The following is a 144,179-nucleotide window of genomic DNA, read 5'->3' as shown; positions in this document are numbered from 1 at the left end:
CAATGGTGTCTGACAGGGTGGAATTCTGTCTCCTTTTCTTTTCAATATGCATATGAATGACCTGTCTTTGATTTTAAATGCATGTGGTACAGGCTGCAGGGTTGGTGACTCACTAATTAACCACCTTATATACGCAGATGATTTGGTCATCGTTAGCCCATGTAGTGCTGGTCTCCAGCAGCTTCTGAGAATATGCACACAGTATGGTGCTGATTTTGGTATAAAATACAATGCCAAAAAGAGTAAGATTATGATTGTCAGAAGTAGAGAAGACAGACGGTCAATCTTTCCTGACTTCCACCTGTCTGGCACTGCACTCAGTGTGTGCAATGAGACTACATATTTGGGCCATATTATTGCAAATGACCTGTCTGATGACATGGACATCTAAAGGCAGCGTCGGAAACTGTATGCTCAAGCGAATATGCTGTGTCGTAAGTTTAGAATGTGCTCAGCATCTGTGAAGATCTCACTCTTTAGAGCGTACTGTACACCTTTGTATACTGCCTATCTGTGGTGCCGGAATAAACAAGGAAGCATTAAAAAACTCACAGTGGCTTATAATGACTGCATGAGGCTGCTGCTGAGAGCCTCAAGAAGCTCCAGTGAAAGCCAGATGTTCGTTAGTGTTGGGGTACCTACCTGCTCTGCTGTTTTACATAACCTGATATTTAGATTTATGTGTAGGGCATCTGGGTCAGAAAATGACTTAATCAATGTCTTGGTTAACCCTGTACACAGTTCTGTCAGATTTTTTCCGGACAGTGGAACCATTGGCGAACATGTCTGTATGTTAGACATTGAACATGTGGAAGGCTTTGTACTATTCCTTTGTGTTATTTTTTTCTTTCTTCTTCTTATATTTTTTTCTACCTTGAACTATGGATCCCCCTGGGTCTGAAATAAAGAAATTTGATTTGATAGGAAAATCCTGGAAGGACAATCTTATTCAGTCTTAAGAGAACTGTAGCCTGGAAAAACATTTATTTTCAAGCAAGACAATGAGCCAAAGCATACAGAGAATCTACACAGAAATGGTTTAAAGACAACAAGGGGAATGTTCGGGAGTGGCTGATTAAAAGCCCAGACCTTAGTCCAATTAGAGGGTTGACTTGAAAAGGGCTGTTCACGCCTGATCCCTGATCAACCTGGCAGAGCTTTAGCAGTTTAGCAAAGAAGAATGGAGTAAAATTCCAGAGTCCAGATGTTTGAGCCTGACTGAGACCTATCCACAGACTCAAAGCTGTGACTGCAGCCATACGTGACTCTACTAAATACTGACTAGAAGGATGTGAGTGTTCACGTACCTTTTTTACATTATATAATTTTAATTGACATTTATTTGTAGAAATCAGTTCACTTTGACCTTAAACAACTTTTTAATAGGCACTGAATGAGGGTAACTTAAAGATACTTAGATAAAGTTGTTTTGTCTGTGAGTAAAATGAAAGAGCACCTGATCCAGCTGTATAAAACAGCCCATTAACCCATCATAACAAAGTCAGCAGCTCTGAAGGGTTCTTTCTGAAGGAAAGGTCTGTCTCTGTAGGAAGATAAATTTACACCTAATACACCACCTTTAACAGCCAAAACAGTCTACAACAGAAATTCCCAAACTCTGAACCTGTTGTTGTGGTTTGGGTGCAAAAATATGTCAGAAATAATCCTGGGTCAAATAGAGAATCCCCCTTTAAACTAAACGGTTTTACTTCAATTTACATCATTTTTCCCCGTGGATTGTGTGATCTTGCCTAATGAAAACCTTCAGACACCCTGTCATGGATCAGAAACTGACCCGTCTGTGTGAGCGAGCGGCTCTGAGCTCAGGGCGAGGACAGGATGGAAATCCCAGCTGGGAGCGCTCAGGCAGCACAGGCCGGATTATAACTCTGAACATCAAATTGTCTTATGTAACACAATGTAGTGCAGAGCGCAGCTACCAGCAGCTGTTACGCAATCTGCTGTGACCTGGCAAAGTAAAGACAGGCATGCACATGTACATAGAGAGGAGAGAGAGAGAGAGAGAGAGAGAAAGAGAGAGAGAGAGAGAGAGAGAGAGAGAGAGAGAGAGAGAGAGAGACCAAAAATACAGGCCATAATATTTAAACACAAACACGGGAGCAACTGCCAAAAACAGATCCTTTAATTACCAAGCCTCCCTCTTTATCATCTTATTTCCATTTCTTGTGTTATATAAAGTTTAAAATAATTAAAAATCTCACTTGTGTAAGGTAGGATTTATTTTTAATCAGATTTCATTTTTCCTTTATTCTCTGCTATATCATCATTTTCTTTTGGTGTTTTTTTACATCCTGTAGTATTTTTATATCAGGGCTCCTCACTGATTTTATGCCCAGTTTCATTTTTAAAGCTTTCTTCTTAAACGATTTCTTAACTTCATAACTCAGAACCAGTGTCAATTTTGACGGCTAATTTAAATTTAGTCTCAGTCTTTAAATTAAAATACCTTTTAGTTTTAGTCACATTTAAGTCATTTCTACCCTTTATAGTTATAATAATAATAAAATAATTGAAAAATAATAATAATAATAATAAAAATAATAATAGATTTTATTTAAAAGGTGCTTTTCAGAGTAACTCAAAGACTGTACAATACTTTAAAAAGTACAATAGTTCAAAGACATTTTATTCCAGTTTTATACAATATAAAGTTATTACATTCTAGTCTTTCTCTTATTCTTTTTCTTAGTGCTTATTCTATTTGCCTGAATCTGGCACCAAATCCTCCATGTGAGTTCTATGCACCCTACAGATATGCTGTGTTTTGACAGATTTACCCACAGTGGAAGAATACCATGGGTTATGAATGTCTGCTGAAAAGTAGGGGAGAATGGGGTTGGTTGTCACACGTGGGAATTGCTCGTCATCAATATATCTTTCAATAGTCATTCCTACATTAAACTGAAGCTTAAGTTGTTTGCTTGAAACATGTTTTACATTTTCCAACTTATGGTAACAAAGAGGGAATTTACCATCAAAGACACTCTGACACACTGTGACACCCAACCCTATTACAGGGATGGTTGTCACACTATGGGGTTGGTTGTCACAATGTTATTTTAATGGAAAAAACCTTAACAAGAAGGCAGAACTAAATTTGAAACTTCAACTGCATTGACAAGTGGAAAACTAACAGAACTCGACCCAACTTAAAGTGTAAGTGAATCCCCGGCTCAGAGCTAACTCCTACCGATGGTAGGATACATAAGCCTCACATAAGCCCCACCTTTTCAGAAAAGATTTTTTAAGGCAGATGTCCGTTTGAGCTAATTAAAAGACATAAAATCCAGATTTTTATCAGTTTGGTGCAAATTTCAGCTATAACACCAACACTGATGTGTTTTATCATAGTTCAGTCAGATACCTCAGTGTACAGATGAAAAAAAAAATGTTAAACTGTTCACTACCTCTTTAATACAAAATGAGCAAGAAGCATCTTTAGGCAAGCCTAGAGGCCTAAACAGCATAAAAACAAAGCAAATAGGCCTATAAATAAGAGCATACCAAACTAGGCTACACACATTAGCTTTCTGACTTACACTGATGGAAAATGTAGGGTATCTGACTCCAACTACAACAGAGCTTGTGAGCCCACTGGTTGCACATCCAACACTTCTCCCAGACCTCCCCTGAACGGCTGTGAACTGAGCTGTAGTTATGTACATGTTCACATCTCGTCACATGTGATGACCAAACCCAAGTGGAATTTCTTGCTAGCATCAAGGCTAACAACCATCTAATAACAAGTGAGTAAGCTAACAACAATCTAAACTACAGCTTTCCTTTGAGGCTGACAATTGTTTTGGTGTAAACCCACCTGTGTAAAAGTCTGGAAGAAAACAGAGGAGCGTAATATTTTCAATTTGACATGAAAATCACAAAAAATCCTCTCACCTCAAATTAAGCTGTCCTACTCCAGAGAAGGCTATGTGGGTGAGCTTTGGTCCCAATTCTGGAAATTTCCATGCCAAACTTTGGGAAACAGCCCCCTCTGGTTGTGAGATATAATGATGAATGTGACAACCAACCCTAAATTTAATTACATTTTAGGGTGTTTTAACCTGAAAGTCTGGAGGAAGGTTGGTGTTTTTGTTACACTGTATGTGTTTGGATTGGTTTGTTTTGGTTTCACACTGTGATTACTGCTGACAGACTTTGCATGACAAACCTAGGTGATATCGTCATCAACTACATGGTTGTGTCTATGGTTTCCATTGGTTGGTTAGTCGGCCAGAGGATGTCTGACATCAGCACACTGAATAGTGCTAGCTCTGTAAGTAGAAAACAATGAATGTAATAGTCATTTCCACCATCACATTATTGTTGATTTACTACTACCAACAGAAGAGCAGCACATAAGACTAAGCCAAGTTCACCTTATGAGCTTCCTCATAAGGGTCCCATTGAGGACCAAGGGCATTTGTTCCGTGTGAATAATCCACACAAATCGTTTATATTCAAGTATATGCCAAGGCATTATAAGCTTTCACACCAGCAATGTAATTTAGCCAAGTAAATTGCAGCAGATATTTTTTTCTCCAGCACATGTCTGCCATATAAAAAAAAAAAAAAATTTGTTGTTAAGTTTTGAGGCATACAGGGAGGCAGAAATGTCCTCCTCTCCATCATCACATGATGTCCGTCCTGTTTTCATATAAATAGTAGCCTGTAGCCAGTGCTAAGTTGTTTTTGCCTTTAATCTGAAATACAGCCCAGTAAGAGAGGGAGCCATGCAGCAGTCCAACATGTCCATGTGAAAATGCTAGATGCACAGCTGAAGCTGTTTCCAAAGAAACAGGACTTGAGTCCAATGAAACATTAACAACGCAGTCTCCTCTGACCTCAGACATATGGCTTATCACTGCTCTGGGTCAATCACTTCACTGACATTACTCCTCACAAACAAGTGAACCAGTCACTGTGAGGGAGGCCAATCTCAAGTTTGCCCTTAATATTATTTTTAATACTATTTAACACACAGAGTGAATGAAGTCGGTCCTGCCTCACAGCCAAATGGTAGAAAAAGAGGGGAGTGGATGAAACAAAACAGCACTGACCTCCTGGCTGTGTGTAAAGTTGCCATTATGCTAGTGATGGGAGTATCGATACTTAAGTATTGATATATCGATACTTACAAAGTAATCTTTAGGTATCAATTACTCTAACAAAGTATAGATACTAAATGAGTACCGCTTCTTCTGAGTGCTTTCCCATCTCTCTCCTCCAGACTGTGTTGCCTGCACTGCTTGTCTGGGTTCCTTTGGGGACCAATCAGACATGTCTACCCTATTGCACCATGTGACTTTGGGGACCAATCAGACACGTCTACCCTATTGTACCATGTGACTTTGGGGACCAATCATACACAAGAAACAAATCTCAGCAGCTCCAGTCGCACGTATACGAACTTGGCCATCCCTCTCACTCAGTGTGGCTTCCAAGTCAGTTTCAAAATTGTAAGAAAATATGACAAAAAGTACTTTGAGCCACATGTTATTACATTATTAAGCTAAATTTAATGGAAGTTAATACAGTTCTAAATGACATGGATGCATAATTGTATTTGCATGAAATGTGTACCTTTTAAAAGATTGATATTCCAATATTTTATTCTCTAAAAGTATTGGTATCTGTAAAATTACATCAAAAAGTATTGTATTGAACTTTTAAAATAAGTATCACCCATCTCTATGTTATGTACGGACCAGAGGAGAGAGAGGCAGAAACTTTATCTTCTGCTGCACTGCATCTCTGTTTATCAGAGGACAGAAAGCATACCCCAGAGACCTTTACAGCGTGACTGATTGTTAGAATCTGCATAATTTATCTGGAGAATTATGCCACTCTTGACAAGCATCGAAAGGCACGCCAAAATTTGCCTCAAAATTTATCCTATTTTGAGTACTTTTGTTAATTCTTAATATGCAAAGGCCTTTAGATGACAACTTTATCATCCTACACAGAAAAAGAAGGAGATATGGAATCCTGCAAGCCATGGTAATGCTGACTTTGGAGAGAAGGTGAATGGTGTGATTGGTGGAAGCACCACTTTTTCATGCATCTGCATTTTCTGCTGCTGCTCTTTCTTTTTCTTCAAGTGGCGCTGTTCTCCCATTCTCTCCTACCTTCTCTCTTTTAGCCTCTCAGAAAACAGTCAGAAAGTGTCCGTATTTTTTTTTTTTCCCAGTTAGACTCTAATAACATCATCTCCTCTGGTTCTCATGCTGTCATTTCCTGTCAGTGATACAGAGGTTAGAACCTTTTAAAATAATGCTTTCACACTGAACCGGACTGTGGTGGATCTGGCTATTTGGTCTGGGTCATGGTCCAGCTGTTTGGTCTGGACCATGGTCCCCGGGAGGTTTCACACCTACCATTTTGGTTTGGACCAAACTGAAAAATCTAAAAGTCTTGACCAAACAACACTGGTGTTAAAGCCCTCTTAGTCTCCTTGAAGATAACTAAACTTAGTTTTCATTAGGGCTGTAACAGTACGGAAAAATTTCGGTTTGGTACGTACCTCGGTTTTGAATTCACTGTTCGGTATGATTTAGGTATGGTAATTAAAGCAATAAATAACAGATTTATTATTATTATATATTATATTATATATTATTATTAATAATGCAGTAACCTCCTTCGAAAGGGTCTTCAATTTTTAAAAAATAAATAACTACATTTTTGAAATACTGGGTTATTTCAATTGATATATAGGCATAGTTATACCCATTCTTTAAACACTAAAATTTCCCAGCCGACATGAACGCATCATCATACAACCATAAGTTAGCTTAAGTATGCTAATTAGCGTCTATCCTGCTGATTTCAACACTGACTTCAGCAGTGGATTATTTTTGAACCAATGGGACCTACTACAAAGTTTGGGAGATCTTTTCACAGCCCATCTCGGTGGATAAAGAGGTTAGAGCCGTGCGAAATCTGAGGATAACTTTACCTATGATGCAGCTGCAGACATGATAGAGTCCCCTCTCCCCCTCCTCTGAGGCTCACAGTTAAAGGTACACATTAAGAATTAGTTTGTATTCACAAAACTAGTGCCATTGTCATAATAAAAAGATCTTAAATAATAGGAACTTCATAACCGGCTGGTGAGACTTTTTGTTGTTCCTCCTCGTTACAGTGACGTTCTTGTTTAAGTAGTGCTTTTTCAAATGCTATGATTGGTCCGCTGGATGATGTGCTGTCAGCGACACAGCTGCTGAATAACGTCAGCGCTACTGTTGTTGTCTTTGTCCACTGTTTTATTTTACTGGGAAACAAAGAGTTCCTAAACAGGACACTTTTATCTGGGAATATTCAGGCTGTTGCTGTCGTTTGCTGTGGTTGTGTGGTTGCCAGGACAGTGTGACAGTGAGTTGCTCTCCGGTTTTCTTTCTGTGTATGAGCTTCGTTCAACATGTATACGTTCGGTACACATCTGTACCGAGATGCCCGTACCAAACAATTACGGTAGAATACACGTACCTTTACACCCTTAGTTTTCATCAGTTTTTGTCATCAAATATTTATTTTTAGGTCGTCTAAAACAGACTTTTTTCAGCTCATGAAAAAAGGCAGTTAACAAATATTTTAGTCATCGTAGTTGATAAAATAAACACTGCTCAGCGCAACATTATGTTGTGTAAAATCTACTATTCATAGAAAGTTTACAGTTTAAAATTGTAATTTTTTTTTCTTAGATTTCTTTTTGGGTACATCCTTGACCATCTATCATAATGATATTTGTAGGTAAGGAAGTAAAAGTCTCACATTTATTTTTATAGCACTTTTTAGCCAGCAGTCACAAAGAGCTTCACACAGACATATACAGAGGATAGTAAGTGATGATGATGATATTATCACATGACCACAAATTCATAACAGTACCATTAGAAACACATTTCACACTATTTAGATCATAGTACATGCAGAGAACGATCATGAACCAAAAGCCTGTCTACACAGCTGAGTATTTAACTGACTTTAGAATCATTCACTGATTCTGCAATGGCTTGGATTGTTGTTCAATGGCTTGGAAAGCTCTATCAGCCCCAGTCTTTAGGCAAGTGCGTGGGATGGAGAGATAGCGTGTTTGGTCTGAGGGGGCGGGATGTCTGGTAGGGGTAGATGACATCTGACAAATAATCTGTATCTGAATGTAACAGGGGGCCAGTGAAGGGATATGAGTACAGCAGTGATGTGGGAGTGTTTGTTTGACCTTGTTGTTCCTTTGGCTGCAGTGTTGTGTTCTGATTGGAGGCGATTTAGCGCAGACGTGTAGATGGAGGTGAATAAGTGTGAGAAACAATAATCAATACATGATGAGATGAAGGCCAGTGTGAGCATTTCAAGTTCAGTGTTGGAAATGACCAAGGCCAGCTCTAGACCCCAGTTCAGTAAATTTAATGGAATAATGTAGATAAATATCAAACAACAAATTTGAAGCTGCTATTCTAAACTTAACACACAACATTAAGGAAATCCAAAATTTAATTATGCTGAATAAGATATTACGTGATAAGAAAAACTTTTTTACTGATCCCCCATCAGGGTAATCACACTAACGCTTCTGTAATATCAGTATAATAGTAAACTGCTCATAGGTAACATTTAACTCTACTATTAATTATCAGCAGGTCTAATCTGTTTATCATCATCCAAGATATTTCTTTTTACATTCATCAGTCATAACACTCAGCAATAACATACTTTTGCCAAATTTAGAGATTCAGGGCTTATGAGAAAACATTATGGGCATAGGCCCTTGCATGCTACCCCATGGCTCCACCTCTGACTGATAAACTTATCCACCACACAGGATTTACATATCATAATGCCAAAACAGTGTCAGAAACATAGGGTTATTTACAAGTTGTGAAATAATTAATTACAGACATTTCAAGAGCACCTGCAGCAGCTTTTTTTTTTTTTTTTTTTTTTTAAGATTTATTTTTGGGCATTTTTGTGCCTTTATCAGATAGGGCAGGACAGTGGATAGAGTCAGAAACAGGGTCAAGAGTGGGGGAGAGACATGCGGTAAAGGGCCTCAGGCCGGCTTTGAGCCCGGGCCGCCCACGTACACAGGGAGCGCCTTTAACCACTAGGCCACCTGCTCCCCTGCAGCAGTTTTTTAAACCAGAATTATCCTGTTAGCTCCACTAACAGAATCAAGTTAGAGGGCTGTGTTGGGATCAGGTCTGAACGTAATTTTTGCTGGCATTAAAACTGTTAAAGTTAGTAAACAAGGAACAGTCTAATTCCTTAAATGGGCAGAGAAGCTTTTAATGGACCTCAGTGCTGCAGACATACAGTATGAGCATCTCCACGGATGCACATCATGATGCACAGAGATACTGGGCCATCACACTGTTATTGGAGGGGAAATTCCTTCTTCCTCTAAAAGTTTGCCTCTTTTCATAAAGCATTTAATTTACCCTCATTTTTCAAGACCTGTGCTTTAGGAGGAACTGGACGCACACGGTGCAGGTACAGCTAGGGGGAGGGGTGACACACACTGTACATGCAGGTGTTTATGGTAAGGAATTTAAGAGCAATGGGCTGGTAGGGTGTTAGCAGACCCACGCAGACCTCTATGTCAATGTCCTGTCCATTCAACGCTGTGTGAACAAGGGAAAAGAAAGCATTTTTTTAATGTCAACATCTTGCTGGGCTCCCAGTGTGCTTGGGCTGGGGGCGCGTGTGGAGTGAGAGACAGAAAGCAGTGAGGTGAGGCTGGACTGTTTCACGAACAAGGGGTGAAGAGGTAACAGCGGTGCAGGAGTTGATGGTCTGTTACATTGATGGACCTATTCAAAATGGTCAGGATTCATGACGGTGCCCCCCCGTCTTAGTGGCGCACTAGGAGAATGTCTATATTTCCCATGCCCAGAACCAGCCCTGGAAATGAGTGATCTAAGTTTGTGAATATTTCAAAGATGGAAAAAACTGTTTTGTTTGCTGTTTGATACGATTATCAAAAATAACACCTCGGTTACGTTGACTTGGGCGAGCACCATTTGAGAGCCATCCCAATTTCTGCAAGGTTAATAGGACAAACTTATCCTGAGCAACAACTAAAACCTCTGTTGCTGGGCTGTAAATATTGTCAGTATACTACTAAATGTGATGGCACTTTAAGTAAGTAGTATGATCTGATTTTTTTTCCTCTTTTCATTTAATGAATTTGCTAATTTGGGACTGTAGTAGCTCCCTGACCTCTGGATGACCTGCAGCTTGTGCCACAGGATGAGACGTGCTGTTGATATAGTGATGATTTAGTCTGTGCGCTGTGTTGTATTTAGAGGCTGACTGGATGCTTTGCATGTTTGGATCGATCCAAAGTGGACTGACGTTTTTAAATATGTTATTTAAATTGGTAAGAAATGAGTTGGCCCTAATATTGACCCTTGTGGGACACCATTTGAAACATTTAAAAACTAGGCAGCGGGCCATCAGCTTCAACACATTCTTAACATCATAAAGAAACTCAGTTTGGTGCATTATCTTCTCATGAAACTCTCTTTTTCCTCTCCCTAGCTTCACCTGTCAGCGTCCTCTTCTGTCCTTCTGCCTCTTAGTTGTACTGAACCGTTCATATCCACCTCCATGGTAGTTGATTTTTCTACCTGGAGCTTTGTGAGACCCCTCTCCCTCAGAAAGAGCCTGGCTATGTCAAACTTGCTTTGTGATACACTACTCGTCTGTCAAAGTTAAGAAGACATTTTCTAATCCTGCTGACAGAATAATAAATTGAACTTTATGTAAGTGAGTCAGATGAAGTTTTATTCATGTCCTGGAGTGATGCTTTCTAAACAAAACACTCTTGTGGTGGTGTAACCATCAAACGTAGAGATTTTCTGCAGATATGCAGCCTAATCTCTCTCTGTCTGTTAGATTTATAGTGATGAAATGTTTGCTGCAGTGATTATTCATAAATACTTTATCTGATGAGAACTTTAATATAAAACTCCCTGAAGTATAACAAAGGAATAGTTTATCTAACACCGCAGGTTTTATGACAGCACAAATATCACAGACAGCGTGTGACATTAAAGCTTGTTTTCCCTACCTGTTAGGCTATGAAAGATCATCATTTTCTCTTCCTGTTGGCCGCCACATGCGTGATTGTTAGGCTCAAAAACATATTCATTTTAATAGGCTGGCTCAATGAAAGGAGGTATAAAAACATCCTGTTTTAATACAGTGTGTGGGCTATTTTCCACAGCAGGCAAACCTTATAGGTCAGCACAGTGTGCTTTACATTTGATCAATCTTTGTTTAAAATCGATTCATAATACATGTTATCTAAAAACACTTCAGGCTGATTACTCTTGATATGAATGTAAGCTTGATCGTAGGCTAAATTTCTCTCTCCTCCAAAAACCAGGGAAACATGACCTTATTACCCATCGGCCAATCGGCAGGGGGTTATGTAAAGGGTTCCGTATCTTTGTTTGTTTCTTTGTTTGTATGTGTACAAGATAACTCAAGAACGGAAAGTCGGATCTTCACCAAACTTTCAGAGAATATGGGGATAGTGACAGGGAAGAATCTAATAGATTTTGGTGATGATCCGCGCACCTGTTCGTTTTTTCTCGGACTTTGAAATTTTGAACACCATAGTAAACAATGGGAGCTTGAGTTCCTCGGTGGCGCTGCTTTAGCGTGGGTCTGCCGCCTCAGACGGCCATTGTATACAGCAGAGGTGCACACAAGTCATTTTTTGCAAGTCCAAGTCAAGCCTCAAGCCTCTGGTCACGAGTCCAAGTCAAGCCTCAAGTCTCTGGTCACGAGTCTAAGTCAAGTCTCAAGTCTTTGGCCACGAGTCCAAGTCAAGTCTCAAGTGTCCGATGGTTGTAATGAGCGTTCTATCATATGCCTCTGATGCCCAGTCTGCTTAGACCACTGCATTTCTCTATCTGAGGAATTTAAATCCTTTACTGTGTTATCACCATCAGTAGGGTGGGGTATTGTCTGTGGCCGGCTCACTGTGGTGTGCACATGTGTACACTTATACATGAACAGGGCTTGACATGAACTTTTTTTCACACCAGCCAATGTGATTATTAGTTAATAGCCGCTCAGTGTTTCACTAGCCACAGCTCTGTTGTTGGGAATGTATGTGCTATATATCATATGTACCTCTGCTATAAGATCCCTCATCAACATGATCATATATCAGCTGTCCTCTTAATAAAGCTCCTCTCTGTGTACATGAGAAACACTACAGACACGAGTCAGACTTCACTGATAGAGACAGACACTGAGACACTGGAGATTAAATGTTCTTGTTATTCTTCAGATATATTTCTTTAATGGTAGTAATTTTATACTAACACAAAAACACTAACTGTTAATAAGTGTTTAATCTGAAATAAAATAAAAACTCAATGAGCATTTCTAATTCTCACTCAGACAGATCTTCATCAGAGTATGCTGAGTATTTCTCCCTCCATTGTCCTTAAGAAACTTCTTTCATCATTTATGGTGTAAATTTCATTATATGGGTAAAATCAAGCTAAATTTTTTTCTTTATTCAGCTAAAATCTCCTTAACTCCTTAGTTACTAATTTATCTGTTACAGCCTCTTATCCATCTGTCTCTGTTTCTCGCTGCCTCCATGAACCGTATTTAAAGTTTTAATGTTCCTGTCATCTTTTATGTCGGTTCATTATCAATAAGCAGCAAAGCAGAGATTCCAACATTAATTTGTTCCCCATAATCATATGATATAAAGGGAATATTAACCAAATCATATTTTAACATTGAGCATACCCATGGCTAACGCGGGTGACACAGAGACACACACAGCTGGAGCGCACACACACACAAACAGCGCAGATGCTGATCCTCTGGGGTCAGAGGGGAGCTTTAATGCAGGAAAAAAGAATTTAGGTATTCTAAAACTTTTGCCCTCAACAGAATGAAGCCTGAAGTCTGCAGTCTGCACGACCATTGTTTTAGCGTGCGTTTCAGAGTAGGTGTGTGCGTGAGCATTGTGGTTGTGTGATATGCAGCATGAACAAAGATGAGGAAGAGAGGAGAGCAGCTGTTGCTGCTGCATAAAAGGTGCACGAACCGTCAAACATAAGGGGAGGAAAGGGGCAAAAAATTACAGGGGGACAAGAGATCATGATGGAAAAACTAAGAACCAAAGATTGTGCACAAGTCCCAAATCATGAGCCTGAGTCGAGTCTCGAGTCTTTTGCGCAGGAGTCCAAGTCAAGTCTCAAGTCACTGACTTGAGACTTAAGTGCAACTCAAGCCCACGTCACGGACTGGAGTGCCCATCTCTGGTACATTGTGGATGATGTGTATTACCACTCACAAATGTTTTTTTGTTTTTTTTACCGCAAAACGGAACAAACGCAAGGCCAGCCAGCTGATGACCCTGGCACTTAAGTTGATGTGGAGACGCCAAGTTTTATTTTTATGCTGATCTCACTGTTAATACTTTGAAAGAAAATACAAATTTTAATTAGACCAAAATATATTTAGGCAACCTGACATGCCAGCTGGATGTGTTTCCCACATCCATCTGGTAAACCTCTCATAGACAGCATTTGGGAAACGGCAGAGCCTTTGATAAAAAAAAAAAAAAACTCAGAGGGTGATTGGATGAACATTCTGTCTGTCACATCTTTACGGGCCAATCAGAGCAACAAAACACCTGACGTAGCTGCTACCAAGGAGTAAACTCCATTTAGAACTACATAACATGAACCATGGTGACTGTAGACATGTCAGGACACGACTGTTGTCGTTTTTGAAGAAAAAAACAACTCACTGCTGTTCTTTGTTTTTCTTTTAATTTAGAAATGTCCTCAAGTTCTGATAAAACTGGCGCTTTAGCAGCTGCCACGCTTATCTCTTCCACCATAATTGCACCGGCCTCTTGTTGCTGCTTGCTTACGTCACGACTCCGCCACGCCCGAAAGTACTGCCCCTCAATGCTGATTGGTCCTGTCACTTTCTAACTGGGCTCAAACTGTTTAGACGGGAGTTTGCAAGATGGATTCGTCAGCAGTGGTGGACAGTAATGGAGTACATTTACTTGAGTACTGTACTTAAGTACATTTTTTCAGTGTTTGTACTTTACTTGAGTATTTGTTTTTTTGGAAACTTATGACTTTCACTCTACTACATTTCGAAGACAAATACTGAACTTTTGACTCCACTACATTTCTAGGATGCTTGTCGTTACTCGTTCCTTTTAGGTTCAGCATAGCTTTGTAGTCAGATGTTAGTGTTTTTCTTTTCTAAAGTACAGTTGGCCATGCTTCTCACAGAAGGGAACCAATCACAGTCACCGCTCACACCTGGGATGGATTTGGAAATGTGCTACGTCATCCTTAGTGCACTAAGCTTGGTGACGAGTGAGAGGAAAACAGCCTGCAGGAGTCAGACCCTTTACACGTGGTGAATTAAGCATTTGTTTTTGACAAAAGCAGAGGTGATGGTTGTTTGAAGAGGGGACAGACTAACAAATATGGTTTGGATGAGTTTTTACGTGTCTTTGTGTTGAGTTGTCCTTACTGTTTTTTGATTGTATTTTTATGATGAAGTTTTTACAAGTTTTTTTATAGACTTTTTGTAGCAGAGTGGTTCTACATTTAAGTCAGTACATCATTAGGTGGTTTCAATGAGTTACAAGGTTCTGTAAAAGCACTGGGAAAGCAACAGCAATGTACTGATATTAGAAAATGTACTTGGTCCTTGCGAGTACTCAAGTATTTTTAAAAGTATTTTAGTACTTTAACTTGTGTATAATTTCACAGAGAAACTTTTACTTTTACTTGAGTAAGATTTGACCACGAGTATCATACTTCGACTGAAGTATTGGAGTTAAATACTTTGTCCACCACTGTTCATCAGTAAGAAACATGGAAATGGGCATATTCATCTGCTTTGCAAGGTTAATATTTATGCTGAACAAATTGTTTGCCGAGGCAAAATCTTGCCTTGTGAGGCTTGCCCACAGAACTGAGTGAAAAAACCCAAAAATGGTCCCTCCAAAGCTGTGATTTACTGAAGATACCACTGCATGTGTGTTGGACCATCAGAATTAGTGCTAGCATCCTGTTATTGGGTTCTGATGGTCAAATTCTGTATTCATGCCACTTTTAGACCCCTTTTCATCATTGTTTCTGCCTATTATTACAACTTTTTTTATTTTAACCTATTTTAGCCACTTTTGACCTAATTTTGCTACTTGACTCCTTTTCATTACTTCAGACAGCCATTTTTGCTACTTTTTTGCCACTTTTACCGACTTTTGTATATTTATGCCTCTATAACCTATTGTTGCCACTTTTTAGAGGCTTTTCAGCATTTTTTTCCTCCCTGTTTGCCACTTTTGCCATTCTTGTTCCCTTTTTGCTTCTGGTCTCCTGTTTTTGCACATTTTTGTGCTTTTTGCCTCTTTGAATTTCACTGATTGAGTTTCCCTTTCAAATATTTCCGTTCCTTCTTTATTTTCTGGCATCCTGACATTTGTGCTCATCAGTTTAGCTATGAAGTCTGGCATTACTTTACTAACAGTTTATATACGTGTGCCCATCCACATGGTTGGATTACCATTACCAAAAAAGGCGATTTTGAAAAGGGGTTTTACACTTTTTTTTTTTTAAGTTAATGCTGTACTACAGCATAAATACATAGATGATTAAAATTCAGGGGTTTTCTTTTGCTTTGACAAGACTGGTTATTTTTCAGAAAAATCAAATATGGTTTTCACTAGGGCTGCACAATATTATCGGCAGTATATCGGTATTGGCTGATAAAAATTACACTGATCTGTACAAGCTGACAATGTGACGTCATAATTAAGAAGTAATTAAGTAAGTTGTTTTGCATCTAAAAAAACCATCACCCTGATGACTGCAAGGATTTTCTTAAGAAAAAGAATGATAAAACTTCATGCCAGGGAAGACTTGTCAGCAGCCTCTACTTAAGCTAAAAAAATACAGCAGCAACCACCCAAAGGTAAGGAGCTGAACAGGAAAATCATTGAATATATAGCTTTTGATAATCAGTCTTTCAGCGTGGTGGGATATACGGGCTTCTGCAGGTTAATGATGCATAGCAGGCGCTTATAGCCTTACCTGAACTGCCAAACTTCATTTCCAGTTACGTAGAGAAGCTCCTCATTAAAACTAAACGTATTAGCTTCACCATAGATATATGGACATCAAGTGTTTGTCCTGTTAGCATGTTGAGTCTCACTGCCTCAGTGGATAGATGAGGATTTTACTCTTAAAAAGCCTGTCCTCCACTCACAGGAGTGCTTCGGTTCTCACTTTTGATAAAATGTTTAGGACATGGAAAATAGAGAAAAAGAACGTGCATGTCGTGCAATATGACAGCGCGTGAAACATGGCAAAAAGAATGACGGACTTATCTGGGCTAAGTCTCCCGTGCATGGAACACACTGTGCAGGTGTCCTGTCTCCAGTATTGGAGATGTGGGTGTCACTGTGTTGTTACAAAGCTGTTTACAGTGAAATGCCATTAAACTTGGTTGCTTAGTTAGTTTGTGCTGTTCAAAGCAGAATCAGGAGAACTACTTCAGCTGAAGCTTTATTTCTTTTGTTCATCTTGAGTCTCAAAAATTTAAAATCATGTTTAAGCTCTGAACTATAGCTAGATTTTTTGCATTTAAGAATTTGTCTTTTTGTTGTTGTTGTTGTTATTCAAGGCACTTTGTCAGGAGTATCTCAGGGAGCCATCCTGCAAACTAGCTAAGTAATAAGGAGAATCAATCTGAATCTATAAGCTGGCGTCCTGAAAACCCTTATTTTAACCTCTGTCTGAAATGCTTTGTTTTCGCTGCTGTCTCTTTAACACCCCCCACTCCATGGACCTGCTTCCTTCAACTGGTCGATTTTCCGGAGGCTGGCCAGCGGTAGGACTCTATGTTTTGTGCCCGCCCCCTCTAATGTGGCTAATGTTGTTATGCTAGTAGTTGAAACCTTTGAATGAACCGGTCCGACTGAATAAAATGTGGCGAATTTTGATATACGTCTGTACGTGTTAGACCTGGAGTCTGATCCTGAGTAAGTGTTTAATTACTGTGTTTCAATGGCTAAATAGCTGAGAGGCCTTGTGGGGGTGGTCAGTTCCGCTTTGCCGGCAGCATGGATGAACCACGAACCAGTCAGGAGATAATATTGCGATGACCTCATCAGTTTGCTTCTCGTTAGCTCCATCGAAATCTCGTCTCGGGAGAATCTCTGAGAGATTTTTAACAAACTGTTTTCATTAGTTTACACTCTAATTCCAAGATTACTGCTGCATATGTTTATCTTGCGGTTTGAAAACTATCATAAGTGGAGTATGGACACCCAACGTTGTGACCTTATATTTATGTTTTAAAAATCGGAAAAGCATAATTCCCCTCTTTAAAAATTCAGGGCTTTTAAATAAACATTAGAGGCATAGATGCGATGATCTGAGGATCGTGATTTTAATGTTGGACCCAATATGCAGGACTGGACACACAGAAGCAGTTAAATGGATTTATTTGAAGGGAAACAGGCAGTGAAGGGAGGGGGGAATCCAAGGGCATGAGGGCTCCAGACGTGAGGCGAAGAGGGGAGAGGCTGGTGAGTGAATCTGGAGAGGGAGTGAGGCAGCGTGGCAGAGATTGGGGTAGCACTGACGGCTCGTGGAGGCACTGGAAAAAAACGAAGGAGAAGGCAGGGTTAGTCTCAGGGTAACACACGAAGTAGCAAATGCTAGAGAATTACTCAGAGTAACACTTGAAACACTAGGAGTTGGCCGATACCACTGTAGAAGCAGGAATCATCTGGCGCTGGGGAAGGCGCAGAGCTTAAGAGCCGGTGATGATTGCAGTGATGAGTAACAGGTGTGCAGGAGTTGGCAGAGTCAGTGCAGGTGAGGACGCCCAATCTCTGTAAAGAGAGAACAAAAGACTCCACACAAGAAGTGGTCACACAGGAAGTTAACAAAATAAAACCAAGACTGCACCACAATAGGCCCTGCAAGCCACCCCATGGCTCCACCTCTGACTGATAAACTTATCCACCACACAGGATTTACACATCATATCAGCACAGTGTCAGAAATGTAAATTTGACCCTGACACTACTCTTATTAATATAACCAGGGCTAAATTAGTCCAGGCTGCCAGCTGTAATAGTCGATGTTTCTGGAGCGTTATGGCTGACGAGGATGTGAGTGTTTTCTTTCATGCTCCATTCAGTGAGAAAACTTTGATTGGAACAGTAAAAAACCTTATTTTTCAAGGGCAGTGCTTAAGTGAATGCAAATTATAATTTCTTAAACTGAATGTAGTGTCTGTCATTCTATGCATTACGTGGATGTCAGACTTTAGGAGGAATTGGACATGCATTATGCAGGTACAGGTGGGAGACACCTGGGACAGGGATGACACACTGCACAAGCAGGTGGTAATGGTCAGGAAATCAGGGTGAATGGGCAGGTAGGGTGTTAGCTTTCCGACACAGGACTCTATCTCTACATCTTGCCTGTTAAGCGCTGTGTGAATGAGGAAAAAGAAAACTTTTTTTCTCTAAAGGTATTGCAGGGCTCCCAGTGTGTGTGGGCTGGGGGTGCACATGGAGAGAGAGCCAGAGAGTGGCAAGATGAGGTTAGACTGTTTCACGAATGAGGGGCGCAGAGGTTAGAGGAGTGCAGGAGTTGATGATCTGTTACATTGGTGGACCTATTCAAAATGGTCAGGGATCATGAAGGTGCCCCCCTCACCGTGGTGCCCTAGGCAACCACCTGTATCGCCTATGCCCAGAACCGGCCCTGCTCCCGATGGCCAGTCTGCCACTGATACTGGGGCACAGCTTATTTATACTTGGGCTCGTGCCCTAGAAAAGGGGGTCTGGCGACACCCCTGGTGACCATTCCCTGCTGACATGGTCATGTACAGTAAATGTAGCCTGAGTCAGGATCAGGTTGATTTCTGATATCAGGAACCCTCCCAGGACTTCTCTCCTGTCCTCCTGACAGACAGGACGTATACTTAATTCTTTCACTTCTTCACTGTGCCTGTAGAAACAACTGATTCTGTGGTGTGTCCTGGGAGGAAGCTCATAACTGACTGCTGGCTCACCAGACTGATGCAATGCCGACGTGCCAGCAGCCACCGCTTATCTTCCTATAACACCAGATAAACTAGGATGCAGAAGATTACCTCAGTATGAGACAAGAAGAGAGTCATTTTCTCCATAATTTCCTTTGGAAAATACACAAACCCAAATCTGACAAGTGCTCATAACTTTGTGAGCAAAGCACAAACCTAAGAGCGGATAGTCTGCTGAACTCTGCATCACCTCCAAGTTTGCTTACAGCGTCTCTGAGAATCCCTCGTGTGCAGGAGTCAGATGCTCCCAGTCACAGCTGAAGCTACCATACAGCTGCATGTCATTTCAAATGTCCCAAAATGGAAATAAATAGAATCAAAAATATCAAAATCATAAAGATTAGAATAAAGCTGAGAGCTCAGGAGTATTAAGGAGATATCCCAGGTTTAATCTTACCATAGTGCGTCTGTTTTTAACACGTGATCAGGGTCAGACAGACACAAAACCAAACACTTGGACATTTAAAATGGGTTTTAAATAAAGTGAATGAACAGCATTTGAATCTGAATGTGAAGTTTCCTTTTTTAATGCAGGTCATGGCAGGGCTACACAGTCTTACACAAAAACTTAAAAGGGCTCCCACACACTGTCTTGCTTTGGCTATTTATTGAAATACAGTGTTTCAGTCTAACTGACCTTCTGCATCTCAATAAATAAGAAAAAGGTTTCAGTAGTTTAATTAAGCAGTGAAACTCATGTTATACAGATTCATTACTCACAAAGGGAAATATTTCAAGTCTTTATTTTTTAAATGATTATGACAAAAAAATCACAAAATTCATATCTCTTAAAATAAGAATATTGTGAAAAAGTTCAATATTGTAAACTAATGATGTCACATTCTAATCAGCTGATTAACTCTGCACACCTGCAGAGATCTCCTGAGCTAAATGGTCTCTCTGGAAGTATTCACACAGGACCTCTGATCATTTTGACCCCCCACCCCCATGTCAGTGTTTGGTGCATTAGCATGGGATAAACAAAGTCTGTAATGTACTCAAATTTACTGACATTTCTGAGGGGAAACAAGGTTTCTGCATGGCTGCAGTAATAAAGATGCAGTGAGTTCTCATTTCTAAAATTTATCCAAAGGAATGCACATCGTGTTCTACAGTTGACATTTCCTGCATGTGTCCTTAATAATAATCATAATAATGCTAAACTTTATTTATATAGCACCTTTAAAAACAAGTTTCAAAAGTGCTTTGACAATAAACAAAATCACAATTACAAAGCATCAAACACAAACAGCCAAACATCAAAAGATAGACAAAACCCCAACAACAGGAGAACCCATGAAAAACTCAGCAAAGTAACTCCAACATCATAAAAAACTAGCAGAACATTCTAAACATGAAAATGATGTCAAATTAGAAGACATTATAAAACCCAGATAGTAAGATTCCATAATAAAAGTGAAGATCAAGAATAAAAATGCAGAATAACCTAGACCAATCCAGGCAACACAGGAAGCAACTACATAAAAGAGACCTAAGGACCAGAAATGTAAAAGCATTTGAAATATTAGAAGAGACAGAAAGGAATGTATATCAAAATTGTAAGAAGGAGAATAAAAACAGTTAAAATGTATAGAGATTAATAAGTCATCATATTGTCATGATCCAGGTTCTGATTTGTTATGTTTTTGAGATTCTCTAGTGTTTTCCTGTGTTTATTCTGTATAGTTCAGTTAGTGCTTTATCCCTTGTGTTTTCCTTGATTGTTCTGTGAATTCCATGTTTTATTGTATTAGGTTTTTCCCTGTGTTTTATGTTTAGTTATTCCCTGTATTTCATGTCTAGTTTTACTCCTCATGCTTCTTGTTTAGTAATCCCCTTTCATGTTTAGTTTTACTCTTCCTGTGTTTCATGTTCAGTTTTACTCTTCCTGTGTTTCATGTTTAGTTTTACTCTTCCTGTGTTTCATGTTCAGTTTTACTCTTCCTGTGTTTCATGTTTAGTTTTACTCTTCCTGTGTTTCATGTTTAGTTTTACTCTTCCTGTGTTTCATGTTCAGTTTTACTCTTCCTGTGTTTCATGTTCAGTTTTACTCTTCCTGTGTTTCATGTTCAGTTTTACTCTTCCTGTGTTTCATGTTTAGTTTTACTCTTCCTGTGTTTCATGTTCAGTTTTACTCTTCCTGTGTTTCATGTTCAGTTTTACTCTTCCTGTGTTTCATGTTTAGTTTTACTCTTCCTGTGTTTCATGTTTAGTTTTACTCTTCCTGTGTTTCATGTTCAGTTTTACTCTTCCTGTGTTTCATGTTCAGTTTTACTCTTCCTGTGTTTCATGTTTAGTTTTACTCTTCCTGTGTTTCATGTTCAGTTTTACTCTTCCTGTGTTTCATGTTTAGTTTTACTCTTCCTGTGTTTCATGTTTAGTTTTACTCTTCCTGTGTTTCATGTTCAGTTTTACTCTTCCTGTGTTTCATGTTTAGTTTTACTCTTCCTGTGTTTCATGTCTAGTTTTACTCTTCCTGTGTTTCATGTCTAGTTTTACTCTTCCTGTGTTTCATGTTCAGTTTTACTCTTCCTGTGTTTCATGTCTAGTTTTACTCTTCCTGTGTTTCATGTTTAGTTTTACTCTTCCTGTGTTTCATGTTTAGTTTTACTCTTCCTGTGTTTCATGTCTAGTTTTACTCTTCCTGTGTTTCATGTCTAGTTTGACTCTTCCTGTGTTTCATGTCTAGTTTGACTCTTCCTGTGTTTCATCTACAGTTTTACTCTTCCTGTTTTTCATTGTTAGATTTACTCTTCCTGTGTTTCATGTTTAGTTTTACTCTTCCTGTGTTTCATGTTCAGTTTTACTCTTCCTGTGTTTCATGTTAGTTTTACTCTTCCTGTGTTTCATGTTTAGTTTTACTCTTCCTGTGTTTCATGTTAGTTTTACTCTTCCTGTGTTTCATGTTTAGTTTTACTCTTCCTGTGTTTCATGTTTAGTTTTACTCTTCCTGTGTTTCATGTTTAGTTTTACTCTTCCTGTGTTTCATGTTTAGTTTTACTCTTCCTGTGTTTCATGTTCAGTTTTACTCTTCCTGTGTTTCATGTTCAGTTTTACTCTTCCTGTGTTTCATGTTCAGTTTTACTCTTCCTGTGTTTCATGTCTAGTTTTACTCTTCCTGTGTTTCATGTTCAGTTTTACTCTTCCTGTGTTTCATGTTTAGTTTTACTCTTCCTGTGTTTCATGTTCAGTTTTACTCTTCCTGTGTTTCATGTTAAGTTTTACTCTTCCTGTGTTTCATGTTTAGTTTTACTCTTCCTGTGTTTCATGTTTAGTTTTAATCTTCCTGTGTTTCATGTTTAGTTTTACTCTTCCTGTGTTTCATGTCTAGTTTTACTCTTCCTGTGTTTCATGTTCAGTTTTACTCTTCCTGTGTTTCATGTCTAGTTTTACTCTTCCTGTGTTTCATGTTCAGTTTTACTCTTCCTGTGTTTCATGTCTAGTTTTACTCTTCCTGTGTTTCATGTCTAGTTTTACTCTTCCTGTGTTTCATGTTCAGTTTTACTCTTCCTGTGTTTCATGTTCAGTTTTACTCTTCCTGTGTTTCATGTCTAGTTTTACTCTTCCTGTGTTTCATGTATAGTTTTACTCTTCCTGTGTTTCATGTCTAGTTTTACTCTTCCTGTGTTTCATGTTCAGTTTTACTCTTCCTGTGTTTCATGTCTAGTTTTACTCTTCCTGTGTTTCATGTTCAGTTTTACTCTTCCTGTGTTTCATGTTTAGTTTTACTCTTCCTGTGTTTCATGTTCAGTTTTACTCTTCCTGTGTTTCATGTTTAGTTTTACTCTTCCTGTGTTTCATGTCTAGTTTTACTCTTCCTGTGTTTCATGTCTAGTTTTACTCTTCCTGTGTTTCATGTTCAGTTTTACTCTTCCTGTGTTTCATGTTTAGTTTTACTCTTCCTGTGTTTCATGTCTAGTTTTACTCTTCCTGTGTTTCATGTTTAGTTTTACTCTTCCTGTGTTTCATGTTTAGTTTTACTCTTCCTGTGTTTCATGTTTAGTTTTACTCTTCCTGTGTTTCATGTCTAGTTTTACTCTTCCTGTGTTTCATGTATAGTTTTACTCTTCCTGTGTTTCATGTTTAGTTTTACTCTTCCTGTGTTTCATGTTTAGTTTTACTCTTCCTGTGTTTCATGTTTAGTTTTACTCTTCCTGTGTTTCATGTTCAGTTTTACTCTTCCTGTGTTTCATGTTTAGTTTTACTCTTCCTGTGTTTCATGTTTAGTTTTACTCTTCCTGTGTTTCATGTTTAGTTTTACTCTTCCTGTGTTTCATGTTTAGTTTTACTCTTCCTGTGTTTCATGTTTAGTTTTACTCTTCCTGTGTTTCATGTCTAGTTTTACTCTTCCTGTGTTTCATGTTTAGTTTTACTCTTCCTGTGTTTCATGTCTAGTTTTACTCTTCCTGTGTTTCATGTTCAGTTTTACTCTTCCTGTGTTTCATGTCTAGTTTTACTCTTCCTGTGTTTCATGTCTAGTTTTACTCTTCCTGTGTTTCATGTTCAGTTTTACTCTTCCTGTGTTTCATGTTCAGTTTTACTCTTCCTGTGTTTCATGTTTAGTTTTACTCTTCCTGTGTTTTATGTCTAGTTTTACTCTTCCTGTGTTTCATGTTTAGTTTTACTCTTCCTGTGTTTCATGTTTAGTTTTACTCTTCCTGTGTTTCATGTTTAGTTTTACTCTTCCTGTGTTTCATGTTTAGTTTTACTCTTCCTGTGTTTCATGTTTAGTTTTACTCTTCCTGTGTTTCATGTCTAGTTTTACTCTTCCTGTGTTTCATGTTCAGTTTTACTCTTCCTGTGTTTCATGTTTAGTTTTACTCTTCCTGTGTTTTATGTCTAGTTTTACTCTTCCTGTGTTTCATGTTTAGTTTTACTCTTCCTGTGTTTCATGTTTAGTTTTACTCTTCCTGTGTTTCATGTTTAGTTTTACTCTTCCTGTGTTTCATGTTTAGTTTTACTCTTCCTGTGTTTCATGTTCAGTTTTACTCTTCCTGTGTTTCATGTTTAGTTTTACTCTTCCTGTGTTTCATGTCTAGTTTTACTCTTCCTGTGTTTTATGTCTAGTTTTACTCTTCCTGTGTTTCATGTTTAGTTTTACTCTTCCTGTGTTTCATGTTCAGTTTTACTCTTCCTGTGTTTCATGTTCAGTTTTACTCTTCCTGTGTTTCATGTTTAGTTTTACTCTTCCTGTGTTTCATGTTCAGTTTTACTCTTCCTGTGTTTCATGTTCAGTTTTACTCTTCCTGTGTTTCATGTTCAGTTTTACTCTTCCTGTGTTTCATGTTTAGTTTTACTCTTCCTGTGTTTCATGTTCAGTTTTACTCTTCCTGTGTTTCATGTTTAGTTTTACTCTTCCTGTGTTTCATGTCTAGTTTTACTCTTCCTGTGTTTCATGTTCAGTTTTACTCTTCCTGTGTTTCATGTTTAGTTTTACTCTTCCTGTGTTTCATGTTTAGTTTTACTCTTCCTGTGTTTCATGTTCAGTTTTACTCTTCCTGTGTTTCATGTCTAGTTTTACTCTTCCTGTGTTTCATGTTTAGTTTTACTCTTCCTGTGTTTCATGTCTAGTTTTACTCTTCCTGTGTTTCATGTCTAGTTTTACTCTTCCTGTGTTTCATGTTTAGTTTTACTCTTCCTGTGTTTCATGTTTAGTTTTACTCTTCCTGTGTTTCATGTCTAGTTTTACTCTTCCTGTGTTTCATGTCTAGTTTTACTCTTCCTGTGTTTCATGTCTAGTTTTACTCTTCCTGTGTTTCATGTTCAGTTTTACTCTTCCTGTGTTTCATGTTTAGTTTTACTCTTCCTGTGTTTCATGTTCAGTTTTACTCTTCCTGTGTTTCATGTCTAGTTTTACTCTTCCTGTGTTTCATGTCTAGTTTTACTCTTCCTGTGTTTCATGTTTAGTTTTACTCTTCCTGTGTTTCATGTTTAGTTTTACTCTTCCTGTGTTTCATGTCTAGTTTTACTCTTCCTGTGTTTCATGTCTAGTTTTACTCTTCCTGTGTTTCATGTCTAGTTTTACTCTTCCTGTGTTTCATGTTCAGTTTTACTCTTCCTGTGTTTCATGTTTAGTTTTACTCTTCCTGTGTTTCATGTTTAGTTTTACTCTTCCTGTGTTTCATGTTTAGTTTTACTCTTCCTGTGTTTCATGTTTAGTTTTACTCTTCCTGTGTTTCATGTTCAGTTTTACTCTTCCTGTGTTTCATGTTCAGTTTTACTCTTCCTGTGTTTCATGTTCAGTTTTACTCTTCCTGTGTTTCATGTTTAGTTTTACTCTTCCTGTGTTTCATGTTTAGTTTTACTCTTCCTGTGTTTCATGTTAAGTTTTACTCTTCCTGTGTTTCATGTTTAGTTTTACTCTTCCTGTGTTTCATGTCTAGTTTTACTCTTCCTGTGTTTCATGTTTAGTTTTACTCTTCCTGTGTTTCATGTCTAGTTTTACTCTTCCTGTGTTTCATGTTTAGTTTTACTCTTCCTGTGTTTCATGTTTAGTTTTACTCTTCCTGTGTTTCATGTCTAGTTTTACTCTTCCTGTGTTTCATGTTTAGTTTTACTCTTCCTGTGTTTCATGTTTAGTTTTACTCTTCCTGTGTTTCATGTCTAGTTTGACTCTTCCTGTGTTTCATGTTTAGTTTTACTCTTCCTGTGTTTCATGTCTAGTTTTACTCTTCCTGTGTTTCATGTCTAGTTTTACTCTTCCTGTGTTTCATGTTCAGTTTTACTCTTCCTGTGTTTCATGTTTAGTTTTACTCTTCCTGTGTTTCATGTCTAGTTTTACTCTTCCTGTGTTTCATGTTCAGTTTTACTCTTCCTGTGTTTCATGTTTAGTTTTACTCTTCCTGTGTTTCATGTTTAGTTTTACTCTTCCTGTGTTTCATGTTCAGTTTTACTCTTCCTGTGTTTCATGTCTAGTTTTACTCTTCCTGTGTTTCATGTTTAGTTTTACTCTTCCTGTGTTTCATGTTTAGTTTTACTCTTCCTGTGTTTCATGTTTAGTTTTACTCTTCCTGTGTTTCATGTTCAGTTTTACTCTTCCTGTGTTTCATGTTTAGTTTTACTCTTCCTGTGTTTCATGTCTAGTTTGACTCTTCCTGTGTTTCATGTTTAGTTTTACTCTTCCTGTGTTTCATGTCTAGTTTGACTCTTCCTGTGTTTCATGTTTAGTTTTACTCTTCCTGTGTTTCATGTCTAGTTTGACTCTTCCTGTGTTTCATGTTTAGTTTTACTCTTCCTGTGTTTCATGTCTAGTTTTACTCTTCCTGTGTTTCATGTTCAGTTTTACTCTTCCTGTGTTTCATGTTTAGTTTTACTCTTCCTGTGTTTCATGTTTAGTTTTACTCTTCCTGTGTTTCATGTTCAGTTTTACTCTTCCTGTGTTTCATGTCTAGTTTTACTCTTCCTGTGTTTCATGTTTAGTTTTACTCTTCCTGTGTTTCATGTCTAGTTTTACTCTTCCTGTGTTTCATGTTTAGTTTTACTCTTCCTGTGTTTCATGTTCAGTTTTACTCTTCCTGTGTTTCATGTCTAGTTTTACTCTTCCTGTGTTTCATGTTCAGTTTTACTCTTCCTGTGTTTCATGTTCAGTTTTACTCTTCCTGTGTTTCATGTTTAGTTTTACTCTTCCTGTGTTTCATGTCTAGTTTTACTCTTCCTGTGTTTCATGTTTAGTTTTACTCTTCCTGTGTTTCATGTCTAGTTTTACTCTTCCTGTGTTTCATGTCTAGTTTTACTCTTCCTGTGTTTCATGTTTAGTTTTACTCTTCCTGTGTTTCATGTCTAGTTTTACTCTTCCTGTGTTTCATGTTTAGTTTTACTCTTCCTGTGTTTCATGTCTAGTTTTACTCTTCCTGTGTTTCATGTTCAGTTTTACTCTTCCTGTGTTTCATGTTTAGTTTTACTCTTCCTGTGTTTCATGTTTAGTTTTACTCTTCCTGTGTTTCATGTTCAGTTTTACTCTTCCTGTGTTTCATGTCTAGTTTTACTCTTCCTGTGTTTCATGTTTAGTTTTACTCTTCCTGTGTTTCATGTCTAGTTTTACTCTTCCTGTGTTTCATGTTCAGTTTTACTCTTCCTGTGTTTCATGTTTAGTTTTACTCTTCCTGTGTTTCATGTCTAGTTTGACTCTTCCAGTGTTTCATGTTTAGTTTTACTCTTCCTGTGTTTCATGTCTAGTTTGACTCTTCCTGTGTTTCATGTTTAGTTTTACTCTTCCTGTGTTTCATGTCTAGTTTTACTCTTCCTGTGTTTCATGTTCAGTTTTACTCTTCCTGTGTTTCATGTTTAGTTTTACTCTTCCTGTGTTTCATGTCTAGTTTTACTCTTCCTGTGTTTCATGTTTAGTTTTACTCTTCCTGTGTTTCATGTTTAGTTTTACTCTTCCTGTGTTTCATGTTCAGTTTTACTCTTCCTGTGTTTCATGTTTAGTTTTACTCTTCCTGTGTTTCATGTCTAGTTTTACTCTTCCTGTGTTTCATGTTTAGTTTTACTCTTCCTGTGTTTCATGTCTAGTTTTACTCTTCCTGTGTTTCATGTTTAGTTTTACTCTTCCTGTGTTTCATGTCTAGTTTGACTCTTCCTGTGTTTCATGTTTAGTTTTACTCTTCCTGTGTTTCATGTCTAGTTTGACTCTTCCTGTGTTTCATGTTTAGTTTTACTCTTCCTGTGTTTCATGTTTAGTTTTACTCTTCCTGTGTTTCATGTTTAGTTTTACTCTTCCTGTGTTTCATGTCTAGTTTGACTCTTCCTGTGTTTCATGTTTAGTTTTACTCTTCCTGTGTTTCATGTTTAGTTTTACTCTTCCTGTGTTTCATGTCTAGTTTTACTCTTCCTGTGTTTCATGTCTAGTTTTACTCTTCCTGTGTTTCATGTCTAGTTTGACTCTTCCTGTGTTTCATGTTTAGTTTTACTCTTCCTGTGTTTCATGTCTAGTTTTACTCTTCCTGTGTTTCATGTCTAGTTTGACTCTTCCTGTGTTTCATGTTTAGTTTTACTCTTCCTGTGTTTCATGTTTAGTTTTACTCTTCCTGTGTTTCATGTCTAGTTTGACTCTTCCTGTGTTTCATGTTTAGTTTTACTCTTCCTGTGTTTCATGTCTAGTTTTACTCTTCCTGTGTTTCATGTTTAGTTTTACTCTTCCTGTGTTTCATGTTTAGTTTTACTCTTCCTGTGTTTCATGTCTAGTTTTACTCTTCCTGTGTTTCATGTCTAGTTTGACTCTTCCTGTGTTTCATGTTTAGTTTTACTCTTCCTGTGTTTCATGTTTAGTTTTACTCTTCCTGTGTTTCATGTTCAGTTTTACTCTTCCTGTGTTTCATGTTTAGTTTTACTCTTCCTGTGTTTCATGTTCAGTTTTACTCTTCCTGTGTTTCATGTTTAGTTTGACTCTTCCTGTGTTTCATGTTCAGTTTTACTCTTCCTGTGTTTCATGTTTAGTTTTACTCTTCCTGTGTTTCATGTTTAGTTTTACTCTTCCTGTGTTTCATGTTCAGTTTTACTCTTCCTGTGTTTCATGTTTAGTTTTACTCTTCCTGTGTTTCATGTTCAGTTTTACTCTTCCTGTGTTTCATGTTTAGTTTGACTCTTCCTGTGTTTCATGTTCAGTTTTACTCTTCCTGTGTTTCATGTTTAGTTTTACTCTTCCTGTGTTTCATGTTCAGTTTTACTCTTCCTGTGTTTCATGTTTAGTTTTACTCTTCCTGTGTTTCATGTTCAGTTTTACTCTTCCTGTGTTTCATGTTTAGTTTTACTCTTCCTGTGTTTCATGTTCAGTTTTACTCTTCCTGTGTTTCATGTCTAGTTTGACTCTTCCTGTGTTTCATGTCTAGTTTGACTCTTCCTGTGTTTCATGTTTAGTTTTACTCTTCCTGTGTTTCATGTCTAGTTTTACTCTTCCTGTGTTTCATGTTCAGTTTTACTCTTCATGTGTTTCATGTCTAGTTTTACTCTTCCTGTGTTTCATGTCTAGTTTGTTTATTCCCTGTTTGTATTTTGCTTCCTTGCTCCCTCCTGGTGTCTCATGTTTGATTCTCCTCCTGGTCCAGTGTTATGTATTGTGACGTGCTCCGTGTTTCCTGTTTTATTCCGTAGTTCCCTTTTGTGTGATTCTAGTTTTGCTTCCTGCCTCAGTCTCCCTCCACTGTGATTACCTTCACCAGTTCCACCTGTGTCTGATTGTCCACACCTCTGTTGTTAATCACTCCCTGTGTATTTGAGCTCTCTGTCTCCCTGTGTCTGTGTCAGTTCATTTGATGTCTTCACCGCTGTTACTCCTGTTACTCCTCTTGCTTCCTCATGCTCCTGTGGATTCTGTTTTTTGGACTTTGAGTTTTGATTTGATTCCAGTGTTTTAGTTAAGTAAGTTATTTTGTTTGTTTGTTTCATTAAACCAGTCATTTATTTTATCTGCATTTTGGGTCCTCCGTTTTGAGTTTTTTTTCCCTGAATGTGACACATATGAACATTAAAATTCTGGACACTAAAAGATATTAATCATAATAATGATAATAGTCTGGTAAAACCGATATAGCTGTAAAAAGAGGGAGACGCAGTAAAAGCAGGGGGCTCTAAAAATCAAGTAAGAGAAGTGGAGATATCACATAAGAATCAATAACAATAAAATACAAAGCCGAGAGGAGCTGATATAGGTGCTTTAAGGTTAAATTTGACGGAGAAGTAGAAGAACTAAGAGAAAAAAAATATTTTTAAAAAATTTACACTGTTAGCCAGAGTTTCCACTGGACGACATGGGCTTAAGTGTTTTTTCCCTCTATATGTATGTACAGTGCTTAACAAATTTATTAGACCACCTGTCATATTTGTCTCAAAGACCATCCAGCATCATGAAGTGCTTTAATGCAGACTCTTTAAATTTGAGCCGGCTCACTGGGCTTCTCTGAGAAGTCAGAAATGAATCAAGCATAACATTCAACCACTAAAACTCATTTTTCTGTTCAGGAATGCAAGTAAATAACTATAATTTGACATATAAATCAAGAAATGTACTTGACTATTTTTTTCAGTTTTTTTGTAAATAAATAAATTTGAAAATTCATGGATAACAATAATAATTATATTTTAGCATTAAAAATATCATTTGGGTTAAAGAGCTTCTACATATTGGTGTATTAACCATTGCAGAAACATAAAAAATGATTTTGGTAATTACCAATGCTGTTAATTTAGGGCAGCTGTGGCATAAACCTTACTTTGGTTAGGGTTAGGGTGGTCTAATAAATTTGTTAAGCACTGTACATTTTTACATATTCTAGATCTGTAGCAGACAACACTGTAGTAATAATGATAGCATAAATCTTTTGTCAAGAACAAGTGTATGTCGGCCTCTTTTATTGGGATTCTGTCAGTGAATACAATTAGAACTGATGGGTTTTTTCTTTCAAGTGGGTCCTGGAGGGGCTTTGCTTTTCTTAGATCCAAGTAGGGGACCCTATGGAAAAGGTTGGGAACCGCTGCCATAGGGAATCCCTGTGGAGAAGAGGAAGATGAAAGGCACCAGAACCCAAAACAGAGACAAGCTGAAGGCTGCTATCGAAGCACAACACCTCAGCAGTGCCATGGGCTGATCGCCTCCATGTCACACTGCATTAATACAATAATCCATGCAAAACGAGCTTCAGCCAAGTATTGAGTCCATATAAATGAACATACTTTGCTGAAGGCTAACAATTCTGTATAAAAATAAGAAAAACATTAATAAACTTTATCAAGGAATACACAGAAAAGAGAAGACACATTAGGGCTATGCATTCAGAGTATTCAGACTGCCTTCACTTTTTCTCATTTTCACTCCCTGATCTGCTGAGAAGATGATCTGGGATGGAGAAGGATGTAAAAGGTGCCATATTCCCGTGTGTGTATTTCTCTAGTTGTTGATGGATAATCTGTTAGTGTGTGTTGTGCTGCAGTAGTCTTTTGTTATAAACCACAAACAGTTGACTCAGTCATTATTTGTGACCATGTGTGGGGTCTTTTCAGATTCTCTCAGTGTGTTCCAGGATCAATGTGAAAACACGTTTAAACATTAATGATGTCTAAATAAAAGGATTCTGTCTGATCTGATCTGTTTTAAATTCCTCACGGGTTTCCTCCTCTCCGTTTTGTCGGTGTTTTTCTCCATCACAGACTGTTAATGTGCTTTGGTCCCCTCCCCGCTGTGCTGTTGTGTATCTGGTGGGTGTGATTTCTGCTCAGTTTTAATTCAACATGGCATCACTACAAAACTGAACTAACAGCTTTTAGACAGTAAACATGAGTGCTGACGTCACTAATGACAAAAGCAGAATAAACACATTTAAAACAGCATGCATCAGAGTCAACATCAGCATGGCACATCAGAGCTGATCCAGAGGAAGAAGATGGAATGATTTATAAAATGTCAACATTTGATTTAAACTGACAGAAGTTAAAATGGAAAATCCAACCACCAACCCCTGAAATGGGAGGAGACCAACTGCACTGCACGCTGCACCTCAACTTCATCCCTTAACCCTATCCTTCATCCCTCTGTTCCTTCACCCTTTCCTTACTCCCTTCATCCCATAACTGTTCCCTTCACTCATTAATCCTTTCCTTTATTCCCACATCCCTTAAGCCTTTCTTTATTCCTGCACTCCTGAACCTTTTCCTTTATCCATTCATCCTTAACTCATTCCTTCATCACTTCTTCATCCCTTAACCTCTCCTTTCATGCCTTGTCCCTTAACCCTTTCCTTCTTGCTATATTCCTTTACCCTTTCCTTTATACCTTCATCCCTTAATTTTTTACTTAACCTAAGTCTTTTCCTTCATGCCTTAAACATCCCCTTCTTCCCTTCTATCTTCATCCCTTAACCCTTTTCCTCTATCCATTCATCCCTAACTACTCCATCATTTCTCCTGCATCTCTTAACCCCTTCCTTCATCCCTTTATTCCTGTTTTTTTCCTTTATCTCTTAACCTTTTCCTTCTTCCTATATTCCTTAACCATTTCCTGTTTCCTTTAACCCCTTAGTTTATCCCTTAATGCTTGCCTTCATCCCTAAAACCGTTCCAAACCCTACTTTCACCACTTTATCCCTTAATTTTTCCTTCATCCTTTAAACCGTCCCTACATCCCTACATACCTTAACCTTCTCCTTCATTGCTTACTGCTTTCCTTGTTCCTTTATCCCTTCAGCCCTTAACCACCGCTTGTATCCCTTCCTCCATTAACCCTTCCAGGAAAAAATAGGTGCAAGTACAACTATGCGAAGTTGATATTTTTCTAGAATGGTCCTGATGAGTTTTTTGATGGAATGCTAGAGGGAAAAAAAAGCATTAAGGCATTTAGCACTATAGATGCCAAGGCTACCTGTGTGAGTGCGGGGGTTTTCACATTGATGATGATGAAAGGCAAACACAAGGCTGAAGGTGGAGGATGATCTGCTTTAATTCCTTTTACAGTGCAATCCTGCTCCAACAGCACAGACCCTCATTGTTCCCTCTAAGTCAGAGGTGAGCGAAAGGTTACATCGGAAATGAATTTCCTGCCTTGAAAGAAAAAACATTTGCAGACCAAACATGTTTGGATGTAGAGTGTTTTGAATGTTTTACACTCTATTTTTAAGGGGTGTCTGTGTGGGAGCTGTGGGAGGCGTCCCCATGCTGTGAACCACTTTTCACTGCTGTGGCCTTTGTGAGTGAAATTACAGTAATCACAGACCCACACCTACCTTACATGTAGCTTCTCTGTTGTTTTGGAGCGAGGCTTTGGGACTTTTTTAGGGTTTAAAAGAAATTAATCCATCTGCCTGTGGGGATAAAAGAATAAAGTGACAGTAAATCAAAAACACACATTATCAAAGAAGAGCAGATTCTCTGTGTTTAATATTTTGGACTTAGAAATAATAACGCATGGTGGTTTAACTTCATCTTTAAAGACTAGAGGACTGAAGAACTTCTGACTATGATCAGAGAAAAAAGAAACACTATAAAGTTTACTGATGTTGTCCAATCATTTATTATTTGTCAGGCTCATTCTCCCATAGATGAGTCAATACGGGAATCTTATTTTACATTAAACATGACTTTTTTAGTTAATTAAATCAGATTTAGCCTCGCGTGATAAACACTGAAATAGAAAATATAAAACACAGTTAAGCTAAAGTTTAATTCTGTTTTTTTACATTTTTTATTCGGCCTACTTGTCAGGACATCGATGTTGTGTCAGCGTGGGTTTATTGAAGCGTTCGTCCCGGTCACTCCGTCGATGTGCAAAGAGCCTAACTATTTCAGAAGCTGCAGTGAAATCAGACATTACAGAAAGTCCTCTTAGGAGTGAACATTTATTCATTTAAATAACATGAATTTATAAAGTCAAGAAAGCGAGGAAGCATCTTGTTAAAATAGATTTATTCACAAACATTAATAAATACATAAATAAGCCCAACATAAATAAGTTATCAAACAGTGATGAACGTCTTTGATCACACAGCTCAGTGCTCAGCATCACGTCTTTTTACATTCAGTTAAATGTGTTTAGTTAAAGAGGCGTGTTTGAACCACCATTAACAGTTGGCACAGCTAAGAATAAATAATGATTACAGTGTTGTCATGATGCCAGGGTATTCTTCATTCCCTTTATAGAAAACAGGTTAATCTTTAAAAATCTACTGCCATAGAAAAGCATTTTAAAAAACAAACAAACTGAAATTTTAAACCAAAAATGGTCTGAGTGTTAAAACAGCAGCAGTTAGAGGCCTCAACATGTCACATGAACTTTAATATCTTTATAAAATTAGCACAAAAGGTAAGGAAATTGGTGTTTGGTAGATTATTTCTTTGTTGTAACAATGCTTCTTGGCAATAAATCTTATACCATTGGAAGCCTGTTTATTTCCCTTTAAATTATGCCAGATTTGTAAGGATCTTGCATTTGTGGGATGAGCAGCAGAGCTGAGTAGTTGGGTTGTGCCCACAAAAATTTGCCAAATCTTCTCTGCCAGTGCCAAACAGCTGATTTTGCTGTTGCTATTGACTCTTGTTTTGAGCTTCTGGTACCCCCCAGGTGCTGCCCATCACCTGTGAGCATGGGCCCTGCTACAGTGGTCAGTAAGTGTCTGCTCCAAGAATTAGCATGCCACATTTGACTGATCTGTTTGGAGTGAGCCCTAGTACCATCTCCAAACTGAAGACCAAGTTCCATATAATGGGCGATGTCAGAAACAGGCTGCAAAGTGGGCGTCCCAAGAAGACGACACCCCAAGAAGACCGTTTCCTCACCCTGTCAGCACTTAGGTACCGTAGGCTGTCTTCTACAGATTTGCAGTCAAGGTTTGCAGGACGATATGGCCGACGGCTCTCTGCCTAGTCAATCCGGAACAGTGTGCACAAAGCCGATCTCTGCCTTCACCGTTAGGCCCGTTTGCATTGGTGTCGGCAACACATACATTGGAACCTGAACGTGTGGAGGAACGTTATGTTCAGTGATAAGTCCAGATTCTGCCTTAGACAGTTGGATTGTCAGTTCAAAGTGTGGAGGCAGTGTGATGGTGTTTGGCGGCATCTCCCTAACTGGTAAAATGAGGCTTGTCATCATTGGAGGAAATCTGAATGCAGAGACATATCGAGATGAGATTCTGCAATCAGTGGCAATCACATATCCCCACAGTCTGGGACTAAACTCTATCCTCCAAGATGACAACGCTCACTCCCACAGAGCACAGAGACTACCTCCAGACTTTGGGAGTGGAGAGGATGGAATGGCCTGCCCGCAGTCCTGGCCTTAACTCCATTGAACTCTTGTGGGATCAGCTTGGCCGTGCTGTTCATGCCAGAGTGACCAACACAACCATGTTGGCTGAATTGGGACATATGCTGGTTGAAGAATGGGATGCCATCCCACAGCAGTGTGTGACCAGGCTGGTGACCAGCATGAGGAGGAGGAGCCAGGCTGTTGTGGCTGTGTATGGTTCTTCCACACACTACTGAGGATCCTGTTTGTAAAATGTATAAATTGTTAAATTGCCAATATGTCTTGTTTCTTCAAACTTCAATCATCCAATCCACCAAACACCAAACAAGAGTCAATGGCCAAATCAGCTGTTTGGCATTGGCAGAGAAGTTTTGGCAAATTTTCATGGGTGTAACCCACATACTGAGTTCTGCTGCTCTTCCCAGGGTTAGGGTAGGGTTAGGGTTACAAATGTATTTTCCTTACAAACGTGGCTATATTTAAAAGGGAAATAAACAGGCTTTCCAGTGATGTAAGCTTTATTGAAGCATTGTTACAACACAGAAATAATTTAACCATAAACAAATTCCCCTTACTTTTTGTGCTAAGTTAGTTTTAGGAGGGAAGGGCATATAAATGTGGAGACAGACTTTATTTATCTTTAAAAATTATTATTATATATTCTTATTAGAAGTAGTACAGAGTCATTCCCCACTTTCTCTCCCCCAGTTTTTCCACTGACCTACCACTGACCTACCACGGACCTATGACCTACCACTGACCTATGACCTACCACTGACCTACCACTGACCTATGACCTACCACTGACCTACCACTGTCCTACAACCTACCACCGAGCCCTAAACCCTTTCATTGGGAAACCTATGGTGGTGGTGGGTCAAGAAAAAGGGCTGGGTCGTTTTCTGTGATACCAATGTGAAAAGCAAGGGACGGCCATGAGAGCTGGGTTTTTTCTAATACTGGTGCTTAATCAAAACTTTTCAAACAGTTCCTGAAAAGTCCCTGAATCAATACTTCTGAGAGAAAATAAGTTATAAAAGCTGCCCGTGCATCATAAATTCAGAGAAACATCTTTGTATTAAATGTGCTATAAAAATAAAATGAATTAAGCACACAGTAGGTTCTTTATGTAAGAGGCTCAAAGAAAATGAATGTCTGTGTTGCTGCGTCAGAGACAACAATAAAGTAAAGGAGTCAGCCAGACTGCATATTGGGTAGAAAAATGCAGGCAGCGTACAGACAAATGTCCAGGAGAATGCTCTGCTGAGTGCACAGAGGTTCGTTTTTTGGTGCTGAAATGAAGCACTGAAGTCTGTGCTGTATTTGGGTCTAGCCGGTTAAACTGAGGATTCTGCTCACGGTCCTGCTCTCACTGTGGGAGTGTCTTGAATCATACGACCAAAATATCAAACATGCCAGAAATCCATCCGACCAGTCAGGAGCAGCTGGTCTGGGCATGTTCGGGTTGGGTCGGTCATGTCCCCCTATACTGAGCGCCAACCAATGCCTGATCAGACTGAAAGTCGGCGCTACCCCCTGGTGCTGGGAATGAATTTTTTTTAGGAGTGGGGTGAAAATAGATTTTTTGGTTGAGGGGCTGTGGCTCTTACTTGTGCAGGGGGGAAATCATTTTATGATTAAAATGTACTTTAAAAAATGAAACAGCAGGAAAAAATAAGTCGTGAAAAACATTAAATGAAAGTTGTAAGCCCTACTGGGATGAACACATTTATAAGTCAGGATAAAATAAGTCACAGACAATGTAAAGAGAGTCAAATTGTTAGTAGGAAATACAACTTATCAGACTTAGTAAGGCTCTTTTAATTATTTGGTTGAATCTGTTCAGTGTTTTTTTTTTTAATGTTTAGTAAGTTTAATGGTGCTAAACTTGTTGTCTAAATCTGCCTTTGAGATTATATTAAGTACATTTTAATGCTGACCATTCTCTTTTTCCCTCCTGAAAGCGTTGATTCAGGTACCGCTCTAACACTGGTACCATTTTTATATTATTATTATTTTAGCACCAATATCATAAAACACCCAAATGATAACCAACCTCAGGCTGAGAGGACATTTGCACAATATTTGAAGAAAATTCCTCCTAGCATTAGGAATGAACATATGGGCCAGTGACCTTGACTTTTGACCTCAAAAATTTAATCAGTCTCTCCTACATTTTTGATAAACTTTCTTGTAAGTTTGATAAAAATCGGTAAGCTCATTCTTGAGATATCACATAAAACATAAAAAATAGTTACACAAATTTGAATAAGGCACATGATCAGACTTGCACCTAAAGTTCTTCTACTCAAGCAGCTGATGGCGTTCATCAGGATGTAACATTATGTCCTACATAAGCCTGATTTCTACTCCTGCACTGAGTCTGCACCTTGATCACATCATGAGTGTGTCTGCTGTTTGCTTAACGCGACTTTATCCAGCTGGTTGAACCAGGGAAATCATCCTTCTCATCACTGGAACCTCCACTTTTGGCAAGCTGCTTTCTACTTTTTACATTCTGCTGTCAGAGCTACTCTGCTAACACTGCTAACACTGCTCACAGCTGTTAGGCTTTGAAGAGTCACCGTGTTATCTGGTGTCACCTGTCCGCGATGCTGTAGTTAAAACAGACACTGAAAAAGGCAAGAGTACTCATAAAAGCCTCTTTCTTCATGTTTCATTAAACTAGTTTACTGGAAACTAAAAAACAAACATTAACGAGGAACACTATTGAACACCAGTTAACATGGTCACAAACTGAACCATAACACCTGCAGCTGCATAATGTATTTGTTAGTGGTGTCAAACCTTTGATAAACATGAGACAGTCCACCATACGTGTGTGCTTTGGCTGGCTTCATTATATTTCAGTGTGAACATGAGGAAAAAGGAAAAATACAATAATGTAGTGTATCAAGCCACAGATGTAAAAACAGTCACCAGTGGAGGCTTTTTTACATGGAAGCAAAAAAAAAAAAACAAAATCATCTTAAGCCACTTATTTTGTTCAATGACATCAGGTTTCCCTTTTATGTATTTACGGGTTTATAATCGCTCCAAACACCTGGTTAAATCACAAAAACCTGCAGATTTTTATGTGTTTCTTCTTGTTAATGGAAAACTTGTCATGTTGCCTAATTAAAACCAGTGAATGAGGCCAAATTCCAAACTGGTGGGAAATAAAGTCAACCCTCTTTACTGTAAAAAGTAAGGTGGGCAGAGGGCTGAGCAAATAAAGAACAGACTTACTGATTCTCACAATGTAGAAACTCCATACATCAATCTTTTGAAAGCAGACAGAGTCTCTGGATTCGTCAGATTTGGGCTGTCTGAAGTCTGCCGTTTTCAGTGAGGGTTGTTATTCGCCACTCCGTTGGTCATAGTTAGTTTGCTCCACCTTCTTTGGCTGAGGAGTTTACGATTTTGTTGAACCTTTACCCGAACATCGAAAACCTCTTGGATGGCATTCTTGAAGCAGTGGAAGTTGTAGTCGATCAGTCCTGTGAGGGAAGAAGACAGAGAAAAATCACTGAGAGGTGACATGTTTGCACAAAAAGATCCTCTGAGAACAGAAATGTTTGACAAACGTTCAGATAACATTATTACCACATTGATCCGCTAGAAGTGCCAGGCCAGTAGGTGGCAGTGTGACTTTAGAATGAAACATGCACTGACTAAGCAGCCACCTCCCTGTTTGAAATATGAAGCCAACACTTAAGTATTAGAAGATGCAGTTCCTCTCCTGTCCACTAGAGGCTGTCTGCAGAAGTCCCATCCACCCCCATTTTCAAGTGTCCATTTTTACAGCAGAAATAAACATGCTTAGTGCCTGGTTTAAAAAAAAAAACAAACAAAACAAAACAAAAAAAAACCCCAAAACACTACATTATGGACAGAATAGTTCATATCTTTATTGACACGCACTTTATAGTCCACACGCTCATCTGCAAACAAGTTTTACATCATTAGGGGCATGGCTAATATGACTACAAGCCAGCATGTTGTAGCTGTTTGTCATGAGGTCTCAGGTGTGCCTCTTTGTTTCTAGGTTGAACTAACGTTAGTTTGAAGCAGGGTTTTCAATATGGTGGTTGGTGTTGATTGGCCACAGGAGCCCCCTTCAGTGACCAAATTACAGACGCCACTCAAGCTTCATTTAATATTTTCTACAGTCCATAGCTTTGGTTCTCAACAGGTGGGTAGGGATCCAAAAGTGGGTCACAAGCCATTTCCAGTGGGTTATGGATTGGTGCCTGGAAAAAATATGTTACAAAAGGTCTATAATATGCTTTTATTTTGGAGGGTATTTCTCCATTGTTTTGTTCTAAACTGTAAAAATGAAAATGGGAGTCTCCTTTTAAATAAGTAGATCTGGTCATTAAACTGGTTAAAAGACACATTAAAAGTTGTGTGACGGCCAAAACGGGCCAATCAAAGTGAGCAGTGCTTTATTCTGATGATGCACGTCAGATGATGACGTGCAATATGTTAATTAAAATTACGTGCTCACAGTCTTTTTTCTCTTTTGCAGGCTGCCAGAGGAGGAACCGGGTTGTGCTGTTATTGTTGTTGTTTATTGTTATTGTTTATTGATGTTTATTGTTCACTGTATTGTCTGTGCTGGAGATCTGTAAATAAAGTTTCTTAACTTGAATTCTGGCTCTTCATTACAAACACACATGAAATTGGGTGGCTATTTTTAAAAGTCAGTATTGTTTCTTATATTGGATAGTAAACTGTGTAATCTAAAAGGTCCTACCTGAATAAAAAAGGTCGCATAACTAAAGCTTTATCTGCAGAATACCCTGGCGCTACAGCTTCAATCGTTCAGACGTCATGTGGTGGTAATTTTAGATTAAATGATGACGGCGACATTTTGGCATTTCGCAAAAGCTCTCCCTGCAACGTTGGGCCAACATCGGTGCAACGTTTGTGTGCTGTCTGGGAAGTATCATGTGTTGTATCAACTAGTTCAGTTATCAAAATAGCACGTACTATTTATTTTATCACTTTTTCACCTAACATTAAAGTTGGATTTTTTTTCTATCACACACACATCTCTGGTTCTAACACATCTCTGGTTCCATCCTTTTATTCGAAACATTTGGTTATGACTGAAAAGTTTAAAAAATATGGGATCATGATTTCAAAACCAGCTGAGAACTGCTGGTCATCCACAAAGTCCCAACACAAACTACGGCCCTGCATGAATACTACTGCATTATTCATCATGTTAGCAGATCCATGTGCATGGTGCTTGTTACTAAAATGTTGCTGTCTGAACTTAAAAAAAAAACCTCTCTTCTGGGAAGAGTCTTAACTATTGAAGCTGTCATCATTTGGAACTCAAGACACCTGTGTGCCTTTTACAGCAACCAAAATGACTGTTCTTCACAAAGGCCTCTGGCCTTTATTTTTTTACCATCCCTGAAAATTGTTTTTTTGTACTCTGCTTGGATTTTGTTGTGAAACATTCTTGGGTCTTTAGAAAGGCACTTTAATTGAATCAATATCTTAGCAGTTCAAGGGTGTCTGGTTTATCATGGTCAGCTGTGCAGTTATTAAAGCTCTGACTCTGGGCAGCTTCTCAGAGTTGTGTTGCAGTTTTTGGTATGTCATGGTCTCCAATTATTCAGCACTAGACTAATCTACTGGTCCTAAAGACTGACAGGAAAATGAATAAGAGCCTTCGGTTTATATCAGCGTTTATATGCAAGATCTTCAAATTCATGAGCCAGAGCACTGCAACAGTACAGGTGAGATAGATATTATTGTCCCACACAAAAGAAATAAGCATCTACAAGCATTACACAAAAGACGCGTTTAACAGAACCTCACTGTGATGCTCTTCTTTTGAAAGGTCCATACTGACAGGACAGAATGAGAGCAAGTGAAAGACAAAATCTTAGTTTAATTTTAAACTTAAATTTCTATAAAAAGATTGCAGCAGTTTACCCTGGCAAAACCGATGTACTGTCCAGATTCCATGTCTGTCATCAGGCTGATCCAGCCTGTAAAGACTGTGCCAGGTCTGAGAACAGACTGGACCAATCAGTGTCATTTAAGGAGAACAAGGCAGTAGCTACAGAAGTGGTTTAGATGTACTGGCAGCCAAAAGCAATGGCTGCTATCACAGTAGCATGTAGCTCAGATGTAGCTATAGTATAGCAGCAGTTTTATTAGAACTGGGTGAGATTTCTTCATTAAAAAAGAGCAAAGATCTGCAGTGTTCTCCTTCTTCTCCTGACCTGCTTCAGCATGAGGTTATGAATGCTACAGGTGGACTTTAGTACATTTAAAGGGGATATATTATGCAAATACTGTTTTCACTCGATGAACACAGCATTGAAATACACAATATTGCCAAAAGTATTTGCTCATCTGCCTTGACTCACATATGAACTTAAGTGATATCCCTTTCTTAAACCATAGGGTTTAATATGATGTCAGTCCACCCTTTGCAGCTATAAAAGCTTCAACTCTTCTGGGAAGGCCTTCCAAAAGGTTTAGGAGTGTGTTTATGGGAATTTTTGACCATTCTTCCAGAAGCGCATTTGTGAGGTCACACACTGATGTTGGATGAGAAGGCCTGGCTCTCAGTCTCCACTCTAATTCATCCCAAAGGTGTTCTATTGGGTTGAGGTCAGGACTCTGTGCACGCCAGTCAAGTTCATCCACACCAAACTCTCTCATCCATGTCTTTGTGGACTTTGCTTTGTGCACTGGTGCACAGTCATGTTGGAACAGGAAGGGGACATCCCCAAACTGTTCCCACAAAGTCGGGAGCATGGAATTGTCCAAAATCTCTTGGTATGCTGAAGCATTCAGAGTTCCTTTCACTGGAACTAAGGGGCCAAGCCCAGCTCCTGAAAAACAAGCCCATATCATAATCCCCCCTCCACCAAACTTTACACCTGGCACAATGCAGTCAGACAAGTACCGTTCTCCTGGCAAATGCCAAACCCAGACCCGTCCATCAGATTGCCAGATGGAGAAGTGCAATTTGTCACTCCAGAGAATGCATCTCCACTGCTCTGGAGTCCAGTGGTGGTGTCTTTACACCACTGCATCCCACACTTTGCATTGCACTTGGTGATGTATGGCTTGGATGCAGCTGCTCGGACATGGAAACAAATTCCATGAAGCTCTCTACACACTGTTGTTGAACTAATCAGAAGGCCACATGAAGTTTGGAGGTCTGTAGCCATTGACTCTGCCGAAAGTTGGTGACCTCTGCGCACTATGACCTCAGCATCCGCTGAACCCGCTCTGTCATTTTACGTGGCCTACCACTTGGTGGCTGAGTTGCTGTCATTCCCAATCGCTTCCACTTTGTTATAATACCACTGACAGTTGACTGTGGAATATTTAGGAGCCAGGAAATTTCACCACTGGACTTGTTGCACAGGTGGCATCCTATCACAGTACCACGCTGGAATTCACTGAGCCCCTGAGAGCGAGCCAATCTTTCACAAATGTTTGTAGAAACAGTCTGCATGCCTAGGTGCATGATTTTATACACCTGTGGACATGGAAGTGATTGAACACCTGATTTCAGTTATTTGGATGGGTGAATGAATACTTTTGGCAATATAGTGTACATCTGAACCGAGTGTGGCACTTCAGAGCTTTGGCTGTGAACTCTTCCTCTGTTTTTGTCTGAATTGGTTGAACTTTTCTTTCTCCTCTTATTTGTACAACCAAGAGAAGAGAGAGTAGAGAGGAGTGCAAGAACATCCAAGAAAAGCTTTCTGTTTGATTCTTTGCTCTTCCTTTTTAGAGAAATGTCCAGTTCTGATCCAGCTGCCACTATACTTGCCCACTGGTCAAGTGTATCAGCTTAAAGTCTGACAGACTTGGAACCTGGCAGTCCATCAGTCTTTGATGGTTACGGCTAGCATCCATGATAAAAATGTCTTCACCTTTTACTGCACAGGAAGTCTGGTTTCACAACAAGTCTTCCCATTGGCAACTTTCTAACCCAAAATGTCAAAGACATGATGAATAAAAATCTGAAGCAGAGGAAGAAGACAGCTGCAGAGGATGTCAAATCAAGAAATCTGAATCTATTAGTTTGTATTCAGAATCTCTTCTGTCAAAACACAATTTGTCAAAATACAAGTGATTAAAACAGACAAACAGTGTGATACATGCTTGAAAGGATTTTAAGAGCTGAGATTGTAAACAGCATCTGCTCTGTGTTTTCCTCACTCTCCGTTGTAGACGTGTCTCAGCAGTCAAACATCTCCACGGAGACTTTTAATCTCACGGAAAGAAGCAAAACAACTCAAGTAATTGTCAGCCACTGAGTGTGACTATCCCCTGATTACCATGTAACATACGGCAGAGGACATCAGGATATAAAACCGCAGAGTAAACAGCAACCAAAATCATCAACTGCACGTGGGAGTGGAAGCTAGACACATAAACACGGAGAATGAAATCTAATAAGTCTCATGTTAATAAATGATGATGACAGGGGACACATGGAGGGCATGCACACAGTCCATTCCTCCATCAGCATTTCAGGAGATTGAATTTTATCAATGCAATCAGTCTGCGTCCCTAAACAGGCGTAACAAGTCACATTTAATTATGGAAAATGTCACTGGTCGGGTGATCAGTCTTGGGCGAATGCGGCGGAGTTCATGCATAATACACCGAGAGATTAAGAAGCTTCACATAATCCCTTTATGCATTTAGCAATGTTTAACTAATTACTAGTGAAAGCTGCAGGCACGTCCACAGAGCCTTTCAGAAAGTCACAACTGCCTTCATTTAGTACAAAGTGAACAAATATGTTCATTTCAGAGGAAGATTTGGTTCTTATGACTTCCAGAAACTTTGCTTGTGTTTAAAGGAATTTGGTTTCAAGCCTGATTTATCCTTCTGCACTGAATCTACCATACAGTTATTACTCCACCCACATGCTAGTTGGAGCTGCTAAATATCGATCATTCGTTGATTTCTGCAGAGAAGAGAAGAGAATGAAGACATCAAAGGAGATGGAAATGTACGGCTGAGGTGGATGTTTATGCAGAGAGACGTCGATGAGGAAATGCATGTTAGATGCTGACAAGTAGATTAGACCGGTGGTTCTCAACCTTTTCAGCTGGGGGCTGGGGGTTTCAGCTATGCCTCTCTGATCTTCCTTGAGACTCTGGGACCTTGATTTCCAAATGAAATGTTTCATGTAGAGAACATAAGAAAGCAAAAATGAAGTTCAGCGTTTGTTCATGCAGGACACGGTAGTCATACGCCCAGCCATGATCAGCTGACAGGAAGTTGATCCCAAGAATAGCCTCCCAGCTCCCACAGCCAATCACAGCTTCCGCTCAACACAGTGGCATATTTAAATATGATTTACCTCTCACTAATCCTTACTTGCTTTAATCCTGATGCACCAGGCTGCTGCTGCTGCTGGTAAAGCTTAACCTCCTCCACCCAGCCTCCTCCTTTATAGCATAAAGCTTGTTGCTCCCTCATATTCAGAATCCTGCTCCTATGTTTTAATTGCTTTTGAACTAATTTTATGTATTCAGTATGCACTGACATTAATGACTGACAGATCTTTTGAATGCACCTGTTTGTTTGATTTTTAGCTGAAGTCACGTTTAATCCCATGAGTTTCTGTGAGATTACGTGTCTGTGGAATCTCCACTGTGAAATTATGTGTGTGGTCTCACAGTCAGTCTAAATCATCTAGTGGTTGTGTTTGAAGGATTATAACATTAAAAAAATCAGTTAAAACTGTCCCGATGTCTGTCGTCTATGTTTTCAAGGGCTCAGACACAGATAGTGTGCAGTCAGACTAAGTGATAAAGTTAAAGGTGAAACTTATTGTCAAATCAAAACCTTTTTCTGCAGGGAAAAAAATCAGACTCTGACAGCTGGAGAAAAAAAACATTGGGCTTTAAAATGACAAAGGCACGATAAGAGTGCGCTCTGTAGATGTGACTGACAATATTCAGAGTACTGTACGTCTGCTCAGAGTCAGAGAGGAAAGCTTTGTTCCCCAGCTCCATTTTCTTCAGATCCTTCACAATCAGGCTGGGGGAACGTAGAGTTTCCAAAGCATACTCCACCTCCAAAGCTTTTCCAAGTACTTCCCTTTATGTTTTAATGCTGTAAATCTTAAAAGCTGTGGCCTTTGCATAAAACGAACAAAGAGCAATCTCTCAGCAGTTCCTAAGAGTCACTTTAAACCATGACCTGTATTCGTCAAAGCTGTGGCAAGAATCCTCAGAATTAAAGGAGTCAAAAGTTAAAGGACATTTACAGAGAGCGTGTCACATCAGACTGTGGTGCAGTGTGGGAAAAAAGACTTTAACATCATATTACAATAGGAATTCAACTTAATACAGCTGACGATGATCAAACACATTGCTACACAGGGGAAAAAGTAGGGACTCTTGTACATAATGATGGAAAGACAACGAGTACATGCTCTCCTTTGGAGAGGCCTCAGGAATTGATTCATTGATGTGTCAAACTAGTCGTTGAAATAAAAAAACGTGCTAGTCTTGTTGAATCGCTGTTATGGGGCATCTTGGACACATCGTTAGTTACATCACACTAACAGATCGTTTGTCGTTCTCATAATTGGGCCCAAGTTTTGATGATGAGCTGCGATGTTACAGTCAGGACGTAATCCAGCTGAATTCATGTAATCTGAGTCGGCCTTTAGAGAAATCCTGTCCATGGTCCAGACTCACTTTCCATATTACTGACACAGAACAGGAATAAATAAATAGAAAAAATGATTAAAAAAAAAAAATGTTGTGGTGGAGAAATAGAAATTTGCATTTACATATCATCCTGACTTCTATTTAAATTACCAGAGAAATTATTTTAAAAATGTGCTGCCAGTCTTCATACAGCTAAGGGCTGATGACATCACAAAAGAGGCTAACTGGCCCAGGCTGTACCCGCCTCTCGCCCGATGGTCATTTTGCCATTGTCATGTTGGGAGGTGAACCTTCAGCCCAGTCTGAGGTCCTGACCATTGTGGAACAGGACATCTTTGCTCCATTCAGCTTTCCCTCAACCGTGACCAGTCTCCCAGTTCCTGCTGCTGAAAAGAACCCCCACAGCATTTTGCTGCCACCACCATGCTTCACTGTTGGGGTGGTATCGGGCAGGTAATGAGAGGTGCCTGGTTTCCTCCTGACACAATGTTTAGAATTCAGACTAAACGGTTCAGCCTTGGTTTCATCAGACCAGAGAATCTTGTTTCTCACAGTCTGAGAGTCTTTCAGGTGATTGTTGCAAACTCCAAAAGGGCTTTCATGTGTTTTGCACTGAGGAGAGGCTTCTGTCTAGCCACTCTGCCATAAATCCTAGAATGGTGGTGAGACGCAATGATGGTTGTGCTTCTGGAACTTTGAACCATCTCCACACGATCCCTGGAGCTCAGTCAGAGTGGCCATCAGGTTCTTGGTCTTTTCTCTTACTAAGGCCCTTTCCCCCCAGTAACTCAGTTTGGCCAGGCAACCAGCTCTTGAAAAAGTCCTGGTTGGTCCAAACTTCTTCCATTTGAGAATTATGGAGGCTACTGTGCTCTTGGGAACATTCAGTGCAGCAGATCTTTTTTTGTATCTTTCCCCAGGTCGTTGTCTTGCAACAGTCCTGTCTCTGAGCTCTCTCAGCTCCTTTAACCTCATGGCTTGGTTTTTGCTCTGATATATATTGTCAGCTGTGAGGCCTTCTACAGAGAGGTGTGTACCTTACTAAATCATGTCCAATCAGTTTAATATAACACGGGTGGACTCCAATCAAGGTGTAGAATCATCTCAACAACGATTAAGAGAGAAATGAGAGGCATGTGAGCTAAATTAAAGTGGGTGATGCTATCATGTCAGTATTGACCAATGAAGCCATGAAGAATTAAGGTGGTGCAACAAGCTAGCAAGGTGTACCTAATAAAGAGGACAGTGAGTGTATATATACATATACATGCCACATATGCCATGTTGCTGTGAGTAGCTTGCAGTGTGAACCAGGAAAGCCACTTTTGAACAGTTTTTCTCCCTTACTGTGTGTTCATCCGTTTTGTAGATACACCTGATAGAGGAGTTCCATTGAACAGTCAGTTTTAAGGAAAAAAGTTAAATCATAGTTAGTAGAGGTGGGCAGAGCTGAGCAGAGTGTCTCAACTGATGTTCTTTTGCAACTGTTTTGATTAGAGCCCATCGCAGAAGAATCTGAGTCACACCAACTGGTAAATTGCTTTTTTCTATTTTTTTGGGGGGCATTTAGCCCTTATTAGTCAGGACAGCTAAAGAGAGAGAGGAAACATAGGCAGAGAGAGCAGGAGAAGGCATGGACCAAACAGTGGTATTCAAAACACTGAGGACTATTGCCGCTGCATGAGTGCATGCTCTACCAGCTCTGCAAAACCAGCACCCAAATCACCTTTTTCATCCTGCATATAGAAGGAAGAGGAGGGAGAACAGCAGCCGGTTTAAGCCTTGATGCATGGAAAAGTAGTTCAAACTTAAAGAAAATGAATAAATTGTAGAAGGACATTAACTATCAGACAGATTGATTTCAGCAGGCAGGTTATTCCAGACGAGGAGGCTAATAGTAGAAAAAGGCCTCTCTGCCTCGTGAGCTCTTTTAAACTGCAGAGAGAGACAGCAGCTCTGTATTCAGGGAGCATCATGCACGAGACGGGGTATGAGGATTAATGAGATCAGACAGGGATGAAGGGGCCAGAGTCATGTGAGGGACCTTGAAGTCTGATCTTAACCTCTCATGGGGCCAAAAAAGGGAAGGCAAAATTGGAGTCGTAGGGAGAATTTTTTGACTTTTAGTCAGGAGTCTGCTTCAGGTTTCTGAGCAGCTGAAAGATTTCCTTCAACAGCACACGAAAGACAAGATAATAAGGCATCATAATGACCAAGTCGCTATGAAAAAGTATGAATATTAAGATCTTACTCCAGACATGTTGGTGAAATAAGGTGTTTTTGATTACTTAAATTCTAAATTAATAGTATATGCTCTGACAACCTGATGAATGCTTTACTGCTACATAAAAAAAGATAGTCATCTGTGAAGAAAGTAAGACTAGCTCCGTTATGGTTTATAGAACGGCCTTATAGAAAGCCTGGTATTTCAATTATGACATCCAAAACTGTGAAAATTAAATATATATATATATACAGTACTGTGCAGAAGTTTTAGGCATGTAGAGCGCTAATGGTTCTTCACAGGTCCTGATGTTCCACAACCCCGGGCTGAAGAGAGTAGGGAGGCGACCAGAGTCAGTGTCGACACATTTGACATGTACGTATGTCGCACAGCAGCCAAGGTCGAGCTCAACAGCATTTCTTCTGTCAGGGCCTTTGCACCCCTGGAAATACGCCCAGCAACCACCAACAGTTTTCAGGTACTTAGAACATACACATGACATATATATATAGATAGATAGATAGATAGATAGAAATATATATGTATATATATATATATATATATATATATATATATATATACAGAGCTTAACAAATTTATTAGACCACCCTAACCCTAACCAAAGTAAGGCTTATGCCACAGCTGCCCTAAATTAACAGCATTGTTAATTACTAAGATCATTTTGTATGTTTCTGCAATGGTTAATTCATCAATATGTAGAAGCTCTTTAACCCGAATGATATTTTTACTGCTAAAATATAATTATTATTGTTATCCATGAATTTTCAAATATACTGATTTACAAAAAAACTGAAAAAAATAGTAAAGCACATTAATATTTCTTGATTAATATGTCATATTATAGTTATTTACTTGCATTCCTGAAGAGAAAGATTAGTTTTAGTGGTTGAATGTTATGCTTGATTAATTTCTGACTTCTCAGTGAAGCCCAGTGAGCCGGCTCAAATTTGGGTGAATTCAGTTTGAAATCCCTCATTCCTGTTCAAAATGGTAAAACGTGGAGAGCTGACTGAAAATGAAAGAGACCGCATTAAAGCACTTCATGATGCTGGATGGTCTTTGAGAAAATATGACAGGTGGTCTAATAAATTTGTTAAGCACTTTACATATATGCAATTATATGGCCTCTAAAGGCTGCACTTATCCCTGTTGCTTGTGCTCCTTTTCTTACCAAACTTTTCTCTTCCAGTCAACTTTCCTTGAACCTGCTTTGATGCAGCTTCTGAGAACAGCCTGCCCTTTCAGCACTGACCTTCTGTGGCTTAAGCCTGTTACATACTCCAAAAGAACAGAGACATTTTTTTTGTTTTTTTCAAGGTGACAAGAACAAGAAAAAAGTTAGTTCTAGCCAGGACATTTCATTCTTCACATGAAACTCAAGTGCAGAAGTCCTTCAGTTTTGCAAACTCCTTAGTCAGGAAAGTAACTAACAGCGGTCCTAACCGTCAGCAGAGGTCACTAAATGACGTTGTCACCTTATTTGCATAGATGACCGTGTGCATGTGATTGCAATGGATGCTGTAGGAGAGAGGGATAAACACCCTAAATTCTTTAATTCAAACCCTCCTCATTTATTCTGGCTTAGTCCCAGTAAACGTGACCCAAAAGACAAACTATGCTTTTTAAAAGAACTTTTCATATTTATTTATTATCTTATTTTTATTTATTGATTTTTCAAGTTTAGTTTCTAAGTTTGGTTTTTAACCTTATGTTCCACTTAAGAGCCTACAACAACTCACAATAAAACATTTTTAGCCATTATAAAATTCTTTGCATACAACACATTAACAATCTCCCACTGCAGCACTCGTCATGGGCACTTTTTCACTTTTACACATTAAACCAGGGGTGTCCAAACTATGGCCCGGGGGCCAAATGCAACCCGCAGTCCAATTTTAATTGTCCCACAGGAAATTCTAGAAATAAAATGAAATATGGCCCACATTTTAACATGAAGCTTGTGCTCCGCTGTGTTGAAATTCATAGGTTGCACTTCATAGATTCAGCAAAGGCGGTGCTACCATGCTAATTCTGTAAACAATATTTCAACAAGAAGAATTTGTTTATATGTTTTATGTGACCAAACTAAGACAACAAGTAAAAATATTGGCAATCAAATAGTAATATCTTGCTTCCTAACTCCCTGATACGTTTTAGCAAATAGCAGTATCAATAATATCCCAGGGCAGCTAGGACAAAACAGTGCCCCCTGAAATCTGACTAGTATCCTGAAAACCTGGAATTGATCGCCTATTTGCCTTGTTAGCTATTAAATCAAGCTTTTAGGTTTAATTCAGCCAGGCTACGGAGTCAAGCTCTGCCCCGATCAGCTGATCTAACATAAGCTCTCATCAGATTATGGCCAGCTGATTTGCCCTAAGCACTATTGGCCTCTAATGCTGCCTTATTCCATCTGCCCTAACCTGCTCAGGCTCTGCAGCTCTCTGCAACCCTCCTCCACCCCAGCTCCTCCTTTATTCTGCTCCTGTCTTAATCATTGTCATATACCTCGCCTTGTGGATATTGAAGGTATTAAATTCTGTATGTGGCCCTCAGTGGAAAAAGTTTGGACACCCCAACAGTTTTTCCTCGCAGCCCTTTGAGTTTGTAATTGGCTTTACTCTCCTTGTGAAGGGTGCCAATTGTCTTGTGGACAAAAGTCAAATCAGCAGTCTTCCCCATGACTGAAGTTGAACTGAACCAGACTGAGAGAATAAAAGCTCAGGAAACCTTTGCAAACTAGACTTTTCTACAATTATCTAAAATTTTGAGATAGTGGATTTTTGTGAGCTTTAATCATCAAGATTAAAACAAAAAAGTCCTGTAAGATGTCCCTTTGAATATGATTAATCTGGAATCTATAAAAGTCCAACTTTTTAAAATAACTGAAAAAATGAACTTTTACATGATATTGTAAATTTTTCAGATGCACCAGTAGAAAAAGACCAACATTGAACCTATCATGGTTTGTCTTGCATTAGACATGAATGATAAAGGCACTTACAGTATGTTGGTGCCTTTATCCTACAAGCTGGTCTTCTTAGAGGTTAGAGGATTTATGCATGTCTATAAAACCCTCTGATTTAGCCCTGCTCAGAACGAGCTGTTTCTGTGTCTGTGCCTTTAAATGTTAATGAGCTGTCTGACTCTGCCCCTGGCCACGCCCCTCTCAGGAAATAGATGTGGCTTAATGAATGTGGCTCTCCTGATCCTTCAGCTAGCTGAGAGGAGGATTGGGAGAGGAGGGTGGGACTTTCTTCCAAGCGGGGAGGACAAACCAAACCTGGGGGCGGGGCTAGCTCCCCACATGACATCATGAGGGGAAAATCTGAGAGCAGCTTGTTTCAGCACACATTTTCTGAAAGGTTGAGAAAGAGGGGGGGTTCTGATTCTTGGGGGGATTGTGGACAGGCCAGGGGAACATAAGTTTGCTAGAAAAGCCTGAAAAAGTGTATTTTGCGTAATATGTGACCTTTAATAAATTTTTCACAGTTGTGTTTATGTCCACTGCTATGCTTGTGAGCTGTTAAAGTATGCACCATCTAGTGAGTGCTTCTTCTCCCGTTCAAACCTTAAACATTGATATTTCCATATCAGGGGGGCAGTGAAATAATCTCACTGATACCAAAGACTTGAGAATGACTTAATTAAACCTAAATTTGGGCCACACCCCCGATAACAAGGTTAGTAGTATGGTTGAGTCGGGATACCAAGCATACCTGACCAAAAGTAGTGGAGCTAGACCCCCGAAAGATGACCTTCTCTTAGCAGACATTTGTTTACATCAGTGCAATATGTCACAACAAAGATAAACACAGTGTAGTTGTACTTCCAGTCTGTGCTTTTCAAAGTAAAAGCCCAGTTTGGCATGACAGGAAATAAGTGCTCAGCCTGAAACAGGCCTTTACCCCTGCCTACCAACTTAGAACGGGGTTGGCTGTGGAAACACGAACAAGGTCAGGGTTTACTGCTCAAAACTGCACTTAACCAAACTGGACAGCCTGGTGGAAATGCTCTCCAGTAGTGAATGACAAATTTAAGGGTCTTTGAATCCTGAATCTGACTGCATCTTGATTTCTTCATCACATTTTCACACTTTCTGTCCAAACATAAGCTGGGAATCACAAAGTATGCAACACTAATGACATTCCAGCACAGACATGGCCACAGACTCACCACTCAGTGAAGTTTGCTCCTCTTTTTATCTATATATGGGAGGATCTGATGGTAAGTCCTCTTTGCTGACAGGCCCTCCCTCACCTGCTGACACAGCTTGATCCTGAGCTCAAATGCACCATAAACATGAAGGGGAGGAGGTTACATTTGTTACAGTTCATTGTGAAGCCCAGACTGAACAGATGTGACGCCGGGTTAACCGTCTGTCACGCAGCATCTGCCCTGCAGCGAGCCAGCAAAAGCACCAAGATCACTCTCATCCCTGTTCTGCATAACAGCGTTGGACCGTCTCCAGACTTTAGACAAATGTGCCTGAATGAGCCGGGGTCAAGATACCAATAGCCCCAGGGCATTTTTAGGCCTGACTTTAACAACAACATCAGAATATCATTTACATACTTCATGTATGGACAGTTAAAAGTTAAACGCACATAAATATGCACCATACAATCAGAAATGGAGCCCAGTAAAAGCTCAAGCAGGAAAAACTGTTTCTACTCATTCATTATTCACCACTCGCTCATAAATCTTCAGGGGAGGAGGTCTTGCAATGATTTATCGTGAGATTTGGAAAGTCTCGCTGGTCCCTCTTCCAGCTCTAAACTCATTTGAATACATTGTCACACAGCTTTCTGGCCCTATTCCCACAATCATTGCCACAGTTTATCGGCCTCCTAAGCCCAACAAGGATTTTTTAACTGAATTCTCTGCATTTCTCACCCATCTTACCACACTCTCTCCAAATGAAATTCTGCTGGGAGACTTCAATATCCACATGGATACAGTAATAATCCCATTACCCGCGACTTTACATCCTGTCTGGACAGTTCTGGTTTGCACCAATACGCTACTTTCCCAACACACTCCAAAGGACATACCCTGGACTTAATATGCTGCTCCGGTCTTACTCCTGCTGATTGTAAGGCAGATGCCCTCTCCTTCTCTGATCACATGCTGCTTTCCTTCAGTGTAAGCTTCAAACTCTCCAGGACAATTCCCCCACGCACCATCTCCTCCCAGAATATTAAAAACATTTAAATTGACACTCTCACTTCTGGTATTGACTGCCTTCCCAGTGCTGATTGTTTTTCAACCCCGGACAATCTTGTCTCCAACTACAACAATAGCCTTCAAAGTCTCCTTGATAACCTGGCCCCTCTCAAAACCAGATCTGTCACCTTCACCCGCTCTTCACCATGGTTCACCCCAACTCTCCGAAAGCTTAAAGCCAAAGGCCGCCAACTAGAACATCTCTGCAGGAAAACTGGTCTATCCATTCATAAGGACATGTATATCAACCATCTCTCCCACTATAAAAACTGTATTTCCCAAGCCAAATCCACCTACTACTCCAGTCTGATCAACCGTAATGAAGGAGACTCCAAGACTTTATTCTCCTTACTCAGAAATATCTCTCAGCCCCCTGATTCTCTTCCTCAGTAATAACCTCATTTCCTTCTTTTCGGACAAAATCACTAACATCCATCAGCAACTTATTCCTACCATACCTGCTAATACACCCATCTTTCTTCCCGTTGTTCCTTCTTCTCAATCTCTCTCAGTATTCACTCTACCCGCTGTCTCTGAAATTTCTGATATTATCAAAAAATCAAAAACCTCCACCTGCCAACTGGACCCCCTTCCTACTGTCCTTGTTAAAGCTGCTGCTCCTTCTCTGGCCCCTCTCATCACACTCATAACCCACTCTTCCCTCACCACTGGAATTGTCCCCTCACCCCTTAAAACTGCTGCTTTCACTCCCACACTCAAGAAACCGGGTGCTGACCCCAACAACCTCAGTAACTTTCGTCCTATTTCCAATTTTCCATTCCTCTCCAAAATTCTTGAAAAAACTGTCGCCTCTCAACTTCATTCTCATCTGTCGCACAATACTTTGTAAGAACAATTTCAATCTGGTTTCCGTCCCCTTCATTCTACCGAAACAGCCTTACTGAAAATAACCAATGATCTCCTTTTAGCTGCTGATTCTGGTCCACTATCCATACTCATCCTGCTTGATCTGAGTGCGGCCTTTGACACCATCTCCCACACCATCCTTCTGGACAGACTTCTCACTATTGGCATCACACAGACACCCCTCACCTGGTTTAAATCCTATCTCTCTGGCCACACTCAGTTCATTCAGCTGAAATCATTCACTTCCTACCCACTCCCAGTCACCACAGGTGTGCCCCAGGGCTCAGTCCTGGGGCTCCTGCTCTTCATCATCTACATCCTCTCACCTAGCCACATCCTCTGAAAATACAACATTCAGTTCCACTGCTACGCATCCAGCTCTACATGTCCACTTAACCTGACTCCACCCTCCCACCTTCCTCCCTCACGGACTGTCTCCTTGAAATAAAGTCCTGGTTCACACTCAATTTCCTCAAATTAAACAGCGATAAAACAGAAATGTTATTAATTGGCATGAGATCCACTCTCAACAAATCTAACAGTTTCACTATTCCATTTGACCACTCCTCCATCTCCCCCTCCCTTCAGGTAAAGAGTCTGGGTGTCATCCTGGACAGTACACTCTCCTTCACATAACACATCAACAGCATAACCCGGTCAGCCTACTTTCACCTCCGAAATATCAATCGCCTCCGCCCCTCCCTCACCCCTCACACCACAGCCATTCTGGTCCATAGTTCAGTCACCTCCCGACTCGATTATTGCAACTCCCTTCTGTTTGGTCTCCCCCAGAAAATCCTCCATAAACTTCAACTGGTTCAGAACTCAGCAGCTCGTATCATTTCAAGAACATCATCCACTAATGGCATCACACCCATTCTGCAGCAGCTCCACTGGCTCCCCATCACATACCGCATTCAATACAAAATCCTGCTCCACACATACAAAGCCATCCACAACCTTGCCCCTCCATACCTCTCTGACCTCATTAACATTTCTATACCTACCCGTACCCTCCGATCCTCTTCCTCTGTCCATCGCTCTGTCCCCTCTGCTCGCCTCATCACCATGGGGGCCGAGCATTCAGCCGCTCGGCTCCCAAGTTATGGAACTCACTCCCCCCTGACCTCTGCAACACTAACTCCCTACCCCTCTTTAAAACCAGACACAAAACCCATCCGTTCAAACTCTCCTAATCCCTCGGATCTTTTGCATTGTCCATTGTATTACTGTTTGTTTTATTCCAGTTTTTATGCCTGTTTTAATGCACTTTTTCGTACTTTTTGTAAGGTGACTTTGAGTGTCATGAAAGGCACCCTTAAATAAAATGTATTATTATTATTATTATTATTATTATCTCCCTTTTCCATTCCTCTCTCTTCCCGCTCTGATTATGGGCGCTCACTCTTTTAAGTACTCAGCTAATCAGATACTGCCACAACCTTGTTTGACTAATCGCCATGCACCTGCCATATTTTAAATCTGTCACTCTCTCTTTCACAGTCAGCCTGTTGTTTCAGTGTGGACACTGCAACCCTCCTCCACCCCAGCCACCTCCATTCAGTTAATCAGCATCTAGTCCAGATCTTCACAGGTCTCCTCATCTCATTCTGCATACCTCAGTCTTCTCCTCCAAGCCACCTCATTGGTCCAGCTTATCAGAAGTCTACCCCTCATCACCACCACCTAAACTCCATACTCTTCAGTACCTGTATGATAGGCTAGATAATTGGGCAGGTTAAAGGGGCAATAAACTGTGTCATTTGGTGATCAATCTGGACTTAGCTAATGATGCTACCATTCTTGTGGAGACTGTAGATGTCCTTGAGTAAGCTCTTAACTTGCTGAGTGAGGAGACTGAAATGTTGGGACTGCATGTTCCCTTAGCCAAAACAAAGATCCAGGCATTCATGGATCCCTTGGATGCTGCCAAATTTGTGTCCATGAGAGCGTGGAAGTTGTGGAGCAGTTCACCTACCTTGGCAAAATCAACGATCTGCCTGATCCTGCTCACTGCATACTGGTACCCAGAACCCAGTGGGCTGGACCAGAAGTCAGGGGCGGCCACATGCATCATGGAGGGGAATACCTGGAGAGATGGGGCATGGGCCTGGCGCAGGCCTGGACAACCTATCAGTAGGCCAGAGTAGTACAAGACCAAGGCTGACACGATGAAATGTCGAACCGGCACATGCTCCCATACCTGATCTGGATGGTGATAAAAATGGAGGCCAATAGGCTACAAGCTAAGAGGGTAGCTGTGCCTCTTTAACAGCTTTTCCCCCTCATGTTATCATCAACGTGCTGTTAAAGGACACAGTGATTTACTTTACAACACATAAATCTTGTGGGGTAGTGGTTAATTGAAATTAATTTAAGATGACAAAGGACATGCTTTTAGTTGTCTTGCAGAATTTGATCAGCTGAATCACACACCATCAGAGCTGCAACAGCACAGTTCACACAGCTGCAACTGTCTCCTGCAATGCTTTACACCAGCGTCAAGAATCTGCCATTTAACTGGGCTTGCTGAAAAACATTTAGTATTTGACAAATGTATTATTTAAGGAAATATTTCTCTGAGAAGCAGTCCTCTTTAAAGAAATGATTAATCATATTTTCACAAGGGAGGGTACCTTTAAAGTTTCATTTTGAAGCTCAGGCCCTCTGAAGCTGCTGTTTTCATGTGAATTGGCTCTTATGTGATAACTCCATATACATCATGTGAGTGTTTGTTTCTCGCTGCCTGACAGCCAGGTGAGTCAGAGCAGCTCAGCAGGTGAGAGGCTCCAACCTTTTGATGTCCTGAATGACGAAGTCTTCTTCAACATGTTTACTCTCATTGCAGGGCTGATTATTTTTGCATGAGTACATGTTTAGTTCACAAGTCTTATTGAGGAGTTGCTTTGAAGTCCGAAACACCGTTCACCTAAAAAGGCCTCTTACAGCTCCTGTCAGGCTGTATGATTTGTTTTATTTTTAATCTGAAGCACTTCATTATGTCTAATTATGCTTTAAAAGATCTGAAACAAATAAAACAGCCTTTGAAAATTACAAATTCCACCTAAGAGTGATATGTCTCTGTATAGTTATTCCCTAATCTTGGACACTTATTTCTGGGGTAAATAAATCATTTATCAAACCAAGACAGTGGTTTTCCATTTTAGGCACCCCTAAGACCATAAACCCAAAACCCAAAACCCAAAACCATATCTATACAAAATAGATATATGTTATAGTAAATCAAGTATATAGCATCAGTTTAGCAGGCCACAGTGTCCAGTGCTGCCATATAACTGAGATCAGCTGATTTCACACAAGTCCCCATCAGCTGACAGCAAGCTCATTCATTCTAAGCACGCTATTGGAAAATTGCGCCATATTTAAACTGCTCTTGTCTGGCTACGCTTTGCTGCTCCCTCGGCAAGCCTCTTGTTACAGCCTTCCTCCACCCCAGCTCCTCCTACATTAGTGTCATAAATGCTAATAAAGAAAAAGTATTTAATACCACCACACATCATGTGTGTTTCTTGACAAAGTGGTCCTGACCAAAGTTACTGAACAGTTGCAGAAATTACTTATGGTTAGACATATTCTCACGGCACACCAGTTTGCCTTGTCATACCATTTGAGAACCACTGATCTGTACAACCCTTCAGAAAGATATGTCTGTGCCTGATTGTCCTCTGAATGTTGGCAGGTAAAAGGAAAAAAAGCCATCAGTAGTGGAGGATAAGTGCTCTTCAGCAAGGTAGTGAACCTCCGCTGCTCCCAGTCAGCTCCCAGCAGCCCACCTCTATCATCAGAAAACACTCAGAACAACAGCAACCCAAGGTAAACACAGCCATGCTCTGAATGCTGCTTCTGCCCTTTCTGAACCAAAACATCATTTGTACAGATTGTATGCAGGAGATCTGTGGAGGCGATTCAACACAGAGACATCTACCCTGCAGAGAAATGCTGAGCAGTAATATATTACCCTGGTGTATCTAAAAAAGGAGCAGTACCTCTTTAATTACCATCATCATCCACCACTTGGAAAACTTACTGAGTGAAGCTCTTTAAAAACTTTGTTTACAGCATTTATATGTAGATAGAGAAAAGCCTTGAATGAAAAGTGTGGTTTTAGTTGCTTGCAATTTTTCTCTTAGTAATTTTTAAACTTACTGAAATAAAAGTGACTAAATAAATGGGTCAACAGACTGAAATGTGTACCAAATAGAGTATAATAAAAAACTAGTTGTCATGGAGGAGATGAAAGCAGGGACAGAAAGCAAGATGAGGACGATGGAGTAGAAGAAAGCAGGGACAGAGCAAGATGTGGACCATGGAGATGACGAAAGCAGGGACAGAGCAAAATGAGGATGATGGAGGAGAAGAAAGCAGGGACAGAAAGCAAGATGAAGATAATGGAGGAGAAGAAAGCAAGGACAGAGCAAGAAGAGGACCATGGAGATGACGAAAGCAGGGACAGAGCAAAATGAGGATAATGGAGGAGAAGAAAGCAGGGACAGAGCAAAATGAGGATGATGGAGGAGAAGAAAGCAGGGACAGAGCAAAATGAGGATGATGGAGGAGAAGAAAGCAGGGACGGAGAGCAAGATGAGGACCATGGAGGAGAAGAAAGCGGGGACAGAGAGCGAGATGAGGATGATGGAGGAGAAGAAAGCAGGGTAAATAAAGGTTTACCTGAGGGTTGTGAAGAGGAGGAGAGGTCAGAAGACAGAGTTAAAGAAGTACTAACGCAGTATTGTAAGTATTTTCCTAACGTGGGGCTTAGAAAGCAAAAATGGTTTACTGTGTCATACTTTGGGAAAAGGCTTATAAAGTAACTAAAGTCAAGGAAATAATTAGGGCTTTCAATAGATTAAATTTTTTAATCGCGATTAATCTCACAAATTCCATAGTTAACTCTAGATTAATCGCAAATTAATCGCACTTTTTTTGTCTGTTCTAAATGTACCATACAGGACTATTTCTTAAGATTTAAATACCCTTATACAAGTGGACAAAAATGCTTTCTTTATGCAAATGTTTGTTCATGTTAGCAACCCAAAACAACAACAGATAAAGTCCAGAAAATTCTCTAGTCCAAGCCCAAAGATATTGAATGCTCCAAAAATCTGTTGAGAGCATAACCCGGTAAACTCAAGCCCAGCAAGGACAACAGATATAGATACTGACCTCAATGTTACGTCACTGAATAATACCACAATAGTGTCCAACTTTAGACCTCTAGAAGTTACCTCCTCTGTTCTCAGCAGCTTAACACAGAACAACAGATCTCATCATCACACATGGACATAAGGAACACGGTCAGTCAAGTTTAAATCACTTAAAGATCATTCCTGGGTCCTTCACACTAAAGCAGAGAATTTCAACCTAAAATGGGGGAAATAAAAGTTCACAGAAACATCCCTTTACACCAGGAGGACTCAAAACAGGATGATACAAAAAAGAGACTAAATGCAGTTAGAGAATTACACTACAGATCACTGGGACAAGTCAAGTCTCTGCTGAGAGCTCAGCAGTAAGGCACAGACACATCTAATCGTGTTTCACTGTTCTGATGTGAGTAAGATGGACACACCTGCCCTGCTCAAAAGAAAAAGCAAGTACTTAAAAAATGTCTGCTATTATTTATCATATTTTTACTTTCAAACTAAAAAATGCCCAAATGTAAAATAAATGCTGACAGTAAGACATTACTGTCAATAGTCCAGTAGATTTACTGGAATAATAATAAACATACATGTGAAACTGCTTTTCAAAACTCATGAACACAGAAAGTAAAAGAAGTCTCAGTTGAGAACCTTTAAGGTGTAGTGAGGGGACTTTAACATCTTTTCATTCTTCAGATCATAGAAGAGCTACAATTTTAATGTAAAAACATTTTTTCTTCCTAAATAAAGGAGACCCACAGTCTAATCATGCTTTTTAGCTTATATTATGATACTCTACAGAGCTCATTCACTGCTTCACTCTCAGGCTGACCTGTAACACCTCTGCTCCTGTTAGACACCAGCCTATGCTGCTCTGTCTCCTCCTCCTCCTCATGATAGCTGTATATTCACCACGCACCAGACGTCTCCTATAGGGACTGCAGTCTTTGACACTTTTGCAGCATCTGGATTGACTGTTTCTTTTTTATTTGGCATTTATTTACAGTTCCAGTTGATCGTTTTACTAAGTTTCATTTTTTTCTGAATACTTCACTTTCAAGCAGGAGCTGCATGGGGATGGGAGAGGGGGTAAACCTTAGTGATAGGACAGGTCAACAGTCAATATAAAGGGTCAGCGCAGCTGTAGTGCCGGTTCATAGCAGATATAAATAAATGAATAAACCATACTGGCCCAAAAGTGCGTCAGCACACCAGGAAATGCCCGGTATGCCAGGTAACAAGTCCATCCCTGCTTGCAGTGTTGTCTGAGTGTCTCCGAAGTAAACAAATCCAGCATGGAGAAGGGGGAAGCTCTGCATTAGCGGTGTGCTCAGCCAGCGAGTGGTGCGGGCTGTTCAAGACTCTACGAACTCCTGGTAACTCAGTTCACGTGGATGGTAGAAGCAAAGAACTTCAGTCTTATCTGACATTATCCAAAAGCTGAAGCTGCCATTCAAAAGTCTCTGTCCTGTATCTATTTCTGCTCGCTTGTACCATATCACGACGGCGCCACTTCCTGATCAGGCAAACTACGGGATGGGTTGAGGGTCACACAGAACGAGCATGCGTTAATCATGCAACAAAAAAACTAGCGGCATTAAAAGTAATTTGAGTTAACACGATATTAACGTGTTAACTTTGACAGCCCTAGAAATAATACAAGTAAATTTAACCATATAAAAAATATTGCTCATTAATCAAGGAAAAAAAAATTATATTTAAATGCATAGATAAATGTAAAACAATGCAACATTTTTTTCTTGGCCGGCTAAGGGGGAACCCTGTGTAATTTTCATTCTCTGGGCCCAAATTACCTAGCTACGCCCCTGTTCTCTGTTACTGAAGTTTAGCAGCGGTATTTAAAAGGTCTGCTGTAATGAGACTGACCTTTCCTCTCAAAGCTCTCCCTGCGGAGGAAGCAGACCATGGCGAGGAACTTGGTGACCTCCTTCAGGTACATGACAGTGGTGTTGTTCAGGTGGATGATGGCCATGGATTCTTTGTCGTAGGGTAAACCTGCTCCACTTTCTGTCAGACTGAGGGAGACAGAAAAAACACTGAGGTGAAAACTTTGGCCAGTCATGACCATTTCAGACACTTCAGCCATTGATTGACGTGTATCAGTAAACGCTTTGTGAGTGTGCTTTCAAAGCTTTTTGTTTCAGACAACTTTTATTGAAGCAAACAGGGGATGCTACTTGACAGGACTACTGATATGTGCTTTCATTTCTCTACAACAGCAGTGGAGAGGCGGAGAGAGGAGCAGAAGTAGTGATTGAGGCACTTTAAAGGCACCGAGGGGAGAAAAGACAAAACAAGCAGGAAAACTGGACGTGGAGCTGTGCTGTTCTTTGATTTTCTGCTTTTATAAAAGGAAAACAAAACAAAAAAGTTTTCTTCATTCAATTCAATGAATAATATTTTTGTCTTTTTGAGAGTCATTAGACGAGCCGTGTGCAGCATCAACCTTCATTACCAATGAGTTCTAAATAAATACTTTATAGGTTTAAGGTTGGACTTTAGCTCCTTCATCAAAAGGCTTCAAAACTGAGCAGATGATTGAAATAATTTGTGAAAACTTTGAGTCTGACTGACTCCAGCAGTAAATAATTAAGCACATGAACAGAACCTTAGGACCTCTTAAAATCAAACCTCCAATGAATATTAAATCCACGTTCCTTTTTAAAAGTTTGTTAAACTGTTTGACAGAAAAAGAGAGACTCTCTGTCTTTATTTTGTGTTGTGTAGAAAAGAGACTATTGGATTTAGATCTGGGCTTTGACTCGGCCACTCCAGAACATTCTCCTTGTTGTCTTTAAACCATTTCTGTGTAGCTTTCTCTGTATGCTTCGGCTCATTGTCTTACTGGAAAATAAATCTTCTCCCAAGCCGTAGTTCTCTTGCAGACTGAATAAGATTGTTCTCCAGGAATTTTCTATATTTTGCTGCATTAATTTTACCCTCTACCTTTACAAGCCTTTCAGAGCTAGCTGCTTAGAAGCATCCCCACAGCATGATGCTGGCTCCACCATGCTCCACAGTGAGGATAGTGTGTTTGTGATGATGTCAGTGTTTGGCATCTTCTCTGATGGTCAAAAAGCTCCATTTTGGTCTCATCATACCAAAGAACTTTCTTCCTCTTGACCATGGAGTCTCCCACATGCCTTTTGGTGAACTCTAGTCCAGACTGAATCTGAGATTTCTTCAACATTGTCTTTCTCTTTGCCACTCTCCCATAAAGCTCTGACTGGTGAAGAACCCGGCCAACAGTTGTTGTCTGCAGAGTCTCTCCATCTCAGCTGCTGAAGCTTAGAACTCCTTCAGAGTAGCCATAGGTGTCTTGGTGGCCTCTCTCACTAGTCTCCTTCTTGCACACTCGCTCAGTTTGGGAGGACGGTCTGATCTCGGCAGATTTACAAATGTGACATATTCCCTCATTTCTTCATGATGGATTAAACTGAACTGGAAATGTTTTTTGGCTCCACCCTCTGACTTCTACTTTTCAATAACATTTTCTCTGAGTTACTTGGAGTGTTCTTTTGTCTTCATAGTGTAATGGTAGCCAGGAATACTGATGAACCAGTGACTGGACCTTCCAGACACAGGTGTCTTTATACTACAATCACTCAGGTGATCCCAATTTCACTAACTGTGAGACTGCTGGCACCAGCCGTCTGGACCTCGGTTGAATAAGCCAGTCACTTTAACATAAATAATTTTTATTTAATTAACAGACATTACTTTGTTGGAATCTGTTTTCACTTTGACATTAAAGACTTTGTCAAAAAGCTAAATTATATTTACTGTGACTGATTTATAAAATCACAGCAGATTTAAGTGTTTTTAAATTCACACTGCTGTGGATAATACTAAGTAAACCTGCTAGATAACTCAGTGTTTGAAGCCTCTTCTAGTCCGTGATACTCTTGAATATAGACGAGCCATTCTTTAGACGTTTAGCAGTCTTTTAGCTGATGGTAGCAGATTATATTTCCTGCATTATTCCCTCTTCATATGAACAAACAGAGAGTGTGTATAAATGTTAAATCTCTCTGTTCGTATGAGAGGCATGGGCGGTAAAAAGAAAGCCATTCTACAGTATAAATAGGATAAAAACATCTCTGTGGCACAGATGCTGGATTTAACGTAATTATGAAATGCATCAAACGCTCTCATTCTTAATCTCATGTTTTCATGCCATTGGCCATGACATGATGACATATGTGAGCTAAGAATAGTCACAGTGCTCAACAGATTGAAGCATGCACCGCTAATGCCAGTTTAGTGCAATGTCAACCGTTGACGAAAAGAAACGATTGCCTTTCAGAGACAAAAGACTTGGCCCGGGTTGTTTGGAGGGAAAAAAATGTTTGTCACATTTGAGCTTTCCAAGTTTGCAGCATGCCAGTTTTCTCAGAAGAGAGGAGTTAATTAATGAAATGAGGTGAGAAAAGACTCCATTTACTAAAGCCTCTAATTGAGGATAATATCCCAGCTGTTTAGTGATGATAATGACGGCGGCCGTCTGCACAACAATCTGCTGATGTATGAGAGCACGTCCGACTGGTTCCTGCAACGCTCCAGCAGCCGTCAACAATTCAACGACATAGATGAGTGCACAGAATGTGGGGAGTTAAGCAGAGCGTCATGACAATAACATGTTTTTTTATTCATAAAGAGAAAATATTCAAACAAAAACCCAGCATCAGCCCCTCTCCTCCACCAGAATGCTAAATTAGCAGTGTCCTGTTTGAGCCCTCGGTCAGGCATTTCTCATCGCAGCTGTGACGGGTTAAATATTCCCTCGCTTCAGGCAAAACGTGGCCTAGTTCTGTTCAAACCCCCAGCTGTGATGCCTCAGGTGGATCACAAAAAAGCACGCAGCTTCATTATCTCATAAACATGAGTCAAATAAAGATCACCTGGCCCAGGGGGAAGCAAAGAGACTAAAAAGCAATTAAGAATTCAGCGCACATCATGTTGCTGCATTTCCACCTCTGTTCACAGTCAGCATTATTGTGATTTTGAACTTCTTCAAATTCAAACTTCTGTCCGCGATTCTGTGGAGACAAGTACAGGTCTGGACATTTAGGGTGCCAAAATGGCCAAGCGTTGAAAAGGAGCCGGGTAGGGGGGTTTGAAAGCTTGAGTAGTCTGCAGATGGCTGTAAAGTCTGGATGCTAGGGTGAACAGTTTGGAAAAATAATCGAATTGCTATCTTTTTCCCCAATATTGTGATTATTATTGGGTTCCTCATCTTATGTATTTTTCAACAAATTACAGCAAAAAAACATTCTATATTATAACCTTTATCCCGCCAGGACCACTCTCATTAGACATTTAACCATTTTTATGCAAAAAAAAAACTGCTATGGTTTTACTTGGCAGAGAAGGCAGCTGCTTTCACTTTCTCCGACTTTCCACGGAGCTCATATAAACCCCTGTATGTATAGATACATTTATGAGAATATATTCTGAAAAGAATGAAATTATTTCAGAAGCAATTAATCCATAGTAGAATGAATCTGAATATGAGGGTGGAGCTATATGTTATAAAGGAGGCAGCTGGGGTGGAGGAGGTAAAGCTTTGCCAGCAGCAGCATGTTGCATTAGCATTGATGCAAGCAAGGATTAATGTGCAGTTCATCATATTTGAATGGACCACTGTGTGTGTTGAGATAAAGAGCTGTCATTGGCTCCAGAAGTGATCGTGGCTGGGAGTACAACTTCATTGAACTAACGCTGAGTTTTATCAATATTAGATAGAATGAACTAGGGCAGGACAATCAGAAAATATCTAATTGTAATTATTTTTGCTCAAGAAAGTTGGATTTTGTAAACCATTCTAAAAGAAAAACACTTAAAGGTCTGCATAATGTGCATAGAATCTCTGTTGCTGCAAAACATGAATGAATTAAACTGGTATTTTAACACATTTCAAATCAAAGAAAGATTGCAACTTCTGCGATTTGTAAATTGCAACAGGTCATATTGTGATTTAATCTAATTTGCGATTATTTGCCCCGCCCTACTGGATACTCTTACTTCTTTTATGTTACTGCTCTTCTGACCAAAGCAGAATTGCAACCATGACCCATAACTCACTCTAAGCCATGGTAAAGATGTGGAGAGTTGAGGACTTGGTTTATCAATTTGTCTAAAAACTTCCACACATTCTCTGCTACTGTGCTGATTGACACAGCTCCTCCAAACCTAGGATGCATGCAGCCCACACTTCAATAAGCTGAGGAAACATGGCAGCCATGATGCGTCCACGGACAGGTGCATCTAAAAAAGATTTGAATATCATGTGGAAGATCATTTCTTCCTGTGATTTACCTTAAAAAGGTCAGCTTTTCTCATTTTAGATTAATCTCATATATGTTTTTGTTTTAGTCTCAATGATTATTGCTCCCAAAAAATCTAAAATCCTCTATCTCAAAGATTATTGTTAGAAAGTCCAATTTGTAAAGGTTTCCTGAGCCTTCATTCTCTCACTCTGGTTCAGTACACATAACTGCAATCACAGGGAAGACTGTTGACTTGACAGTTGTCCAGAGGACAATCATTAACCCCCTTCATAAGGAGGGTAAGCCACAGAAGGTCACAGCTGAAAGGTCAGGCTGTTCTCAGAGGCTGTATCAGAGCAGATTCATGGAGAGTTGACAAGAAGAAAAAAGTGTGTGGAAAGAAAAGATGCACAAGCCACAGGGATGAGCTCAGTTTCTGAGGATTGTCAAACAAAGCAGATGCAAGAACTTAGAGGAGCTTCACAAGGACTGGACTGAAGTAGATCAAGAGCCACCACACAGACGGGTCAAGGAAATGCACTACAAGTCATCATTGGTAGCAGTAGGACCAAGCTGAACGCTTGACGCCAACTGAGTACTGATTCAATAAACCATTAAAAACTGCAGAAAGTTTGACAAAAATGGCAGAATCACAGATCTGTAGATCTCTCAGTCTCCTGATCTGCTACTTCTACGTCCCTGCTGCTCTGTTTGACGTGGTTTCACTCACTAACTCACTAACATCAGTAACAGTAACAGACAACAACAGATGATTTTAGGTAACGCTGCACCTCACATCCTAACCTCCCTTTGTCAGTCCATTTGTCAGGCTTTCTTTACTTAATTTCTAATTAAGAAGCGCACTCTACTTATGAGAAAACTACATTTTTAAACAGGGAAACATGATTGGACATATGTCAGCTAAATCCTTGTTTAGTTGATTGAAATGTCAGATTTTGTCACATTTATCTGGCAAAAGTGCTAAAAAATCTCCTTAAAGCCAAAGTAGTGGGTTGTCAGTAAATGATCTACTCTAAATGAAGTGCAGAAATGTTCTATTTAAAGTAAAAAAAGATTAACAGGTGTAAAGTCAGGACAGTTTTTTGTTTTAGATGTAAACACAAGTGATATCAGTTAGTGATGGGTTATAAATATCTCTGCTTACTAAATATTAACCCCTCTTCTCCCCAGATGTGCATTAAAACATAAAATAAACTTTATTTAAAATCAACAGTTCAGAAACATTGTTTCTCATCAGTTTTGGCCATCAGGAGTAGAAATTATTGGTTCAAAACAATCCTGCATCACTCACTGATACTAATACTTGCATTTTCAGCAGTGTCATACATGTTTCTGATACTCGTCTCAGATCAGAACAATGCTAATGGTGATATCTATTTTCAGATTTTAGGTCCCAGGGAGAGTTTAATCATGTCAGCAGTGAAAAAAGTGTCAAAGTCAAACTAGTGACATCAAACAGAGGAGAAACCAAGGAAAAAAAAAAATTCTTCCTGGAAGTTTTCCAAAGGTCTGTCTTCAGTAATCTAAACTTCCGTTTGTTTGTATAAAAGGTCAAAACATACAGAAAAGCCTCCATTAAATGAAGCCTAGCGTTAGTTCATGCAGGACACGGTAGTCATACGCTGAGCTGTGATCAGCTGATGGCCAGCTGATCCCACTTATCGCCTCCCAGCTCCCTCAGCCAATCACAGCTCTTTATCTCAACACAGTGGTGTATTTAAATGATTCTCACTAATCCCTGCTTGCATGAATGCTGATGCACCACACTGCTGCTGCTGGCAAAGCACCACCTCCTCCACCCCAGCCTCCTCCTTTATAGTATAAAGCTTGTTGCACCCTCATATCCAAATTCATGCTCTTACGGATTAATTGCCACTGAACTCATTTTATTGTATTCAATGCACATTGTCATAAATGTATCTATCCATATGGGGACCAGGACTACAGAGAAACCACATCATTGCATGAAACTGCAGGAAGATTCAGGACTTTTTGTCTGCATTTATTTCTCTAAATTAAAGTCTTTGCTGTCAAAAGAATAAAAAATCAAAAAAAGTCTTAAACTGATTCTTTTTATGAGAAGTAGTGTTTCTCAGTCTAACGCGAGGAGTGTGGAAAGTGAGCCTTGTACAGCTCTTCTTTGATTTATTTGATCAAACTGGAGACAGATTCCCTTTCTGATCATGTCGGTGATGTCAGCCGAAGAGAGGAGCGTGCTCTCCTCATTGTTTACACTCTCAGCCCTCTTTGATGTCGGGAACAAGTGAAATAATGACAGGTGAGAGGGAAAGTGAATTTTCTGTGCCCTAATCAAGGCTAATCGTCAGGTTCTGCCTTCAGCTGCAGAGGGGAGGCTCGTTCAGAGAGATAACATGGCGAGCTGTCAGACGAGGCCAGCGGCTAAAGGAGGAGGAGGGGGAGACATTTTAAGAATGCCTATGATTGTCATGGCAGTGAATTATGAGTTTTTAGATAAAGTGGATGATAATGGGCTGTCAAGATACCACCAGTTTAAAACTTTGATGCAGTACTAGTCACAATTAAATTATTTCAATGGCTCCTTAACACCTGGTAACAAAAATAGAAGTCCTGGGCATCCAATATATGAAATTAGTCTCTAAACACACTAGTTATGTTGAAGTAAAGTCTCTTTAAACGTGTGAAAAGACTGATGACTAGGGCTGAAACAATTCCTCAAATTATTCGGGTGATTCAATCAGAAAAATTCCTTGAGGCTTCGCTTAAATCAGTCATGTATCCATATACGTCCATGCTGTAAGCCCTCTGCATCACGCCGTGTGTTGCATGGCATGCTGTGTTTTGCACGGATGGCTATTTGTATGGCACAATGTACTTGTTTTCGCTGTTGCTATAATGTAACATGCATGATACAAGGCGTGAAAATCATGAAGGAAGAAAAGTTGATGCAATGATGTTTTCAGGCACAAGTCCTGCATTTTTACACAGCAACTGTCTAAGGCTTCATGGCAAATGTGGCGCTAAGCCTGCACCTGTGAACCTACACAGATCTTTGAGTTTACACGCTGCCTGCATGACTCGCTGGTGTGAGACAGTGTTCAGTGTGTGTCTGCAGACTTCAGGGAAATTCATAAACTTCTCTGATTGACCCGACAGTTTCACAGAACATCAACAGGTGTCATGATTCAAGTCCTGTTTTGGTGCTTTCCCTCTCTCTTTCTCTCTCTCTCTCTCTTCCGTGTGTGCATGTTCTACATTTAATTTTAAATTATTTAAAATTCAACGCACTGAAGTCTTGATTACAGCATATTTTTTTTCAAAAAGTTGCAGCATCCCGAATAATTTGATAAGACTTAAATTGACACCAATTAAATAGAAACACGCTATTACCACAGACAATGACAGAGACTAAATAGGTTAAAGTTCATCATCAGACAGCAGCTTTATCCCTTAAAATGTCTTCTTCATGTCAGTGGATGGTCTTAAAAGGTTAGTTTTTATAGTGGATAAACTCACAAAAAAAAATTTGTGCAAAAATTAAAAGTGAACACCCTTTGAAAAATAGACCACATTCCTGAAATCTAAAGGTTCACCTTTCAGCCATCATCAGACCTCTGTGTGAATGATGGAGCTTTATTCTTACTAGAATGTGAAATATATTAATTATGCATAAAGTAGAGGATGTTTAAATGATTAAGTGTATCTTTACTTTAATGACAAACTGGAAAATATAAATCAACTACAACAGAAGAAATAAAGTGTTGGCAACACAAATGTCTTGGGAGAGGATCCCTAAACAAATATGGCATAATCTAATGTCATTATTCAATTTCCTTTCCTTGTAACTTTAAGAAATGTAAACTGTCATCAGAACTTCATTGTACTTTGTAAAATATATTTTCTTTAGAGAACCTGTTAATACCAATTTTTAATATAGAAGTAGTTTATTTAAGGGACCTAGCTTCTTTTCCTATTTCTCTAGAACTACTTCTCTTGAAGAAAGCAAAAGTGACTGATTTAAAAAATGCAATATTTCTTATTAGAGTACTTGGTTAATCACCAGAAGAATCAATAGAGTACTCGATTACAAAAAGAATAGAAAGAGCCTACTGAGGATCAGGTCGTTTTTGGGCGGGGCTAAATGGGAGCAAATGAGCCAGATAAGCTTGTTTAGCTTTGAGTTTTTGTAGTAGAATCTGAGCCAGCAGTCCAAATTAGTGGACATGATGTTAATACACTGTAAGAGAATGATAGCATCTTCTTCTTCTGTCTTGAACTGTTTTAGAAACATAAAAATCTCATGTCAGTGCATGTTCATGTGGAATCATTTAGTGTTTTGCTGACCAACAATAGTTGGCCAAATTTGATTCTGCAGGAACCTCATTGTTCCATTTTTCACAGCAGCCACTTATTTTTCAGATCCCTTTGAATGCCTTCGTACCAAGACTTTCTTGTCTTATGACAGTATTCTTTCTTCTCTGCTCCATAACACTGAACAAAGAGGAAAATATTACTGAGGCGTGAAAACACCCAGACTTCGCTGACACTCTGTCCTGGCTCCATAGAGATTTATTAATAAGACGTGTGCAGGTGAGGCTCAGCTGCAGATATCATCTCCACAGGTGAGAAACATGTGAAGGAACTCACAAAAGACTCCAGAATCCAGCATCGACCTACGACTTCACTCAGTTTGCTGCTCATTATGACTCCTTTTGTTGTGCAGATGCCTTATGATTATTGTTGTTCATACACAGATGTACTAATAACAGCAGAGCCCCGTGGCAGCCAGTGAAATGCATTCTTGATAATAACAAATCATAAAGGAACAGCAAGAGGCATGTCACACAGCTGTGTTCGGTCCTTGCTGCTAGCTCGGCTGTGCTTCAGTCCTTCATCATAACAGGTGATAAATCTCAGTATCCAACATCCTGGACACAAATAGGTCGTTTCCACCAAGCGGTCCAGCTCAGTTCAGTCGGAACGGCATGCATTGTTTTGCATTTGCATAGAGCAAAAGTTGGAAAGGGTCCGAAAAAGCCGACCCGTACCACCCCACTTTTCGGCACCCTTCCGTAGGGGTACCAATCTTACCTATCCGTACCAAAAAGGTGGAGCTACACACACAACAATAGGGGGTTGTACTGACGTCACGTAGGCGCGTGACACAGCTGTTTAGCTGCTTGGCTCCGGGCTGCAAAACACGAAAGTCTAGGCTGTGAGGAGCAGCAGAAACGGGGGAGAAACTGACTAATATCTGCTTAAATCGGGGATATTTGGACTCAGCAGAGCTCTAAACTGTTTCCTAGTCTGTGGATGTTGATATCTGGCCACAAATCAAGTTTCCTGACATTTATCTGGACCTGGCTGTAACAACACAAAGCAGAGCCCGAAGGCTCACATCAGCCTGGTCTATCCGCGATGGATGTGAAACTAAATTAATGCTTAAGTTTTGTGAATACAAAGCCTTAGAACAGTTGATTCTATTCTGTAACTAGTTATTAATCTACTTCTTACTTTGGGTAACCTGTAAAAACATCACTCTGTGGTTGTTGGACGTGTTTGTAAAACTTTGGGCTGCAGCCTATTTTAAAACAAGATCAAGATTTCTGACTTAACCTAGTTTGATTTTAACACAGACTGAACTTTTACTGTATTTTTAATGTAGCGAATTCTTACAGTACAGCTCTAAACTTTCATATTTTGTTGTATAAACTGTTCTAGACTAGATAGATCACATATTAAAGTACTGTTACGATTCTAAGCTTCTCTGTACATGTATTCCATCTGCTGATGATCTGTACTGACAGTGGCTTACATCATTTTAAGTGTTTTTCAACAAATTCAAGCAATAAATCATTTTAACTCTCCAGGGAGTGCATTTCTAGAAACCCCCATATGGACAGATGCATTTATGACACTGTGTATTAAAAACAATGAAACTGTTTCAGAAGTAACTGATCCATAGTAGCATGAATCTGAATATGAAGGTGCAACAAGCTTTAAGCTGTAAAGGAGGTAGCTGGGGTGGGGGAGGTGAAGCTGGCTATCAGCTGATCTCAGCTGGGGTCTGATTTTCATGAACTAACGCTAAGCTTCATCAGTTTTTGATAGAATGAGCTATTGTTGCTCTTATTGCAAATGTGACATCATTTGCTTTATTGATGGGCATTATCAGTTTTATGTCACTCATTTGATTGAGAAAAACATATATAAAACACAAAAAGGAAGACTTTTGTAAACCTTTATAACAAATTTGACACTTGAATGTTTGCATAATGTGCATAAAATCTCTGCAGATGCAAAAATGAGGATTTATTGAACTGGTATTTTGACACATTTCAAGTTAAAGAAATATTGCAACTTGTGTGATTTGTAAATTGCAGCAGGCCATATTGCAATTTAATCTAATTTGTGATTAACTGCCTAGTCCTAAATAACAGACAGTGTGTTTAAGTGAAGCTCCGCCCTGATTTAGTTTCCTCTCTGAATGAAGGGAACCCAAAGAAAACAGCCACATTCCTGTCATGGTAACAGGGCCACACCTGGATAAAAAAGCAGCTGAGAGTCTCTGACTAATTTAACTCTTATGGTTTAGTAATAGCAATGTCAAAGTCTTATTTACCAAGCATTTTTACACATCACGTTTCATAATGTACTCTAAAGTCATACAGACATGGAATGGATTCCTGTTCTCTGGAAAGTTTGCACGTCATAAGAACCGCAGCACACTTCCATCAGCTCTCAAAGACAGTTGGCTAATCTTTACTCTATTTATGCCGTGCTGCCTCATCATAAGATTTTTCAATGCAATAAGGACAACTTGAATGGAAAGGGGTGTTTAAACACCACAACTGCATACAAGGTCAGCATCTCTGCATGCCGTGCACATGTGCAATGATAGGCCAACAAGACATAAGAGGGGCATTAAAGTCTTAGTGCACATACTTTTTTGTGGAGCTTGAACAAAGCATCACATGACCTACCTGCCTCGTGATGTTGGCCACGGAGAGAAAGACCCATATTCAAATATTGTGGGCATGTTTCAACAAAGCTCTTTTCCAACTCTGTCCCTTACTTTTAGGAGCTCAAATCAAATGGAACACATTCAGCTCAGGTGTGATACATTCCCAGCTCTAACATCCGACTTCCGAGGTAAATGGAACGCAGCAGAAGTCCAAGATAAAGACTTGGCTCAACCTTTTAGGATTCAAAAGAGAATCTGTAAATATTTATGATTTTTTTTCATGGCCTCAGTTTAAACCAGAACACCCAAGAAGTCTTGCGAGAGGTATCAAGGACAACTGGAGCAACGGTGTGGCCTGCAGATCCACACAGACAGACACATGGACATGCTGCCTATTATAATAGGAAGATGTGTGCACAGATTTATATTGCTTTGAGTTTTTCTTTAGTCTAGACGCCGGGTTTCTTCACTATGACATCATGTTGCAGCAAAGATCAGAGGCCTGTACGACGAAGCTGGATTTTCTCTTATCGAAATAACTTCAGGATTAACCCTGGATTTTCTGTACAACGACACTGGCTCACTTCTTACCGGGATAAATCACCGCAGTAACTTATGCTGAGCGGCTAACCTGCTCCGGAGCTGGTTATGTTCTGGATACGAGATCAGCAAGTATAAAAGCACCGCCTCCTGACCAATCAGTTCTCTTGGAAAATGGCCTGCCCATTCTTAGAAGATTGGTTGGTGCATGGATCATGAGAAGAGCACTAAGGAGAGAAGGAATATTTAGGGATAGATGCAATCCTTTTGATTTACCAGATGACACTCAACCTGTGGCTCTGGAGTCACATGTGGCTCTTTTGTGATGATATGTGGCTCTCTTATGTTTTAATTTCAAATATTATTCCCCAAAAAACCATAAAAAAGAGAAACTTTGACTTCAGAAATTATCCATGGCAAGTCACATTAATCTGTTTGTTTCCCACAATTATACAGTTTGCTTTAATTGTCAACCAATTCCTCCCCTTTTTTTTGCCACTTGTAATCTATTTTTACTGCTTTAAGCCCACTTTGGACACTTCTTTTTGCCACTTTCATCCTGTTGTTGCCAATTTTTCACCAGTTTTTGCCTATTTAATCGTGCTTTTTGCAAATGTTTGCTCTTGTAGACATTTTTTTCACCCACTTTTCACTCATTTAAGCTGCATTTTGCCATTAAATGCCATTTATTCACCCATTTTTGCCTATTTCCCCCATCTTTTCTGCTGCTTTTTGCCTGTTTTGGTCACTTTTAACTCATTTTTGCTATGTTTTTGCTACTTTTTGATCATTTTTGCTACTTTTATCTTGTGTCTTTGTCACTTCTCACCCATTGCTGATACCTTTTTCCCTTTTTTCCCACCCTTTTACTTGTTTTTGTCACTTTTTGACAATTTTTTGCCACCTTTAACTTATTTTAACTGCCACTTTTCACCACTTAGATTGTGGAAACCTTGTGGAAAGCCTTCCCAGAAGAGATGAAGCTGTTAAAGCTGTAAAGGGTGGACCGACGTCACATTAAACTCTATGGATTAAGAATGGAATGTCACTTAAGTTCATATGTGAGTCAAGGCAGGTGAGGCAATACTTTTGGCAATATAGTGTATGTCATTACTCAGAGACTGGCAGTCATCAGTGCCAACCAGTGAGCCAATCACAGGGCTTGTTGTTTCACATGTTAAGATGAACACAAAACTAAAGAATACAGAGTACAGAGATTAAGGTTGTCAAAATATTCAACACTTATATGCTTGGCAAATAAAAAATGCTTTTAATGATACACTGAGTTCTTTGCAGATCCCGTCACACAGCAGTGGAGAACTCCGCTTGGGGGGGGGGGCAAGAAGTGATTGATGAGAAAAGCTACCTAAAGACCATGTTTGAGCTGTTTACTACTTTGCTAGTGTGTTCAAAGTGTAAAAATAAAAGCATTCTTTATTCTTCAGCTACTCTTGTGCCCTAAAAGTAGTGAAATATTCAGGCTAAAATAAAGTAGCTTAAAAACTCAGGGAGTATGGAGCTCTTTTATGAGCTTTTATGGAGCTCAGTGAAAGTTCAAGCATGAAGACTGTTTCTGCTCATTCTTTAGTCATGACTCATTCACATTTCTCCCTTTTCCACCCTCTCTCTCTTCCCTCTGGTGATCAGCTGATTATGGGCGTTCACTCTCCTAAGTAGTTCACCAGAATTTGCCACAACCTCATCTGTCCAATCATCATGCACATGTCAGATTTTAAATCTGTCACTCTCTCTTTCACAGTCAGCCAGTCGTTCTGTGCAGACACTGCAACCCCCCTCCATATCAGCCACCTCCATTCAGTGAATCAGCATCTAGTCCAGATCCTTACAGGTCTCCTGGTTATCCTGCCTCAGTCTCCTCCTCCATGCCACCTCATTGGGCCAGCTTCCCAGAAGTCTACTCCTCATCTGATCCTGCATTGTTCATCAACACCACCACCTAACTCCATGTGTGTGTGGGGGGGTTATCCTATTCCTGCTGTTTGCCGAAGAAGTCATCACAATGGAGTCTAATTGCCAAGGGCTTTGCAAATTTCTCCTTCCTTAGATTTGTACAATAGATTATTGCTAAACTCATATGAAGTGTATCCTGACTGAATTAAGAGATTCAGAAAGTTTGGTTCAGCTCAGAGGCCGTTGTGGTTTGGCTCCTAAAAGGCTCTTCATTGGTACAAGTTTGGCTTTTCAAATGTGGATTAAAAGATGAAGGAATGAAAACCTGCACTCAAACGAGCATCTACAGTAGCCTGTGTCTCACATTATGAAATGTTTTGTAGCACCGGCTCGTTCATGAACATCACATCATAACCAGCCTTTTAGCTCAGTACAAGACTCCTCAAGACTTGTGCCTCCCTTCATCTGGCTAGATGATGCTAGATGCTAGAAGGTCTGCAGGACTGAGGAAATTGTGATATTAGCCGCATTTCCATTACCCTTAGAAATGCCCAAAATCTAAATAGCGCAATAAAAACCTGGTAATGGAAACACCTGAATTTTGAAAACCCCGTAAAACAGGGATGTCAAACTCAAGGCCCGGGGGCCAAATCTGGCCCATGCATCAATTATATCCGGCCAGCAAGATGATATTATATTTGTGTTATACCTGGCCCACCAGTATGAGGTCTGCAGAGGAGACCAGTAGGAGTGTAACAGAGAGAAAGACAGCGAAGTGTAGCGAGAATACTCACAATGCAGGGAGGAATAGAGGAATATTCACCCTCTGCCATGACTTCCAGTTGTCCAGTGAGACCATGGGTGAGACTGTCAGTGCATCTGTTGGCACCAGCACCAACAGCCAGTGCTTTGCCTCACCGTGTTTCCACCCCACCGGGCAGGGAGTAATCGGTGAATGCCGTGGTGAGGGACACATGGGGACGGATCCAGGAATTTTTAAAGGATTCTGCTCTATTGGGAGATAAGGCTAATAGCGGAGGTCTATGCACTCTGAGTGCTTTTCTTGTTTAATACTTTGGCCTTTTCAACTCATAATTTGGATTTTATGTGTCACATTTTTATCTTTTAGATTCACAATTTGAATATTAAGTCATATTTGACCTTTTCAACTCCTTACTTTGGCTTTTTTATCCCATATTTTGACTTTAAAACTCATGATTTCATATTTTTTTCCTATTTTTGACATTTAAAATTAATAATTTTTACTTTTTATATTATATTTTGACCTTTTAGAATTAGATATTAAATTTAAGTCATATTTTTACCTTTTTAAGTCATTATTTTAAATTCTAGCTCAAATTTTGACATTTTCAGCTCCTAATTTTGCCTTATTGATCACATATTTTAACCTATAAAACTCACAATTTAAAATTTTAAGTAGGGCTGTCAATAGATTAAAATTTTTAATCGCGATTAATCTCACAATTCCATAGTTAACTTGAGATTAATTGCAAATTATTGCTATTATCTATCATATTTTTACTTTCAAACTAAAAAATGCCCAAATGTAAAATAAATGCTGACAGTAGGAAATGACTGTCATCAGTCCAGTAGATTTACTGGAATGATGTCAATAAACACACATGTGAAGCTGCTTTTCAAAACTCATGAACACACAAAGTAAAAGAAGTCTCAGTGGAGAACTTTTAAGGTGTATTAAGAGGACTTAACCATATTTTCATTCTTCAGATCATAGAAGAGCTACAATTTTAATCTAAAACCATTTCTTCTTCCTAAATAAAGGAGACCCATAGTCTATTCTGCTTTTTAGCTTATATTATGATACTCTACAGAGCTCATTCACTCTCAGGCTTACCTGTAACCTCTGCTCCCCTGTCACACACCAGCCTGTGCTGCTCTGTCTCCTCCTCCTCATGATGCAGCTGTATATTCACCAGCATCAGACCCTCCTACAGGGACTGCAGAGTCATTGACACTTTTGCAGCATCTGGATTGACTGTTTTTTTAATTTGGTGTTTATTTACAGTTCCAATCGATCATTTTAGTAAGCTTCGTTTTTTTCCGAATACTTTCACTTTCAAGGAGGAGCTGAGTGGGGATGGGACAGGGGGGTTAAATGGACCTTTAGGAGACGTGATCGGACCAGTCAGCAGTCAATATAAAGGCTCAGTGCAGCTGTAGTGCTGGTTCATAGCAGATATAAATAAAGGAATAAATCATAGAGGCCCAAATCTGTGTTGGCACACCGGGAAATGTCCGGTATGCCAGATAGCAGATAGCAGAGTTGTCTGAGTGTCTCCGTAGTAAACAAACCCAGGATGGAGGGGGCGGCTCTCTGCATTTGCGGTGTTCTCGGCTAGCGAATGGTACGGGCTATTTAAGACTCTATGAACTCCTTGTAACTCCGTTCATGTCGACAGTAGGAGAAACTAACTTCAGTCTTATCTGACATGATCTGAAAGCTGAACCTGCCATTCAAAAGTCTCTGTCCTGTATCCATTTCTGCTTGCTTGTACCGCATCACGATGGCACCACTTCCTGATCTGACAAACTACAGGATGGGTCGAGGGTCACACAGAACGCGCATGCGTTAATCGTGCGACAAAAAAATTAGCTGCGTTAAAAGTAATTTGAATTAACGTGATATTAACGCGTTAACTCTGACAGCCCTAATTTTAAGACATATTTTGACCTTTTCAACTCCTTACTTTGGCTTTTTTATCCCATATTTTGACTGTAAAACTCAAGATTTCACTTTTTTTTCTTATATTTTGACATTTTAAATTAATAATTTTTACTTTTCTATATCATATTTTGACCTTTTAGACTCCCAGTTTTAAATTTAAGTCATATTTTTACCTTTTTAAGTCATTATTTTGAATTCTAGCTCATATTTTGACATTTACAACTCCTAATTTTGCCTTATTAATCACATATTTTGACCTATAAAACTCACAATTTAAAATTTTAAGTAATATTTTGACTTTTAAACTCATAATTTTAAACTTGATCTCATATTTTGACCTTTCAGACTTATGATTTCAACTTTCTCCTCACATATTTGCTCTTAAAAACATTATTTTTCTATTTTTAATATGGTGTTCTGATCTTCTGAACTAATTTGTTTAATTATTTTTATCTCAGATTTGAGCCTTTAAACTTATCATTTTTACTTTTTTGGATCTCCAAATGATTTATAATCAGTGCTGATTTTATTTTCATATTTTTTTATTGGTAAAAATGAGGTTGACAGTTATGGTTAAAGGTTGACCCTGTTAGGCCCTCAGGATAGACCTTAATCTAGAATCTGGCCCCTGCTGCGAATGACTTTGACACCCCTGCTCTAAAATATTGCTAAAAAGTTTTTATGCTCTCATGAGGAGGTTTTTCATTCATTTCAATATAGAAATATATCACAAAAGTGCAATGGAAACACTTTTTCCACATTTATACGTCACAAGACGTAACGTATGGTGTCACATGACCAGTTCAATCCGAGGAAACATGGCGCAGAAGAGGAGACCAAGACTTTTCCTAACATCTAACTTTTCCTCTGAACTTCATCCGTTGCCTTCGTCTTTTGTTTAAAATGATCAAGGCAACCGTCGTAGATGTAATCATAACCGTACCAACACGCAGCAGGTTTTGAGCGTCCACCTTCCTGGTAGTGGAGTCTTACAAGATGAGACTTTACGAGGATTACAAGGCTCATGGCCAAAACTCCCTTCAATGGAAATGGTTGAAATTTTATAAATATCACTTTTATTTTGCTGAAAAACTGTAAAGGAAACGCAGCTACAGATCACCTCCATGCCAGGTAAATCGATTAAAATGTGGGAGGAAAATATAAAGACTCAATGTAGAAAAAGCAGTTCTAACTTTCCAATGTTCCCATTCATTCCCAACTGCTGCCGACCATCTCCTGACCCCCAAATTTATTTGCACATCATCATCATGTGACTTCAAAAAACCTACATCTACTACCTTTAGGTCCAAAGTGCAAACGTTCTGAAGAAAAAAACAGATAAACACTCGTGTTTCAACCTAAAGATGCCGTGAGTGGAGAGAGAGGCTACAGGAGCATCTTTAAAATAATACCATCTTTGACATCCTACCTTCCCTCTGACTTCCTCTGTAGTAATTTTCACCCCTGGCCCACGGAAAGACACCGGTTTAGATTAGGATCTCATTAAACTCCCAGCAGGAGCGATAATTGCAGAGAGGATGTGGAGCAGATTATTGGAGATGTGGCAAGGGATGAGCCAGCTTGGGGCCTGACTTCACACTCCACTCTGTTTCTATTATTACAGCCAGTCTCAGAGACCTCGAGCTGCTCACATGCGTCACCTTCACAAAGACGTAGAGTGCAGACGACCTGCTGCAAATCTGCTGCTTTCTTCCAGTCTTATTCAGTTCAATACATCTGACCAGAGCTTAAAGAAGAGACAACACACATAGACATGGAAATACCCTTTAGAGAGCTTACATCCTCTATAAATGGGACTTTTTGATCATTTCTCTATATTTTCACACAGTATGAGACATTTTTATGGATTAAATTTACTGATTTTATTTGAGTTTTCCTTTTGTCACGTTTACGCCTTCATTCACACTTGTTCAGTGAAGAAGAGATTCAGTGATGGATAACATCCTCCAGAAAATCCTTTTACTTTCAGAGATATGCCCAAAATCTCTGCCCAACATTCTCAGATTAAACAGATGTCATCATTTTTCACCATTCTATAACTGACTGTGCTGATATCGCTTAGTTTGCATGTTTACTCCTTTGTGATTCCTCTATTTGTCGATAAAGCATTACTCTGCAGCCTGAGTTTGTCTTGGGAGATTAATAAAGTTTTATCTTATCAGTGAGTCGGTGTTGTGTCTGCAGCGTGTGTGATAAACGATACTGTGAAGGTTTCAAACATCTCCCCCGGCTGTACGTCTTTAATCACATCTGCCTTCAGAACGGAGCTCAAACAGCTTGCATCCTTTATCCCACAATGACACATTTCTCTCCCTCTCTCTCTCTCTCTTACTCTGAAGTGACACTTAAAGCAGTTTTCAGGATTCCTCTTAAATAGTCTCTTCATACTGATCAGATCTTTTCAGGGTACAAATTAAAAACTCAGCAGCATGAAAGTGTAGAAGTGGTTCACATTACTTGATAATCATGATTATTTTCATCCTGACTCGCCCTTACAGCCAAAATCAGCAACGGCCTGATTATCAGAGGGTTCTACAGATTACCTTGGCAGAGTCTCCTGCGGTGTGAGGAGTGTTAAGAGTGATTTTCCCTCTCTGATCTGCTCAGGAGACGATTACAGGCGCTCCAGCCTGAGATTCAAAATAATAAACGTTCAATAATCACCACCAGAAATCCTGTTTTGTGGAGAGAACAGAGAGGAAACCTGAGCAGAACTGCTACATGGAACACAGCAATAGCCAATCAGGAAGAAATCTGGCCAAGGAGGAAGCACAACAAACACAGCCATGGCTTTGCAGTCAAGTGATCCAGATGAGAGTCAAATGGGGGCAGGAAGTGAAGAAGAGCATTCAGGAATCAGCAGAAATCGAGGTTAGACAGAGAGGTTAATTTTGTCCTGATTCTATGTTAAAAGTTGCTGAATGAGTTGTCCTTTCAAAGACAGATAGACTGGCCTGGTTTTAAAGTCAGAATCCTGAGACTTAAGTCAAAATTATGAGAATAAAGTTAAAATCCTGTAACCTTGCAAAGCAGATGGATTTGCCCATTTCCATGTTTCTCACTGGGGAATCCATCCTGAAAAGCTCCTGTCTGAACCGTTTGGGCCCGGTTAGGAAGTGACAGGACCAATCAGCGATGAGGGGCAGTACTTTTGGGCATGGTGGAGTCATGACATGAGCAAGCAGCAACAAGAGTCTGGTGCCATTATGGCGGAAGAGATAAGCGTGGATACTGCTAAAGTGCCAGTTTTATCAGAACTTGACAACATTTCTTCATTAATTGAAGAACAAAGAACAGCACTGAGTTGTTTTCTTTTCAAAAACCACAAAAGTTGTGTACTGACATGTCTACAGTTGCCGTGGTTCATGTTATGCAGCTCTAATGGAGTTTAGGGGCGCAGTTCGCTGGCGGCTCCGTCACTTGTTTTGTTGCTCTGATTGGCTGATAAAGATGTGACAGACAGAACATTCATCCAATCACCCTCCAAATTTTTTTCAAAGGCTCTGCCCTTTCCCAAACGCTGTGCATGAGTGGTTTTCCAGATGGGAGTGTGAAAGAAATCCATCCATATAAAGATTTCTGACTGACCACTTTCTTCCATTGTACAAAAAGAAGAATGATGCTTTCTGTAGCAAAATTATCTTCATGCATGACAATGCACCACTTTTGTCAATTCTGAACACAGATATTAAACTCTATGCAAAGACACTTGCCTCTCGACTGGAGCCCGTAATGTCCTATTTGGTTAAGGAGGATCAAACAGGCTTCATTAAAAATCGCCTTGCATCTGACAACCTTCGTCACCTTCTCCACATCATGGAATTTTCTAAATCTACAAACTCATCTAATACCATTTTGTCATTAGATGCGGAGAAGGCATTCACGCCTTGAGTGGCATTATCTGTGGGCAGTATTGAATCACATGGGCTTCAGTAATAAATTTGTATCTATGGTTCAGCTACTCTATGCTAATCCATCAGCCATGGTTTTTACAGGAAACACTTGCTCCAAACGCTTTCCAGTCTCTCGAAGCTCCCGGCAGGGCTGCCCACTCTCCCCCCTGCTTTTCGCTCTTTCTTTAGAACCTGTGGCCCAGGAAATCCGGCAATCAGTTTCCCATGACCCTATTATTATACAAGACACTAAGCATTATATTTCCTTGTACGCTGATGACATTTTGCTCTTTATTCATAACATTTCTCAGTCTCTTCCTCATTTGTTAGATATATTCCATAATTTCAGTCAGATTTCTGGATATAAAATTAACTGGGAAAAATCAGCACTACTGCCTTTAAATCCCCTTGACAGACTGCCTGCCACCCCCTCAAACATTCCAGTTGTTGAAAGCTTTAAATATTTGGGAATCACAGTCTGCTCCTCTGTTTCTCATACAGTATCTTTTAATTACAAAAATGCAGTGTCAGAGGTTAAGAATGACTTACAAAGGTGGATCAATTGCCCCTTTTCCTTCCATTCCCACATATCAGCAATAAAAATGAAAACTCTCCCACGAATACATTTTTACAACTCAATGCTTCCCCTTCCCCCACCCAGCGGCTACTGGAAAGAGTTACATTAGGTAGTCTCAAAATTTATATGGGGGAAAAAGAAGGCTAGAATGAAACTCTCAACACTCCAAAGAGCAAAAAGGGAAGGTGGATTAGGTGTCCCAAACTTTCAGCTGTACTATTGGTCCTTTGTTTTACGCCCTCTTTCTAAGTGGTTGGACCCTTCTATTTTAGTTTGTTGGCGACCAATTGAGCAAAACATCGTCCATCCACATAGACTGCAGGACTTAATATATTCCAACATTTCTCTTAAACAAGCAAGTACTAAGTTTGGCAGCATCATTACTGAGCTTATCTCTGTTTGGCAGCATTCAAATACTTTATGCAATATTACATCAAAATGGTTTCTTCATTCGCCCATATTCCATAACTATTCTCTACAAGTAGGAGGACACCCAATTTCATTCCCCACTTGAAGCAAGAAGGGGGTGTATACTTTATGAGATATTTTTGGGGTAGGGGGCTTACGTTCATTCCAAGAAATTCAGAATCTCTTTAATTTAGCAGGAACTTCTTTCTTTTTCTACCTTCAGCTGCGCACAGCAATGAGCACCTATGGTGTTCCCTGGGACAGCTCACTGACTGCCCATCCTTTTCATGCAATATTGACTAAACTCAACAGCATAGTTTCTACCTTTTACGCTACTTTACTGGAAGCTACTGCTAATCCCCTATCTTTTTACAATGCATGGATGAAGGACCTACCATCTACTGTTTGTAACTGGAATTCAATCTGGCAAAACACCATCCTATCTTCCAGAAATCCTAACCACCAAGTTATTCATTTTAACTTTATTCAGGGGTTGCAGATTTCTGGAAGGGAGTCTGCGATATTCTATCATGTATTTTGGCCAAACATGTTCCATTCTCACCAGATGTTCTTCTGCTTAATGACAGCTGTAGCTTACAGCTTTCAATTAAACAGAAGCGTGTCCTTCTCGCTGGCCTCACCACTGCCAAAAGACTTATAGCATGTAGATGGAAACCCCCCCCCATTTATTATTGGTGCAGAAATGGTTGTTGGATTTTATTGATATTGCAAATATGGAATGTTGGGCAGCAGAATGCATCATGCTAAACCTGATAATGTAACATATTGGTTTGATATTAAAAGAACTCTTAATGCCTCACTATGAACAGCTTTATTACTTTTTTTGGTCCATCCTTGGGGTCCTTGGGGTCCTTGGGGTGGGGTGGGTGGGTAGGGGCTGGACGGGTTGTATTTTGTTTTATCCTTCTTTTATGTATACTGGTGTTGTAATGATTGAGAACACAGGGACAGACTTGTCTCGATTTTGCATGCTTCATTTTGGCCTGTTACTCATTTACCATTTGTTCAGTATTGCTATATGTACATGCAAATAATCTCTCCTTCCTGTATACTGTCTTCTAATGGGACACAACACTATGTATATCCTTATTCTGAACTTTTGTTCTGAAAATAATAAAAAATTGATCCAAATAAAAAAGCACCATCTAATGCTGCAAAGAATACCTCTGTGTCATTGGCTGCTATGGGCATAAAAGGAGAGAAACTCATGGTGTGGCCCCCATCCTCCCCTGACCTAACGTGACATGCCAGATGGATTTGTTTCACACATCCATCTGGGAAAGCTTCGATAGGAAACGTTTGAGAAAAGGCAGAGGCTTTGAAAAATCCTCAGAGTATGGGTGAATGTTCTGTCTGTCACATCTCTACGGGCCAATCAGAGCAACAAAGCAAGTGACGTAGCTGCTAGCAAGGCGCGCGTGTGCAGCTACTGATGAATAACGCGAAACATGTTGATTGTTGACATGTAAGTGCTCGACCCCTTTCGTTTTTGAAAAGAAAACAACTCCCTGCTGTTCGTTGTTCTTCTTTTAACAAGGAAATGTCGTCAAGATCTGATAAAACTGGCGCTTTAGCGGCATCCATGCTAATCTCTTCCTCCATGGCTGCACCAGCTCTTGCTGCTGCTTGTTTATGTCACGACTCTGCTGCGCCTGAAAGTACTGCCCCTCGTTGCTGATTAGTCCTGTCACTTTCTAACCAGGCCCAAACGGTTCAGATGGGAGCTTTGCAAGATGGATTCGCCAGTGGAAATCAAGGAAACGGGCGTATCCATCTGCTTTGCAAGGTTACCCCTAACCTCAACCCTATAGAGAACCTTTGGAGCTTCCTCAAGCTAAAGATCTATGAGGGTGGGAGGCAGCTCACATCAAAACAGCAGCTCTGGGAGGATATTCTGACATCTTGCAAAGAAATTCAAGCAAAAACTCCCCAAAAACTAACAATTTCAATGGATGTTAACATGGAACTTGGCCTGTTAAGATGTTTTTGATTGAAAAAGCTTTAATTTAAGTAAATATGACTTCCTAATAGGGGCATGACGAGACATTTATCTCACAAGACAAAATTTGGGCCCACGAGACGAGATTTTACCTTTTTTTTAATTTGGGAAAAAAAGTAGATGGGTGGATAATATGTCCTTTATACAACTGAAAGTTGGAACGTATTCAGGTCAATTCAAAACTAACTAAACTAACTCGAATTGTACTGAATAGGTTATCAATGCTTCCAAACAGTATGTCTCGTATGTCTTGGTGAGTGAGTGTGTGTCTCTGCTCTGCCAGCTGTCAGACAACAAACAGGGCGTATTAAACTGGAGCTAGAACTTCGGGTTTTTTGGAGCAAACAGTGGACCCTATGGCGATCAGACAGAGTTTGTTTTGCTAAGTTTACTGCTGCCATATACAACAGCCTATTGCGCTACACATGTTAAGCTTCTGAGTGATGATAGAAGCTGCCAACAGCTGATGGATAAGTGACTGACAGATGGTGAGACGAGAACGAGACATGACGACTGAATCAAAGTCACAAATACCGGCACTATGAGCAAACTAAATAAACGCTGTATTCTCGTCATGGTGACAGCACAGGTTCCCAGCAGCAGCATTTAATCATGTCACACTGTTATGATGAACTATTATGCATAGGCGGATCATGTAGCGCATGCAGAGGAGGGGGTGGGGGTTGGATCTTAATGGATCACAGATCAGCTCCATCTTTTCATTAGCTCTCTCACACACAGTTTAAAGTGTCCAGGGCATCTTTGTGATCTTTTATAACTTCCAGTTTGGTATTGTTTTAGCTGCACAATTTTGATCTCGTGATACTGATTTTTCCGCGACCAGAAATCTCATGGCGTGTTGATCTTGCGAGATCTCGTGGCATGAGATCTCGTCACACCCCTATCTCCTAATGCTGCAAATTCAACAAATGACCATTTTCACTTCTTTACAACCCATAAAATGTTCTGAAACTCTGTTGTGCATTATAATGTGAAACAGTGCATTTAGAGTTTTTTTTATTTTGAAAAAATAAGTTATCATTGGTAGATTTGTTCAATAAAATTTGGATTATGCTCTAACGGTTGATGACTCGAAAATTATACTGTCATTTGCATCAACTATTTAGGAAAATCAGAAAAAAAAATCATTTGCATAATCATTTGCATAACCTTTTGGATTGCGGTGTAGTTTTAGTACAAAAAAATGTCCTCACATTTTGAGTTTTAACTTTTAGTCCAAGCATTTATTCTCTTGCCTGAATCTGGAACCAAATCATGGTAGTGTGTTCTGCAGCCAAACCTGGGGTCCCTGCTTTCTACAGCTGAGAGGCAGAATAGAAACAGATGCATTTTATTTTGGCAGATTTAACCACAGTGGAGAAAACATTGAATTTTTATATCTGACGAAAACTAAATCACATTTTAGTCTCATTTCAGTCATCTTTATGAAAACCAAACTTACTTTTTGTTAGTTTTAGTCATCACAGATCTATGTTTGGCTAGTCTAAGTCTTTCTCAAGTGTGTCAATGTACGTTTTTAGTCAGTGTTTCCCATACATTCATTTATTTGTGGCGGACTGCCACAAATAAATTAGGCCAGCCACAAATAGATTTTGGCGCTACCTGTTTGCCTTCGCTCTGTGAATGTAGCGTGTCATTAAAATGACTATATCGCCAATATCCGAGTATACATTACATGGAAGTTTTGAGTCGCCAGCGTGCATTTCTTGCTGGAGTTTCACTTCTCCCATTGTCCCTAAATGCATCTCTCACAGCAGAGAGCTGTTTCTCTCTCCTCCACCCATCCAGAAAACTCCTGCACATGCAGGTTTGTATCAGCAGTGAGAGAAGCAAGGGAGAGGAAGGTAAACAAAGCAGTGTGGCAAGTTAGCGGAGAGTTAGATGCCTTTTAAGGCGGACAACAAGAAACAATGCTGGATCTGCAGCGTTGAACAGTCGTTCAACTTTGAAAAGGAAGAGGTCGAACTCACACAGTATTTGTTAAAATATGCCGCAAGATGACTCTGACATAATGACAGCAGAAACAGAACACACAGCTAAAGACATGAGCCCAGTGTTGTTGGAAAGTCATGATTTAAAAAATCTCATAAAGATCACAATATATATATATATTTATAGTACCGGGCTATAGTAAAAATATATCAGGATATCAATTTTAGGCCATATCGCCCAGCCCTATTTTGGAAGCCCCCCCCCCGCAGCAACCCACCACCACAAATAGATTCCAGCCCTGTGGGAAACACTGTTAGTCATAGTTTTAGTTGACAAAATTAACACTTGATCTGAATACTTATGTCAATGTGATATTTCATGTTTTTATCTTTTAGTTTTCAAAATTTTCTAAAATTCTGTTTCCACTTTGTCATGATGGGATACTGAATATAGATTAATGAGAATTAAAATGTTTCTTTTTACTGTTGCATTAGGATAAACATAACTGAATAGAAAACAGTAAAGGGGGTGTGAATACTTTCTGTATTCTACCTTTTACTGTGTTTGTTTTCTCACCCGTAGATGCAGGAGATGTCGATGACCACATCGATCATGTCACAGCACAGCTCATACGTCTGCATGTCCACCGGACTGCTGTCTGTAGCGATGTAAATCTTACTGACTACATCGAACAGGAAGGCTTTCTCAATACCCGAGTTCTGAGGGGAAAAAGACAGAAACATTTGAAAAGAGACAGCCATTCATGTTATCAAACCTCAGCTGCAAACATGCAGAGCATGATCTTTCTATGTTGTTCTTCATGGATGATGAATGACCCTCAGCCCTAAAACATCCTGATGACTATAATGATGTAACAAAACAATTCATTTCATTAATAAATCATCATGTTTTTAATCACACGAGTCAATAAGGATGATTATGGGCTCACACAAGATTACCCCATAATCATTAAATGGCAGAAATGGGATAAATGATGATCACACAGTCCATCTATAATAAAAAATAATGATGATTACTGCTCTAGGCACATGAGCTTATCCTGAAACACTTTAATAGGCTTTGCTGATGGCTAATTCTTTATATGAACAGAGCAGGAAACATGCAAATTAAGTTCAGCTCTGATTGAAATGAGCAGAGAGGCCATGCCAAGTATGAAATACAAAAGCAATGCTGCTACTGTCCTGAGAGACAAAGACACACAAACGCACACCTGGTCCCACAGACAGACATGAAAAGGTTCTGAAGAGAAGAGTGAGGCAGTGCTGCTTGAAGCAGTCATTATTTTGGACAGCCATATTGATTTTCTGGACAGTGTTCAGCTCTGGAGTTGTGTAGCAATGTGATAATATTTGGGAAAATCAAGCATCAACCTTGACGTGCAGCAAAAAAGCACAAGCCTGTCTTATCAACAACTTTTACAGGTGAAGTTGAGTTGAAAATCTAATTTCAGACATGATGTGCTGTACAAGGAAAAGTCTGTCAAAGAAAAGTCAGATTTCTGCAGCAGCAGATGCCTCCAGAATCCATATTACAGCCATTCTTAAATGTTTCAGTTTAAAATGTTTACAGGCAGTCGAACAAGCTTTAAAGGTCACATATTATGCAAAACACTGTTTTTCAGGCTTTTCTAACAAAAATATGTGCCCTTGTCCATAATCCCCCCCCCCCCCCCACCACCACCACCACCACCACCCCACCCCGCTTGGAAGAAAGTTCTGCCCTCCTCTCAGCTGAGGATCAGGAGAGACCCATCCATTAAGCCACACCCATTTTGTGAGAGGGGGTTGGTCAGGGGAGGAGTCAGACAGCTCGTTAACATTTAAAGCAACAGACATAGAAACAGCTCGTTCTGAGCAGGGCTGGAACAGAGGGGTCTTTAGACATGCAAACATCCAATACTGGAGTGTTTTTTCAGCAACAAACTTCACAGGCATGTTTTGGGGACCTCTGAGACTGATATACACTTGTCTTAATGGGTAAAATATGTGACCTTTAAGTGTCTGGTCTGAGAAATTCCTAACGGTTTAATCTGGTTAGTAGTGGTTTAGCATATTATCACTTTTATCTGTCCTTGTTTGTTCTACATCAGATGATAAAATAGTCCATTGTTGTGTATTTTTTTTTCTGCATTATTGTAAAGCGGTTTATTGCAGTGCTGTAACACATCATGAATTAAAAGACATGAAAGCCAAATATGCCTCCAATCAGGGTTTATGCTTTTACATGGAGTCTACATTGTAGCTATGCCGTACCAGACTACATCGTTGTAGCAAAGAGCAGTTAGTAACAGCCGCTGCTTCAAGAGAGACAAAGCCACAGCCCACTTGTTAAAATAATCCAGGACTACAGACAAGTGTGATATCAGTTTAAATCACACTTTCAGCAGGTAAAGATGTTTGTTCCTGCTGTGCTGGGCTGAGTTTCTGTTAGCCGGCAACTGCCGGTCATTGGCTGGTAAAAAGGGCAGAAGTCCTGCAAATAAAAATATAACTGGTCAAAATGTCCGGCAGAAAACATGCAAATGATCAGATAAGTAAACACTGAATGCTTGCATATTATATTTTGTGTAACCTAGAAGATATGTCTAGGATGCAATAATATTAACTACAAGTTGCCTAATCTTACTACATCTACTGTCCCGCGGTGCTGGGGTTGTTTATTTCCTCAGACGGCAAGCACATGGCTAATTATGTACGCACGATGATGTCGACGTAAATCTATCTCTATGAGCATGCTCAGTACGGCTGGAGACTCTGCAGGGAAAGTTTGACCAGAGCTTTCTTGTAAAGCAGAATTTTAATCTAAGTGAGGTTTTCCTAGTTAACCAAACTTTTAATATCATCAGCGGTATGTGGAGGGATTTTGAGTATGTCGCCGGTACAAGTAATGAAGAGGCTGAAACGAAGGGAACTGCTGAGCATCGTAAACACTGATGCATCAGCATAGAGAGACAGGGCTACGCTGGCTAATTAGCAAAAGTAGTCTTGGATAAGCCGTTAATGAGAGGAGGGCTGGACCGGACTATCTGCTGGGGAGCTTTTGTCTTTTCGGGACTAGTCCAAATAAACCAGGATGGTTGGATTTCCAGCTTATAGTTATATCATCATGAGGTCTGATATTAGCAACTGACGGTAAGAATCATTATTTATTTGAAATGTAGAGTTCTAACGCAGTGTCCAGTTAACAGAGCACTGGGGAGTTATGTTTGGATCCTGGTGGAGGATGGTATTTGGCTGTTGTAAGCTGCAAAGTAACAGTCAATGTGCTAACAGGCTAACAAGAGCTGATGTGAAACTAACTGTTGTTGTTTTTGAGTTTAACGTGGGCGTGTATTGTGTAATTGACTGTGCGTGTAAGGAAAAGTGCATAGCCTTTATTTTGAAACTTTAAACCACTTACACAAAGAAAAACAAGAGAAAGTCTTTGTGCAGTCAGTTCCAGGGTCTAAGCATGTGTCTGTAATAACAGGGTAATAATTACTCAGGTTTACTGTTCGCTTGGTTTCTACTGTCTCAGTTTTGGGTCAGGTCTGGAAATAAAAATGTGTCCTCAGTCCCGTTTAGCACAGACTTGTATGTATCAATGTATCACAGAATATCAGATGTATGCGTTTTGCTGCTGTTAATACAGCAAAATAATGTTAAAGCAAATGTCCGGTAGTTGTTCTAAATGGCCGGAATTCTTGAGGACTGTTGGTCATTTTGACCGGGGAAACACTGGTGCTGGGTTCAAGTGACACTGAGATAACCACTCCAACAATTAGCCTATACCCTGACATGGCGGAGCACTGTGGTCTCAGACTTTAGCTGCCTGTCTCTGTGTCAGAGCAGGAGATGCAGGAGTCTGGGATTAAATCAGCATTATCACAGATCGATATGTTAGGTTTAGGGCTGTAGTCAACCAAAGAAAAACTTGGTCGACCAAAATCGCACCCAGGCACCAATTAATTGATTGGTCGTTCAAGTAAAAAATTTCATTCATTATAAAAAGTTACCTCGTCGGGGACTAATTCAGTCCATCCAGGTTCCTCACTGCACCTGCTTGGTACTCTAAATGATCCTAAAATGAACGTAACAAGCCTTTGGAAGCATTAATACATCTTTTCGGCTCATCATCTTACTATATAATATAATTAATTGAGAGACGATCAGCGCGCACCTGCCTTTGATCTCTGTGATCCTGGCATGGTAACTCTTTAAACTCATATAGCCTACAAAATAACCTCAGATCATCGTTTTTCATTCGTTTGTAACGGTAACTAATAACAGGATTACTTGATCCATCCCGCATTGTCATTTACAAGCATAAAGCAGACAGCATGCAGCGTTTATTTACGGAGGTGAGAGGAAAAAAGTGATCAGGGTGATCTTGGTCGACCTAAAGCTTCCCGATCAATTAATCGACCAATCAACTTGAAGCTGTCAGCCCTTGTTAAGTTACTCTTAATAATCTGTCAGCCACCGCGGCCAGAAGGATGGACATATTCCTGTGACACTGAAGAGAAACAAGGCATTTGGCAATGAAGGAAGCTGAAGAACAACCTGTAATAAGGATAAAAACTCACAGTTAATTCATGATTTAAAGTGTAAGTGAATCCCCGGCTCAGAGCTAACTCCGCCCACCTCCGTAATTCAAAAAATGCAGAGAAAGTGAGCAGTTTGGTTCTGATAGGAGGGAGGGGAGAAGGACGGGGCTTTCCAGATGAGGCGGGAGTGACAGTGATGTCCCCTTATCAGAGAGAGACACAGAGTCCCACAGCACTGCTGCCTCAAAGTGACCTTTTAAAGTGGAGGAGTTTTCCCCTCTAGAGTCCCCTGAAGCAGGCTGTAGTGTGGTAGTGGACCGTGGTGGTTCTGAGCACTACCTGTGCGGTCCATTGGCTCCAGCAGCAGCGTTACTACAGCTCTCGGAGCCGAGGCAAGAGAGGATGGGAGTGGTCTCTGAATGGTAAAGTCAGTTAGAGGCGGTAACGCTCTACCTTTTATATAGAGTTTGTGAAGTAGAAACCGACCGATGGTTGGTTTCTACCTCACATAAGCCCCACCTTTTCAGAAAAGATTTTTCAAGGCAAATGTCTGTTTGAGCTAATTAAATGCCGTAAAATCCGGATTTTTATCAGTTTGGTGCAAATTTCAGCTATAACACCAACACTGATGTGTTTTATTATAGTTCAGTCAGATACCTCAGTGTACAGTTGAAAAAAATGTTAAAGTGTTCACTACCTCTTTAACAAGGGAGGGCAGTTATGTTTTTTTTTTACATGGGGCCAGGTAGGTTAAAATGGCTGTTTCCCTTAATAAATGAAATCATCATTTAAAAACTGCATGCTGCATTACACTATTCAGAGTTTTGCTTTAAGGGGTCTCTAAGATAAACCTTACGTCTCTGTGGTTAATAAACAATTACATAACTTCAGTACAACTTCGCTAGGGTTTAGAACGGATGTTTCACAATGGCTTACATACACATCGCTGCTGCAACAGGTTGCTGATTTTTGATGTCATTCAGGTCCAAATCCAAAGTTTGAACAAAAGCTAAAGGTTTTAGTTTGGACAAGAATAACTAGACTGGATAACTTCCTCTAATCCAACTCTTTAATCATTTGAAACAACCAGTTTTCTAGATTTGATCCAATCCAAAAGCTTCAATCCAAACAGATTACTTCTGATCAGCTGAGCTCTGGTGTTGTATTTAGTTTGAGAAGAGTTATGAATTATATCCATCCCCATTAGAGCCAGATGAAGCTATAGAAATGAAGTAAAATGGTTAAAGATAGCTCCTTTAATACTTGCTTGGTGATCCAGCTCAGGATTAATCTCTGCTGTCCTTTTAGAGTTCAGGTAAAAGGAAGTAGCTGGAGGGAAAGCATTGTTCAGTTAAAGCTCTGCATCTTAATTACTGCCTCTCAACAGCAGAGAGACTTCGGCTGTCGTCTTCAAGGTCCTGTATTCAATTAGCCAGAGAAAGAAATCTCTTTTCAGAGGAAGAACGGACTTCAGAGAAAAAACAAGTGAAAATCAGTCTTTTAGAAGCAGAAGAGAGTTTGTCTTTTATGAACACGTCAATTTTAAACTGATGTGTTTGAGAAATCACAAAGGAAATAAGCTCTTAAGATTTAATGTTAGCTTCAATTATTGCTGCAATTTAATCATCAATGCAGGGCACCGGAACTATTAAAGTAGACGTTTAAGCTTGATATGGGAATAAAATGGAACTATTCTGCATTAATTATGGTACATTTCACATTTCTTAGCGCTGTCAGCATCAACACATTAATCAAATGAGATTGTCAAACAACATCTAAGCATTACATTCTAGAAACTTACATTTTTTGCATTCTTTGTTATCCTTAGGTACCAGTGTTAATCTTGGCAGCTTTTAAATTCATTTTGTGTCTTCATATTAAAATATTTTTGAGATTTAGTCTCACTTTAGTAATTCTCAACCTTCATAGTTTTAGTCACTGATAACTTAAAAACACTTTCATCAAGGTTCAGACAATAAAAGTCCCCTTAGTTTAGTCTTTAAGTCACAACATTTATATTTAAATTATTTAATCAGCCAAATTGTACAATATGGATGAAAATACTGGCATACCTTATAGGGATGGTGGAGAAATGTCATAGATTTTAAATGTCAAACTGTCTAGTGCTTAATATTTTGGTCTCGTTTCAATTTCCTTGACAATATTTTATAACCAAATATCTAAACTTATTACAAGAAGTAGGGGAATTTGTGTTCGGTAGACTATTTAACAATGCTCCTTGGCAATAAGTCTTATGACACTGAAAATTCAGTTTATTTACCTTTAAAATGGAGCCACATTTTTAAAGAACATGCATGTGTGGGATGGGCAGCAGAGCTGAGTCTGTGGGTTGTTCCCATGAAAAATTTGCCAAGTCTTCTCTGCCAATACCTCCCATAGAAAGTGTTTGGGAAGGGCAGGACTTCTCCAAAAATTCTCAAAAGGGGATTGGAGGAACATTCAATCTGTCACATTTGTGACGGGCCAATCAGAGAAATAAGACACAATAAGGTTGTACGTGTGTGCTTCTCCTGTCCAGACATGCTACCGCTACCATAGCTGTGAATGGTGGAGCTCCTCTGTGAATAAATGCATGCCAAAATTTGTCGGGAGACATGCAAAAACACCTTCTCTGCCAAGACAAGCTTTAAGTTCTTGTTTAAGAAGGAAAATGTGGTCCAGTTATGATTTAAACTGCTGTTTTCCTACAGCAGCAGCAGCCACTGGATACCAGAGCACGGCTGATATGGGGTTTTTGGGGCCAATGCCGATAATGATATTGGGGGCTACAAAAAGCCAATATCCGATATATCGGCCGATATCCGATATATTGGCCGATATATGAAATAAGAACATTGATATACACAGGATATATATAGTACATGAACACAAATGTGGACATTTGAATAACCAGTTGCATTTTTCTTTTATTTCACAAAGATAAAACTTAGACGACATTAAAACGCTGTATAATAGTCTTCTACTGTGGCTGTGGACCATATCAGACAGGAAAATGATAAATGGAGAGCCATATTTACATCGCTTTGGCAAATATGTAAATAGAATATGTTTACAATGTGTTTCCTGATAACCCTGAGGAAGGCCACAAGCTAAAATGTACCTGTTTTATAAAGTTGTTCTCTAAAGATCTACTATTAGTGAAACTTTCTGTCTCCACACTGGTAGAATATGTCACAGGAAAGATAAACACCGTATGAATGCTTTTCTGGTTTGTGCTTTTCAAAGTAAAAGCCCGGTTTAGCATTTCTGTAGAGAAACTCCGTTCACTTGTTAAGAATGCTTTTATTTTGAATAGTTCCAGACACACTTCCTCTGTACACAAAAAAGTTGCTTTGAGAGCAGGGAGATGCGGCTGACACACAGAAAACTTGCAATCTGTGTGAAAGCCGCACCGGCAGGTACTGGAGCTGACACGTGTGGCACACACAAGCAGCAAAACACGATCCCAGTCTGAAACGAGCATTATTCCTCTACTCTGCTGCAGTCGAACTGCATGAGGATGAGGCTGCCTATGAATGCTTAGGGACAGGGAGAGGCCCACGGCAGCAGTGCTGCTCATTGAGAAAAGCAACAACAATACATGCTTTTACGTCAAAGTCTCCAAAACTCTCCAGTTACACCGGAGAAAGTCGCTAGATTTGTCTCTAGTTGCTTTTTTGAAAGAGTTGCCAGAGGGGTCTGAAAACCCTCTAAATATAGTGACAAAGTCGCTAAGTTGGCAACACTGAGTGAGGGAGAGCTGCTGCGGCACTCTGCATCTGAGGGGGAGGGGACAGGCACTCGGGCTGAGTCCAGCATGGAGACACAACACAGAGTGACAGGAGCAGAGACAATCCCCGAAAAAAGTTAATATATTGGCTACATTTTGGCCTATGTTGATTAATCTGTGAAATGCTATAATCGGCCTGATTTATCAGCCCGCCGATAAATCAGTCGGGCTCCACTGGATACAACGGCAGACCCTACCAGTAACATCACAAAGCCATGCAGAAGCAGAGAAGAGAAGAGCAAAAACATCATTACTGTCATGAAAAGCTTTCAGTGTAGCTCTTTCTGTTGTTTTATTAAAGAAATGTCCAGTTCTGACAAAACTGCCATGGTTGGCTAATCCAAGCTAATCACTCCACTAGCAGCCATTGTATACAACCACTGACAGTACAGCTAAGCACCACCCCATACTCACAAACTCAAGCTGAAGCAGGTCGGCAGGAGAGCAAAAAACATCTTTTCCATCATGAAAAGCTTTAAGTGTTGTTTTACTCTATTATGAGGTCCAGTTCTAATGAAACTGCTGCTACACTCTAAAAAGTGTATTTGAGTAGTAGTTGACGTAATGTAATATTTTGAATGGTTCTCATGTAGTTTTCTACTTTAGTGGTGGCACTCTACTTTTTCACACTATATCAACTTGAAATTTCAACTTGTTCCTTTAATGTGCTTTTCTTCTTTGAGTCAAAGTACGTCATTTAGGTTTCTCTTGAGCCTCCATTTTCTTGTCACAGCTAGAGAAGAGATAAGTCTTATTCTAGACAAAATCATATTTTACTGCGAAATAATGTGTTATATTAGACATAAAATGGCCTGCCTGAATTTGTTTAAATGAAATGTTCAAGTTTTTAGAAAAGAAAACCAGCTAATATTATATTATGTTCATGTTAAGTCATGCGAATGTTACCAGGTTTTAGGTAACTTAGCAAAAATTTTCAATCCATTTTGCCATTGCCCTGGCGAACGGGTACTTTAGTAATTGCGGTCGGGAGTCATTGTCTAATATTAAGTTGTGTAATTATGTTGTGTTCTTGTATAGCTGTTCATAAGCACATTAGCAGGTAAGTTAGGCTAGGTTTATGTTAGCATGCCATCTGCTAGTTACAGGGCCTGTGTATTCTGCCATTCCGTTCATAGCTGCCACTCTGGGTGTGTGTGTCATGTTACATGGAGTCTAGGCTTCGGTTACTGGCTCAGTTTATCGGTGGGTTTCTCTTATTTTGGCGCTCATTTGGTACAACCTTTGGTCACTGATTTTGCTAAATAACGCTGCCTCCCAGTAAAGAGTGGGAGCCGCCGCCCAGAGACACACTATCGTTCAGCCGCACACACGCCCACATAGGCCAGAGCACGAGTGAGACATGACAGCCCACGGAATCGAGATATTTTTTACATCCAAACTCAGCGAATTAAGGATTTACTTCAACTAAACCGGAGTTGGTGAGTGTTGGATAGTGAAAAAATTAGCCAGGACTATTGTGTGAGCTCTATTTTGTTCTGTTTCATTTTGATAAAGTGTGTTTTGCTATGGGCTAACCGTTAGCAAGGCAGTTAAGCTTGTATCATTTTGGCCTAAGGTGTATTTTTTCCGTTTAGCAAGGTAAATGGGTGTAAGCATTTACTTTCTTGACATATTGTGAGTTTACTCATGTTTTGGATGCGGTGAAAGAGTTACCGGGCCACTGCACACATCTCTCAGCTGAAACAGTGGGGGAAATGTGACATCCCTTGGTAGCTGCATGTTGTTGCCTTTATATTTCTTTTATAGTTTAGGTACGGAGATAATGGTAATAAATGCTTGCTGTGATAAATGATTATTGTATTGACTAGCTAGGTGGTTATAATCAACTCAGTATGTCTGCGCCAGTGTGCGAATGAGCAGCTGTGTTGGTTTGTCAAAAACTCCTGCAGACTCCAGTGTCACAGGATGACAGTCGAACAGTGTCTAAGTGGGGTAATGAGCCGTATTTAATACTGCTTAACTGCACACAATTCAAGCCTAACACTCAATAGAAACTCCACTTTCCCTTAATATTAATGCAATTGTAATTGTCTTGACATGATTTTGTCCCGGACTCATGGTGGTTACCTCAAGCCTGGACCCAAGACTTGTTGGATTACCAAAGGTAAATTATAACCCAAGAATAAAGTGCTACAGTTCTGTTTTTAATGCTGCAATGTGACTTTATGGACTGGATGGTGTGTTTCTTTAAACTGTTATTATAAACTTGATATGGTGGATAATGAGACCGTTTTAACTTGAGCTCCAACAATGGCTTTTATTAATGTGCTAGTAATGTAGCAAAAGTCATGCAGTAAAGTGCACAAACTAGTATCCTGTGGGTCAGTGTGTCTTTTGGTCATTGTATTTTCCTGTCAGGAACAAAACTGAAAGGGGTTATTAAGTTTTTATTTTAAAAATGTTAAAATATAGATATCAGGAGTTTTTCTTTTTCATCTGTCATTGCAGAAATCTCACAGCACTCAAAGAACTGTCATTTGTGAAAACCTGGTCTAGCCAGTGACTCAGAGTATGAAGGAAACAGGTCCTTTTTCATTTGTGTTGTAGGGAATTTGGTTATATGAAATAGAAAATCAAAGCAATTTTTAAATCCTGCTCACCCCTTTTTGACCAAGACAGGGAAATAATATTAAGAATTTGGGTGTTATTACATTTAGAAAATTATATTAGTAATTATAATTATAAAAATTTAATTAATATAATTATTATAATAACAAAATGATGTGTATTTTAATTTAATTTTTACTTTCTTCTGTAATTGTTTAACATTGTATTAAAACCTCTGGAGAGATAGTAGTAAAAATAAATACACAAATTATTTAGTGAATTAAAAAAAATAAGTAAATGGGCAAGTAAATAAAAAAGTGAAATAACAGAAAAGTAAATACATAAGCACATTGAAAGGGTAATATCGATTCATGTCACATTTTATAAATAAATGCCAGCATTTAGTTTTATTGTGATTTCAAGTGCATTTAATGGCAGAAATTCATTCATTGAGTCATTTATTTTAGTGGCCCTCTGGATTGGTGCGCCTAAACCTTTGCAGTTTTTGTTGCACCCTTTCTGTACTTAAAGGTACAGTGTGTAATATTTAGCCAAGTAGCATTTAGCAAAACAAGCTTGGTTAAAATGAAACATAACATTTATAAGTAGATTGATCTAAATTAGTGTTTACATCTGATAACACATTTTTTAAATTTATGTTTTTTATGTCTCAGAATAAGCCTTTTATTCATACATAGGGAGGGTCCCTTCTAAGGACGCTGCCATCTTGGATTTTTGCATTTTGCCTGTTTCTATGGCACCATAGAAGGAACCAAATAACAGTTAAGCATGTATTGATTTTTAAACTTCACTGGTTCCCACAGTTATCACCAGAGAAATGAGCATCACACTCCAGAACTGACTGTTAGATGTTGATAGTCCCATTTTTACACACTGCACCTTTAAAGGTACAGTGTAGAAATCACTGTAGAATTTCAACTTCTACACTGCAAGTAAGTTTCTAGAAGGTTTAGTAAAGGTATAGAAAACCAACAGACCCAACAGGCATGACGTGCATGCTGCTGATTCTGTGAAACTGAATCATTTACTGAAAGGGGCATGTTCAAAAAAATAGCAGTGCCGAGTTCAATTAGTGAGGTCATTGATTATGTGAAAAAAATAGGTGTTAAACAGGTGGCCCTTATTTAAGGATCAAGGCAACTGACGCTGCATATGCTGGCTGTACATTTGTTCTTGAAAAACAGAGTAAAATGGGTCGTTCAAGACACTGTTCAGAAGAAGAGCGTTCTTTGATTAAGAAATTAATAAAAGAGGGGAAAACCTATAAAGAAGTGCAGAAAATGATAGGCTGTTCAGCTAAAATGATATCAAATGCTTTAAAATGGCAGCCAAAACCAGAAAGGCGAGGAAGAAAAAGAAATAGACCATTGGAATGGATCGGAGAATAACCAAAATGGCAAAGGCTCAGCCAATGATCAGCTCCAGGAGGATCAAAGAAGATCTAAGATTGCCTGTGAGTACTGTAACAATCAGACAACGTCTATGTGAAGCCAAGCTACCAGCAAGAAGCCCACGCAAAGTCCCATTGTTAAAAAAAATACATGTGCTGAAGCAGTTACAATTTGCCAAAGAACACATTGACTGGCCTAAAAAGAAATGGCGTAATATTTTGTGGACTGATGAGAGTAAGACTGTTCTTTTTGGGTCTAAGGGCCACAGACAGTTTCTCAGATGTCCTGCAAACACTGAATTCAAGCCACAGTACACAGTGAAGACGGTGAAGCATGGTGGTGCAAGCATCATGATATGGGGATGTTTCTCGTACTATGGTGTTGGTCCTATTTATCGCATACCAGGGATCATGGATCAGTTTGAGTACATCAGAATACTGGAAGAAGTCATGTTGCCATATGCTGAAGAGGAAATGCCCTTGAAATGGGTGTTTCAACAAGACAATGACCCCAAACACACCAGCAAGCGAGCAAAATCATGGTTCCAGACAAACAGAATTCAAGCAATGGAGTGGCCAGCACAATCCTTGGATCTTAATCCCATAGAAAACCTGTGGGCTGACATAAAAAATGCTGTTCATAAGGAATTGTGGAACGTAGTACAATTGTCCTGGGCTGCAGTACCTGTTGACTGGTGCCAGAAGTTGGTCGACTCCATGTACCACAGATGTGAAGCAGTTATCAGAAACCGTGGTTATGCAACTAAATATTAGTTTATGATTCTCAGGAAAGTTGAATCTTCAACCATTTCTTAGTTTATACAGTACAGTTGAGTTTGTAAAGAAATATGTCGACACTGCTATTTTCTTAACACTATATTTCTTGACTTTCTGTCAAATATTATCAAACTCAATTACTTTTTCCAATTTTCTTGCTTTGAAATAGAATGTGCAGTGTCCCCAATGCATTTGTGTTCATTAAAATACAATTTATTTTAAGAATTTTGAGGTTTACTCACCTTTTTAAACACACTGCTATTATTATGAACATAACTGTATGTTTATGTGGTTTTTTTGTTCGTCTTTGAAATGTGTTCAGGTGATGATTCTTAAATCCAATCTATGTTATTACACAATTTATTTGTCTCCTTGTTGATACACTAACATTGGCAGCCCAATACTGACTTTGTCTTGTATCTGCAGGGCATGGTTTTTCTGCAGAAAAGATACACAATTGATCTCATGTTTATTAAATTCTAGCATCACATATGTTCCTGTTACTCAAATGTATGAGTTTAGCTCCAAACGAAAGTAGGTCTGTCTTCAGAGATTTGGAAAAGATGAAATTAATCAAGATTATGTTGTCATAGACGGAGGACATTCATCTTCAGAGATAGTGTGTCCTGAAAGCCCTAATCATCTACCTAGGAGAAGACACAGATGACCTAATAAAGGAATAACTTGTAAGTTTCAACACTAATATGCATGTTAGCACATCTTGTCAAAAGAACAAACACACACACACACACACACCTTGGATTTCAATCTAATGCTGTAAAAGGAGGTTTTAAATAGGGAGTTTACAGCTGTAATATTGATTTCATGTATTTTTTTCCCATAAGGTAGCCATCTTGGACAGCATGCTTAGTAACAATACTGAACATATTGAATTATATACATGTCATGAGTGCTTTGACATTTTTACATGAAATAGTGGGCTTAACACAGGTGTTACCAGTGACTCCTGTCAAAGTTCGGTTCCAGTGAGGTCAAATGGAGACTGGTTGCTGCTATTGTGCATGTTGGCTCACTGGAAAGGCTCCTGTGACTCACTCAAAGTACAATGGGACCATAAAGGGTTAATTTGGATTTTTTGAAGTGTAGTTGTATGAACTACATATCCATAGTCGTACTGGCCAAAAACTTTCGCAACAGCTTTTTCCTTTAACCTTTCCTGGTGTTGATGTTTAATCACAGGTGGAATGGGAACATTGTCCCAGCATTCTCATCATATGCGCAAACTTCCAAAAATAAATCCTTAGAGAGCTGGTTCATGTTACAAAAATAAATAAGATAAATGAAAAACAAAGGTTGAATTCTTAACAAATAAATTACAGCAACCAAAGCCTGCGGTCAATGATAGTATGTGCTGTAAGCAATCATCTGGCTGCGCGTCAGCCGCTCCTACTAATAGGCGAGTGCCCTCACCACCTGCGGTTAGTGCAGACAAAATTAAAAAAAGGTCAACAATGTAAATAAAACTGTGTAAATAAAAACTCAAATGTGGCTCCTTCAATAGTCAATGTATTACAGTAGATGCCATTGGACACACCTACAGTTAGGAGAAGCAGAAACTGTACCAAAGCCATGTAATATGAACACTTTGGATTATATAGACATTGTCTTGAATAGTTGTACATAAACTGGCCTGGTAAATATTATTTTATGTTCTGCTCAAGATGAGGCACCAGAATAATCACGTTATCACAGAATATGACTCAAGCTAGTGACATTTTTGTCCCATACCTAGCGCATAATTACTGTACAACAGCACGAAGTGATGCCAGTGATTTTTTGTGTTTGTGTCATGTACTCTTCTGTAGGACTCGAATACTGGACATGCAGAGAAGGATCTGGAGCAGCTCACTATGGCAGTGTTAGTGGTGCGGAAAGAAGGGGCGCAACTGCAGGAACCACCTGAGGATTTTGGTATTGTTATTGAGGGTGTGGAAGTGATGAACGAACTAGCCTTAGTTGCTTCGGCTTTTGCCTTGCTGCTAGGAGTGATATACGCACTCAACCTAGCTTATCCAAAACCTCTGCGTCTCACGTTTGAAGTGCTCCAGAAAACTCATTATGCAGCTGGAGCAGGGCAAGATGTCTCCCAAAGTCCAAAATCTTTATGGCAGACTTTAAAATTTGCAGTAATGACACACTGCTATGCTCTACAGGAACCAAGGAAGCACGATGGTGTAGTGATGTGAAAACTGAGACTCATTTGGATGTTGGGTTTTTGTATGCTCTAAGACAAGGGTTTTCAAAGTGAGGGAGAGTGAGCCCCCCCCCCAAAAAAGAAGAAATTTTTTATTTGGTGGACCCCCACCCAAAAAAGGATTCAAGTTGGGAAAAAATAAATAACATTTCAAACATTTATGTCTAATCTTTAAACATTTTAACATCAATGTACAGTGCTTAACAAATGTATTAGACCACCTGTCATATCTGTCTCAGAGACCATCCAGCATCATGAAGTGCTTTAATGCGGACTCTTTCATTTTCAGTCAGCTCTCCACGTTTTACCATTTTGAACAGGAATGAGGAATTTCAAACCGAACCTTCACCTTTTTAAACCCAAATTCAAACTCAATATCAGTTTGTTTGTAAATCAGTAAATTTGAAAATTCATGGACAACAAATATAATTCTATTTTAGCACTAAAAATATCATTTCGGTTTCAGCTTCTACATATTGGTGTATTAACCATTGCAGAAACATAAAAAATGATTTTGGTTTTACCAGTTTTTACCAATACTGTTAATTTAGGGCAGCTGTGGCATAAACCCTACTTTGGGTGGTTGTCTAATAAATTTGTTAAGCACTGTATTTTGGATATTTTGGTTTGCAAATGTCCTTAAACATCTGCCTTTCCCTCTTATTCAGTTATAATGCCATTAAATACCCTTTTTTCAAATTTTTTTGCTCATTTTACAAAGTCTTTTTGCCACTTTTTCCTAAATTTTGCCACTTTTATCCCATTTTTTGCCCCGCCCCCCCTTTTTTTTTTTACCATTTTTTGCCACTTTTGTCCAAGTAAGCTAGCTTTTGCCATTAAATACCAGTTGTTTCCTCTTTTCAATTTTTGCCCCTTCTTTTTGCCATTTTTTCCCATTTTTGCCACTTTTTGCCCATTTAAACTACCTTTTGCCATTAAATACCACTTGTTTCCTCTTTTTGCCCATTTTTGCCACTCTTGACTTTCTTTTGCCCATTGTAGTCAATTTCCAATCTTTTTTTGCCACTTCTCACCCATTTCTGTCCATTTTTTCCACTTTTCCTCCCCATTTTAATGCTTTTCACCCATTTTTGCTGCTTTTTGACCATTTTGCCACCTTTAACCTATTTTTATTGCTACTTCAAGCTGTTTTTGTCACTTTTCACCTCCTAGATTGTGGCTCTTGCAAAGGTATTTTTCAATAATTTGGCTCTTTGGTTGAGTAACACTGCTCTATAGCATAGTCCCTATAGTAACTATAAGTTTATCCATTTAGCTCCATGCACAGCAGAGGTTCACAAAGCAAATCACCTTTTTTCTGGTTTATGATTCCGCGCCTCCCCTGAAGCTCTGTGGCGCCCCCCAGGGGAGGCCCACCTCACACTTTGAAAACCACTGAACTAAGAGACATAATTAACCACTGATGTTCATCAAACTACAATGTGAAATGTTACTACACTGATTTTGCAGCAGATTTTTTGTAGGAGAAAAAGTTGATGTTTTCCCTTAACATGTTTCTGTGTATTTGTTGGAAAAGGTTTCATTTTAGTTTTGACTTGTTCCAAAAAAAACATTTACTCAGCAGCAGTGTTAATTCCGTCAACTAAAACTATGACTAAAACTATTCATCAACAGCCTTTTTATCCATGACAAAAACTAGATCAAAACTAACACAAATAGATCTGTGATGACTAAAACTGATTAAAAACTAAGTTTAGTTTTTGTCAAAATGACTAAAACTAGACAAAAATGTAATTAAGTTTTTGTCGGACATTCAAAATCTGTGATATTTCTCCACTCTGGGTAAATCTGTCAAAATTCAATGCATCTATAGCTCTTCTGCCTCTCAGCTGTAGAAAGCAGGGGCCCCAGGTTTGGCAGAGTGCAGAGAACACACTACCATGACTTGTTACCAAATTTAGGCAAGAAAATAAATGCTTGGAGTAAAAGTAAAGACTAAAATGTGAGGACTTTTATGGACTAAAAATAGACTAAAATGTTCAGAGTTTTCGTAAGCTAAAACCTTAAGTTAAGTTAAGACCTTTTTGTGATGTGTTCAAATGTCCCACGGAGAAAATTTGAGGTTTAGATTTTAGTGATAAATCTGAATAAATCTAGTCATTTTAAAGGAGGAATATTTAGTATGATAAATGTTAAAAATGGGTTTAGTTAAAAACATGTCTCATTTTTCCACATTAAATACACAAATAATCCTGTTAATATAACTATTTATCAATGAAGAGTTGAACAGCTCCTCTGGCCCTTTAGAATAAAAAGTTAAACAAATTCATACATTAATAAAACACTTCAACGTAGCACACCTGTAAAGCTGGAATGGCCTTAAAGAACTGATAATTTAATTTAATTTGGCTCTGGGTTTTAGGTACTGGGGACTCGACTTGGACTCAGGTTAAGAGGACTCGACTCGGACTTGAACACTAGGGACTTGGGACTCGACTTGGACTCGAGGTTTGGTGACTCGACAACAACATATAGTGTGACCCATGCATGCAAGTGAACACCATGTGGGAGCTTAAATAGACTTGGATTACACCAGACGAGCAGTATGTAGGCATTTTATGTTCTTTTTTCCCAGTTGTTTTTTCCATTTGAAAACTGGACACCATTCACTAACCCTGTTTGGGAGACTGCTACGCTGTCTTCCTGTGAAACTGTAGCAGTGTTTTGTGGACTAAGGGTGAGTGAATAAAGACTGAATTTTCATTTTTGGGGTGAACTATCCCTTTAATATGTTGTCTTTGTCTGTTAACTTCAAGTGTGTGTATACAGTTGAAGGGTTGCACAGCAGACATTTTGATATGTCATACCAGAAAATCAAAAGTGTTTTAATGACTGCTCCATTTCACTTAAGGGAGGTTCTTCTACTGTGCATGCTGGTTCACCATCACTGTTACAGGGACACTTAAAGAAACTGTTAAGTCCACCTGTGTTTTTCCTGGTCCTAACAAGTCAAAATATCTGCTGTGCAACAAGATCACCTTTGACGATTTGAGAACGGTATTGAGGACTGTTACTGCATATTATGCATATTTGTGTAACAGTTGTTGCATTTACTTTGTTATTAAGTGTTATGCATTTCTATAGTTGTGCATTTTATACACATGCGTTGGTCAAACGTGTTGTGACCAAAGTTACTGTAATAAAGTCAAAAAAACAAGAGATTTTAGTATGTCTTTTTTTTCCCCAGACAACTTAAATATTTACTTATTTTGGAAGTATTTAAATTATATTTGACAACCTAAAATTAAACACAAGGGTTACTATAAAAACTATTTTTTCCTAAACTATAATATTAGGTTGTTAAGGAACAGTATTTTACTTTAAGGTGAAGCAAAAATTTGAGTTGGGAAAACTGACTTTTTTTAAGTCGACCTACCCTAAAATTTAAGTTGCATTAATGCAAACTTCTGATTTGAAATAACTCAAATTATTAACTCAATTTGACTTAAAACAGTTGTGTTGATTCAACTTGTTAATTTGACTTGAGGTAACTTAATTCAATTGTGTTACCAATTGAAGTAATTTTTTTTTAAGTTGGTCCAACAATTTTCTTTTTTTCAGTGTATGTTGTAGCTACATCCGAGCTTATCAATGAACTGGAGGCAGCCATTGCAACCAGCTAGTAGAACTAAAACCCGCCCAACCGTTTCATTCTCCTCAAATGATGTCAATTGGTCTGGACAAAAAATTTCATCTGGACTGTATTAAACACAATGAGGTGCTGTATCTTTTCCTCTTAGGCCACAGATATACTTGATGTTAGCTACGTGGACGTGGGTGCAGCATGACTGTTGGCTCGTCCCAGCAATGGTTTGAGGCGTTGGCTGAATGTCAAAGATCAATGCAAATGTGAGATGTGATATACACGTGGTATGAGAGTCAACACAGCAGCATCGACAGTTATGGCGGAAAATGAAGATCGCAGTCCCATGACATTTGAATGTCAGATGTGGGACAGGGAGTGAAAAAGGGCGGTTAGGAATCAGTGTGAATGGAGGGACATTCATCCATTAAAGCTCTACTGCACGCTGCAGTTATCATCAGGAAATTTCTATATACATTGTCTATGATGCCTGCATTTTACAAAAATGTATTTTTACCACAGGTTAACAGATTTACCTGGCATGGAGGTGATTGATATCACAAATAACTTAGTCCTACAGATATTACATGTCTATAAAGAGAGGCAAGAGTCTAGAGGAGTCTTGTTCTGAGCTAAGAGGCACCTTTAACAGCTTCAACAGCTTTTCTCCCTTGGTTTGTCATAAACATGCTTTAAATGGAAATACTGATCTACTGTTAAGAAAATAAACTGTTTGGGGTCAGAGATCAGGCACTGATGTGTCATTCACAAATGAGTCTGTTCCATAGATAAGGTTTAAGAGCTCACAGGTCAAAGGTTAAGGTCACTGGACCTTGAGTTCATCTCTGTAAACATGCTAACTTTGGAATGACGGTTGTTTTTTTCATCCACTCTTCATTAAGGATGAACTAATTAGATCTGAGAGCTCAATGATCAGTATCATTGGGCCTTATGTTTATGCCTTTTATTATAAGATTTCTATGAATCAAACAACCACAAACACCACCCAGCCCTTCTTAGACCCGTCACTGTACTCTTACTGTTCAGCTCCCTCACAGAGGCATTTAACCACCAGGCATGGTCCTAGTTTAATTCATGAAGGTTTCACAATTCCAAAACTTTCCTCACTCTGACAAACAGATGAAGAACTCTTTGATAAATCAAAGTCTGGGCTGAGAAGGAACTAGTCAGGAATGCAAGTTTGGGGTAAATAATAACTAAATTAAAATATGAGCTTGAAACTTCTCAGCAAATGAGCCAGCCGAGCCATTCTTGTTGCTCTGAATAGTCTTTAATTTAAGCATCCAACAACATCCAGCTGCAAACCCAGTGAGAGTGAAGGGAAACAAGGTCAGAAAACTTCCTTGAAAGTTGGAGTTTACTTTGAGTAAGTGGGTTGGTGCATCTCTTCACTGCTCTGCCTGGAGCAGACGTTTAAAAAAATCCATAAAAAATCCTCAGCTCACTAAAACTCATCAAGTGAACACGGTAGAAAAACACACCTGGAACCCAATTTAGATGTCTGAAGCCTAAAGGATTCTTTTTATATGTTTTCCCTCATTATCTTATACTCTAGTCATGTTTAAAATTAAAACTTACATTCAGTGTTCACAGCTTCACACCAACAGATCACATTAATCTACTGGATTAGTAACAGCACCTACGTACAGAAATAATCATTTAATTACATTTATTACACACATATTCTACTTGAGGCTTCTTTTCAAACTAGTTTTTGTCAAATACATATATTTTCTTCAATCAAAAGGACTCATTTAATCTACTATTTATGTTAAAGTGGACAATGCAAATTCATTACAAATGGAATTTTAAGACACTTTACAAAGGGGGCAGGCTGACTCTACTCTCTATTATATTATCTATAAACACCCAACTTTAATCAGCCCCAAGTGCCGCACCAAGCCACGTTTAGTGAAGCTAATGGCAAGGAAAAACTCTAACGTCACATACCTTTAAGCAGAATTATTCCATTTCAAATTCAATTTTCTTTACATTGAAGATTTCATTCAAATATAAACTCAGTGTGCTTTATAGAAGATAAAAACAGACAAACAGACACAGATGAGTCAAAAAAAAGTGAAAATTCCAGCAGTGGTCCAAGAACTGAGCCCTGAGGAACCACACAATGAATGCTAAAGTGCTGGATGTCAATGTGGCAGTGACACAGAGAATTTTCTTTCTTCCAGATAAGACGGTAACCACTGATAACCTTGCAAAGCAGATGGATACACCCGTTTCCTTTTTTTTTCACTGGCGAATCCATCTTGCAAAGCTCCCACCTGAACCGTTTGGGCCCGGTTTGAAAGTGACAGGACCAATCAGCGACGAGGGGCAGTACTTTCATGCACGGCGGAGTCGTGATGTAAACAAGCAGCAACAAGAGGCCGGAGCAATTATGGAGGAAGACATTAGCGTGGATGCCGCTAAAGTGCCAGTTCTATCAGAACTTGACATAATTTCTTTGTGAAAAGAACAAAGAACAGCAGTGAGTCATTTTCTTTTCAAAAACCACAAAAGTTGTGCACTACAGTCGCCATGGTTCGCGTTATTCCTCAGTAGCTGTGCACGCGCACCTCGATAGCAGCTACATCATGTGTTTTGTTGCTCTGATTGGCCCGTAAAGATGTGACAGACAGAACGTTCATCCAATAACACTCAGAGTTTCTTTCAAATCCTCTGCCCTTTCCCAAAAGCTTAGTACTAAAGGTTTTCCAGATGGATGTGTGAAACACATCCATCTGACGTGTCAGGTTAAACCACTGAAGGATGGACCCAGATCGGCCACACTTATTTTCGAGTCAGTGTAATAGGATGTTATGATTAGGGATGAGGATCAAAATCCGGAGCTGACATGGTACCGATACCAACACATCCGATACCTGGACTGAATCAAAACACAGGTATTGATAAGGGCTGAACGATTTTGGAAAATAATGTAATTGTGAATTTTTTCCCCCAATATTGCAATTGCGATTTGATATGCAATTATTCCTTAAGTTTCTTTAATTCCTAAACAAGGACTGAACAATTCTTTAAAAATTTTTAATTGTGATGATTTTGACTTGTATTGCAAATTGGATATGAATGGTTGCATTTAAGGGTTTTTGTCATTCTTATATTTAATAAGAAAAAAGTACAAAAATGAAGAAGATAGGATGCTGGTATGTTTGAGAGAAGTGTGGAAACTTAAGACTGAAGCAATGCATTAATGATATTAGATGTGGGAATCACTAGTGGCCCCAGGATATGATTTTATCACAATACTTGGGTCACGATTTGATATTATTGCAATTTTAAACATTCTGCAGAACAGTGAATACTGCGATACCATTTATCGCAATATATTGCAATCTATACCATTTTTTTTCAACTATTTAGCTGATTTACCATTAGTCTTGCCTTCATGTTTGTCATGTTTCCGCAGTATTTTATTTTCATGTAGCACTTCTTGCAAACCTCCTGTGTCATGTCCATCTCATTCGTGCCCTGCTTGCATTCCTAATGTCCTTTCCCTGGTGCTGCCATGTTTGTTGTACTTTCTCCTGCTCTATGACTGTCACCTCTGCCAACCTTGCTGGACAAACAGTTGTCCAATTACTATGCTACATTGATTTGTTCTCCCAGCCCTAAATAATATATAGTAATATCTTTGGTGTCTGCCAAAACCTTGTATCTCCAAAACCACCACCTTCTAGGGCAGGGGTTCCCAAACTTTTCAGCCCGTGATCCAGTGTTAATTTTGTCAACTAAAACAGTGACTAACAATGTTCGTCGACAGCCTTATTTTTCCATGATAAAAACTAGACTAACAAAAATAGATCTGTGATGACTTCAACTTACAAAAAGTAAATGAAGTTTTCATCAAGAAAAGTCCCCTAAGCCCGTGAGATGGCAGTGTGTGAACAACGCAAAGCACAGCGTCTCTCCAGACTTGGCAAATCAGCGGTGATTTACCTGCTCCTCAGTGGACTGTTCACTCAGAACATCAATGCTCTAACTTCCTACACCAGACAGGAGCTTTTGGACATCAGACCATATAACTCTGACAGTTTTATCGCTGATCTCGGTCTCATCCCGGAGATGAGTCAGAGGCTGCTCACTCCTCCCAGCCAGGCAGAAGTGCTTGCAGATGGCATCAGGACCGTAAACAAAGGCGGGGTAAGCACGGAGGGCTACAGGCTAAACTAAAGCTAACACAGCATCGGCTCCCTTTACCCAGTATTTTCCTTGCCAATGTCTGGTCCCTGGCAAATAAAATGGACAAACTACAACTCTGCATCACCAACACTGAAAGGATTATTGACCCAAACATCAGGATCTTCACGGAGACATGGTTAAACAGCAGTTTTCCGGACAATGCTATTGAGTTAGCAGGACGTCACACTCACTGAGCAGACTGTACCACAGACAGCTCCGGTAAGTCCAGAGGTGGAGTTTTGTACATTTATAGAAAGAAAGATTGGCGAACTAACTCTGTTATCACCGAGAGACACTGCTCACTTAATAGTTTTTCATAGTCAAATGTAGACCTTATTATCTCCCAAGAGAACTCACATCAGTTGTAGTTACTGCTGTATACACACCACTGGATGCTAATGCTAAGCTTGCAATGAAAGAACTACATGCAGCCATTAGCAAGTAGCAGACAACACAGCCTCAGGCTGGTTTTATTGTTGCAGGTGACTTTAATGACTCCAACCAGAAGACAGTCCTCCCCAGATTTCATCAACAGAGGAAACACATTGGACCATGTTTACTCCAACATAGCTGGAGCTTACAGAGCTACACCCCTCCCCCACATAGGATAGTCAGACCACCTCTCTCTTGTTCTCTCCCCTAAGTATTCACCACTCATCCAACGTGTGAAACCCACAGTGAGGACAATAAAAGTGTGGTCTGAGGGGACAGACTCTGCGCTGCAGGACCAGTTCAAACTCACAAATTGGAATATGTCTGCCACACAAGCAACCGGTCACCCCCACACAGACATTGATAACTATGCTTTCCCTGTAATGGACTACATCTCCACCACAGTAGGCAGCATCACCACCCAGAAACGGATTACCATGTACCCAAATCAGAAGCCCTGGATGTACAAGGATGTCCGTCTTCTGCTGAAGGCCCCTCAACATCGCTTTCAGATTGGGAGATGCCCAAGCCTACAGTACAGCCAGGACTGACCTAAAGTGGGGCATCAAGAAGGCCAAGCAACGCTACAAGCTGAAGGTGGAGGAGCACTTCTCCAACTCCATCCCCCACGTATGTGGCAAGGCATCCAGGTCATCACTGACTACAAGCCCATCAATCCCCCTCCCCCCCGTCTTCTGATATCTCCTTCCTCAATGAGCTTAACAACTTCTATGCTCATTTTGAGAAGGGCAACCAAGAAGAACCTGCAATAAAGGCAGAGCTTACCACCAACCCCTAACACTCTCTCCCACTGATGTCGGGGGAGTGTTGAGCAGGATCAACACATGCAAAGCTGCAGGACCTGATGGCATCCCTGGACGTGTGCTCAGAGCATGTGCTGGGGAGCTGGCGGGGGTACTGATGGACTTATTCAGCCTGTCCTTGGCAATGCTGTTGTGCTAACCTGCTTCAAATCCACTTCCATCATACCAGTGCTAAAACACCCCACCCCAACCTGTCTCAACGACTACCGTCCAGTAGCAACCTCCCCCCCCATCACTACGTGCTTAGAGCAGCTGGTTCTAGCACATCTCAAATCCTGTCTTCATGCCACCCTGGACCCACACCAGTTTGCCTATTGCAAGAACTGAAGCACAGAAGATGTAGTCTCCATAGCGTTGTCTCTGTTCTCTCTAACCTGGACAATAAAGACACATACGCCAGAATGCTGTTCACAGATTTCAGTTCAGCATTTAACACTGTCATCCCCTCTAAACTAATCTCCAAACTCACCAATCTGGGCATTGGAGGTTCCATCTGCGACAGGCTATTGGACTTTTTGACCAACAGGCCACAACAGGTTCAGTTAGACCACCATTGCTCCTCCACCCTCACTCTAAACACCAGCGTAGCACAAGGCTATGTGATGAGCCCGTTCCTCTAATCTCCCCTCACCCATGACTGCAGACCTGAACATTGTACCAACACCACCATCAAGTTTGTGGATGACACCACGGTGGTTGGTCTCATCAAAAACAGTGATGAGTCGGCCTACAGGGAGGAGGTAGATCACTTGGCTGCGTGGTGTAAGGACAAAAACCTGCTGCCCAACACCAAAATGACCAAAAAGCTCATCGAGGACTTCAGGAGGAATGCTGACACACATCCACCCATCTACATCAACGGTGCAGTGGTGGAGCATGTGACCAGCTTCAAATTCTAGGGGATCCACATTTCTCACCTGGACGACCAATTGCTCCAACCTGGTCAAGAAAGCTAACCAGCACCTCTTTTTCCTGAGGACCCAGAAGAAGAACCACCTCTCTTCAGATATCATGGTGAGCTTCTACCGCTGCACCATAGGGGTGTGAGAAAATACTGATACACTGATATGTCGCGATATCTCGCAGCGCAATATTGTATTGATATTTTGAAATGCAATATCGATATACTTTAAAGTAATAATTTACTTTGTCGGTGTGGTAGTTTGTGATGTAATTTTACCCCTGACCGCTAGTTGGGGGCAGGCACCACCTGCTAGCTGCAAGCAGTTGACTCTTCCCTCTTCTCCTCTGCTTGGACAACGAGATCCCGCAAGACTTCCAGTCTGAGTGACCTACTCAGCAGTGCAGCTTCTGCTGCATTCGTAGCAGATATGTGGGCTTGTTTTGGCTTCCAAAAACATTAAAGACAGTACAGATTTGTACAGGAGTCAAGTCATTTGTAAGATATGCCACGCCAGAGGGAAATACCTGGACAACACGACGAACCTGAGCGCGAGACATCATAGCGATAGCTTAGCGGCTAACAGCTAACATGCTAACATAGCGTCCTTAAAGAGGGGGTATTATACTTTTCGATTTTTAAAACATAAAGTCACAATGTTGGGTGTCAGTACTTCACGTATGCAAATTTTCAAACCACAACATAAACATATGCAGCAGTAATCTTGGAATTAGGGTGTAAACTGATGAAAATGGTTCGCCGAAAATCTCTCCGAGATTCTCCCGAGACGAGATTTCAAAGGAGCAAACTGATGAGGTCATTGCAATAGGATCTCCTGACTGGTTCGTAGTTCGTCCGTGCTGCCAGCAAAGTGGAACAGACCGCCCCCACAAGGCCTTTTAGCCACTGCTGCTGGTTTTCTCCCCCCCACCTCCAAACTATCAGGATCAGACTCCGGATCTAACACGTACGGACGTATATCAAAATTCGCCATATTTTACTCAGTCGAAACCGGTTCATTCAAAGTTTTCAACTACTAGCACAACAACATTAGCCACATTGGTGGGGGCGGGCACAAAACATTGAGTCCTGCCGCCGGCCAGCCTCCGGAAAATTGGCCTATTGGAGGAGAGCAGGTCCGTGGGGGGGGGGGGGTTAAAGAGACAGCAGTGAAACCGAAGTGTTTCAGGTGGAGGTTAAAATAAGGGTTTTTCAGGACGCCAGTGTGAGAAAGTTGAGAAGTTTTGAGAAGTTTTTTGAGCTGTAAACCATGTAAAGCTACTACGTGGGTATCAGAGAGATGGTGTAAAGCCTTGAAAAAAGGCATAATACCCCCACTTTAAAATGATGGCTTCCAGAGTACGATAAAAAAAAACACTGGCCTGTCACGTCATGCCCTCCTCACAACACAGTCCATCAGTCCTTATAGCTGGACATGAGGATCAGTCTTCCTCCACAAGCATCTTGTCATTACGTTTAGACATATAAGCTTATGTACCATGAAATATAAAAGATTTTAGTACATTTCCTCTATACTGATTTATTTTCACTTTTCTTTTAGAAATCCTGAAAGCATTGTAATTCATTACAGTAAAATGGGAAAAATTCTCATCTTCAAATTGCACAAAAAGAGTTGAAACTCTAGATGATGCAGGACCATATATTTCATAATACACCAATTTTATCTGTAAACTACAAATATAATTTTAACACATTTGTATTAATAGATTAATTCTGTTCCATTATATTCTATATAAACTTAAAATTAAATATTTATTTTATTAATAAACATATATACATATGTATACACACCCACATAAACAATTATATATACGTGTGTGTGTGTGTGTGTTAAATTACAAAAATATCGCAATATATCGCCTTGCTCATAGTATCACAATATATCACTAAATATCGATATCAGCACCCCTGTATCACGATACGTATCGCCAGATTCTTGCCAATACTCACCCCTAATCGGGAGCATCCTAACCAACTGCATTACAGTTTGGTATGGGAACTGCTCTGTCGTGGACCAAAGGTGTTGCAGAAAGTGTTGAAAACCGCTTAGAGTATCACCAGAGCCCTGCTTCCTGCTACTGGGGACATTTACAGGAAGCGTTGTCTCAGGAGAGCAAAATACAGGACAGACTCCTGCCATCCAGCACACAGACTGTTTGCCCTCCTGCCCTCCAGGAGGCCCCTGAACTGAACTCTGCCCCCCTCACCAAACCTTTACACTTTACATTCCTGCACTACATCTGCACCTTTTCCTCTTATCATACCATTGCACTACTGTATATAACTCTACTGTACTATACTGTACATACTATTTAATAATAATCACTATTTGCACCACTGTACATACTGTAAAAATATAACTGTTCCTAACCTATTCATACCTGGCATAATAGATATTCACGTAGACACATATTACATTTATATTATTATACATAATTCATACCTTTAGTACTCTGAATATATTGTTTCATATGTTATTTATTACTGCTTATGTACTTCCAGTTGGATGCAAACTGCATTTCGTTGCTTTGTACCTGTGACATGCACAATGACAATAAAGTTGAATCTAATCTAATGAAAAGATGACTAAAACTAGAATAAAATGTAATGTAGTTTTAGTCAGACATTCAAAATCTGTGATAATATCTTCATTGTGGGTAAATCTGTCAAAAAACAATGCATCTGTAGCTATTCTGCCTCTCAGCTGTAGAAAGCAGGGACCCCAGATTTGGCAGACTAAAACGTTTGTGAGTTTTTGTCAACTGAAACTAGACTAAAACTAATAAGAGTAGAAATGACTAAGATTAAAAATTAAAGACTAAATCTAAAAATAGCTGCCAAAATTCACTCTGCTGTGACCCCAAAATAATGGCATCAGAGATCGGGGACCCCCCACCTTAATAAAGAGCACGATGTAGCACAACACATCATGTATAAAACTTACATTTTGGATCGTCTTTTTAACTTTAACCCACATTTTAGCACAAATATTATTTGACAACTACATTTTATATTTTAAATTAAACTCTTTAGCAACATTTTTTACACAAATATATAAAATTCATGATTTTAACTCACATTAAATTTCTCTCTGTTTTTTGGTAAGCGTCCATCCACTATCTCGTGACCCCCTGGGTGTCCCGACCCCCAAGGTGTTTCCGTGTTTATCTACACTGTGTAAAAAAGTTTTCACCTCCTTGGATGCTCTACGCTTGTACTGATTTTATAAATTAATCATGGTCGATAAAATTTAACTGTTTTGACAAAATAAAATTACAAAAAACTCTTTAATGTCAAAGTGAAAACAGATTTCTAAAAAGTAATTTCAACTGAATAAAAATATGCAGGTTAAAATAAGTGACCATAAATATTCACTGCATTTAAAGTGACTGATCCAATTTAACAGAGGTGCTGTCAACTGGTGCTAGTAGTCTCACAATCAGTGAAAGGGGGATCACATGAGCGCAGTGAATGTGTCGCAGTTATTTTACTATAAAGACACCTGTGTCAGGAAGGTCCAGGAGTCACTGGCTCATCAGTATTTCTGGGTACCATTATACCATGATGGCCAAGAAAACTCAGATTCATTCTGGACTAGAGTTCACCAAAAGGCATGTGGGAGACTCCATGGTCAAGAAGAAGAAAGTTCTTTGGTCTGATGAGACCAAAATGGAGCTTTTTGACCATCAGACAAGACGCCAAACACTGAAATCACCACAAACACACCATCCCCACTGTGGAGCATGGTGATGGCAGCATCATGCTGTGGGGATGCTTCTCAGCAGCATCATGCTGTGGGGATGCTTCTCAGCAGATGGCCCTGGAAGGCTTGTAAAGGAAGAGAGTAAAATGAATGCAGCAAAATATAGGAAAATCCTGGAGGACGATTTTGTTCAGTCTGCAAGAGAGCCACGGTTTGGGATTTCTTCCAGTCAGACAATGAGCCGGAGCATACAGAGAAAGCTGCACAGAATGGTTTAAAGACAACGAGGGAAATGTTCTGGAGTCAAAGACCAGACCTCAATCTAACAGAGAACTTGTGGCTGGACTTGAAAAGGACTGTTAATGCCTGATCAGATTTGTTTGCTGCTTAAACTTATTGTGGTGTTACCTGATAGTACTAACTATGAAATGCCAAATACTTCAATATGTCATGTGTTGACCAATCAGTCATTGTTGACGATGAAGAATAAAGTTTTAAAAATTGACTTGTACACAGAGTATTGATGCACTGAGAAATATGACTGGAAAATAAGTTTGTTTTGTTTGGTTGCTTAGTCAGTCTTGAAATGTGTATTTAAAAGAATCATGATAAACTGGTGAACTTGATCTAACTTTAATAAAACATGATTGCCCGCCCATATATAGAGGTGAGAGTACTGCTCCAACTGCAACTGAGGAATTATGAACTAATACAGCAATCCTTCCATTCTTTATTTATTGTCATGAAGTCTGTGCTGATTAATTCCCTCCATGCACAGAAATGACAACGAACACAGCAGTGAAACTATTCTGATTATTTAGATTATAGATCTACCAGAGGATGAAGTAACAGATCTGTGGCATCAGTTATCTTCTAGTGTCTGTTTTTATATGATTGTACCCAGAATTCAGTCCTGGAACACATCGTCTGCTGTCTGAGGAATCTTTCCAGCCACACAGTTGTCATCATATGATTGAAGAATCAGCGTGATCTTTGAGGATATTTTCACTGGAAATATGCCCTGAAGTCCAGTCAGACTGTAAACAGTGATCAGCACTAGGAGTTAATGAATGTTAGCTGAAAGTCTGCATCATACCATCTTCACCTGAAGCCCTGAAAACTAGGACAAGGCCCCAAGAGGATCAGTGTCCTCAGATGAGAGCTGTGTGGGTTCAGAGATTTGCTTTCTGATAACTAAACCATTTAAAGCTCATAGGTGTTAAATATAAATGTGCTTACTGAATTAAAGACACAAAACAGAACAAGCACACAGTCGGACGATTATTCAGTTCTAATTCTTTTTGTCAATGCTTATCCAGAGCTAGAAATGATAGAAAACTGATGTCATGTTTTAGTTTATTCTCTTGACTTCAGCACTGACTGAAAAAAGAGAAAAATAGAAAAATAGAGAGTTTTAGGACAGATTTATCATTCTTCACTCCATATTTTTTGTGCACATTTGGGATTCCCAAGCTTGTTCTTCAATTGCATCTAACTTTGTACTGATAAAATGTTCAAGTCAGTCAGTCATTGACTTTTCCTAAGAGTTTATTGTTCAGCACCTGGGGGCATAAAATTGTTTGCATAACTCCATATTCTTGTGTGAAATGTGGGGAAAGATTTGCTGAATGCTTTAAGTGAAGAAGAATTTGATGGTGGGGAAGTTTCAGAACCTACTGATCTGTACTAAGACAGTTTTTGATGTCCATCATCATCTTCTAGCTCTCTGTCTGTGGTTAAGGAGCTGTGTTCACATTTGACAGCTGTCTCTGTGTTCTGAACTTCTATTCTCAGTCGAACACCATCCAAAGATACTTACAGGAATCAATAATCCTGCAGTTATCCTGACCCTCATTCAGGCTTTGAGTGTCTTTAGCTTCTAGCTTTGTGTGAGGATGCTGCCTTAGCAGCTCTTTGGACTGATCTGATACTGAGTTCACTGAGTGGAGAGTGGGAATGGGCAGTAATACAGCTCCACCAGGATATTAAAAATTGCCACAGTATTGCTTTGATTACTGTCATGAAGATGGTGCTACATAAAAAGCGCACATTTATATAAACTGCCTTGAGAGTGTGTGTCCATTCCCACCAGCAGCACCACTGTGAGTGTGTGAAGATGCTTTAAAGGTGATGACAGAACTTCTGTTAATGATGTCGAGCTGATTTGGCGAATGACAAACGCGCCCATACATACCAGCGCATAGAAACTCATGCGCCATGGCCTGGCACAGAGCTGCATGGCACCACAGTATAGTCTTCTTCATAGGCAAACTGTTAAATGTTCACTGCTGGCTGTACTGTGATCCATGACAAATTGAGTTTTAAAGTACTTTTATCTTTCTTTCTGAGTGTAGATCAGTGATAAAAATTATGAAGTTTATTATTATTAATAACCACATGCACTGCATCCTGCAGCAGCAGCAACGCCAGTCACAATTAAAACCATCGAAGGGTTTTAAAAACATTCAGTCTTATTTTTACTGCTTTTTATGTTAAATAAATTTAGTTAATCAGTACTGATTCATTATTTTAGGCACTGAAGTATTCCCTAACGTTTAATAAGCTTCCTATAAAGTGAACTTCCTACAAAGGACAGAGCTCAGCATTGTTGTGCTACGAGGAAATAATATTTAAAGGGGACATATTTTACCCCTTAAAGACAAGTTTATATCGGTTTCAGAGGTCCCCAAAACATGCCTGTGAAGTTTGTTGCTGAAAAAACAGTCCAGTGTTGGGCTTTTGCATGTCTAAAGATCCCTCTGTTTCAGCCCTGCTCAGAACAAGCTGTTTCTATGTTTGTGGCTTTAAATGGTAATCAGCTGTCTGACTCCACCCCTGACCACACCCTTCTCAGAAAATGGATGTGGCACTCCTGATGTTACACTTTTATCCAAAGTTTAGGACCTGACTGGGATTCAATCTCCCAGACCGTAGTCAGCAGGGTAACCCACTGAACTATCCAGCATCTCAGCTGGTGGCTGAGAGGATCGTAGAGGAGGGCGGAACTTTCCTCCAAGTGGGGGAGGGCCAACCCAACCTGGGGGCAGGTTCTTACTCCCCATGTGAGATCACTAGGGTTAAAATCTGAGAACGGCTTGTTTCAGCACACATTTTCTGAAAGGTGGAGAAAGAGAGGGGGAGGGGGAATGGATTTTTGTGGTACTTGAGGGGATTGTGGACAGGCCAGGGACACATATTTGTGTTAGAAAAGCCTGGAAAAGTGATTTTTGCATAATATGTCCCCTTTTAAGGACAATCTTAATACTGTTTAAAGGCACACTGAAAAATGGCTGTGTTCAACCACCTCCAGGTACAGTAGGGGTCCCCAGTCTCCGGCGCCTTTATTTTGGGGGTCGCAGGCTGAACAGGTTGAGAGGCACTGATTTAATGTACTATTCAGATATATATGTCCTAAACACATCCTTAATGATGCCTTCCTTATGCTTATTTCTGTTCATTTTGCTCATCCCTCCTACTTTCTTTTGGATGCTTTAGTAACATCTACCCCTACTTTTATCGTTCCAGCCCTCCTTCCAATTTCTTATTTCTTTCATTATTATGCGTCTGATTTCATATTTGCTGTGCTTTATTCTCATATTTACTGTTGGTTTTGTTGCAGCCTCCTTTGCAAATCCACCTACTGATTCATTAGCTTCAATGTGAGTTTGGATAAGAATGATTTTTATTATTGCCCCTGTTTGATCAGTTCTGAAGGCTGAGTTTAGTGCTGAGGGTTGTTTAAGGATTTACCAAGCCCCCTCCTCCCTGTAACCACACACGACCCCTCCCATCATCTCTGCTGGAGACTGTGCTCTTCTTTGAAAACATTGCCCTTCACTCAGCAACATCCAGCATCAGAGGACAGAGCCCACTGCATCCCAGCCTGACCTCATCTGATGAGATCTGCAGGCTTAAAATCCCCATTTACAGATCTGTTATTTTTCTTTTTCAAGTGGTTGAATACATCTGTGTGGTTACAATCACGTCATGACCACCTTGGAGAGGCTGCTGCACCTGAGGACTGTCTTTACTTCTTTTCTGCCCCAGCTGCACACCCCTGTTTAACTTTGTATTCACTCTATGACGCACACGGACATCTCTAATAAGATAAAACGCCATGCAGATGACTATTTTTGACATTTCCAGAGCTCCTTCACATAATCAGCCCCGAGTTCTATATTTATGTATTTAACTTTAAATGCAACTGTGGCAGTTTTAGTCATTTGGAGGCCTCCTGGTGAAAAACATTGAGGCCCTTCTCCAGTTTGCTTAAAGCAATCATCACAAGAAAAATACACTCAAGCTTTTCAAGTATGAACTGAGAGAGTAATCAGGACTCATGGTCTGCCTAAGCTTTTAACATAAAAGAGAAAACAACAAGCCCTTTATCCTGACCCATCCCTCAGGCAATCAGACACTCTGCTGAGGTGTAAACCAGCTAGTGGTAGTTCTACATAATAATGATGTGCCATTTTAGTACACAGTAAGGCATTTTATAATTGATTTTGATATTTTTCTTCATAGATCTACTGTACAGGGCTATAAATGGCTTGAAAAAAGACATTTTAGAGCTTTTTGAGGGGTTTGACATCAAGGGGGGCCCAATTTTCAATGTAAAACTCACACTTGATTCCCCTCTTTGCTTTTGTCTTGAGGCCTCTTGGTGCACACCTCCTCAGGTAACTGCCTACCTTTGCAAAGTTACAAAACTGCCAGTCTCCTCTGGTGTAGTGGTTCTCAACTGGTCTAGCCCTAGGACCCACCTCTATTTCTAAAACAACAAACTGGGACCCAAATCTCTGATGCTTTTTCAAGCAAACATATTTTCACAACGAAAAATAGTGCTGTTTTACCTCAATAAGTACAAAAAGCATGATAGACCAAAGAAATAGAACAAACAAACATGCATTTGTAACCCCTCCAAAAATCCTCCATGGCCAACCTTAGGGTCCCGACCCACCAGTTGAGAATAACAGCTCTAAAACATAAAATGTGGCACTACAGTGGTTTCAGCACACTGTTATAATTTTCACATAAATAAGCCCTAAAGTTATTTTTTATCTCTGTGTTGTAGCAGCAGCTTGTAACAAATTCATTTCCCTGGACAAAATCTAGTTTATATGTGCTCTTTTTTAATTTAAGAGGGTTTTTTTCCCCAGTGATTAAAATCTGAAAATCAGTGGATGCTTTCCATGCTGCTTGAATTGTAACTGGTGAAATTATTATGCATTACTGCCACCTAGTGTCTGGATGGTTATACAAAACCAATACAAAACCATTATGCAGGTTTAGACCCAGATATAAAGACAGTGAATGGGTTAAATTCCAGATAAAAGACACTTAGCAAGTTTACATTTACACCACGTTCCAAATAATTATTATGCAAATTGGATTTTAGTGTCATAAATATTCTTTTTTTTAAATTCAGTTAAGCTCATGGATGGTATTGTGTCTCAGGGCTCTCTGGATCACTGAAATCAATCTCAGACACCTGTGATCATTAGTTTGCCAGGTGAGCCCAATCAAAGGAAAACTCCATAAGAAGGACGTTCCACATTATTAAGCAGGCCACAGGTTTTAGCAATATGGGAAAGAAAAAGGATCTCTGCTGCTGAAAAGCCTCAAATAGAGTAATACCTTGGACAAGGAATGAAAACATGAGATATATCAGGGAAACTTAAGCTTGATGAACGCAATGTGAAGAAATTTGTGGCTGATTCAGAGCACAGACCGGTTTGTGCAGATAAAGGCATAATGAGGAAGGTTTCTTGACATACAAATTCATGGGATTAAGAGACCAGCTGCTAAAACGCCATTACAAAGCAGCAAACAGGTATTTGAAGCTGCTGGTGCCACCAGCCTCAAGGTGTAGGATCCTCCAGAGGCTTGCAGTTGTGCATAAGCCTACTATTCAGTTCCCCCTAGCCAATGCTCACAAGCAGAAATGGTTGCAGTGGGCCTAGAAATACATGAAGACTAATTTTCAAACAGTCTTGTTTACTGATGAGTGCCGTGCAACCCTGTATGGTCCAGATGGAAGAGTAGTGGATGGTTGGTGGATGGCCACCATGTCCCAATGAGGCTGTGACGTCAGCAAGGAGGGGGCAGAGTCATGTTTTGGGCTGGAATCATGGGAAGAGAGCTGGTAGGCCCCTTTAGGGTCGCTGAAGGTGTAAAAATGACCTCGGCAAAGTATATAGAGTTTCTGACTGACCATTTTCTTCCATGGTACAAAAAGAAGAACCATGCCTTCTGTAGCAAAATTATCTTCATGTATGACAATGCACCATCTCGTGCTGCAAAGAATCCCTCTGTGTCATTGGCTGCTATCGGCACAAAAGGAGAGAAACTCATGGTGTGGCCCCCATCCTCCCAAGACCTCAACCCTATTGAGAACCTTTGGAGTAGGGCTGCAACAATTGATTATTTTTTATGTCGACTAATCTAGTGATTATTTTTACAATTAGTCGACTAATCGTGGCTATTTGGCATACTATTTTGGATCCCCGTTTTACCTCACCTTCTTATGCATGCACATCTGTGAAAACTCAATGGTTTAGCAAATCGACATGACATGTCAAGTTGCTATATCGTCAAGGTTTGTTTTTCCTCTAACATAAAAGTATTGAACTGATAACTAAAGTAAATTGCACACTAAATAGCGTTACTGAAAAAAATGTTACCCTAGCAAATATTAAAGATGGCTTTCTGACTGATCAACGTACGGCACCAACATTATAAGTAGGCTACTGGAATTAATCCTCATGCCTGAAGCACAAAGGGCCCAGTAACTACATGCAAAAGATCTAGAAGATATTCATGCAACTTACAAACTTATCTACTCACGGTACTTGAAGACGCGGCAGCTACAGTGTGTTTGTGCATTGCCGTAGTGCTGCCATGGTATGAGAGTTTGACTTGACACAGTTTGCAGTTGACTTGTTTCGCCAGTTTGTTTTCTGTAAAATGTTCCCAAACTTTGGAAGCTCTGGGTCGGCTTTTGGGTGTGTTCTCCGTGCTTTCCGCCATGCTTAACTTCTTCTTCTCAGTTTCTGTGAATAATGTAAACAGTGGGAGCGATACTGCCCCCACCACTTCCTGTAGTGAACTGCAAGTACAGATGAGTCCTTACCGGCCGGTACTAGATTTTACCAATACAAAAAACAATAATACAACACGTCGACACTTGAATTCTCGCATTGACAAATTTTTATAGTTGACACAAATGATTATGTCGACGAATCATTGCAGCCCTACTTTGGAGCATCCTCAAGCTAAAGATCTATGAGGGTGGGAGGCAACTCACATCAAAACAGCAGCTCTGGGAGGATATTCTGACATCAAAGAAAATCAAGCAGAAACTCTCCAAAAACTCACAAGTTCAATGGATGCAAGAATTGTGAAAGTGATATCAAAGAAGGGCTCCAATGTTAGCATGGAACTTAGCCTGTTAAGATGTTTTTGATTGACATAGCTTTGATTTTAGTAAATATGACCTCCTAATGCTGCAAATTCAACAAATGGCCATTTTCAGTTCTTTACAACTTAGAAAATGTTCTGAAACTCTGTTGTTTGTTCAATAAAATGTGAATTCATACTGACTGTCATTTGCATTGACTATTTAGGAAAATTAGAGAAAAATATCATTAGCATAATAATTTGGAACGTGGTTTAAGATGTTGAGAGATGTTTACTCACAGATATAAAGATGTTGAGTGGGTTTACTCACAGATAAACAGATGCTGAGTGGGTTTACTCACAGATATAAAGATGTGGAGTGGGTTTACTCACAGATATAAAGATGCTGAGTGAGTTTACTCACAGATATAAAGATGTTGAGTGGGTTTACTCACAGATATAAAGATGTTGAGTAAGTTTTCCAGCGTGGGCAGCTGTGGGATCAGCTTCTGAACCACTTTACTGAAGGCCTCAAATATGGAGTGGTCGTAAATGCTGGTTAGATAGAAGCTGTGGAGGTCAGAGAGAGGGAATAAATCATTCCATCTGACCATTCAATGTGGACTGAAGGCACAATGAAAGTAATCAAACTAATGATTTAAATGTCATTTCCTTGATGTATGAACACTCATCGTCAGTTGAAGTGTGGTGAATATTTAAAGTGAAACTCTCTGAAATCATTATTCTTCTTTATTTATGTACGTCTTTTGAAACATCTGAAATATGTCTTCAGTAATCAGATATCCTCACATCTCCAGTGCAGTAAATCCCTTACTGCTGTGTATGAAGTTAAATTTCAGTGTAATGCAGGGGTGTCCAAACTGTGGCAAGGGGCCAGATGTGGCCTGTAGTCTATTTGTGATTGGCCCAAAGTAAATTTCTAAAAACAAATGGCCCCCTTTAGACATAAAGCTTGTGCTTGACTGTACTGTACCTCTTAAGTCACGTTTACATCAGGGGGTCTGTTTGACTGAGTACAGTTTGGTATGGTTTGGTACACTAAATCCCAAATAGTTTGCATTTCCACAGACACTCGTACCCTCACTTGGTGGGAAGCTGTAAAGGCATGAATGTGAAGTCACATGTAGCGTGAGTCTGCTGGTCCAGCCGTAGAGTTGTAGAAAGGATGAGTGACAGAAATCAGTGGGAAATATGCATTAAACAGCTTTATTTCAGCTGAAAGTGCTGTTTTTAAAATAACTACATCTTAATGATGGTAACTGTGGTCATCGCAGCTCCTCAGCTGATGAAGTACGTGTACAGAAACATTAAGTGTCATAACGGTACGTTAATATGTGAATATATCTAGTCTTTAACAGTTCATACCACATAATAAAAAAGCTTAGAGCTGTGAGAATTCATCACATTGAAAATAAACTAAAAGTTTAACTGGTATAAAAAACAAACTAGATTAAGTCAGAAATCCTGGATGCGCTGATCTCATTTTAAAATAGGCTGCTGCCCAAAATTTTACAAACACGTTCAACAGCCACAGATCGATGTTTTCACCTAAAGTAAAAAGTAGATGAGTAACTATCTAGAATACACAGAATCAGCTGATCTACAGCTTTGTATTCACAAAACTTTTGCATTAATTTAGTTTCACATCCATCGCAGATAGACCAGGCTGATGCGAGCCTCCAGGCTCTGCTTTGTGTTCTTAAAATCAGGTCCAGATAAACATCAGGAAACTTGATTTGTGGCCAGATACCAATATCCACAGACTAGGAAACAGTATGGATCTCTGTGGAGTCCAAATATTCCTGATTTAAGCAGATATTAGTCAGTTTTTCTCCCGTTTTCACCCGCTCTTTTAGAGACTTCTGTGTTTTGCAGCCCTGAACATAGCAGCTATATCGCACGCTGGTGTGATGTCAGTGCCAACCAGTGTTAATTTCACAGACTAAAACTAGACTACAATGTAACGTAGTTTTCATCAGACATTCAAAATCCATGATATTTCTCCAGTGAGGGTAAATCTGTCAAAAAAAACAATGCATCTGTATCTCTTCTGTCTCTCAGCTGTAGAAAGCAGGGACCCAAGGTTTGGCAGGGTGCATAGAACACGCTACCATGGTTTGGTACCAGATTTAGGCAAGAAAATAAATGTTTGGAGTAAAAGTAAAGACTAAAATATGAGGGTTTTATGGTCGAAAACTTGATTTAAACTGAAAAGGATAGAAATGACTAAAATGTGACTAAAACTTAAAGGCAATTCATTTAAAGGGACACTTCAACATTTTGGCAAATTCGTCAATTGCCATAATTCCTATAGTCTTGGTAATAGGTTAGTTACCTTCAGTTATCGGTGCAAGCTGTTTTTAGATCGGCCACTGCCGAGGTCCGACCTGCTGTGCCAACTCAATGTAAGCAGAGGGTATTCCGGCCTTCCCTCATCAAACTCATCAAATACACAATCCAACAACTCCAAAACACTCTCATGGACAAGTTGTGACCTGTACATTCACCACGCTATTAAATAATCATGGAACATTACAAGACGGAGATGTTTTAAAGCTAAATGCAAAGCCGGACCTACACTCCAGGCATGGCTGCTGCACTGTGTCACTCCGCCCAGTGGTTTACTCAAGAAATAGTTCTGAGTATTTGCTTCATGCGTCGTAATGTTACATAATTATACATTAAGACTAACAAAACTAGATCTGTGATGAGTAAAACTGACTAAAAGTAAGTTAAACTTTCGTCAACATGACTTAAACTAGACTGAAATGCAATTTAATTTTCGTCAGACATTCAAAATTTATGATCTCTCTCCACTGTAGTTTAATCTGTCAAAGTGCAGTGCATCTGTGTCTCTTCTGCCTCTCAACTATAGAAAGCAGGGTCCCCAGGTTTGGCAGGGTGCAGAGAACTCAACACCACGACTTGGTACCAGATTTAGGCAAGAGAATAAATGCTTGGACTAAAACTAGACTAAAATGTTTTGTCGTTTTCGTTGAACAAAACTAGACTAAAACTATAAAGTGTAGAAATGACTAAGATGTCGCTAGACAAAATGCATTTAATCTAAAGACAAAAACTGAAACTAAAATTAAAATCAGCAGTCAAAATAAATACTTGTGCCAACCCCTGTTGTTGTGTGTGTAGCTCCATCTTTTTGGGACAAGGCCAGTGGTAGCCAGGGCTGACCAGGGCCCCTGAAATCAAACTGGCCTCCCCAAATCTTCAAAATGACTGGCTTTTGTTATTTCAGCCATTAACTAGCAAATTAAGCAAAATCACTAAGCATACAGTTGCAAGAAAAAGTATGTGAACCCTTAGGGATTTCTTGGATTTCTGCATAAATTGGTCATAAAATGTGTTCTGATCTTCATCTAAGTCACAGCAATAGACAAACACAGTCTGTTTAAACTAATACCCCATAAAAAATGATATGTTTTCATGTTTTTTTTTAACAAAACATGGAAACATTCACAGTGCAGGGTGAAAAAAGTATGTGAACCTTTGTATTTAATAACTGGTTGACCTTCCTTTGGCAGCAATAACCTCAACCAAACGTTTGCTGTAGTTGCAGACCAGACCTGCACAACGGTCAGGAGGAATTTGGGACCATTCCTCTTTACAAAACTGTTTCAGTTCAGCAATATTCTTGGGATGTCTGGTGTGAATCACTCTCTTGAGGTCATGCCACAGCATCTCAAACGCTTTGAGGTCAGGTCTCTGACTGGGCCACTCCAGAAGATGTATTTTCTTCTGTTGAAGCCATTCTGTTGTTGATTTACTTCTATGCTTGTTGTCCTGTTGCATCACCCATCCTCTGTTGAGCTTCAGTTGGCAGACAGATGGTCTTAAGTTTTCCTGCAAAATGTCTTGATAAACTTGGGAATTCATTTTTCCCTCAAGACAGCAATCCGTCCAGGCCCTTAGGCAGCAAAGCAGCCCCAAGCCATGATGGCCCCTCCACCATATTTCACAGTTGCGATGAGGTTTTGATGATGTGTGCTGTGCCTTCTTTTCTCCACACATAGCGTTGTGTGTTCCTTCCAAACAACTCAATTTTGGTTTCATCTGTCCACAGAATATTTTGCCAGTAGTGCTGTGGAACATCCAGGTGCTCTTTTTCAAACTTCAAACGTGCAGCAATGGATTTTTTGGACAGCAGTGGCTTCCTCCGTGGTGTCCTCCCATGAACTCCATTCTTGTTTAATGTTTTACTTATTGTAGATTTGTCAACACAAATGTTAGTATGTGCCAGAGATTTCTGTAAGTCTTTAGCTGAGACTCTAGGATTCTTCTTCACCTCATTGAGCATTCTGCACTGTGCTCTTGCAGTCATCTTTATAGGACGACCACGCCTAGGGAGAGTAGCAACAGTGCTGAACTTTCTCCATTTGTAGACAGTCTGTCTTACCGTGGACACATGAACATCAAGGCTTTTAGAGGTACTTTTGTAACCCTTTCCAGCTTCATGCAAGTCAACAATTTTTGATCGTAGGTCTTCTGAGAGCTCTTTTGTGCCAGGCATAGTTCACATCAGGCAATGATTCTTGAGAACAGCAAATTCAAAACTGGTGTGTGTTTTTTATAGAGCAGGGCAGCTTTGACCAACACATCCAATCTCATCACATTGAATGGACTCCAGGATGGCTGACTCCTGGCTCCAATTAGCTCTTGAAGAAGCCATTAGCCTATGGGGTTCACATACTTTTTCCACCCTGCACTGGGAATGTTTACATGTTTTGTTCAATAAAAACATGAAAACATATCATTTTTGTGCAGTGTTAGTTTAAGCAGACTGTGTTTGTCTATTGTTGTGACTTAGATGAAGATCAGAACACATTTTATGACCAATTTATGCAGAAATCTAAGAAATCCCAAAGGGTTCACATACTTTTTCTTGCAGCTGCATCTTACCCTACATTAGATTGGGTTTACTAACTTTAATACTCTCAAGGTAATAATGTATGTTTTGAATCAGGAGCTTTTTTTAACAAGCATCCTAACATTAACTTCATTTTAGCGCTAAAAGGTGCACCAAACTATTATTAGGTTCTGATGTTTAATTTATTAGAGACATTTTTTCTTGTGCTTCTTCTTACCCATTTTTGCCACTTAAACACAGTTTTCTCAGATTTTGACCACTTTTAACCATGATCTTCAGGACCCTAAGGAAGTGGAGTTACTGCTCTGCCTTTTTGATCAGTGCTGTGGTGTTGGTTTTCCAGGTCAGGTCATCATTCAGGGGCAGGCCCAGGAACTTAAAGTCCGAGACCCTCTCCACACAGTCCCTGTTGATGTGTATGGACTGAGGGTCAGATCTGTTTCTCCTGAAGTCCACTATTATATCTTTAGTCTTAGTTGTGTTGAGGACCAGGTTGTTGATGCTTCACCATGATGACAGTTTTTTTTACCTCATCCCTGTACGCAGATTCATCTCCCCCTGAGATGAGCCCGACCACTGTCGTGTCGTCTGCGTACTTCACGATGGAGTTGCCTGGGTGGGTGGGGGTGCAGTCACATGTATAGAGAGTGTAAAGCAGGGGGCTCAGTACACATCCTTGTGGGGAGCCGGTGTTGAGGCTGAGTGCTGTGGAGAGGTGGGGCCCTATTCTGACTCTCTGTGGTCGGTCGCTGAGGTTGCTGAAGTCCTTAATCCAGAGGCAGGTGGAGTGTGGGAGGCCGAGGTTGTTTAGTTTTGATGTCAGTCTGCTAGGGATGATTGTGTTAAATGCCAAGCTAAAGTCAAAGAAAAGAAGCCTGGCATAACTGTTTTTTTGTTCTAAGTGGGTCAGGGTGGTGTGGAGGGCTATGGCTATGGCGTCCTCTGTTGATCTGTTTTCCCTATATGTGAACTGGTGAGGGTCAAATGTGGGTGGAAGTCCTTGGATGATGTGGCTTCTTTTCAATTTCTCGAAGCACTTCATGATGGTTGAGGACTTAAGGCAGGTTGGGACAGTGGCCTGAGCTAAGGACAGGTTGAATATCTTTGTAAAGACCCCTGTGAGCAGGTCTGCACAGTCTTTTAGCACCCTGCCAGGGATGCCGTCAGGTCCTGCTGCTTTCCTGGGATTTACATTCTCCCCTCCATCCCCCCTTATGGGCGGCCTTGTTTGGCCCTTAGTGGAGAAAGCTTGGACACCCCTGGCTTAATGATTCATCCAAATTTATGTGGGCTGAGCCTGTCATAGATTTAGTGTTACCATTGTTTAAGGTCAAATAGCATGCTTAGTTATTGAAGTCAGACACTGACCGAAAATATTTTTTTAAACTAAAGCCTAGGTTAAATAAACAGGAATAACCCTTAACATATCTTGAAGAGTATACAGATCAATATGTAGTTTAGGAATGTACTTGTGGTTTTGTCTAAAGCTGTAGGTAAAGTCTACCTCAGGTGGATCTGTTCCAGGCCAGCGTCTGCCAGGTCATCGTTGGCTCGTTTGTGGATGTCTCTCTGTTTCTCGATCTTGTGGTCGTCTGACAGTCCGTCTACTTTATGAATGAAAACCTCAAAGTTGATGTCGGGGTTGACTTTGTAAGCCCGGGTCACAGTGAGATGAAGTCTGCTGAGAGCCTCCACATAATCATCCTGCATCACAGACAGAAAACAGTCATTATGTACAGGTACATCTCAAAGAATTACAGTATCATGACACTTATTATTTTTTCACATAATTTGATTTAAAAAGTTAAACTTCCATAGATTCTAGATTACTCACACACAAGTCAAGATTTTCTTTTTTGTGTTAAAATCTTGATGATTGTGGTTTATAAAAAAATCAACTAGAATATGCCAAAACATCAATGAAAAGAAAATGATATACAACACAGATAAGTAAACCTTCTGGAACTTCAGTTCATTTATGACCTAAGTACTTGGTCAGGGTACATTCTGCATGAATTACTGTATCAATGAGACATGGATGGGGGGCTGAAAATATTTCTATCTGCCGAAGGGGGGCCTGACAGAAAAAGTTTGGGAACCATTGCTCTATGGGGATCAGGTCAGACCAGTTGGCCAGCCAATCAAACACAGTAACACCAGGGTCAGCCAACCAGTTTCTGGTAGTTCTGGTTTCACTATGGACAGGTGAAAAGGATATCAGTATCTCCATAAAGCTCCTCGGCAGATGGAAGCATGAAAGGCTCTAAAACCTCCTAGTAAATGTCTGACATTGGGACTCTGGACTTGATAAAGACCAGTGGACTAACAGCAGCAGATGGCAAGACACCCTAAACCATCACTGACTGTGGAGACCGGAAACACTGGACTTCTAGCACCTGGATTCTGGGCCTCTCTGATCTTCCGGACTCTGGGACCTTCATATCCAAATAAAATTTAAAATTTGCTTTCACCTGGACACAGGACCACTGAGACCACAATGGTCCAGTTCTTTTTCTCCTTGGCCTAGGTGAGAAGCTTCTGACAGTGTTTGTGGTTCTGGAATGGCTCGACACAAGTAGCACCACACTTGTAGTCCATTTCCTGGGCCTGTCTGTGTGTGGTGACTCTTAAAACACTGACTCCAGCCTCAGTCCAGTCCTTGTCAAGCTCCCCTAATTTCTTGAATATGCGTTTTTTTAAACAATCCTCTGTAGGCTGAGCTCATCCCTGTGGGTTGCTCCTTTTCTCTTCCAGTCAACTCTCCATGAATCTGCTCTGATTCAGCCTGACCTCTCAGCAGTGACCTTCTGTGGCTTCCCCTCCCTGTGGAGGAGGGCATCAATGCTTATCGTCTGGACATTTCTCTAGTCAGCAGTCTCCCTCATGATTGTGGTCGTGTGTACTGCACTCTAATAATGGGTAGATTTCCCTTCTCTTCTGGACAGTAAACATAAAGATGGCTGAGACCACCTCTTCATGCTCTTGTGTTCACCCTGATCAAATGAACCAGACTTTGGTGTCAAGTCTGCTCTGTTCCATGTGTGTGTGTCCCTAAATGTGACACTGCCCTCAGACATGAGGATCCACTACTCAGATGTTCTTTCCAGCCCAACCTGCGAGTCAATGACGAAGATGAGCGCTCCAGTTCCCCTGAAGATCATCTCGTAGTCGAACGTGGGGTCGAAGAAGTCGATCTGTCCGGGGAAGTCCCATATCTGGAAGCTGACAAAAGAGCTGCTGGAGACGTCCTCTCTGCAGATCTTATTGGTGCTCTCCAGGAACAGAGTCTCATTGGGTGACATCTTATGGAAAACCACCTTCTGGATGGATGACTTCCCACTCCTCCTCAGACCCATCAGCAGGATACGAGGTTTGACTTCCAGAGAGTCGCTGAAGCCCAGAACTACAAGAAACACAGACAGAGCGGAAAGAGATAATTTTTTATCATTCTTTAAATGTGAAAATATACAGAAAAGCTGGTCCAACATAAATAAAAATCTAAATAAAGAAATAGATCAGTGAAAGAGTTCTGGGAAAGAAAGAACTACAGGACAGAGGATGTAAAAGGAAAGGTCTGAGTAGTACAGGACAACAGGTGTCTGTGGTCCTCTGGCCCTTGTGCCACATATCTGCTCTGACACACTTTCCACCATGTTGGAAAATATCAGCTACATCTTAAAAAGGCTTTTTTGCTGTGATAGATGTTCCAAACACTGAAACATGGCATAATGAATTATCACTTGGTTGCTATAAAGAAGTCAGTTGTGAAGTTTTAACAACAATGGCTTCCATTGTATGTCAGCTCTGCTCCTCTCAGTGTGAGTCTCATGTTCCAGGGAGAGGCGTCTGGGTTCAAGCAATTTAAGTACAGACATGATCAAATTCAGAGTCCTATCCATGCACTCCTGTCTGCATCTTTTTTCATATTAATGATCAATAGGATATGAACAGTACTGTCATGGACAGGTTTGGGGTCTTTCTTTCTTGCAAACATGAGCTGGATGTAAACAGAGGAGGTTAGGGTTAGGCCTGAAGGTCACTACTAATTTCCAGTATTTAGGTAACCTGGCACACCAGATGGATTTATTTCACACATCCATCTGGAAAAACACTCATACACAGTGTTTGGGAAAGGGCAGAGCCTTTGAAAAAAAACCCTGAAAGGTGATTGGATGAATATTCTGTCTGTCACATCTTTACAGGCAAATCAGAGCAACAAAACATATAACGTAGCTCTAACCAAGGACTAAACTCCATACAGAACTAGATAATGCAATCCAACTTGAAAAGCTCCCAGCTGAACCGTTTGGGCCCGGTTTGAAAGTGACAGGACCAATGAGAGTCGAGGGTCAGTACTTTCGGACGCGGCAGAGTCGTGATGTAAGCAAGCAGCAACAAGATGCCATTAGTGACAGAAGACATTAGTGTGGATGCTGCTAAAGTGCCAGTTTTATCAAAACATGATGACATTTCTTCGTTAAAAGAAGAACAGAGGACAGCAGTGAGTTGGTTTCTTCTCAAAACCCACAAAAGTCGTGCACTGAGATGTCTACAGTCACCATGGTTCGCGTTATGCAGTTGATAGGGGCACAGGCGCAGCTTGTTAGCATCTACGTCACATGTTTTGTTGTTCTGATTGGTGCGTAAAGAGGTGACAGACAGAATGTTCATCCAATCACCCTCCAAATTTTTTTTCAAATCCTCTGCCCTTTCTCAGACGTTGTGTATTGAAGGTTTGCCAGATGGATCTGTGTAACAAATCCATGTGGCGTGTCAGGTTAGTTGAAATAAGGATCAGATCAGATTTTGTGAACACGTTGCCACTTTAAAGCCATACACAGTCGTGTTGAATGTATATTTATAATGAATATTCCAGTCTTGTATATTTAGCATCAGTAGGTCCTTAAAATGTAAAAAATCTGAAAAAAATTGCCATATGAAACAAGGAAAGCATATTTATGCCTGACCTGTTTAGATTACATGCAAGTAATTGCTGTCTAAAGTAGCTAATTAACTATTTTGTGTGTATATACAGTGCTTAACTAATTTATTAGACCAGCTGTCATAAAAATGAGAAAACATAAATATTTTAGGAATCTTTCAAAAACTTGTTTAAAACTTAAAATGTTATTGTTATTTATTTGGCAAACAACAAACTGAAACAACTAAATAGTTCTTTTTCACACATAATAACCAAAAAACTTAATATTTGTATGGCCTCCTTTGGCCTTGATGACAGCTTGCATTCTTGCTGCCATTGATTTTATGTACTTTTCAACAGTTTCTTTTCTTACTGGGTTCTAAATAGTTTCTAACTGTTCCCACAGACATGCTTTAGATGAAACTTTTGTGCCATCAATCTTTGAATCTACTAAATCCCAAATTTGCTCAATAGGATTCAAATCCAGACTTTGACTTGGCCAGTCCATCAGTTCCAGTACTCCAGATTCCTTTTTCTTGGTCAAATAGTCCCTGCACAGCTTTGAAGTATGCTTGGGGTCATTGTCTTGTTGGTATATGAACCCACGACCAATCAGATTCACTCCAGAAGGGATTCCTTGATGCACTAAGATGTTGTGGTAGATGTTCTTGTTCATGATACCGTCCATTTTCACTCATTTGCCCATGCCGTAACCACAAATGGAACCCCATACCATAATGGAATCTCCACCATGTTTCACTGTGGGTGCAATACATCTGGCATCAAAATGTTCACCAGTTTTTCTGTGGACATGAACACGTCCATGCTGACCCAAGAGTCAAACTTGGACTCATCCGTCCAGAGTACCTGCTTCCAGTCATCAACAGTCCAGTGTTTGTGCTCCCTGGCAAATCTGAGGTGTTTCTGGATGTTTGCAGGCCTCAATAATAGCTTCTTAGCAGCTATTCTTCCCTTTAAGCATTGTTCTGTCAGTCATCTGCTTATGGTCATTCTGGAGACTTTCTAAGACTCTGATCTAGAAACATTCATCTCTGCCTGAAGATCAGCAGTGGTCTTCCTTCTGTCTCTAGTATCTTGAGGTGTCTGACATCTGCTTCAGTCAACTTTCGTTTCCTGCCTCTTCCTTGGGGCATTTTGTAAGTACCAGTCTCGGCAATTGACTCCAAAGCATACTTGACCACACTGTGAGAACATTTTATGTCTTTCCCTATTTGTGTCAGATATAATCCAGCATCATGAAGCGCTTTAATGCGGACTCTTTCATTTTCAGTGAGCTCTCCATGTTTTACCATTTTGAACAGGAATGAGGAATTTCAAACTGAATTCACCTTTTTATACCCAAATTTGAGCCAGCTCACTGGGCTTCTCTGAGAAGTCAGAAAATAATCAAGCATAACATTCAACCACTAAAACTCATTTTTCTCTTCAGGAATGCAAGTAAATAACTTTAGTTTGACATATTAATCAAGAAATAACAATGTGCTTTACTATTTTTTCAGGATTTTTGTAAATCAGTAAATTTGAAAATTCATGGATAACAATAATAATTCTATTTTAGCATTTAAAATATCATTTGGGTTAAAGAGCTTCTACATATTGGTGTATTAACCATTTCAGAAACATAAAAAATGATTTTGGTAATTACCAATGCTGTTAATCTAGGGCAGCTGTGGCATAACCCTTACTTTGGGTGGTGGTCTAATGGATTTGTTAAGGACTGTATTATATGTTGCTAAAAAAATAGCCCGGCCCACAAAACTTCTCACTGGAGTAAATCCAGTTCCTGACCCAAAATGAGTCTGAAACCCCTGCTCTAGAGTGTAAAGGACTAAAGACTCTATGCAGCTGTGAACAGCAATAATAAGTATCAACGAAAAAGTGAACTTGGTGGGTTAAGCCTCTTTTTTGGATTTGACATTTTTTCTTTAATCATTTAGCTATTCTCAATGTGGGGTCCAGGGACTGTCAGGGGTCAGTAAGGGACTTCTGAAGGTCCTAAGTTAATAATAATCTTTAAATAACAACAACAATAATAATAATAATAATAATAATAATAATAATAATAATAATACGGATTTTATACATTTCCTTTAAAACATATGTTAAATCATTCTCAGATAGAGGTATGTGATCATTTTTCAGTAGGAATAAAGAGATTTAATATGAGTACACATGGGAGTTTTCATTGCCTTATTTAGCACTGGTGAAGGTGGCAACCCTACCAAAAGCATCTATTCTGATCTATGGGTCAGAACCTAAAACAAACGGAGCATCTCTAGCTTTTAAATCTGTTCATGGGGGTCCTAGTGTCTACCCTTCAGTGAATAGAAAGAGCGTTTACAGTCTAGACGTTAAAGTTCGCTCCAGGTTAAACTTTTTAACATTAGACCCTGACAGTATGAACTTATGGAGAGTTTTAGTGAAACCTCAGCCTGTTTATGGTCAGTATCAGCAGGAACGTTCAGCAGAGAATAACAGCTCTGAAGTGAAAGTGTCTGTCTGTGTGTGTGACCTCCAAACAGCTCAAATATCCGCCTACCTCCGTCCTCACAGTCCAGCTCCGAGTCTGAAAACGCCTCCAGCTCGTCTTCATCCTCTCCTTCTTCTTCTTCGTAATATCCCAGAGCTTCATCCTCCTCTTCCTCTGTGGTCATTGCGGACACTTTCTGCTCCGACATTTCTGCTGCTCGGATCTTTATTTATCTGCTCTGCACGGAAAACTTTTCTTCCTCCGTCATTTGAGACGTGAGAGCCATGATGGTGAACTTTCACCCCCCTGGCTGCGGTCCGGGGAACTGCAGCCAAACGGAAAGTGGGGTGGGTGGTGGGGTGGGGGTGTTACAGAAGGGGGATGAATGGGGACTAAATCCAGAGCTATTATTGTACCTTTAATCATAATCATGGGATTTAAAAAAAATCCTAATTATGAAATGAAAAGTCAAAAATGTAAGTTTACTTTTTTAAAATTGTTTTATTTAAACATATTTATCCATCTCAGAATTTTGACCTTGTGTCTGAAATTTTTGAAATTTTATCCCATCATTTCAACTTTTAAATTCACAAATATGCCTTTTATGTCAAAATTTCAGTTTAATCTCAAATAATGACTTTTTATCTCCTAACTGAATTTTTTTTTAAGGGGACATATTTTACCCTTTTAAGACAACTTTATATTGTTCTCAGAGGCCCCCAAAACATGCCTGTGAAGTTTGTTGCTGAAAAAACACTTCAGTATTTGATTTTTGCATGTCTAAAAATCCCTGTTTCAGCCCTGCTCAGAACAAGCCGTTTCTGTGTCTGTGGCTTTATATGGTAATTAGCTGTCTGACTCCACCCCTGACCACACCCCTCTCAGGAAATGGATGCAGCACTCGTGATATTACAGACACTTGTTTTTTCCAAAGTTTAGACTGGGATTGGAACTTTCCTTCAAGTGGGTGAGGGCCAACCAAAGCTGGGGGTGGGTGCTTACACCCCTGGTGAGGTCACTAGATGTAAAATCTGAGATCGGCTTGTTTCAGCACACATTACCTGAAAGGTGGAGAAAGAGAGGAAATGGATTTTACTGGTACTTGAGGGGGTGGGGTCAGGCCAGGGACACATATTAATGTTAGAAAAGCCTGAAAAAGTGATTTTGCATAAATTGTCCCCTTTAACCTCATAATTGCTGCATCATTAGTTGTCAGGTGTAGCTGATGGCCGTAATTATCACAAGGTGTGGGAGCTGGCATGTTGTCTTGATCAGGAATTAAAGCATTTTTCCACAACTGTGATCTCTTTCTTCTGACTTTTTCTCACAGTTTCTCTAGAACAGGTTTGGAATTGTTTTCATTCACTGTTGACCCTTTTGGATCCAGCTCGCCCTAAATGATACCCTTAAAGAAACCAAAGAAAACCACGTGGCCTTGGACTTGTTGTGTTGTGCTTCTTCATCCTTGGTGATGATGGTGTACACTAATGCCTTGACCGCTGTCTTGTCTCAGAATCGTATTTGAAGATCTAATTTCAACACATGTAGATCACCTAAAAATGTTGGGTTTCCTTCTATTTTCTCCAGAATATCTCCACAGCTTTGCTTGTATTTCTCCTTCCAATCAAGGAATCAAATGTTTTGGGACAGCTCTGGCACACACTTTTATCATGTTCAAGTTTTCATGTGAAATTTGCGGAGCAGTCTCTCTATCAGTGGAGGCAGTTCTGTTGTCATTCTTATATTTAGTTGTTGAACATTTGAAATTTGAAATTTGTTGAATGTTTTCAGTAGTTTTTGATGTGCTTGGACATCCTCTCTGCCTTCACTAAATCTTCTGTGCCATTCAAACACACGTGACATGCAGGGTCCCCTATACAGCTCAGTTAATATGAAGTTCAAACAGGAGGGACACATTTTAATAAAAAAAAAAAAAAAAGAATTGTTTTACAATGAGTGACGTGGAAATGAATTTATCTTGACAGAGTTTCATTGATGCAAGGACTTCATGGGGGAGATTCTGAGATTGAGGACTGACTGGTCCGAGCAACAGCGGAATAAATTCCCCATAGAGTCCAAATACTGGTGGTGGTAGCTTGAAGGTTTCCAGATGTTTAGCGCTTGATGGCTCATGATTTTGCAAGACTGGCAGTGTCTTGGGTGGTGGAGGGTCACGCAAAACGTCAGCATGACAGAACTAGGGGAGAGATAGAGGCATATTTTAAAAGGAGAGCAGAGCGATGATTGGCTAATGATGAGGGAAAGGTTCATTCAGTTGGTTAGATAAGGCCATGTGATGGGACAGCTGATTTCACAGTGACATCCCAAAGACAGTTAAAGCCCACGGACAATGATGCACCCTTGCAAGGCAGTTTCAGCAATTAATAGCAGACATTAAGTTGGTGGCGTGAGAGTGTAATAATTAGAGGAACCTAAGACTAAAAATGTAAATTCATAGTCTTCCTGACTTAACTTACACTAGAGCTTCATTTATTAATGTTGCAAAAGTATTTACAAATGTGTACAAAGATCTGTGCACAAATCTGCAATTGTGTAACCTTGCAAAGCAGAAACGCCTGTTTCCATGTTTCTCACTGGCGAATCCATCTTGCAAAGCTCCCGTCTGAACCGTTTGGGCCTGGTTAGAAAGTGACAGGACCAATCAGCGAGGAGGGGCAGTACTTTCAGGCGTGGCAGAGTTGTGATGTAAGCAAGAAGCAACAAGATGCTGGTGCAATTATGGCAGCAGACAGCGTAGATGCTGCCAAAGTGCCCGTTTTATCAGATCTTGACAACATTTCTTCGTTAAAAGAAGAACAAAGAACAGCAGTGAGTTGTTTTCTTTTCATAAACAACAAAAGTCGTGTTCTGAGATGTCTACAGTCACCATGGTTCGCAGCTTTATGCAGTTCTCTATGGAGTTTACTCCCCAGTAGCGACCATAGTTTTGTTGTTCTGATTGGCCCGTAAAGATGTGACAGACAGAACGTTCATCCAATCACCCTCCAAGTTTTTTTCATAGGCTCTGCCCTTTCCCAAACACTGTCTAGAGGTTGACCAGATGTATGTGTGGAACAAATCCATGTGGCGTGTCAGGTTAATGCAAGACTGTAATACGTCTGAATTATATTAAGACTTACTTTAGACACAGGACTGGCTTCTAGCATAAGAATAAGTTAGCCTAGATACAGTGAAAGAAATGCATCAGTAAACATGTATAAAATGAAATGAATGAATACATGAAATAATAGTTTTTACTTACTAAAATGGGTATCAAACCCATGTTGAAGTTTGTTCATGGTTGTTGCAAAGAAATCCACCAGCAGCTTGATCTCCTTTGCAAACAAAACACACCGCACAAAAATCCTAAAGCTGTGATTACATGATTTGTTGAAGGGTTAAATTCTATAAATAATTAATTCCTATTATCTTCAAACATTTCTCTGCAAGTTTGATCAGTTAGGCAGAATAAACTGTAACTTTCAGTGTGCATGTTAAAGGGGAGGCCCAATCAACATGAGCCATCTGGTTAAAAGAAAAGATAGCTCTTTTCCTTCCCTCTCCAAAATCCATGACCACACTTCATGGTTTTTCAGTTGCATGCTGAATTCAAATCTCCTTCCTAATTGTTTTTGCCGCATACATGGGATCTTGCTCTATTTTCCAATCTCAAACAGTAAGAAACCATTTTAAAAAGTGTTAGAATTTAGAGAGGAGAAATCAGTCATAAAATAAAATGGAGCAGTTTCATGAAAAACACCACAGAGGCCTCTTTCCTAACTGGAATTGAGAACAGTGATCTGGGGGGGGGGTTCCATGATGTGGCACTGAGTTGTCAGTGTGGCCCTCAAAGTGTGACCTGCCTGTGGTCCTGTCAATGTGCTTACAATTCTACCTTCACTCTGAGAAGTGTGTGGACATTCTGCAGCTACCTGAATTGTCTATAACAGGGGTTCTCAAACTTTTTGTGGTTAGGGATCCCTTACAGCAGAGGTTCTCAACCTTAGGGTGAGACACTAAGAGGGGGTCCCAGATTCCCTAAAAAAAGACTCAGAATATTTTTTGAATTCCACTGTTGCCACTTCACACCAATTTTGCCAAATTTTAACCAGTTTTCATCATTTTTCCCACAAATTCAAATACATTTTTGTCATTTAACACTTATTTTGGAAGACTCCATATGCCTCCTCTGTCTATCCGCTGCAAACCTAAAGCATATTCTGGTTGGCTGCAAGACAAGCCTGTCACAAGGCCGTTACACTTGGCGGCACAACCAAGTCCTGAAGAGCCTTGAAGCTGCTTTGGAGACCAGGCGTAAGAAGATCAGTGCCCTGCCTCCTCCATCATTCCATCCTGCATCGGCAAGAGAGTTCATCTGAGAAGGCACAAAGCCAGCCAAAGTCCAAACAACATCGGACATCGGCCAGCTCGAAGGGGCACGAGACTGGAGGTTGGTGGCAGATCTGAAAAAAAGGCTCTGCTTCCCACCTGAGATCGCCACAACTCTCAGACCAGACGTCGTGCTCTGGTCCTCTTCACTCCACACCGCTTACATCATAGAGCTCACTGTTCCCTGGGATGATGCTGTGGAGGAGGCTTTCGAACTCAAGAGCCTTAAGTACCCTTCTGGGCAAATCAGAGCAGCAGAAGAAGCGAGTAGGTGGCTATTGGTGAAGAGGTGAGACTCCTCCTGGGCCCCAAATAACACCTGTGGCACATAAGGGGTTGAAAGCAGAGGGGGGGCACACCTGGGAGGTCAGGTGCTGCAGCTGATTATGCTTAACAATTTGAGATCGAGTCAAATGAATCATGAAATCACTTGAAAAGGACTAAGATCACATTGAAATATGAGGCATCTTTCCCCCAGTCCTGCTGCAGCCAGCTTGTCCAGGTATGTTAAATACCTACTAGACACAAGCTCTGCATGTTTACTATGGAGGCAGCAGAAGTTATGCATGAATGTGGACAGATGTTGAGGCACCTGCACAGTCTCCTGTATTTTCTTTCCCATTTCTAAGGCTGAAAACTTAGTTTGTGACAACACAAACACCTCCCTCGTGGCCTTTATCAGAATCAGAATCAAAAGGTTGTTGCCAACGATTGTCCTGGCTCACAATCCTAAACATAGCTGCTCCTTTATTCCAGCTAGTACTTCATCCATATTCTTTTCCTTGTTTTGTGGCTTTTGCTGCAGCTGTTACACATGCCAGGACAGCCTGTGGTGGAGGGACAGCTGGTGGATGATATCACTAGTCATCCATGTTTGTTTTTCATCTGAAGTCATGCTGGATATACCAGGATTTTTGAAATCTCATGTGTGGGGGATCTTCACTGTGAAGTCAGAAAGGCTGGTGTGTGGTATCCACTGGTTTGAAGGTCTGGCTGAGTCAGATGACCTTAAGATGGAAAATCCTTCAAATTGTCCTTTTGTGTATGGTCTCCCATGTTTTTAAAATAGTTAAAGATGTAAAAGTTGTAGAATGTGTGCCCAACCTCAGTGATTTAAACTGAATTATTGCATCCATCTCCTTCACACCAATAGGAAGCTTCATTCTCCTGAATTCAAACATGGGCTAGCACCCACATCAACCTCACACTGCATCCCAGTTTATGAATTCCACACAGTGTTTGCATTACTTCTATTATATCTGGTCTGACTTCGGATTTATGGTGTTCAGTTGTTTGTGGTGTTGTGAGTGAGTCGCTGCATATTACTGTAGACCGAGGTCTTTTCTTTTCAATCCAACTGAGGGTACAGAGGATGGCAAAGATTTTTTGCTTTCAAGAATGATGTCAGGTCAAGGAGTCTCCTTCTGTAGGGGGGTCTCTGGAACGGTCAATATAATTCAGACACTATTTCCCCACACTGCCCTCTGGTGTTCCATAACTGTACTGACTCCATCTCCAGTGTCCAGTTCTCTGATCATATCAAGGATGTCAAAGTCAGGCTCAGGCCACAGCCACTGAGGTGTGTAAGACCAGCAGATATCTGAGCCCACTAATCTTCTTAAATATTCAAACCTCTTCTGGTCTATGCCCTGATCTTCCATGCTGCCTCCACCGCAAAAGCTGGAAGGCCTTCTTGCTAACCACAACTGTGTCCCTCGAAGTGATGACCTCAATCACAGGTGTACGGTGTACATTTTAAGGACATCCTCAGGTCTCAGAATGAGGTATCAGTCATGAGGAAAACCTCTGTCATTCATCAGACCAAACAGACTCATTTGTCAAACTAAACGGCCTCATTACTCTGGAAAACCTCCGTCAGATTAAATGACCTCAATTGTCAAACCAAACACCGCCAGATTAAACAGCGTCATTTGTCAACTCAAACGCCATCAGATTAAACAGTGTCACTTGTCAAACCAAACGCCGTCAGATTAAACGGCGTCATTTGTCAACCAAACGCTGTTACATGAAACAGCCTTAGGTTTCAAAATAAAAGTCATCAGGCAAAACGGCATCAGATAAAACTGCTTCAGGCAAAACGTCCTCAGTCTAAACTGCCTCAAAATTAAAGTAATCAGACAAAACGGCATCAGAAAAAATGACCCTAAATAAAACGGCCTCAGGCCGAAAAAACACGAAAGGTTGTTTTATTTTGAAGGAAGCGGAAGTACACATGACGTCATCAATATTCGATGGCCGAAACATACAACAATGCCAGCAAAGAACTTTCAACTTACTTTCGTATCCAATGCAGCAGAACCGCGAACGTTGGCATTGTTGTATATTTCGGCCATCGAATATTGATGACGTCATGTGTACTTCCGCTTCCTTCAAAATAAAATAACCTTTCGTGTTTTTTTTGGCCTGAGGCCGTTTTATTTGGGGTCGTTTTTTCTGATGTCATTTTGTCTGATGACTTTAATTTTGAGGCAGTTTAGTCTGAGGCCGTTTTGCCTGAAGCAGTTTTATCTGACGCCGTTTTGTCTGATGACTTTTATTTTGAAACCTGAGGCCGTTTCATGTGACGGCGTTTAGTTTGACATATGACGCCGTTTAATCTGACGGCGTTTGGTTTGACAAATGACGCCGTTTAATCTGATGGCGTTTGGTTTGAGTAATGAGGCCATTTAGTTTGACAAATGAGTCTGTTTGGGCTGATAAATGACAGAGGTTTTCCTGATGACTGATACCTCATTCTGAGACCTGAGGATGTCCTAAAATGTACACCGTACAGCCGTCTCAATCTTGCCAAAACTTTGCCTCTGTACCTGTACTATATCTGGGCTCTTCTGACCTTCCACTTGTCTCACTGCTTTTGGATTTGATATTTTATGATCCTGTTTTACCTTTTGAATCTGCTGTCTTTCAATATACTCTGGAGACGCGGTGAGAGAAACAGGGTGATCCCATTTGCAATTTGAGCATTTTACAGTCTTGGTCTACTCTCGTGGTCCTCACCACATCATTTGCAGCCATGCTAATCTTTATTTTTGGCATTGAAACACCACAAAAGAGCTGTCAAGCACGGACTCACTGAAAACATTATGTAGCCTGATGACACCTTATTCAGCAGTTCCTCTTCTTTAAACTCCGGTAGTACTAGCATGCTACTTCTCTTCTTCTGAGTGCTACCCATTCTGGTCAGACTCCTGTTTACCTGCTTCAGGTTGTTTAGCAGCTCTTGCTCTGAGATCTCTTTGGGCACATTATGAATCACTCCATTGGCTCCAGGCTTTCCTACTGGAGCACACCCCACAACCACCCTTCCCAGAAGGTTCTTTATTTTTAATGTTTTAGCCTCCTGTTTGTGGGCCGAGTGCACCAGCCGGTCGTAGGCTACAGCCGGGCGTAACATTACAACTGACTGAAGGTTCTACCCTGTGCACCAGCTGGACTTAAGACCTGTTTGAGTTCTGCCTGGTTGTAAATGGTACACCTATGGTGGAGCAGGTTTAAATTTAAGAAGTCAGAATGAACCAATGTGTTGTGAACAGAGACTGCACAGTGACGGTCAAAAATAGAAGAAACACAAGATTTATCAATGAAAAGGCATGAAGAAGAAAGACGGTCATCTGTGATCAAACTAAAAACCACGGTGTTTAATCAGACAGGTGCTTTGTTTTATCAGATAAGCTCTGTTTGAATAAAACACAATAATATCTTCTAAATAAGAGATGTGTCAGATTGTAAAATGGCACTTTCCAGCCGCAGGTGCAGATTCTCTCATAGTGTATACCAACTTTTCTCCCTCAGTACGCTGTGTCATAGTCATCTATTTAAATACACTAGGGATATAATACTCAATAAATAAAGGTGTGGGTTTCTTATCTAATAGAAAAGACTCCATAACCTAAGACAGCGCAGGGCAGGCGTGGGGGGCACGTTAAACCCTCAGAAAAACAGTTTCATATTTATCTGACATCATGCCGGCTTATAAGAGCTGTTTTTTTTGTGGCTCGATAAAGAATAATGACTTCTTGTCTTTTGGTCTGTGTTATTTTATTCTTTTGGCAGTAGTCTGATAGAAGTTAGAGTGGGAATATTACTTGGCAGCACTCAGCTAGCAAACGTTCACATGGACGCACCTGATATGGCCAGGTGTAGCTACGACAGTTCTATGCTACCCTTGGTGCACTTGGCTTCTGATGATTTGTAAACTATTTTTAGTGCTCCATTGTTTAAAGTACTACCATGAGGTTGCCGATGTGCCCCAGTTCCTTTCTGAGTGCCTCTGATAGCTCTAGCAGGCTAACTCGCCCAAAGCCTGCTGCCCCAGCTTCAAGTTTGATGTTTTATCTTCCTTCCCCTCCTCCTTTCTTGCTATCTTGTGAGTTGCATCCCTTCATCTTCGCTCTCGTCCGTTTCTTTGGGTAAATGACAGGCTGCCATTCTCCTCCTTCCCCAGCCTTTGTTCCCCCGAGGATATTTCTACACCTGTGGGCATGGGTTACTTCTTATGTTTCTTCTTTAAAAGAGAAAATACTCTCTGCTTTTATTTACTGTCAGTAGGGGATTCAAAGCCCAGTGAGTAGAAGTGCAAGAACACCATATGCTGGACCTATACAGGCCGTTGGCCGGTATTCTCACATCCTACTCCCAATGACACGACTGCAATCTGGCCACTTGCCTCAAGACAGGAAAACTTACATA

At 39.9% G+C, this 144,179-nt stretch overlaps 1 protein-coding gene across 1 annotated transcript; it reads right to left on the bottom strand.

The window, feature by feature from the left end:
• Nucleotides 1-35,210: 35,210 nt before the first annotated feature.
• Nucleotides 35,211-135,374, bottom strand: rragd (ras-related GTP binding D). Its single transcript, XM_041811916.1, has 7 exons — nucleotides 135,150-135,374; nucleotides 130,782-131,071; nucleotides 129,173-129,372; nucleotides 123,221-123,335; nucleotides 86,934-87,076; nucleotides 60,961-61,109; nucleotides 35,211-38,385 (listed from the first exon to the last, which is right to left on the bottom strand). Exons 1-7 carry the CDS (start codon nucleotides 135,286-135,288, stop codon nucleotides 38,231-38,233), a joined length of 1,191 nt encoding a protein of 396 aa, XP_041667850.1. The 5' UTR covers nucleotides 135,289-135,374; the 3' UTR covers nucleotides 35,211-38,230.
• Nucleotides 135,375-144,179: the final 8,805 nt, after the last annotated feature.

The sequence above is a fragment of the Cheilinus undulatus genome, linkage group 18 (assembly GCF_018320785.1).
Source record: "Cheilinus undulatus linkage group 18, ASM1832078v1, whole genome shotgun sequence".
NCBI classification, from domain to species: domain Eukaryota; kingdom Metazoa; phylum Chordata; class Actinopteri; order Labriformes; family Labridae; genus Cheilinus; species Cheilinus undulatus.
This window is presented reverse-complemented; position numbering and strand designations above follow the sequence as displayed.

Coding starts and splice junctions, on each gene's coding strand:
- rragd (XM_041811916.1), bottom strand. CDS start 135,288: ATGTCGGAGCAGAAAGTGTCCGCAATGACCACAGAGGAAGAGGAGGAT. Junction 123,336..129,172: donor CTGGAACAGATCCACCTGAG/GTAGACTTTACC, acceptor TGACCTCCACAG/CTTCTATCTAACCAGCATTT. Junction 87,077..123,220: donor TACTCAACATCTTTATATCT/GTGAGTAAACCC, acceptor TTTTCCCCTCAG/AACTCGGGTATTGAGAAAGC.